The following is a 144,179-nucleotide window of genomic DNA, read 5'->3' as shown; positions in this document are numbered from 1 at the left end:
AAGAAACACAAGAATCCCCGCTTCTGTGTACTTAGCCTTAAAACTCGCTTCCGTCCTGTTCCGACACACTCGTTCTTAGCTCCTCTCCTTCTCTCTCCCTCTCTTACTCTTGACACTCCCTCTGCCCTCTCTTACTCACGCATTAACCCCATAAATGCTGGTTCAAACAGTTCTTTGTCACACTTCACATTTTTAAAAGATAACCAAACAAACAAATTACAGTATTAAATGTATTTAAACCTTTCATTACATAAATAACAGTTTTTAACTGAAACATTTAATATTAACTGGATTTGAACAATCGCTTTTAAACCAAACCAAACACATTTTCTAACCGGGTTACACCCTCCCCCATCTAAATGGTTTTGATGTCCTCATCAAACAAAATGTACTCAACTTTTAAAATAAGCTCGAGGTAAAGGGTGCATTAGCTACATTCAATTAGCTCTGGCCAATCTTAATGATAACACCTCTATGCACTATGGTGATCGGCTTGTCTTTTGACATACCAGGCTCATCATAAGTTAATCTGATGACTGGTTTCACTGTTCTTTTTGGACGAGCTACAGGTTTGCTAACCATTTCTGGGCTAGAAATTTGAGCTTCACTGTGGCAAGGGTTATCAGACTCTGGGTCTCTTTCTTCCTCAGGAACTGAATCTTGATCGCCATCTTCATCCATGCTGTGGGTTTCCTCCTCCCAGCTGTCATCCTGGATGGGGTCAGATGGTCTCGCAGTTTCTCTTTCCTTTTGCAGGATTTCTCTCAGGAGAGTACTGTAATGTTTCTCAGGACCATAATACTCCACATCTGAAGAGGAATCTTCACTCTCCTGCAACTTTTGAAGAATTTCCTGAGCATCAGGCGAGGCTTTCTTTGATCTCCTGTGTGTCTTAGGGCTTGTCGTTGTTTGGACATGGGAAACATCCTCAGTCTCTCCCATCGGCATTCTCACCCGTTGTCCAATCGGCAAGAGATGATCACGATGTAGGGTCTTGACTGGTCCTCCTCCATCTTCAGGTTTCACTTTATACACTGGTAGGTTGGGCATCTTCCCCATCACTACATATGGTATAGGACCCCATCGACTCTCCAGCTTATGTTTCCCCTTCAATCCTAAATTTCTCAGCAACACACGGTCACCGATATCCAGTGTCTGGAATCCCACTCTTTTATCACACAGCCTTTTGTTCCTTTCATGTGTCTTATAGGCAGCTTCAGAGGCAAGCTTGTAAGCACTCTGCAAGTCATCTTTCAACTTAGCCACGTAGCGTGAATGGCCACCCTCAGCTTTGCCATCGGGAGAGGTTCCAAAGCACAAGTCTACAGGAAGTCTTGCTTCTCTGCCGAACATTAAAAAATAGGGCGAGTAGCCTGTGGCATCACACTTGGTACTATTGTAAGCGTGAACCAAGTACCCAATGTGTTTGCTCCACTGCCGTTTCTTCTCAGAGCCCAGGGTTCCCAGCATGGATAGAAGAGTTCTGTTGAATCTCTCGGGCTGCGGGTCTCCCTGAGGGTGATACGGTGTGGTCCGTGATTTCCGAATTCCCATCATGTTCAAGAGCTCTTTGATTAACTGACTCTCAAAATCTCTTCCCTGATCGGAATGTATTCTTGCTGGTAGGCCATAATGTATGAAGTATTTGTCCACTAGGATCTTCGCCACTGTCTGTGCTTTTTGATTCCTGCTTGGGAAAGCTTGAGCATAGCGTGTAAAGTGGTCAGTCACTACTAATACATTGCTTATGCCTGCGGAATCTGGTTCCAAGGACAGGAAGTCAATGCATACCAGGTCCATTGGTCCACTGCTCGTGATATGATGTAATGGTGCTGCTCGATGACTTGGGGTCTTTCGAGTGATGCACTCTCCGCAGTTCTTTATGTACTGTTCAACATCATGTGCTAGTTTAGGCCAGAAAAACCTGGTCCTCAGCAGGTCTGTAGTTCTATCTATACCAAGGTGTCCAAGATCATCATGAGTGGCCTTCAGCACAACTCCTCTGAACTCCCTTGGTAAAACGAGTTGAATGAGTTCTTCTCCAGAAGATCGTTTACTTAATCGGTGGAGTAACCCATCTTTCATCATCAGTTTCCCCATCTCTTTTTTGAAAAAAGACCGTTCTGGACTGGAGTCATTCTCCTTAGACCATTTGCCACCTTTTACTGCTTGGATGACAGATCTCATGACTTCATCCTCTTCCTGAGCTTTTATCAGCTCCTGCTTTGACATTTGTCCTAGTGATTGCAACTCCAGGTGCATTGGGAAAGCGTATATGTCTGGAACACAATCAGGAGAGGCTCCCAACTGGTCCACATATCTTGTCGGATTGCTGGTAGTCCCATGGATGCAGATTCGTTTGCAGATGGACTTCACACCAGTCTGAGGTATGGTCTCCCAATCCTCAGCACTCTCATCAGGCATGTTCCTTGAGAGCAGATCGGCATCTATGTTGTGTCTGCCTGGTCGGTACTGTACCTCAAAGTCATAGGTGGATAAGGCAGAGAGCCATCTGTGCCCTACCGCACTGAGCTTTGCTGTTGAGAGTATGTACGTGAGGGGGTTGTTGTCTGTACGTACCGTGAACTTGGCCCCATACAAATAATCATGGAATTTATCCACGACAGCCCACTTAAGGGACAGAAACTCCAACTGGTGAATGGGGTAGTTCTTCTCTGATGTCGTAAGCTTCCTACTGGCGAAAGCCACAGGCCTCAGACCCTCTCTGTGCTCCTGATAGAGAACTGCTCCAAGCCCTTTTAAGCTGGCATCTACATGCAAGATGTACGGCTTGTTGGGATCTGCAAAAGCCAAGACTGGTGCATGAGTGAGGCAGAAAATAATCTTGTGGAATGCCTCTGTGCAAGACTGATCCCACCTGTCGCCAAATGGCTCAGACGTCTTAAGGTAAGTCTTGGTATGAGCTTTGTCTTGCTTCTTGCCCATCTGGGTTGGGGCATAGCCTTTGGTTAGGTCTGACAACGGCCTGACGATGGCTGCGTAGTTGGCTATGAATCGTCGGTAATAGCCACAGAACCCTAAGAAAGATTGGAGAGCTTTCAGGTGAGTAGGCTGTGGCCAGTTTGTAACTGCTTCTATTTTGGCTGGGTCAGGCGATACACCATCAGCCGATACAATGTGTCCAAGGTATTTTACCTTTGGCTGGCAGAACTGGCATTTGTCGACTGAGATCTTCAGTCCAACTTCTGCCAGACGATCCAGAACTTTCAGGAGTCTCTCCTCATGCTCTTCCAACGTTCTGCCAAATACAATCAGGTCATCAAGGTAGACGAGGACCTCAAGCAGATTCATGTCACCCACCGCCTTCTCCATCAAACGTTGGAAGGTGGCTGGGGCTCCGGTTATCCCTTGTGGCATCCGCTCAAACTGGAAGAACCCCAGTGGGCAGATGAATGCCGTCTTTTCCTTGTCTTCCTCAGCCATTGCTATTTGGTAATAGCCACTCCTTAGATCAAGTACAGAGAACCATTTGCTCCCGTTCATTGAGTCCAGCACATCATCTATGCAAGGTGTTGTGTACTGATCGGGGATGGTTCGGCTGTTCAACAACCGGTAGTCGATACACATCCGTATGGCTCCATTCTTTTTGCGAACAATCACGATCGGAGATGCATAAGGGCTACGGGACTCTTTGATGATGCCAGCACGCAGCAGTTCTCGGAGGTGCTTTCTCACATCTTCTATGTCAGCTGGAGCTAGGCGACGTGAGCGCTCCCTGAACGGCCGTGGATCTGACATCCGGATCGTGTGCTCTACTCCCTTTGCTAGTCCAACATCAAGCTCATTTAGAGAGAACACCTGGGACCTTGTCGATAACTTTTGCCGGAGTCTCTCCTTCCACTCCTCCGACACAGGTGAGTCTCCGAAGTTGATCAGATCAGCGTCAAACTCTGTGGCAGCTGACTTGGAAGGAGTGAGAGAAGTGACTTCATCTGTCAGATACATATGTCCAATGACGGTTCCCACGGGTAGGACGGTCTCAGTCAAGGACTCATTCCGAACCCAGATCCTAAAATGGTTAATGTTCACTTCCTCGCTAGGCACTACCATAGGCTGAAGTAGTACACCGCCTGGGAGTGGCGCTTCAGGAGAGGCGTCAACCATCAGGATTTCATGGTCGATGTGGTGCTTGTACTCGACTTTGCAGACTGCTCTGCAGTCTCCACCAGGGGGCAGAGTCAGTGGGCCAGGGCCTTGCCATGTCACACAGCCAACATCATCCTCCACTTCAAGGGCTGTCGCCATACCAGGAAGTATTAGCTCTGTGTCTTTACAAGATACTTGTATGCCCAATGTCTGGGTGATGTCAATGCCATTGTCCCTGCATTGCTGCACAAGACGTCTGATGTGACTGGCATTGGTCCCCACAATAACAGGAGTCTGATCTGCAGTTCGAGGCTGGGGGCAAATAAGAGCAAGAACTGTAACAGTCTGGTCGGCTCCAGAAATTTTTGCTGGATATTCGAAATCAACCACCACATACCCACGGTAAGGATAGCTGAGTGTTGATTCACTTAGCCCCCACAGGGCTAGACCAGATACTGGGTGAATTGGGACATCAGACAGGTGAGTTTGATACCAAGACTCAAAGATGATGGTGACTTGAGAGCCACTATCTAGCAAGGCATCACAGGAATTTCCATTTACTTTTACAGGCACTATACTGGGTGGGCCAATCAGACCTTCAGGAATGTCCACCTGCTGTAGTGTGGTAACAGCACTTTTCTTTGCCCCACAGTTAACTTCACTAATGGGGATGTCGCCTTTCCCTTTTGTCACCTTTAAAGCATGGATTAGCTTTTTGATGACCTTGGCCTGATTTTCAGGGTTTCGACACTTTGTAGCAAAATGTCCATTTTCTCCACAGCGATAGCAGAAATTATCCTCTGACCTTTTCGACTGTGTTTTCTGAGCATGTGTAGCAGGTCCAGAAATCTCCATGGCTGAAACTAAAGCAGGATGTTCTGACTTCTTGTTGTTAGCTTTCTGTTTCAATCGTCTCACTTGTTTTTTTAAGGCATTCAGCTCCGCATTGGGCCTGTTCTCTGGACCAAAAGATGTACTTACAGGTGTAGCCTCTGTGTACTCATCTCTGACGTGAACTGGTTTGGTTGCTACTGATGCAAACATTGACTTAAGTTCTTTGATTTCAGCCTTTAATTTCTGAATCTCAGTTTGCTTTGTGTCCACTTCAAGATTAGCCTGTACTTGGTGTACTGAGGTGCTGAGCTTCTTTCTGGATGCTTCGTACTCCTCTTCAGTGCGAATCTCAGTCAGAAGCTGCAGAAAGTTTGGTGGTGCTTTTTTCCTTTCTCTCAATCGCAGCTGGATCAGCATTAAGTCTGAGGCAATAGCACCCCTTAGCAGTTGCTCAAGTCTTGCTTTATCCATGTCGCTAGCAGGGAGGCCTCCTTTTTGAATCACCTTAGCTAGTAGCCGCTCTAAACGTTTGAGGAAATCTGATAATTTCTCTCCTTGTTGCTGTTGCATCAATCGGAAGGCAAAATAGAGATCATCCCCAGACTCCGCACTTCCAAACGCACTTTCAAGGGCATCCAAACACTCTTTTGGGGTGGCATCGGGGTTGGCATGCCGCACTGCTTTTATGATTTCTAGCGCGGGCCCTTTTAGGCTTCCCATCAGCCTGCGTCTTTTCTCCCTGTCAGAGCACTCGGACTCCTCCACCATAATCCATGCTTGCTCTAGCCAATGGTCAAACGGTTCCTCACCTGGCGGGGTTGGCAGAGCTCCTGAGAACATGCGTAGTCGGCAATAGCTCCCACCATCAGCTGGTTTTGTGGTCTTCTCCAACAAATCACCAACAACACGAAGGATAGATTCAGTGGCGCTTGTGGGCGGGGATGCACTAGGGAATAAGGATTTTAGGTCCTCCATTGTTTTTCCTTCAGCCTGCAGCAAGCCCTTTAGTTTACTATTAAACGTATCAGCAGCTGCCTCCACTTCTCTTATGATGATAATAGGCCATGCCTCTCCACCATCACTAGGGACCACTTCAGGAGGAACACTCCCTTCCTTAATAGTCTCTCTACTCTCGCACAAGACCATCCGACAATTTAGTCTAGCACAAAAGTTCCTCCCACGGACACGCACCCGTCCAAGTGACTTGATAGTTTGAAGGGTTTCTTCAATGACACTGATCTCCACTTCTTCTGGGACGAAGGTCATCAGCGCATGAGTCTCATCGACACCCTCACCACGGCACCAGCTCTTTAGCTCTGACACTAATTCAGTTTTATCCATTTTATAAATATCTGTAAGTGAGCTTTGCAATTTAGCTTAGACTTAGTTTAGCTGAGAAATCCAAGACTTATCCCAGCGGTGCCTCCATTTTATGTAGCGCTCCCCGTAAATAGAAATATTAATAGGGGTAGGGCTTTTGGGTTCTTATGCTATATTCACTATGTTTTAACCCTGATTAAGTCAGTGTCAATTTAAGCCTTGGATTTAGGTTACACAGTACCAATAAAACATTTCGAAACACACTTTTTAAAACTCACCTTTAAGGGTTTCTGTCTCTCCAAGAGTTTTAATCAAAAAACCTGTAAACACACTTTTCAGATGAAATGGTTTCTATTTATCTATAAGCTATAAACAAACACACGGCACTCAAGTTTTAAGAAACAATATGAACAGATTTACTTAAAACTATTAGTTTTGATCAAAAGATAGAAAAAACAAATACAATTACATTAAACGGTCTTCAACATTTAACTGACTCGAACCCCTTTGTATAAAGTCACAACCAATATCATATGTGGGCCCACATACACACACACACACACCTAAAGCCGGCAAACTCAAAATTACTTAAAACCAAATAAAACGTTGCAGGCCTGGTTCGTGGCTAGTGTACGTGGAGGCCCAAAACACAATGGCCGTTTCACTCGTTAATGAGCCAAAATAAATGAGTGGTACCTTAGTATTTTGGTTGCTGGTCTGTAATCCAACAGTCAGGTAATTGCTCTGAAGCAGATCCTTCTCACCTCACCGGCACAGCAGAGTCCACCGTCTCCTCGCTCACCTCGCTTCCAGAACAGGTACAGATGAGGCTCTGTCAATCCTCGAGCAGGGTATTTACTCCGTTCCCGGGCTGAAAACAGTCTTTCCCCTCTCGCACAGTTCAACTGGGTTAGTCCAACTATATGCAAACAGTCTGTACACTTGTAGTGTGCTGACTCACTGCTATCAAGCTCGTTAGCTTAGCCGTAGCACACGCGCTAACGCTCGGGCTAACATTAGCATACGGGCCACAGTCATACACAGTCTTTGACAGAAGAATTGGCCATCCCTCTCGTCCTCGCAACAGGAAGAACTTGTGCTCTAACGACAGATTGTCGAGCAGACAGTCCCACAAGAAACACAAGAATCCCCGCTTCTGTGTACTTAGCCTTAAAACTCGCTTCCGTCCTGTTCCGACACACTCCTTCTTAGCTCCTCTCCTTCTCTCTCCCTCTCTTACTCTTGACACTCCCTCTGCCCTCTCTTACTCACGCATTAACCCCATAAATGCTGGTTCAAACAGTTCTTTGTTACACTTCACATTTTTAAAAGATAACCAAACAAACAAATTACAGTATTAAATGTATTTAAACCTTTCATTACATAAATAACAGTTTTTAACTGAAACATTTAATATTAACTGGATTTGAACAATCGCTTTTAAACCAAACCAAACACATTTTCTAACCGGGTTACATCTGTCTCCTATAGGCCTTTTGAGCTTAAAATTAAAACCACAGCAGCTACAAACTGTATGACTACAGCGACAGAGCTCGCATCAAAAATCAGGTCTTCAGTCCAGCGAAGAACTTTTCCTTATTATCATACACTTATACTGTGCACTTTTTCAGCAACCCACATAGTAAATCACATCAATGTAATAACCACAATTCAGAGAAATCACTTTGTTAACCTGTAGAGCTGGTACACCACTTAACCTGGTCCACTATCTCAGCTGACTCACCCGAGCGAGGCTTCAGTCCGAACGGCGGGCTGGAGAAGGATGGAGGTCCGCTCACTGGAGATCTGTCAAGCAAAGTTATTTTGCATCCAACAGCCAGACAAAATTCTGAACTGCAGCATTTAAGTCTGCTTGACTTTGAGCTAATGAAACAGATGAGGTTAATGATGGTTACTGTGCTGTTTGACCACCAGCTAAAAACAGCTGCGGAGTGTTTAGTAAAATCAAGACGGGCCATGTTATTTAGTCATATTGTCACATTATGACACGTGTGCACGAAGTTCAGTTCGTGCTTCAGCTTTACCATCATCACCTTTTATGAGATAGTGATATTTCCTGTGTGTATCCGTTTTGCACACAGTGTACTGTTGATTTCTTATTCATATGATAGCATTTTGCAGTTGTTGCTCTTTAAAAGTGTGCTTAGTGCCAGAAACATCCATATGTGCCTTTCATAATGCAGTGCTTCACCTTCACCCTTGATGTAACAGATGTGTACATCGCTGTTATGTAACACCGTCTCACAGATGTACTCATGTACTCGTAGTTGGAGTAGGAACAGGCGGCGTTTGGGTTCACTCTGCTGTTGTGTGTATGCAGGTCAAAGATGTCCCTCACACCAGTGTCCTCCAACAAGTGCGCCGGCGGCTTCCAGAAGGTTTTTGAACATGAAAGGTGCGACGCATCTTCATCGCTGCTTTGGCCTCACCTTCTGTGCAGGCAGTGACTTTCTCACATGTGAATGTGTATAAATGTGATGGACAAGTACACTGATGTGTTTGTGTTTCCTCTGTGCAGCACCGAGCTGCAGTGCAAGATGAAGTTTGCGATCTATCTGCCTCCAAAGGCTGAGACCGACAAGTGTCCCGTCATGTACTGGCTCTCTGGTGAGTCTCTGTTTAACTCGACCCGTTAGATTAAGGTTAGTTTGGAGTGTTTTCTGTCTTTAACGTTTTGTTTAAACAACTACATGGTCAGAATAGATGCTCACTGTAGGTTAATGGCAAATCAGAGTAATGAATACATTATCATAGTAGCTTTAGGGATTAAAATAAGTTGAAATATCTTTGTAAATTGTGAAAATAACAGGGTTTCCACGGGGTAGTAAAAGGTAGTAAATGAAATGAGGTCAAATTAAGGCTAGTAAAAGGTAGTAAAGAGAATTTGACTTGGTAGTAAATTTTTCATCACCCCTTCAATATATTTTGACTTTTCCATTGATGCAAACTTTTGTTTTAAGTTCGTTTAACTATAAGATCTGTATAGAAATATAACTACTCAGCAGGACCTGAGCTGACGTTGTTGACGAGCGGTTCCACTGTCCGATCTGCTGTGCGCATGCGCGGAGTCATTTTGCGCCTCGTCATGGGCATTCGAACCCTCTGGAGTGCACGGACGCGCTGGCGCGTAAAAATGACATCGCCGATTTTAGATGACGTAGCATCGGGATGCTGCTGCCATGAATCGAAAGTGTAGACTTCAAACTATGTGCCACTTTTTAAATTACGTTGATAGACCAAGTAGAACCAGAGTTATGCCCAGTAATTTACGTCATGCTTTTTCCTGTATATTGTCCTCACCTTCGATGCGCGTTTTGTGCAGAAATAAACGGCGAAAATGTGAGTTTCGCTAACAGGAAGTGCTCGCTAAAAAAAAAAAAAAAAAATTCCCCTACAACCCCTTTCCTATTGGTGGAAAAATCAACCAATCAGAAAATTATGCGGTAACACGATGCATTTGGGTGCATTTGACTGCTGAGGAGCAGATGAAAAAGTGGTAAAAGAGACATTCCTGGCAAGTTTTGCCTGTGATGGGCCTCTCAGTCTTGTGGAGGACAGAAACTGTTTTTTGAGGCGGCATAAATAATTTGTGTAGCATCTTAATGTGAGTCCTGATTGCTCTTCAAATAGTTGTACACAAAAACACCTGAGGCCTTTCCTGCATTTTAATGTGAATAGTTGTATTTAACTTTATTATTTACTATATTTTTACACAAGTTTTGCAATTTACAACTTATATTTGCATTGTAATTGTAAAAATAATTCATTAATCATGTTTCTGATTTTTACAGTAAAAAAAAAAAGAACCTTTTTTCTACTCTGATTTTATGTTTTTATGTGATTGTAAGTCCAATGTCTTAATACAGTATGTCAAAATGAAAGAATAACTATACAGTCACACACATGAGGTCGTGCTGAAAAAAAAATTATACCAAACAAGGCAAGGTAAACAGATTCTAAGGTCAACTATGAAGCTAAACCAAAAATAGTCAAAAATGGCCAAATATACCCCGGACCCCAGAGGGTTAAGCCGATCATGGGGAATGATCGAGAGGCGTTTTGTAAAGTGTGCAGAAAAAAATAAATTTGACCTGAAACGGTGTGTCAAATCACACCGAGCATCCACCATTCACCAGCAGCGGATTTGCGCGTGGGGAGCACATCCCTATTTTGTTTTTTGGTGCTACACAAAGCGCCGCAACTGCAACCTCAAGGTCAGCGATGAGCACAAGTATTGCCGTCACACCTCAGCAGCAAACCAGTATTTCAAGATTTTATTGGGAAATAAATAATCGGCTTGTGAAACTTGAATTTCATTGCATTTTGTTTATATTCTTAAAAAAACAAATTTAGATTGATAGATTCAACTCATTGTCATTGTGCGCACAAGGCTCACAACGCATCTGTGGTCATGCAGCCAGAGACCAGCACTACCATTAGGCATTGTGGTTTACAGTAAGTGTCTTGCCCAAGGACACATCGCAACACAGGGACAGGGACTCAAACCGGCAACCCAGCGGCTGCAAGACGGGCGCCTACCCACTGTGCCACTTTTTGAAATGTGTTTGGAATATTAATGTGTATGAGGTCTTAGTCAAGACAAAGTCACAGTTACACCTTCGAGTAAGTGGAATAAAGTTTTGTCTTTGGTGAGAGATGGGCGATCATCTTACATGGCTTAGTGCTGTGAATCCACCGCTGCCCCAAAAAAGGCTGCTGCTCGATTTCGTCCTGGTAGTAAAAATATTTTAGAGGTAGTAAAAAAAGGTAGTAAAAGGTAGTAAATTTAACTCTAGGATTCCTGTATAAACCCTGAATAAGTAAAGAAAAAGTTTGCCAGGAACATACCAATGAAGCGTCAGTCACACCAGAGTAAAAATAGGAGGGAAAATCAGTAACTTCCAGGTAAACGCACTGAATCCTTCTGCTGTTGTTGGCCGATTGGTTGCTCAGAGATCGAATGTGCAGCACTTGCAACCATTTCAAAGGCAGCAAGAGCACACGGATCCAGTGCATTTACCTGGAAGTTACTGATTTTCCCTCCTATTTTTACTCTGGTGCGACTGACGCTTCATTAGTATGTTCCTGGCAAACTTTTTCTTTACTTATTTTCACAATTTACATAGATATTTCAACTTATTTTAATCCCATGGCTCAAACATCCAGGCTCGCCCTCTAAATGACACTAATATGAATATTAACTTATACAAACCTTAAATGTTGAATTGTGTGAAAAATATAACAATATTGACTTTCTTAAACCACGGTTGTCACCATTAAGTGTTAAGTCAAACGGACACATTGGCACATCGCTCGATCCAGAGGATGATGTCATCATCTTACAGTACGATATAATGCCTGTGCAGAGGAGCGGTGATGTTGTGATCAGCTTTCATGGTCTCTCCGCAGGCCTGACGTGCACGGAGCAGAACTTCATCACCAAAGCCGGCAGTCAGCTCGTCGCCGCGGAGCACGGCATCATCATCGTAGCTCCGGACACCAGCCCACGTACGAACCCCCTCTGACCCAAAGCACCTTAACATGAGTGCACTTTCTCTTTGTGCTGATGTTGATTCCCACGCTTTGTTTTGTAGCCTTGGTTCTGCTCAATGAAATTTTTGCGGAGTATAAAGGCTACAGTTTGTTCAGTGGGGTCTCTTCAGCGTTCTTCGAGCATTTGTGTTGATCTTTTTTCTGAGATGTGCATCGGCCATCTCTCGTCCTTCCTTAGGTGGATGCAACATTGAAGGGGAGGATGAGAGCTGGGATTTCGGGACTGGTGCTGGTTTCTATGTCAACGCCACCCAGGACCCGTGGAAGACCAACTACCGCATGTACGCCTATGTCACAGAGGAGGTGTGATGGATTTAAGTCTTCACTGCAAAAGCCTGCAAAATTACTTAAAGCCACTCAGTGTTTTAAATGATCTTCTTGCCTCTGTCAGCTCCCTAAACTGATCAACGCTAACTTCCCCACCGACCCAGAGAGGATGTCCATCTCCGGCCACTCCATGGGCGGCCATGGGGCGCTCATCTGTGCTCTGAAGAACCCTGGGAAATACAAGGTACTGTGTGTTTCACTTGTACAAGAGGACAGTTAGTTAATCTATATATTCTGTAACAGACATCAGTTTTCATTTTCCCAAAGATCAGTCAAGGTCTACCGTATGCATTTCTGCCTCATTATGCAAATGAGGAGGGCTGCCTTCTTGCTCCATCTCCTCTACTATTGGTCAATAAACAGGAAGGGCTGCCTTCTCCAAGAACCTCTTTAAAAATCCGACAATCATGAAACTCCATTTTTTTTTTTAAATCACATTTGTTTCACTTTGTCTCCGGGAACCTCTGTGTAAACATTTTAATGCCACAGATCATCACCTGCAGGCTCGCCTCGCCTCTCTCTTCACTTCCCATTGGTAGAAACATTTGTGAATGACTGAACGGTGCTGATGGATTCTGATGTGTCTCCTGCAGGCTGTGTCTGCATTCGCTCCCATCTGTAACCCGATGCAGTGTCCCTGGGGACAGAAAGCTTTCTCGGGATATCTGGGCTCTGATAGGTCCACATGGGAGGTAAGAACACTGCAGATTGTGGCCTATGAAAACATTACCCCCACACTGCTGGATGAAAATCTCGGAGGATGAGAATTCAGCCACCTGAGGAGAAGGAAAGGGCAGTTACGGTCATCACACTAATTCTCCAACTCTTTCTTTCAGGCGTACGATGCTACTGTGTTGGCGGCTTCGTATTCTGGCCCTCAGCTCGACGTCCTCATCGATCAAGGCCGAGACGACCAATTCCTGTCAGCCAGCCAGCTTCTCCCCGACAACCTGATTGCCGTCTGCTCCGAGAAGAAAATCCCCGTCGTCTTCAGGCTGCAGCCGGTCCGTTCCTTAATACAGCAGCTTGTCATTGTAACCTTTTTATTTGAGAGAAGTTTGATTGGTTTATCATTTCTGATCGTCTTGTATTTATGCAGCTATTTAGTGTTATTCAAAGACAGTTTAAAAGAAGTAATGCACATCAAACTTCTACAGCTTGAGTTAAAACGAGGTGTTTGTCTCGTGCAGGGCTATGACCACAGCTACTTCTTCATCTACTCCTTCATGAACGCCCACATCAAGCACCACGCCAAGTACCTGAACGCCGCAACTGCCACCACAGTTTGACCCGTCAGTCCGGTCCACTCTGACCCTGCTGCTCTGCTGCCATCACTCACCTCTTCTGTCTCATTTCTCTTCTGACCTCCTGCAGCACTGAGCGTGTTCAGTACCCGTTTCTCAGAAACCCAACTCTGTAACCAAGCATGTCAGGTCACTGACGTTTCATCCCACTTGGAAGCCTTTGTGCCTTCACTCTAAAAAGCACTTACCTGAAGTCTGAGATGAGAAGAGAAACTTCTGTTTTTAGTATTTTGGGGGGAGCTGTGGTTACAGCAACAATGTCTCTAAGATCAGGAAACGTTCCTGTGACTGCCAGCATGTGGGTTTCTTCAGGCTCTGAGTCGGGGCAGAGGTCTGTCAGTTTTTCATCAGAATTAAAACCAAAACTTGATCAGATCCATTTTGGTGTTTTGTCCTCATTGAATTCCCGTTGGATGTTTTACAGCTTATTCAGTCAGAGAGGATCTGCAGTGTAGTCACAATTACGCTGCAACTTCAGCACAAAGCAGCATTTTAGGAATTTACACATTTTTGCCTGGTGGGGTATCATCATCATCATCATCATCATCATCATCAGGCAGGCAAATCAGGAAGGAGACCATACAGGCTGCTCTTACTGAGAGCTACAGTCGCTGACACTTTGTAATATAAGATCTGTATAATCACTGTTTGGTCATGTGTACTTCATGCCAGTGCAGGTAATACAACATTGTGCTTCAGCATTCATGCATGATGTTTGCTTCTGGTGATTCGGGTGTTTCAGGGCAGGGATTTTTAACACTGATGAGCATTTGTGGCTGTGACACCTAAAAATGTGGCTTTTGAAGTGATTGTAAAGGTTACTTAGTTTTGCCACTAAAAACTTAACTGCTTGGTCATTTCAAGTCCACAAAGCAGCATGGTGTCGGTCACTGCACACAGACTGGTCATATACGTCACCTCCCATAAGAACCTTCATCGTTTCTCACCTCAAACATTTCTTCAGTGTTCTTTTGTCATGAAGACCGTGCTGCACGTTTGAGGTAAAACATCACACAGCTGATATACTAATAAGCTCTTTATTTTATGACCACCCAGCAAAAATGGCATCAAAAAGGTGTTTCACTCACAAACAGCCAGGCCTTTTGGGACGGATAAAATAAGAATTTTGCCGGATGTGTGCTTCATGTTATTTCCATGGCATATAAAGCTAACAAGTTATCGAGTTAAGTATAATATTAGCCAGAAACCCCTATGGTCATACAGGAATGTCCGACTACAGTTCTTACCATAATAATGCCAATCACAGAAAGTGACAGTGTTTTTAAAACTACAGTCAGGTGCAAACTCTCGGATGTGTAAGGAAGCACATTTTACTGCACAACTATATTTACTAGTTAAACATAAATGCTTATAATACAAGGATATATTATAATGAGTGTTATTGGACCCAGCAATATCTCTTATGAAGTATTCTGTTGGCTTTCAAGGTAAGAAAATGCTTTGGTCAAATTCTTGTTTGTTGTTCATTGTTTATTCTCTCTGCAAAAGAGAAAAACTCAAAATAAAAGTGCATACAGGGAGAGTGTGAAACCACGCCATTAGGTACAAACTACAAAGGATGAGCAATCTTTTTTTTCTTCTTCATATTTTTAGTTTTTGGAGCCGTAAATATATCAAGTGAACATGCAGTTGAGCCGCAGAAGAGAGATGGACTGATCTGCTGATTAAAAATATTGCTACAACTGCCGCATGTAATTGATTCATTCATCAAAACCTTTACTCATTGATGGCAGATTGCTTTGGGTGGGGCTGTTGTGAGGCTTTGCCTTTTGAGTATGTTTTTGAGATGTCATGTGACCAAGTTTCACATAGGCATCAGCCTTTCAGTGTGTCACCGATAAGCGGCTCCAACCAGCTTTTGAATTCAGGGTTTGATTCCCGCTCCTTTCTGAGTTTAGACTGTGACATGCTGAGCTAGCTGCACGCTTAGCTGCAGAGTGATCGGTGCTTTCACAGGCAGTATATGTACTATTCCCCACAGACTCGAGTGTTTTTAATCTAGCTTTTCCCTGACACCTAGTGGAGACTGAGAGAACACGTGTTATATGATGAATATGTTTGAAAAGGAAAAAGAATTAACTAAGGTTGGAGTGTTAAAAATTGCAATTTCAAAACTATTTTTGTGGGGGCACTCAATGGGATCATTAAAATACTGTGATAAACAGCTATAAATAAAATGTTTATTACTACATTCACGAAGCAATGAGGCTACACACAAAAACACAAGTTAGTTCTTCCTGTACCTGCTGTGCTGCTGTACATACTGACAGAAACCTCTTTTGTTTAGTTTTCATTTATTTAAGGATATGAGGAGGACAAAGATAAATTAACAATTTAATAAAGGTAACAATTTAATAAAGTTAACAAGTTCATAAAGGTAACAAATTAACAATGCTAACAAATTAATAAAGATAAGGAATAAAGATAAGAAGTTAATAAAGGTAACAAATTAATAAGATAATGAATAAAGAAAGAAGTTAATAAGGTAACAAATTAATAAAGATAAGAAGTTAATAATACTAACAAATGAATAAAGATAACGAATAAAGATAAGAAGTTAATAAAGATAAGAAGTTAATTGTGCTAACAAATGAATAAAGATTAAAAAAAAAGTTCAGTTACGCTAAATTATAAATTCATTAAAGTCTCCAGTAGCATGAACAGTGGACTGCTGAGGCTCTGTAGCAAAGCACAGGGACTGATCTATTTCAGCAGTGCCAAGAGGTCTTCTTCAGGGTCGCAGAAGAAGGCAGACATGGGTTTGATTGTTAAGACTGGTGAGGCCAGCAGGGTGGATGTAGGGGAATCCACAGGAGGAGCAGGACCCAAGCAGGGGTCTGAGTGAAGGAAGACCGGCTCCTCAGGCAGTGGAGCAAGAAGAAAGGCATCGAGGTGGTCAAACGCTGATAACAGGTCTTCAGCAGTGTCGCCGACAAACGTGGCCATGGGTTCAGTTGGTGCAACTGTGGATGGAGGGGAATCCACAGGAGTAGCAGGACCCGAGCCAGGGTCTGAGTGAAGGAAGACAGGCTCCTGAGGCAGTGGAGCAGGAAGAAGGGGATCGAGGTGTTCAAGTGCTGATAAGAGGTCTTCAGCAGTGTCGCCAGTGAAGGTGGCGATTGGTTCAGTTGGTACAACTGTGGATGGAGGGGAATCCACAGGAGTAGCAGGACCAATGCAGGGGTAAACATAAGGAGAGTATGATGTAGATGCAGGGGGGTTTGTATGAGCTGTAGGGAGGACGTGATTTACTTGCGGCAAGTGGAACGTGCCATACGCAGGCATGTTCACACTTGGCCACTTGGCCTGTTCAGGTTCCTGCGCAGGTTTAGGTGCAGATGCTGCAACACAAACAGAAAGTCAATGAGTCTTCAGAGACTTTTAAAAATACCTTCAAGACAAGCTGTTGATCCTTAAATTTGCAGTAAGCAACATACAATAGAAATATTGAATAATTGGCATTTGAGATGAGTCACAGCAAGATCAGTTTTTCAGGAAATGAGGAGGTTCTGTACATCAGTTGTATTGTTTTGGAGGACAGTTGTTTTGTCATTGTAACATTTCCAGTGTTTTGAAAATCTGTAGTAACACTGACCTTCACTTGAGGTTCTGAGTGAGCAGGTTTCTCTTGTTGTAATTTGAATGTTCAGTAGCACTCAAAACTGAGACTAGTTTAGCGTTTTGAGTGCTACTGAACATTCAAATTAAAACAAGAGAAACCTGCTCACTCAGACCTTCAGGTGAAGGTCAGGGTTATAAGTCTCAGTAAGGCGTAAAAATATTTCCCAAATAGATTTGTCATCTGTTGAAATGCACAGAATTTACAGTCTTTGATCTGATCCGGTAAGACTGCATTTTTGTCTTGTTCTCATTTCAGTCCATATGAAAAAAAATCTTCTCTTACCTCTGCTGCAGGGCGCGCCCCGAATTCTCATCCTCTTTTTGCCCTAAAAACAAACACATGAGATGAGCTTACACAAACTGAAAGTGCAGTGATGTGGGCATGTATGTTTTCACTTTGGACTTACATAATTGTCTTTAGTAGACCAGCCTGGATGTTGTTGGCTATGGAGCATTTTCTCCTCATTGGCCTGCTCATAGTATTTGTCCTGTTGGTCCTTTGACAGGGACTTCCACTGTGGACAGAAGAACACACTGTCAGCATATACACTGCTACTACGCATAACTACAGGACAGCTGGTACACATGCACAAACATGAGCATAAAACATTAACAGATGCATCAATCTATGCAGAGTTACACACTTACCCTCTCTGCCACAGCTGCATTCACAGCCGCACTCCCGTTTATTTTCAATTCTGCCTTCACGTTTTCCCTCTGCTCCCTCAAAAAGAGCATGAAGGCGTTCGGGGGCTTTTTAACATATGGCCTGTCCTCATCCTGGTGGCCATCACGCTTCCTCTTTCTATAGGAGTAAAACACAGAGTAAGAGTGCATGTTACCACTGTGTGCAGCTGTGAGGAAAGTATTTTAAAAACAGGAGTAAATCTGTATAGCTGAATCAAAGCACCATTAAAGGAGGCTGATTACAATAATTCAGGCATCAGCAGATAAATGACAGATAGCTGTAGACCATGAGCCAGTCCCACTAAAAAACGGTCTAAAAGCAGCAGAGCAAACTTACTTTGGAGCGGGTGTGCGGAGCGGAGGAGCAAAGGACGCAAAGTCAGACACCAAGACTCCGTTCCTACGCAGATATGAGAGAAAAGAGAGAGTTTATGAAGATACAGGTGTTTGGTAGCTGTGTTCTCTCATGTATGTGTTTGTGTGTTTTACTTACAGTTCTCCCATAGGACGGAGGTACTCCACCACGTAATTCGGGAGATTGAGCACATTGTTATACTGAAAACACACAAACCACAGAACAGGTGATCAGACAAGCTGCAATAGTATCATCTACTGACCAGGTGGCAGAAGTTACCCTGCCTCTTAGATGGAAACACTGAAGCTGAACATGTGAGAGAACAGTGTGAGAACGCAGTGTGAGAACAGGAACTTACTAGGTTTGAAGGAGCAGCAGGATGAATGATGGGTGCTGCTGCTGCTACTGTGGGGACACAATTTACAGGCCACTGAAACAGTGTGGGTGTTTGCCCCAAAAGGTTAAATGTTGCATCCTCTGCAGTACAGTTAACCATTGCTCTGTCCATCTTCGTGACGGAGGTTGAGGTGCTCTTTCTGTACTTTGGTGTAAAATATTCAAAAAAGTTTGTTTGTAGCTCTTCGGAGTAGGTGTTGACACAGCGGCGTCTGTTGGTGAAGTGAATTATTTAAACCTAAAGAATCTTTTTATAAGGTTCTATAGAACAGCTACATCAGTTCTGAACATTCCATTCCACTCCTGTCTGTTTGCAGCATCTCCTCAGCCACAGTCTTCAGTGCTGGATCAACCTCCTCAGGGACCCCAGGGCAGAAAATAGTTGGCAGGCCCTCACTGAGCCTGCAGTACATATCAGTTCACTTCAATTCAATTCAATTCAGTTCAGTTCAATTCAGTTTTATTTATATAGCGCCAAATCACAGCAAACAGTTGCCTTATGGTGCTTTTGTTCATTGTAAGGTAAAGACCCTACAGTAATACAAAAATATAAAAATGCTTGTTCCCTTAGAAACCAAATTATAAGCACACAAACCAGTTCTCAAAAATCTTAATATTTGTTTTCTTTTTGGAGCAATATTTTTCTCAATATTTCTAATACAATATGCAAAGTAGCTCATCAGTTATTGAAGAAAACAAATGAACCTAACTCCACTAACTGCATGTGTTTGGGCCATGGGGGGGGGGGGGCTCTCTAAAAATAGGACTGTTTGTTCAAATAAATCACCTTCTCTTTAATGACTTTAAAAAACAGGAATTGGGTGCACAAGTTTTTTTTTTTCTTTAATCCTCACAGGATCAAAAGTATACATACATGAACCTCCACTCATATTTGGTTAAATAATTCTGACTGGATATGTGACCACTTTTCAAGCTTTTCAAAGTGGTTTAAAGACAGTTGGTAAGTTATGTCAGTGTATCAAGAGGAGGCTTTTAAATACTCAGGTTAGTTTAAATTACTAGTAATAAAATAACAGGTGTATGAATGTATTTGCATACACCTCAGAAAGTATATAGCTGCGCCCCTGCATAAGAGACAATCGTACTGGAGTCTCCTCCATCACCGGGACGGGCTCATTGCATACAAACATATTAAAGAGGCAAAACAATGTAATTTATGTTCCATATAATATATAAACAGGTCACCTTGCTGTACTGTATTGACAGTAAACCTCTGTGCTGGACTGGTGCACAGTGTCTGTGTTCATGGTCAGAGTTACATGAAGTGTAGCAGAGACGAGTTTGAATCAAAGCTGCTGACGCTTAGATTCATTCACTGAAGTCAACATTTATACAGCCTGCTACTTTTACTTTCTTACTTTGAGTACATTTCAGAGCCTGTACTTTTTTTACTTTTACTCAAGTAAAAAAGTTGAACCAGTACTTCAACTTGGTCGACTGGGGTCTCGTCTCTCCGTGCTCCTTACAGGTGGCTGGGGGTAGACTTTGGGCTGTGGGCGGCTGTTGACTTTGTGCTTCTGGAGGGCTTTGGCTGTCGTCTGTGGGTCTGCCCTGGTTGGTGATGGTGGGGGGCCTGGGTGGGTCTTGCGATCTTGGGGTGAGGGACCTGGGGTGCTTGCAGTGGCGGCTCATGTTTTTCTTTGTTTTTTTCTTTGTTTCTCCCTGTTGATGTTCATGTGTGTCCTTAATATTACACACATTTAGCACATCTTGTGAACAGTTGGTTGTTGAATATATTTCTTTAAACGGTATCTTTTGTCAAGTTTTCATTACACAATAGTCACTTTTGTGCCTTTGAATCTTGCACCTGATTAGGTATGAAAATACTAAAACTAACACTGAAACTAACTGAAACTAAGCATGAAACCAAAAATAAAAAGTAATAAAAACGAGAAAAACCACTCTGAAAACTAATTAAAACTAACTGAATTAGAGAAAAAAAAGTAAAAATTATTTAAAACTAAACTATAATGTAAAATCCAAAACTATTATAACCCTGAAGCCAACACACTGAGATGCCTTCAGGTTAAAGAAAATAGTGTATATCTGAATAAAGGATGGGTCATCTACACCAAGAACTTGTCTTGGTAAGGTTTGAGTCAACACCGTCTAGATTAAAAATTCACAGTGAACTCAGGAAGAATGAGGTTGCCAAGGCTCTAATGATGTGCAGAATATTGTTTTACATGCATTTGAGGAAATCACCTGAACATAGCAACCAGATTTACCTGCATGGACTCCAGAGCGCAAACACAGCATGGTGGGTGCTTTCTTAGTTATCGCACCTTGACCAGCAGGTGTCACTGTTCACTCAGTCATTCCTCTGGTTGAAACTTGTGCAGCAGACATTAAAGTGGACTGATAAGGTAAAAGTGTTCAGACAGGGTTTGTAAAGAGTTCAGAGTACCTCGAAGATTGGATTCTTCCCCAGGATGTTTTCTGGTATACTCAGTATAAACAGTGTTTGTACTGCTGGATGCAGTTAAAGTTAATCAAATCATTGTGTACGTATTTCTTTTTCTGCTTGTCTCATGTAATATATATATTCCCACTGTAAAAAACAACCCACTGTGCTGCTAAAATGTGGAAAATGTACAGAAACAAACAAAAAACAAAGTTTATTAAACAGCCCTGAGACAGACCGGGAACACTGATGTTGTATATTTTAAGAAGGGCAGCAGGTGTCGCTGTTGCTGCTCTGTGCTGTCGCTCCCCTGGGAGAGAGCTGAGCAGGAAACAGAACCTGTGCACTGACTAAACTGTAGGAAAGCAGGCTGATCCAGAACTGACCTGCATCCCATTACATTACCATGAGAACATTCAAATATGTCAGTGTGTTTTATTTGTGGTCTGAAGAAAACACATGTGCTATGTTAAAAAAAAAAAAAAAAAACTCAATAAAATAAGTTCAGCCTAATAACCTTGTGGACTGACCCCTAAAGTTTATCCGTGGCTTGGATAAGTCAGAAAAAGGTGGTGATAATAATGTTTCTGTGCATAGAATTTGCACTGGGATGCACAACAAGTTCCAGATGAGACTCTTTGATTTGTTAGCTAAGACTGAGACAACTTGGAACATGCAAATTTTCATCTGTTGAGGATCAGACACGGAAAACTCAGTCCAAGTTATACTTCTCTTGATGGTCAAGAGAAACTCATCTTTGTCTTCTAAAGCAGTAGCAGCTGTCTCACCAGTACCTATGTAAGAATCACAAAGTAACAGTCTACCCAGCAACATGTGTCAGAAAGCCTGTTCACTAATGTAGCTTGTACCTAACAAACTAACTGGCACTATAGACAGTGTGACGATGAATGTAGCCTCTGGATCTCAGAAGTTAAGCCAATGCAGAACTGCCTTTTAATGGCCACCAGGGGGTGATATCTGCTGCAAAAAAGTCCCATAGAAGTCAATGGGGAAAGGCCCCTCAGCCCTGACCTCAATAACACTCATTGTGTCATAGTGAATATGATTGGCTAATGACTTGTGATTGTCAAGTTGTTAGCTAATGAGTGTGTTTGTCGCTTGGTTTCAAAGCACCAAGGTTTCATAATAGTGGGTGATGTCACAGTAGCTACACCCATCTTTTATACCATCTACGATTAACATTAAATCCATGTGATTAGTGAAGATTATTCTTAATTTTGCTGGTAGCCTTTTTGTTTGGCAAGAAATTACACCTTGGGCATAACCACCAGTTAAATTAATCCCAGTGGGAATGTGAATTTCACAGTAATTCATCCTGTAAATGTTGAGATATCTCATTAAAAACTGTAAAAGGTCAAACACACAGTCATGTGAATAAACGCTTTCACAGGTTCTGTGGAAAAATGCCATGATTCACTTACCTTGCAGAACCACCTTTAGCAGCAATAATGCAGTAATTGTTTTTGTATGACTTTATCTTTTATATGGTTGAGGAGGAATTTTGGCCACTCTTCTTTACAAGGTCCCACCGCAGCATTTGAGGTCTGGACTTTGGGCCATTGCAACACCTTGACTCTTTCTCTTTTCCCGACATTCTGTTGTGGATTTGCTGCTGTGCTTGTGCTTAATTAACGTGTTGCGTGACCCAATTTGGGCCAAGCTTTAGCTGACAGATATTTGTGTCTAGAATACTTTGGTATTCACAGGAGTTTATGGTTGACTCAAGCACCTGGTTGCTACTTACCCTCTTAGTTTCTATGGAAGCAGCAGTGGTGTACTCACAAACTTTCTTTTTCACAAGTGTGTGTGTGGCAGATGAAAAGTGAGAGGATCACTGAAGCTAGAGTGATTCATCTTCTGGGGCCTGCGAGTTACACAGTAAAAATACTTTACGTGTGTATAATGTATGCAATATTTATGCACGTGACAGTGAGACCTATGAGCAATTTTATGGTGGGAGTCTGTGTTGTAAACTACACTTAGTACATGTGTTTCATGCCCACTTTTTGTAATTCACCTGTTATACAAACCTCACACATACTGTTGGCCAGCATCAAATCTATCTGTACTATAAACCTGTATATGATTATATCAATTATAATGTAGCCATCAGACAACATGCAGCCCAGTAAGGCAGAAATTCTCACAGTGTGGAAAAGACCAGTGCTCGCTATTACTGTAATTATCTAAATGACCTTAGATATTTTCCACTTGAGGATTATTAGACAAGGACATTTCTGTGTAGTCCCCCCTTTACCTCTTTCTCTCTCCCTGTTTTGTGGGCAGTTGGAGGTCAGCATTGACGCAGCACTGCTCCATAAACCACTGGAATCACTTACTGCATGTGCATTCTATTGTTTCATTATGTGAAATGGAGCAGCAAGTTGGACAAACACTCGCTGCGTTATGGTGGGAACCAACCTGGGAGCCCTGTGTGTGTGTGTTTTGATGATGATGTCAGATTAAAATCACTTTCTGTGTTGGACGCTTGGAGATTTGGCCGGCCGTATTTGAGTTGGAGAGCACCGCTTCCTGTGACGCTGTGTGCTGCATGGCAGATGTAAACTTTTACATGCCTTATCGCAACTACTAACACACGAGAGAAAATCCTGCCAGAGCGGCTCTGTTTATGTTTGAACTCCTTCATTTTAACATCAAATTAAATAATAAATTTTTAAAAAAGCATGTTATTCCAAATTTCCATAATCATGTTGACATTGTTAAAGCAGGAGATATTTTATTTAATCTTTAACAGCTCCAGGAAACTGAAGCCCCTGTGAACACTGCTCCAAACATGGAAAAAAAAAGCCACTAAATATCAGAAGAAACACCAGAAAATAATACTGGATAAAGCCAGAGTGAAACCACAAGAGAAATCAAACAGGATATTTGGCAAAATTATGATCTAAACACAACCAAAATAACAGGAGACCAAAAACAAGGCATATATCAGACCAAATCAAGGATATATAAACCATAACTAAAGCACGAATACTGGATGATGTTGGGAAAACACTGGTTTATACTAGAGCCCGAACACCAGCAAAGAATGGTGGCTAAAAAAACTTCAGAGAATGAACGAGCAGATATCTGACCTCATATGCTAAAGCATCACAAGACGGGACTGAATTAGGGATAAAAAAAAATTAAATAATTTGAATCAGGACTACAACATCAAAAGGTTAGCGGGCCAAACAATGACAAATACTGGACCAAAACAGGGACAAAGCATGAGTGGATACTAGTGTTGTAGTACTCGAGACCGGTCTTGGTCTGGAGACCACTTTTTGATGGTCTCGGTCTTGTCTCAGTCTCGGACATTGAGCACTCTAGATTTTATTAAACTTATATTCTCTTAAACTTGAAAGTTTTCTAAACTCCAATTGTTGCATTATCATAGACATTAATATGACAAAGAATCTGTCCAAATATGGTTGGCAAATAGAAGTTATTTTTATAGATGTAAAAAGAAAAGATGTTGATGCTGAAGCATTTCTTGAAGTTTCTGAGCTGCTTGTGTAATCTTTCCTGAAGCTCTTTGGTAGACTTGGCCTTCATATTGGTAATTTAGCATCTCCTACAAAATAAAAGACTATTATTTAAGTAGGTTTGTTGGAAGGAACTTCAGTGGACATTGGCAGACCCATGACAAGAAACATGTATAAGAAGCTTCAAAACCCTAACTCCAACCCCGGAGAAACAAACCCTGGACCAGGAGAAGGGACTCCATCGGGTGCTGTCGGACTCAACACAAGAAATACGCAGCGAAACCCAAACCCCAGACAAAGAAACCCTGGACCCAGTAAAGGCACTTGACATCATCAGGCCAATCCCAACTTCAGATCCAATGATGGCATACCTCCCTGCAATGAGAAAGAGGAGATCGCTATCCTGAGATCCCAACTGCAGCAGTCTCTGCACAGGCAGCAAACCAGTCACCACAAAATGGTAGCTGCAAACCACAAAGCTGCCAAGTACAAAGTCCAGCTGTATTGGGTTCAGCTGCAGATGAACTGCTGCAGGCAAAATGCAGAGAACACAATACAAGTTCTCCAAGCACAGCTGGAAGGGGCTCGCAGGAACAGACCCGAGTCTTACACAGAGGAGAACTTCAAACCTCAGCTGAGTGACGCTCCTACCGAAGGCTCGGCTAACACAGCAGATGTTGCAGGTAAGAATCCCATAGCTGCCCAACCAGATGAGACCTTTGATGCACTGGAGGAACTGAGCAGCCACCATACTGCAGAGCTGTGCATGGAGGCTTCAACACAAACCATGGAGGCTCCACACACAGACAAAGCAACCAGAGAGGCTGACTTAGAGATCCAGTGCAAGAAGCAGCAGGAGCAGATCGACCAGCTCCAGGAGCAGCTCCTCAAAGCTCAAAAACAGCTTGAAGAGGAGGCTGCAAAATGCAAAGAGGAAGAAGAGAGAGCCCGCTGTGAGATTGCAGAGCTCAAAGCTAAGCTCTGCACCAGCGAGGCCCTCCGAGAACAAAATGATTTGAAGGTACAGAACTTCAAGCAAGATCTAGAAACCACCAAAGCTTTCTACATAGAAACCATAGAGAAGCAAAAACAGGAGAACATGAATGATCCTAAGGCCCAAAGTGAGACACTGCAGGAGACTCTGGATACCCAACAAGAGAAAGAGGCCAACATTGATGGTCCAGAGGAAATACCCAAAAAGAAAAAGAAGAAGTGAAGCTGGCTGCGTAGTTATTGTTTTTAAAGCATTTCAAATGTCAAATTACAGAAGCTTAGCAGAAATAATTATGTTTACAATCTGGTTAAAAATGTTTTTTGCCCTGTGGACAGTTTTCACTGCATTTGTTTTATTGATGCCTTTTGGAGTATTTCAATAGAATTACTGATCAAATAATATGCCTTGCTCAGTGGTTAGTGGTACTAGTAAGAGTCAACCTGTTTTGGTTATTGAAATTCTACCATTTTTATCCTGATCATTCATTAGCATGTATCTGTGTGTGTGCGTTACACACTGACAGCCAATTAATGGAGCTTGCTAACACAGCTAGTTAGCATTTTAACTCCATTCAAATTTGGCCACTTTAGACTCCAGAAAACAACTTGGTGGTGGCAAAAAAATACCAAACCCGAAGCTTCAAAATGTCAGTTTGCAGGCAAATGCGATTTTATCAGTGTCTCACATTGCTGTGGAGGAGTTGTGGTCCACTCTTCTTGGGGCTGAGGGGAGAGAGACGGGGCAAAACACACACTGTGCAAGAGAGCCAGAGATTAATAATAACTAATGATTAAATGCAGAGTGGGTATAAGCAGTTAAAAGAAACACTCAGTGCATCATGGGAACCTCCCAGCCTCCTAGGCCTATAACATAATAACTAAGGGATAGTTCAGGGTCACCTGATCCAGCCCTAATTATAAGCTGGATCAAAACGGTAAGGTAAGGGAATAAAGCACCAGTGGATACTGGATCAAATCATTGCTACAGCAGAAAGAGAATACTGGCCCTGAAGTAGAAGTGACAAAGCTACTGAAAAGCAGGCCTAAATCCTGACTGAACCAAGCCGAGGCTACAACACAACAGAATATTAAATGACCCCAAAAACTGTGAATATAAAAGTAAAATATAAACAACCCGGACATAAGGGGGTATGAAAAAAAACAAACAAACTCTAAATAGCTTCAAGCGTAACCAAACACTGGATACACATGATAGCTAACATGAAAAAGCACTAACATACTATATACTGTATATATGGGACCACACCAGATTCCAAACACAGAAAAACTGATGAAAAAGGGTTAAAACATTAATGAGGATATAGACCAAGCTAGTGCTAAAATATTGGAAGCCATCAGTCCAAAAAAAGGGCTAAAATACAAACAAATATTTGACTGCATCAGATTCAAAGAAAAATTGCCAGTTGTGCCTTTTAGTTTTATTTTAATGGCTGTTTAAGAACTTGATGAATAGATGTTGAAAAATGACTTGAAGCAGCTTTAACCGCTCTCAGCGAGGTCAGCCAGTGTCAGGCTCTTTGCTGTGTCAGCACTCGGGGACATGAATAGAACCACTCAGCCTCCAGAAACAGACTACACCTTATCCCAAACGCCAGGTGTGTTTTCAGTCAGGCAGTCAGCTGAAGTCAACATGGAGCAGAGGCCAGAGAGGAGAAGAGCGTGGAGGACTAGAGCGGAGGAGGATAAGGAGGTGTGATGGCAGTAAATCCATGAAAACATTTTCTCTTCCCTCTCATGGAAACTGCAGCTGAGAAAACACTGCTGGAAATTAGTACGCAGGAACTACTGGAAGCAGTACAAACACACACACACACACACACACACACAAAGGCTGGTTCATGCTGCTACTGGTCTGCTTTGTTAAACTTTACTCCCATCAGTGAGAAACACTGAAGTTCTGAGGGTTCAATTCTGCGTTGGTCCATTTCAGCCTTTTATTGAGGCTTTACTACCTGCTGTCTGCTAAAGCCAAGACAGCTGTAATACGTACAGACCTAGCATCATTTCCCTCTCTCTCTTTCTCACACACACACACGCACACACAGAAGAAAGTGCATGCTGTTGATAGTCTGAGGTGGTGAAGCCCTGTTCGGGCCTTTATAGTAAGAATCAGCGTTCAGAAACAAACACAGACACACTTCAGCTTTGACCGTGTTGTCTAAATTCACGTTTAATGGTTCAAACTGCACCAAGAAGTCCAGAGTCCAACATATCAGGGTGTTAGTACAGAGCAGAGTGGTACTGAGTGTTAGTCTGTTTACATGAACAGAGTAAATGTGCAACAATTAGAATACCGTTCATCTGAGGCTGTGTTCAGACAGCAGCAGCACATCGCGGTGAAATGAAAAAGACTGACTTTGGTCACATTTGACATGTCACAGTAGGGAAAACACAGCTGGAAGTGGTAAAATTTTGAAAAAGTGGGGCAGAATGAGATGGCCAAACAGTTTTGAGATGCAAGTGACTCGCATCCAATGAAATAAAAGGGAATGCTTAAAGCTAATGAGGCCAACGTGCCTCCGTCATGCCACCAACACTAGCGATCATTTTTACTGTCAGTCCGCCCAAAAGCCACATGTTCATATGCTTCATCATCAATACATCCACTCCCCAGATAACCTAACAACACATTCTGTACAATATAATGCATTTCATGTGTGCCATCAGTATGTAGTACTTGTGTCAGCAGCATCATCATTGCACAAAGTTACTGGCTGCGACCAAAAATCGCTGTAATACTATACTCCATAAACAGTACCCACAGCTCTTGAAAAGCCTTTTTAAGTCCCATCAAAAATAATGTGTTAAAAAGGCTTTTAAAAATGTTTTGTATTTTTTTTTTTTTTTTTCAATTTTTAATGACGCTAATTTGGTTCCATGACACATGAGACAATATTATGCTCTTTTCCACCGCCATTTTTTTTCTTGGATTCTACTCGATTAGTTTTGCACGATTCACAGCTCAAGGTAATCCTTATTTATCTTATAGTAGGCCTCAGTTCACCCTCTGTCCTGAGCCATTAAAGACCACTTTCTTCTGATTGGCTGTCCCTCATAAACAGGTGGGTGGGGCTTCTGTGATCAACAAGAGCGACGTACCAATACAGGATCCATGTAATACTGATTAATATTACTAGAATTTACAAGAAATGTGACAGTTCACACATTTAAGGACTTTTTGTCTGTCTTCATGTGTTTTCAGTCATTCTTTGAATAATTTATGAACTGCATCCCACATGGTATTAAAAAGGCACGTATAATTTGGTGAACACTGCACTATTGACCACAATTTTAGGACTTTATCACATACAGATATATTTTTTTTAGTCATAAACAATGAAAAAAAAATGACCTGGAGTTTGCTTGCTTCCAGTTGCTCTTCACATTTACTGAAACGTACAAAAACAGATATTTCATAGTGAGGAAAAGGATAGATCACCACCAAATACATTGTTCATATTTTTCCTCTGCTCTGTCCATTTATGCATCTAGATTTTTGGTGCAAAATGTCCACTTTGGAGGCATCAGCTATAGAATTATCAAGCCAATACTTCAGTTCAGCTGAAGCTGTTGGTGTTCTCACCCTGGCATGAGTGGATGTGTGGATCCTTACGCACGCTGTGGTTGATTACATTTGATTTTGGGGTGAACTATCCCTTTAAGGCACGGCCACTTTCCTCTTCCATTTAACATTTTACTCAGAAATCAATTTCATATTGGTTATGGTGCGGGTTGTACAAATATTAACAGTGAACAATGCAGGAAACATGCTGAAATTTGTTTGTTGGCCAGATCTGATGGAAGAGAATAAATATCTGTAAAACAGAAGTGCAGTGAAACTGTAATTCGACATCTGTCACAAACACAAAAACAAACGTTATGTGTCACTCAAGATTTAAAACAGTCTCGTGACTTCAGCCGATGACAAACTCGTATACTTCAGTTAAGAGTTAGTGGAGAAACTAAGCAGTAAACTTTTGGTTGCTTTTATTCTTTATGTGCTGTTAAATGTTACAAAATTTTTTTTTTTAATTTGTTGTTCATAACAAATTTACATAATGTGAATTTTAAATATGCAATTTCACTCAGATTTAAAGACGGTGCCACACAGAATTTAGATGAAGTGAAACTTGCACAGCAAATTCAGGTCACAGTCTGCTCACAGTCCTTACTTCTGCATCACTTTGTGCTCTGACAAATGATTATGTGAAGCGCTTGATCCTTGAACGCACAATATAACAACAGCTTGCTGGGCACAGACGAGTTTAAACTCTCTCCCACTGCTAGACTGAAAACCACAAATTTATTACAAAGAGACAAAAAACTAGCACAAAGATGGTGTGTCACTGTGTCTCTGTGTAGTCACTAATTACAAATGGACCCAATCTGTGGTCACCTTGCGTCTCTTTGCATTCACTTTGTATCTCTTTGAAGCCACTTAAACTTTTAGTAAATTTTTATCTCTTTGTGATCAGTTGTGTCTCTATATTGTTGTTGGTCTCCCAATTGTTTGCCATCTCTGTGCGTCTTTGTAATGGTTTTGCACCTCTTTGCAGTTATTTGTTGGAGATCACCAAAATAGGAGGCTGTGACCCAGGTGGTTATAAAAAACAGCAAGATGGCGCCTGTGTGCGGCTTGACCTCTACTCTGTCTCCTCTCTCTCATACTCTTGTAATTTGTCTAGTAATATATTTCAGCTATTGTTATTTATTTTACTTGCATATTGTAAAGCACTTTGTGATTTTATCTATAAAAGGTGCTATATAAATAAAGTTTTACTTACTTACTTACTTATGAGGCCTATTCAGTAATCCATCCATAGATGGATGTAATAATACTGAGTAACACAACTTTCTGCTGCTGCTTTTGCTGTCGTTACTCTCACTGTTGTCTGAACACAGCCTGAATATCCATGTTTCATTTTCTTAAGAGCTCAGCAGAGGTCAGGTCATGATTACAGATGAATTCAAAGTGTCCAAGTCCAAACGGCTTTCGTATCATTTAAATGTCTTCCATCCCATCGCATCCCATCACCATGGTAACATGGCCGACATCTAGGGTTAATGAAAATTGTAACCACGCAGAGGAGCTGTGTAGCCAACATAGCCACAGGAAAACAAAAAAACGAAAAAAAAAGTGTTCCAAAAAAGTGTCACGTACATAATACATGGCTGCACGCAGGTTTAGTACTTCATCTTTAAAGCTCCTCCCTCTGGCATCTTAACTGAGTGCTTTAGGTGTATACACACATGCACACACACACACACACACACACACACACACATACACGCACACACACACTCGCACATACACGCACAAGACACGCACAAGACACATACTAATTGATGTTTGTGCAAAGAAAATAAATGGCAAAACTGACTCCAAACAGTGACAGATGAAGAGATGAACTACATTCAGCTACAACAGCTTGTAATAGTGCAATATCTACACACGCATACACACGATCACACACGCACACAGTCAAAAGGTCTCAGTGGCGACTCCGTTGATTCTGCAGCGTCTGCTCCCATTTCTGGACAAAAGGAGAGAGAGAAAAGTGAACTCGATGGGGCGCAAGCAGCCCGTCACTGGATTGATCACTATCTCTTACACTTTGGTGGCGAGGCGGTTATGGTCAATGCATTAGTAACTGCTCGCAAAGTGTGACATCAACACAGCACCGTAACTATTAAGGAGCTTGATTTGCTGCAATCTTCCCCTAAATGATAGGTGTATGTGCTAAGAAAACAAATAGCTGAACTGCTGGGCTATCATGAGAAGCAGTTGAAACAGAAAAAGCAAAGTCTGAGGTTTTGTCTTTAAAAGTTTCAGCGGAGCTAATCTCCCTCCACGTCTCTGGGGAATCCCGATGCTCCTGCTCTGGTGCACGACAAACAGAAACAACACTACACTGTGCAGATTTGGTGCATGCTGCTATGTGCCACGACAGTGGTGAGCGTATGTTTCCCAACAGTCACCATGCCAAGTCTACCGAGTGTGAGGACAAGTCTTTTCCAATGAAAACAGATGACTTATTTGATATTGCTGACTCTGTTTTGCCCAACTTGTCATTTGCTCATAGTTGGCAGAAGTTAGCAAAAGAAGTTCAAAGGAGAGCAAAGGCCTGAAACCAGTCAGCACCAGAGGTTTTTGGTTGAACTAACACCAGGTATTGGTAGATACGCACCTTGACCCTCCTGCAGATTTTATCCTTCCATTTCTGAGCAAAGGAATTCTCAGTCAGGAGCAACCTGCAAAGACCAAAGGGATAGTCAGGGGTTGAAAATGCCCAGCCGTCTCACAAGTCTGACAATCTGGTTGATAATCTGAGAGCGAGAGACTTCTGGATAAAGCATGAGTCCAGTCTAAACAAGTTCTGGACTATCTAATCAGCTTCTTGATGTAAATAACTAGATTTTCAGTTAAATCTCCCACTGCCCATACTTGGAGGTCTCCTCATTTTCGTAGCCCATAATGATGTAATCCTTTCCAGGAGTCAGCTTAGGACACAGACAGGAGGATGAGTAGTAGAGTGTCAGCGTCATCTTGGGAATGTTGACCAGAGAAGACTTGATCACCTCCTTTACGTCCACCACAGCGGTCGGCTCCAGGCCACGATTCCTCACCTCCTTGACCCTTGCCTTGATCACTGAACAACAAAGTCACCCGCATACATGGAAACAGTGAATTTAATATTTTCTGAAATTCCTCCTACCTTTGCACACTTCCTATAAGACATACTTTTTAAATTCTTGGTTTAAGTGCAAAGCATTATTAAATGTTTCTTGGCCTGGCTCCAGATCTTATTGAACAGATATATGTAACATTTTACTAGTGACAATGTTAGTGGAACGCACAGGTTAGGTAAGGGAGCTAACGCTATTAAGGAATTTGTACGTTGTAAGTTAATGAGCAAGAAACTCAAACACTGGCTAATGTTAGCCTTAAGTAAGCCAGTTTTTCCTAGTGAAGCCTGTCTAGCTGAACAGAAATTTGACCTGCATGCATAGGCGTAGAAACCGGGGGGGACGTGCCCCAATATTGGACACAGGCGCATTTGTCCCACCTCAGAGTATTTACGGATCTGTCAAGTTTCCAATAGTCATTCCTACGCCCTTGCATGACATACATTCAATAGTGTAACAGTTGAGCAGAAATATTATATAGCTCATGTAAGATGTTCTGTCTGTAGATACAAGCAACAGAATGCAAACCACAATTCATTTAATGGCTAAGCTTCTGCATCATTAATGATTATCTAGAAGTTAAGCAGAGCTCCTATAAAAGATGTCCAAGTCAATGCAGACTGCATGATTGGACTCTTTAATGAACTGTTCTGCCTTTTTCAAAATGTCACAATTGAGACGGAAAAAAAAAGAGCAGGGGGTAACATGCAGTTTATGTCTTACCACCATCTAACTAGCATGTGGTATGCAACTTCTGCGGTGGTTGTGTGTTCTTGAATTGTCAGCACACATTTCTGGTGTGTATTTTGTGTTAATCTTCTTTCAAACATTACCACGGTCACATTAGAAAACCACAAGCGCCGACACATGAGGCCAATAAAGAGAGAGCCAACAAACTGAACTTCCAAAAAGCCCGGTGGCCTATTTTTCACAATTAAAACTTGCATACTGGACCTCCTGATTACAAACCTGTCACTTTTTTAGAAACAATCCTCTTACAGTGTCCTCATTGAAACTGGAAACAGATATACTGCCTTGATTCAAAGAACCAAAAATGCATTAACAGTCCAGCAGCACCGACACAGAGCACAAAATCAGCTGAACTGTTATCATAACAGAAAGTAATCCATGCCGAAGTCTCAGGGGTAACATAGCAAAAAATGTAACAAACGCAGAAAAACAGACATTACTGCTAGAAAAAAATGAATAAAATATGGCACTAACGAAACAAAGGAAATGAAAGCTGTAGAGATGGATGAGAAGTAAACACAGGTTGGATTCCAGTGTAATATCAGAATCAGTGTTAATTAGTAAAGCGATAATGCCAGCAATAAGATTTATAAAGACCACCTTGTGCAATCTGACACATTACCAGGTTTACTAAACTGCTCTCTTTCACAATTATATCAGAATATTTTGAAAGTAGGCTCTTGTTTAATGATGGCTTGGAAAAAGAAAAAAAAAATCTATATAAATGCTCTCCCAAATGGATTTTGTGGCCAAAAGCATTAGTGAGGACCACATGGAAATCTCTGCTGGATGTGCCAAATCAAGCCTGCGTGCTGTATTCATGAGGAAAAGCCTTTCTGGCCTCAAGCTTTTCTATCTCTAATTTAATCTAGGTAGGGTAACGGCCTCTGCATTTTCTTCCTTTTATATTAAAAGGGAAAATGTGCCTAAGACAAAGAATCTGTGTAAAAGTTTAGTACTAAAAAGATTTATAACAACCTAATTGAGCTTAAAAGAAAGTCAAGTACTGAGTATGCAGACTTGTGAGAAGAAACGATGGGATCCTCCTTCTCTTACTTTGGGTCATTATTAGCATCTCCAATAGCACCCGAGCATCGACTACAAGATTACCCAACTGATGAAAGCTGAACAACAAACGTGTCCTTTCTTTTCACAGTCTCTTTTACACTATGTGGACTTTTCTAGTTACCAATAATTAATACATACACAGAAAAAAACAACCTAAATAATCCCAAAATCACCTCAGAGCTTCAGACTGACTTGCATCTTAGTAAAACCACACATTTGATGTTTAAATCAGAAATATTATCCCACAAAACAAGCTATGTAGTTCAATTAAGACTAGGGATGCGCAAGACTTGTCGGCTAGACGACTAATCACCGTTATTGTCACTAGGTGGTACCAGACGTACTAGTCGGTTAGCCTAATTGTTAAGATTTTAATTGATGCCCAGTGCTATAAATGGTTGTCCTAAATGTTACGCAGCCATTTGTCACCAGATGGAGCTGCAGCCCCGACATCGTTATTGAAAAATGCCTTAACTCTGTTAAGGTCTGATATTTTTTTATTAGGTCTAATATTGTTAGTTATTTTTTAAGTTTTACAATGTAACCTGAATGCGAAACACTGTCGTTTCCTTCATTTCCGGCTACTTCCCTCAGTTGTACAAAGAAGTGAAAAAACTAGATGGACAAATATGTTTGCACATTAAAAAAAAAAACTGACCACAGCAAGGAGTAGGACCCAGGAGGGAAAAAAGTCCCAGCATTTTATGTTTCTGTCAGCCGGCACCACATGTAGAACACCGGGACACGACTACACGGTAATTAACAAACGCAACGCACCTGAACAAGTATAAGTGCCGGCAACAACATCAGCCACATATGTAGGTTACATCGTAGGTCTACATAGGCCCAGTGCTGAAGTCTGAATCAGGGGTAAGCTGGAGGAGGAGGCTGGGGGAGAAGGAGGGCTGGGCTTCACTGCTCAGGCTGCGACCCCGTGATAAGCAGAAGAAAATGGATGGATGGATGTTTGTATTGTATTGTTTTATTACCATTTTAGATTTTAACCTTTATTGAAATGCGTGTCATGAATTGTAGAACGAGTATCATTCATAATGCGCGGCACAATGCATCACACTTTTAAGTGACAATTTATTTATTTTTCGGATGTTATTTTCTCATATTTTAATATTTTAATGATGTGTAAACATCGTTTGCAGTAATGCATTTTTATTATTATTTTATTATTTTTATGTTATATTTAACATCAATTTAATTTTTTATCTTCGTTGTCTGTATGAAGTACAACATGCAGTGTTCATAACATGGCACACACTCATAACATAAGCAGCATTTAAACTGCGATTCATTATTGAAGAATGCGGGTAATGGTTTCAAAAAGGCATTTGAAACAAGTTTTTGACATTGTCTATTGAACAGGCCTAAAATTTAACTTGATATTTGAGTGTTTCTTAGTTTTAAACTAGTCGCTTAGTCTAAATTTTTTTCCGTGTTTAGTCGACTAAGATATTAGTCGCCAGGAACATTCCTAATTAAGAGTTAACCCCCCCCTCCCAATGATATTTTAAACACAAATTCCAGATGACTCACCATAGTTGTAGTTGTTCTTCATGTAGGTTTTAATATTCATTCTGACTGGCTTACATCTGCAGGTATCTATGGACACACAAAGTGGGTGACCATTTCAGGAGAACTTTTCAAATAAAGACTGACTTGTTCAAGTTCCACCACATTAAGAGTCCACATTTCCCAACTGAACTTGCTATGCTGTATTTAAGTGAACCAAGAAAGTTTGACAACTTACAAATTTAAGTCCAATCAAGATGGCTGTTTGATTGTTTCTTGTGTGAGGGTGTCCATTAAATTGGTTACCTTGAAAGACTGACTGAGATGATCCAAAATTGGTTGCCTTCTTGGCCACCCAGACCATATGGCAAGTTGTGAAACAGCCTAATTGTAAACCACAACCTCTTTGTATTTATTAAACAAGAAATAACATCGTTGAGTGAACTGTAGTGAACTAGCTGGTTTTGTTGTCTGTGGACAGTGTCCAATTAGTGTTTCCTCATGTTTCCAGTTTTTATACTTAGTCAAATGGCCTCTGACTGTAACTATTAAGCTACAGCCGTGCAGAAAAATATAAGTGTTATCAATATCACTGGTGTAAAAGGAGCTAAACTAGACCAAAGATAGAGACATTAAACGTTACCTCCATTCGGTCCTCTGCAGTGGAGGTTGTTGGAGTCCATTGGGAAGTCTGGACTGGATTCTGTCAGGGGAAACCCAGGAAAGACACGCTTTTCAGTAAAGTGGTTTAACAGGTTCATATTTACTTCATACCACTGCTGTTGGGGTGGGACACAGAACTCCAGATTCTTGGATTCTTGAACTTGGAAGACTTTGATACAATCAGTCATTAGCTAATGAGCATATCCTGGATAATCCTGGGTTGGATAATCCTTGTGACACTTAGAATGACAAAAATTTATAAAAATTGACAAGTTTTTATTCAGTAAACCCATCACAAAAGTGTTCACAGATATAAGGGTCAAGGGCTGTTTTCCATAGATGTCTATAGGATTAGAAGCTTTTTGCAACCATAGATGTTGCCCCCTACTGACCATTATGTAAGTTTAAGCCTTAGCTTTTTAAACCCTGAAAGATATTTGCATTTTTTTTTTAATACAGAGACCACGTTAAGAAACAGAAAATGTTAAAGGTTAAAGGTTAGCATTACCTGGGTTACACCTGGATGGGTCCTGGTAGTATGGATCTATAGAGACACAGACGGCAGTCATAAACAAAAGGAAACAATTTTACTCCGTTTCTTGATTAAACTGGAAAAAAGGGGAAGAACATATGTGAGCTAAAAATCTGAAATGTACGTCGAGGGTTTGCAGTATATCTGGATCTTGTTGGAATGCAACGCCAACAGGTGGACTGATGCTCAGCGTCAGTAATGCACAGAACTGTCATTGTGACTTTGACGTACACTTCGTCTCATTCCTGCATGATCTGAAATCACAGTGCTTGTGTTTTTACAAGCACTTTTATCAAGTTTGCCTTCAAGGCTTTCTCAAAGCCGTTTGAAAGACAATGTTGTCAAAAGGTCCATTTTTCCCAAAACATATTTTTCCTAAACTGAAACAAAGTGAAACTTAAAAACTCAAAATAATAATGAAAAAAAAAAAAGGACTTGAACAAGTTGGCTTATGTCTAAACTTAGTAAGTCATTATTATCCCTTTCTGTCACATGACACAAACTGCAGCTTCCTGGGTGAATATCCTGTATCTAACCCATTCATCCACCTCACTCTTTATGTGATCTCACTGACTTCCTAAAACCCTTGTGGCAGTATATTTTGGCCTTTTTTTTTTTTTTTTTGCCTAGTTGCAAAGCAATGCCATCACCACAACATGGCTGGTCAGTTGCAATAAACTTCCAAGAGCAACATTTATTATGTTATAGGAAGAACACCAACACTATTGGATAGATCCTCAAACCTTACCCTTTTAACCAAGATACTGTTGATACAATAGACTAAAATGAATACCCCACATTGATTTGCTGGGCTTACCCTTTGAGTCACACTTGTTAGATGTATAAAGTGAAACTGCCTTTCTCTGTGCAGAGGTTTTCTAGTTATATTCAGGTGGAAGATCCACTGGGATTTACATTCCACCTGACCAGGAAATTATTTTCAACAAGAAGCTTGTTTAGCCATGGAAGCTTGGTGGTGTGGACCTGGGCAAAGTGGCAAAATGGTTGGTTAGGCTGCCCCGAAGGCCCTGAGAGGAAAGAGTCCATTTACCAGACTTTGGAGAATGGTGGGACTTTGGATTTTTGAAAACACCTTATGGAAAAAAGTCTGTATCACTCCATTCAGTGTTTCTGCAAAGCAGGAATCACAGAACTTTAAGCGTAAAACACTGATTCCCTGTGGGATCAGTTTATTGACATTGCTTCTGCAGAATCACAGGGTATGTCATTCACTATTCACCTGAATTTCCATCTCTCACGTCTCTCAGTGCCACAGAGTGCTTGTTGCATGTTTACATACACATGCTAACCACTATTAGTTAAATGAAATGTCTGTATTTAAATGAGGATACCTCAAAATTAATGTTTACAGATGTCATTCATTGAACCTTCATATTGTACATAAGGGTTTTGGTTGTTAATAACCAGCAGGTCAGATTTGGACTTTTCCAAAAACTTTATTTAAAGCTGATCCTGCTGCTAATGGTAAAACCGTAAAACACCATGCCAGCTGAAAATCAGCATGTTACCACTGTCACTCTACATATGCTAGAGTGCTAACATGCACATTTAGGCTCAAAGCACCACAAAGCCTGCAAACAGCAACACAGAACTGCTAACGCAGCAATGGACTCTTAAGTCCTTTTCACTCATGCGCTGCAGCCCTGAACTTTTCTAGCTATTACCCAACTGAGGTGCATTTACAGTAAGAACGCAAATGTCTAGTGCAGCCAGATAAGACATTAAAAGGTCTTTATAATAAACCAGCTCCCTGGTACAGTGAGTACTCACAACAAACGAATGTCTGTCTTATGCTGCCTGCTGAGTGGTATAGGCAGCTGTCTTGCCTAAACCAAACAGAATATTTTCATCTATCCCATTGATCCATCCCCACAGTCTGACATGTGAGAAAAAGCAACTGTGGAAAATATCCTCTCCAATTTTCCCGACACTTTCAGTGTTCTTCTTTTTTTAACGGCTATTGCAAAACTAGCTCACTTTAAACTAGGACAGATTAGCACAGTAACCTGTGCTGTGGGGATGAACTGCTCTGGAAAAGGTGAACTTCAGGTGATTAGACCTAAGACTTGCCAAAATCCAGCTGGCGATTAATGGAAATACAGAGATAATTCCTCCAATATCCTAATAGAGGGAAAAACAGACATAAAGCTATATGTATATATTTCGACTTGATATTTGTAAGCAGAATTGTTTTGCAGTTACCAACTTTGTAGGTGCAGAGTTTGTGTGCAGAAAATGGCTAAACCTGGTGGCTGATTATGTGGCACAGACATAACAGTGGGACTGCATAATGTGCAGCTCTGCACACAAAAGCAGAGACCATAGAGGCAGTGGTGATGTCATGCAAACAGAGGACGAGCTTTTTACATTAGTAACTACATGGGAAATAGCTTTATGAGAGACATCAGCTTTATGGTACAAGTATCCCTGTATCCGTAGGTGTGCAAAGATGACTTAATTGGGGCTGTGAGCAGTTAATGTCAATAGATAAACTGCAGCTGCTTTATAGTTCTAACAGTGGAAATACTTCTGAAAAGCAACATGCAGACCAAAGTCCCACAGAACTGGAATGACACAAACGATCCACCCTGACAGAACCTCACCAAACTAACAAATCACACCAAGGGAAAATCCCAAAGCCCCGCTGAGCCAAGCCAAGCTGGGGCAGGTCAGAGATATGTGGGTGTATCGTTATGGAGGTCGAGGGGATTGAGATGAAGGTTTTTTGTGGACTTGTTGGTCCCGGGTCTGTTTAAAGAAACAGAGGACAGTGAGGGTTTTATTGAGTGTAAAATGAGTGGGCCTCCTGTATCAAGGAGCTCTTTGAGAAAGTCTGTGGGAGTGAAGTTGGAAGGGAAATGACTCACGCTATCTGAGAGGGAGCAGAAACAAACTGCTGAGAGTGGTAACATGATAGAAAATACTGATATGTACTGAAAATTGCCCATGTTGTTCAGTAAAGGCAGTGAACTATCCTCATTGGAGGAAGCCTCCATGTTGAGACTCTCAGAGGAGCCAACAGCACAGTTCATACCATCAAAGAAGCTGCTGGTTTTAGTTGAACTTGAGTATGAGCTGTTTTTATGTTTTCATATTTCGCTCTATTAAGGGTGTCATATTTAGTGTCACTTTTTTTTGTGGACCAGTCTGTGCTGTAATTAATGCTCATTTATGGCAATAATGTGACCGATAAGCTCATCCATTCTGCTACACAATAATTATTAATTAATCAATAAAAAAGTTGCATTAATTCCTGCAACTTGACGAAAACTTGAACGAACCTCATCTTCGTCTTTAAGAGGAAAAGCATATTTCCTCTTTTCGATTCAGAAACTAGGTGAAGAATCCCAACAGGAGAACATACGACGTATGTCTGTGTAGATTCTCAGTCATCCAGGTCATAGTAGTCTCTGGAGCTTGAAAAAGGCGACTGGACTTCTTTTTGTTTCTTGAAGACGTTTCACCTCTCATCCGAAAGGCTTCTTCAGTTCTCAACCAAATGGTGGAGAGACCCAGGTATTTAAACCCCTGTGGGCGTAGTCCCCTGGAGGTGGTTATGACCCTCTATTGATCATGTGCGTGAACACATGTGCCCAGGTGTGAAGGGGGCGTGGGTCATATTTAATCAGTGGTTTCAGTTGAAACCAATTTAGGACTCCGCTCCATTGTTTCCTGTGGCCTATTGAGGTCACTGGAACAAAGGTGTGAATGGGGGTTGAGACGTCTGGGAAGGGAGCTCAGGACAGCACTGTAAGCGGGGGAAAGTTACGACATGTGGGCTGACAAGCGCTAAAGTAACCTGCATGGGTAAAAACATCTCCCAGTGCAGACGGTCCATTCATAACTCCAGACAGTATAAAAGATGGACGTAGCTTCCAGGTTGAAAAGTGAAACCAATGCAAAGCGCCTTAAATCTGCCTTCTCTTTAAAATCTTTTTAAAAGCCGTCCATCTTTTATACTGTCTTTGTTCATGCTGACAAACATTGGGGGTATCGATAAGACCTAAACTTTGCATTGAAAGAGTTCAGAGCCCGATACACTTTATTTAGCTCTTCCAGTGGTCAAATAAGTGAATTAAACAGTGTGCGCTCCAAATAACCTTTTTGTGCCATTTAGTTAAGGTCATAAGTGTGAGTGGACTGACCTAAAAGGTTGAATATTTAGGCTAGTTCAGATACATTCTACTTAAAAATATATATAACACCAGTTTGTAAAAAAAAAAAAAAAAAAAGCTTAGTAAAGTTAAGATTTGATTTTAAATCAATGCCAGTCAGTCATGCTCAATCACGCTTTCATATATGCACAGGATTACTGGGGTTAACGCTGTTTTTTAAAGATGTCTTTAATGTTTTTGAGCCTCAACCAATGGGAATTGAAGTGGCAGCTTCTGGCCTGAGAGAGTGATGCTACATGTTAATCATCCTTTCACTGCCTGCACTGTTAAATAAAGGACACCTCTGAAGTATCAGCACTGGATATAAATCTTACTAGGTATGAACATAACTGTCTTAATATTTGTTTGGTCCTCTATGGCTATGTGCTTTTTTTTGTGTTTTTTAACTGTTTTTTGTGAGGATCAAAAAAAACAAATGCAGACAAGTTGACAATAAGCTTTCTAATCTTAGGTTGCCTTCAGACAAACATGGCAGCCTCACATACAACAGCAATAACACAAACTTATAATGGTACCTGGCCCCTCTGCCTGGACAATGGCCTCAGGTGAGATGCACACTCCACGGTCGTACAGCGGCAGCTCACTGCAGGCCAGGTTGTCGGGCCAGCTGTGGTTGTAACGCTTCATCACGGGTTCACAGCCGGACTTCGCCCGCTCACACACCGCCTTACAGGGCTTGATGGGCTCGTGCTGGAAGTCAATGGTGCAGATGGGAGCATACATGGCACACAGGAAAAAGAGCAAATCTGGACTGCAGCCAGTACCTGAACAGGAAGGAAAACGCAAGTTACTGGGGCGATTTTCCTAGTGATTATAAACCATTATCATATATTAGCTTTAGCTAAAAAAAAAAAAAGGGTTTTCTAAGTAAGTGGGGAGAATAGTTAGGTGCTTCAACTGGCAACTGTTGACTAAAATTTGGGCCCATTTTCAACCCAGCCCCTCGACCGCTGATAAATTTACTGTCTGGGGACCAAATCAGGCTCACCGACCAATTTCTGTTTCACTAAATGAAATTAATGGAAACAGGTTCCAGCTAGTATGTTTATTATTGTATAAATTTTTCAAGCGTAACCAAGCACGCAATGGTGATATGATGAAAAAAACCTTATCCTGTATTTGGGAAATTCTTTTGCTGTAGCAGTTGAAATCCATCCATCCATCCATCCATCCATCCATCCATCCATCCATCCCCCTCAGATTCACTGTGCTTATTTCACGTGTATTGGAGGAAACATCACACACAAATGAGGTCCATGTAGGTTTTTAAGAAGAACTGCTGCAGTAATAAATAATATAATGTAGGTTTTGTATTGATGAAAAAAAGAAATATTTTTAAATATTCATATTTCATATTTAAATAATGTAATAATGTAGCAATCAGTGGCCCAGATCCAATTTGCTCCCAACACCCTCCCTCTATACACTGGCTACATTTGCGTGTTAGTATCGAAGGTCCAAACCATCAAATTGCATTCCAAACCATCCAACCTCAAGCTATTAAGATATTTTTCAGGGGTTTGTATATGAAAGCAGAATCTGTGGAGAGATGTCTTTCAGCAATCAGTGCAAATAACTATAAATACAGATGTTTCACCAGAGGCAGAAACCCCTCTTTTTGCTTTAGTCACGATATTTACAGAAAATAGTCTGCGTGTCAAGCACAGCAAACATGCAAAAAAAAAAAAAAAGTTACACAATATCTTACGGTAAAAAAAAAGAATGAGGACAAATGGGAGCACTTAGGAAAATATGCTGTAAACACCTGGAAGCATTTAAAACAGACATTTTTCAGCACATGGTGTTCATCGTGGACATATCCTTTTCATCCATCTGGTAGCAGCAGAAATCCCTGCAGATGCTGACTGGAAGCTCCTGTGACTCCTGCGCTGGTGAAGGCAAGATCGTCCCAAAGCTCGCCAGCGTATTTCAACCAGACCTCTTAATAAGGAGACCTTCCACACTCCCTGCTCCTCTCTTCCCTCTTTTCTTTCCACCCAAAACCAGACAGATGGTTTCCCTCCCAAATCCAAGCACTGCCAGAGGTTTCTTCCTGTTAAAAGGACATTTTCTCCTGGTTGTCAACAAGCGCTCACCCACTGGGAATTCTTTACCTTTTAAATGGTATTTGAGCATTAAGTTACATGCCACGACCAAGAAGCTTTCATATCAGTTGTTCTTTTTTCCTCTCAGGGACCCCTGGCTGACCACACATTGGACTTACAGCATCTGCCATTCTGCTGCATGTTTCACACAGGACAAGACTAGAAAGAGTTCAGCAGTGGGTAGAGGACGGATCAGTGTTTTTATTGCTGAGCAGGTCTGAGGTTTGGCTGTGCAGCTTCACAGTGAAGTCACAGAAATATTTTGAACTTGTGACCTCAAACTGCTTCCTGGTTTCTGGCCCACAACTCTTTCATTAGGACATTTTTCTGGTTAAAGCTTAGTCCTTTTTACCACTTTTTAATCTCCATTCCACTGACCTTAGCCAAGCTCAAAGTTCAGCCAGCACCTAAATGTATTTATTGAAGACAGACGTGGATAAATCATGAACGAATATGAGAGTCAATGAGACTGCAGAAACCCCAAACAGTCAAGACTACAGACAAATGTGACCACATACGCAGTTATTAAACACACATCTCACACGGAAATGTGAAGCAGTCGTGTACGACAAGTTAAAGCATTAAGAAAAAAATCTGATTAGAAGGAAATTACAGCATGAACATGTATGCACTTATTGAACTTAAATGCACATTAACAGTTCAAAATATGATTGTAGAACGGGATAAAAACATTCAGGTCTAAAACTGTATAAAATGATGTCTACAGCAAAGGAGGCTCTTACACAGCCCTGTTTAAGGTGTCTTATTCACCATACACACCATTCCAAGTTAGAGAGTTAGCATGTTAACAATGGCTAATTAGCAGGGGAACAAAAGCCTACAAAGTACAGTTGGAAACTTCTTTAATCACACAGATAATTCATCTTAAAACTAAAGGTTTTGAGCCAGAGCATATTTCTTTATATTTTGCCAGACATTTTTAAAGTGGTCTTGAGCAACAGTTCTGCAGGCTTCCCGGAGGTCTTTTAAGCCTGTACATTTTCAGAGAAATGTTTTTTCTTGATGTTTCTTAAGCCACTTAACACTGACCCATGAATCATTCAAGCACTAAAAACTAGGCACCTAACTCAAGGGATGAACCAGTGTTGCATATTCACATAACAGACCACTTAGCAAAGAATGGATTTAACTGTCTATCTTTAAGCACTTTGTTACTAGCAGCCTCTCACAAAACATGCAATTTGTTCCCAATTCTTTAGTTGAATCTATAAAAATGCCAAAGATAACACAGTTTGACAGACATAAAATTTTTGTACCTATAAGGTGACTCTCAAAGAGCTGTTAGCGGAAAACTCGGCCAATCTCGGCATGGTGTGCAGTGTGGCCTAAAAAAATTTGAGGCAACTGGACAAGTGGAAAAAGAAGAAGAAGAAAAAGTGGCAGGTCTGTAATCTATTTACAGCAGATCAACAGTATCTCAAAGTCATATCCTTAAAATTTTGGGGGGTTATTTAATAGAAAAATAGAGAATGTTATATTCATAAACATACACTGATCAGTGTGTAATTACATCTTGCAACAAATTGATGCATTCTCTTGAACTTAGAATTAATCCATTAAAAATTTATAGGAGCGGGCACCGGTCTGTGGAAGCCACCATGTTGCCCCACCATGGACGTTACATTCTCATCTCATATGAGAATTCGTTCGCTCAGCGTCAGGGTCCAACAATGTCAGTGATGAGTTCAGGAACAAAAAAAAAATTAGTTATGTTTCTGTTTTAAATGGTTGACAGGTTTAAATTAATTTACAAAAATTGAAAAACACTTTTTAAGGTATTTATTGTAATTGACATCTCTTGAACCTGCAGTAGTACCCATAATGTTGTAGATGAAAGCGTTTCCAAAGTGTGTACACGTTCATTTCACTTTAATTCATCCAATAGTTGCTGCGAGCTTCACTGAAAACCACAAAGTTCAGCTACATATTGGAACTAGACAGCATTGTTCTATTTAATCATAAGCCATCCAAGAGCTGTACATATATTTCTAACCTAATCAGCAGTAAAACCTCTGTAAACACTGCTAGTTAGTTTAATGTGTCCTCCAACTACATCTGAAATCAAAGGTGTTTCTCTCATTCTGAATGTCTCCTGGTCTGCTGCTTACTTGTATGTGTGTAAGGAACTGTGCAATATTTACCTTCATTTAGAAGGAACGGATAACTGAAGTGAAAACAGAGATGGTGCACGTTGTAAACAGTGTATTAGACTATGAGAGTGGTTTATTTTTCACAGGCAGTGACGGCGTATGTACAGAACGTGCAGGACTGAAATACAGCGTTATCTGCCAAAGGATACAGACTGATAGTAATATTTGCCATCAGCGGATATACTCAGAAAACACAGTTCCTGTTACAGTTTACTTATTAAATGTAAAGTTTATGCATTCTGACTAGAGCTTTCCGACTTTCATTGACTTCTGACTGTTTGAAGGGAAGCAGAGAAGAAGTTAAACCTAATGATCTAATTTGCCTTCTTTTATCTAATGGATCAGAACTTTGTATCGTCAAACATCTGAACTGGATTACCACATACATCAAATGATAATGAAAATTAAAATCATATTGGGATAAGTTGTAAAGCTATTCTTTCTAAAAGTTAACTAGCCCTGGTTTGCAGAATAGCTATAGAAAAATTATAAGATTTCATACAGTTCAGCCGCTTTTAAATCACATAATGCATGTAAAACCACCTCCAATAAAAATCAAGTTTACTGGTTAATATGTCTGTACAACTCGACAGAAGACATACGAGTGAAATAAGCAGTGAAACGATTGCACTGCAGTGTACGAGTGACAATTTCAGAATCACAGAATCAGGGTTTGCTTTTAAATCATAACACGCATAAGGAACTAATCCCATTTACTTGCACTGCGGGGCTAACTTGTCAAACAAACCCTTTTCCTGATGGCTGCCTGTAAGATTTGCAGTTGGTTTGTGTTTATGTGAAGCTAAATCACTCCAATATTGCCACTTGCTACTTGAGTAGTTTCAGTGTTTGTACAAAGGTGGAGGCGTGCAGCACAGCAGGTACTTTGTATAGTCACAGATCTGCACATGCTAGAAAGAGGTGAAGCTGTAAAGTGTATGGTCATTGTGAGCCCCATGTGCCTGCTGAGCCTACAAGGTCTTATATAATCAGGCACCATCTTATCTCAAAGACCTCATAGTCCCATATCACCCCAATAGAGCACTTTGCTCTCAGACTGCTGGCTTACTTGTGGTTCCTAGGATACTTAAGAGTAGAATGGGAGGCAGAGCCTTCAGCTTTCAGGCCCCTCTTCTGTGGAACCAGCTTCCAGCTTGGATTCAGGAGACAGACACCCTCTCTATTTTTAAGATTAGGCTTAAAACTTTCCTTTATGATCAAGCTTATAGTTAGGGCTGGATCAGGTGACCCTGAACCATCCCTTAGTTATGCTGCTATAGGCCTAGGCTGCTGGGGGTTCACATAATGCACTGAGTGTTTCTTTTCTTTCACCTTATTTACTTTGTTTATACTCCACTCTGCATTTAGTCATTAATTGATATTAATCTCTGGCTCTCTTCCACAGCATGTCTTTTCTCTCCCCTCAGCCCAACCGGTCACAGCAGATGACCCCCCCTCCCTAAACCTGGTCGTGCTGGAGGTTTCTTCCTGTTTAAAGGGAGTTTTTCCTTCCCACTGTCGCCAAGTGCTGCTCATAGGGGTCGTTTTGACTGTTGGGTTTTCTCTGTATTATTGTAGGGTCTTTACCCACAATACAAAGCGCCTTGAGGCGACTGTTTGTTGTGATTTGGTGCTATATAAATAAAATTGAAATTGAATTGAATTGAACTGCTGTCTAAACCTTCTGTTTGAGAGAGGCAACCAATAGGAAGAAAGCTTCTTTAAAAGGGGGCAGCCTTAAAGGGAGAGGAGCTAAAACAGCTCATTTTAGATTAAATGAAGGGCTGCACCAAAGCCCGGTGCAAAATGAATAAGGATTACTTTGAATTGTGAACCATATAAAGCTACTCACGTGGAGTCCCGGAATAAGAAATACAGAGCTGGAAATGAGAACACCAGGTTCCCCTTCATGGAAAAATATATACTAATATGTCTAGCTAAACCTTTTTTGCCTTTACCAGCAGATTACTATTGTAATATTGTACGACCAAATAAGTGCAAAAGTACCCAATCTGAAAACATTTAAAGTGCTATTAAGCAAATATTTGCATCCTAAAATGATCACAATTGTCACTGTGTTACAAAGCCTCAGAGAGCACCTCGCACTTCACTGCAGTCATTTTTTTAGACTCCCATAATCCTTCAGCAGGACTCCAGCTAAAAGTTCTGCTCAGGATTTATAGCTAAACAAAGCAAACTGAGGAAAAAAGCTGAAGGTTGTTCCAAAAAAAAATTACAACCTCTGTGTTATTTTTCATGATTTCTGTCAGTTCTTAAAACATTTTCCTGCTCTTAAAACATCAGCTGTTTCAGGTCCAAAGGGAGCACTGAAAATCACGGTTACACACACACACACACACACTCCTTCCATTTCCAGAGCACAGACAGCCACACTTCTAACATTTAAGAACATAAGGTCAGAGGGTTGAAGACTGCAATTTGCCAATAGGACACATTTAAGAGAATCAGGTGTCCTATCAGCTGATGCGTGCTTGCGTTAAGATCAGCTTATCTGCCAGGACTGAAGGTGCACCGACTCCAAGCTAAAAGTAAAAGCCTCCAGGTGGAAATCTGCTAAGCAGGGTTGGAGCTCACTGTCAGCAAATCTAGATCGATTTATATTTTTGTCTACACTTTACTACCAGACAACTAAAATGACTATCAAAAGGTGACATGTTCAAAAGTCTTGGTTCTTTCTACAAAGCAAATGGAACATTTTGCTCTCCATTTTAGAAAACAACAAACGATGTCTCCTGAGTGGTTCTTGCATTATTTATTGTTGAATGTGTGCGGTTGTGTGTTTGTTTATGCACCTTGGTCCCATACAGAATGATAGCTTGTTCAGTGATATACCGCGTGTACGGGAAAACGATTAGTTCAGCTGACCGATTAATTAAAACCGTGAGTGTTTGACATTTTTGCTCGAAAAATAAATTCAGCCACAGATGATTGTTGGTTGAAGAAAAATATTTAGAGTACCACGCTATTTGAAACTGCAGATGATACGTAGTTGCAATGATTTTTCAAGCAGAAATGCCAGATTTATGTATACATGGCAGTTCCAACTTTGAATGTGAAAATCAGTGAACACAACACACTGCTTTAAAAATCAGCCCGATTGCACTAAAGGCATCTTGACCAGTTAAAATGATGTTAAACTGGCTCAATCTCAACCCAATAAACTTTATTATGCACAGTGCATAATACTTGCACGCACAGGCTTTTAAAAAAAACAACAAAAAAAACCCTGATACCACAGGTATTTTCCCCAGAAAATGGAAACAGATTTTTGCCAAGAATTTTTAGGAAATACCAGGAACGCAATTTCCAGTATTCAAACCAACTCATGCTATGATTCTTCACGGTCAACTGGCTGGTTAATTAGAAAAATGGAATGTCATCCCTTGCGGTGAAACAACTGAATTTCTTGTTTTTCCTGGACTACATCCACAACTCAAAGATCATTTCAGAATCTTAAACGCTCCTGTAAGCGATTTTATGAGAACCCGAGAGGGTGAAATATTCAGGTTCCTCCTCTAGCCAGCTATACAGCAACTGTAACGTATGCTGTGACTGTGTTGGCTAGTGCTGAGGTCAAACCAGAAAGTGGGCTTTAATTGACCAACTCTTCAAAATATGGCTGCTCCATCACAGACAGAATGATGGTCTCCACAAAAATGTTTCCATAATCTCGAAGTGAAGTGATGGTTTCAGTGTTTTACCAGATCCAGCCCAGATCATTGAATTTCTCCTGCAGATATTAAACAGAAAAAGAAGCAGCAATAGGAGGTGGCTGTGGCTTGGGAGGTGGAGCAGGTCATCTACTAATTGGAAGGTTGGTGGTTCAATTCCTTGGCTGCTCCAGTCTGCATACCAAAGTATCCTTGGGTAAGATACTGAATCCTGAGTTGCTTCCGATCAGAGTGTGACCGGGTGAGTGGATAGATGGCACTTAGATGCAGAAAGTGCTTGTATGAATGGGTGACTGAGACACGCTGTATAAAGTGCTATGAGTGCTCATGGAGTAGACAAGTGCTACATAATAACCAGTCCATCTACAAATGCTGAAATCATTGGCAGTAGTTAATAGTTTATTACAAAATAATAAACTAACCCCCAAAAAAACAAAGAGTGAATGATTGGGCAAATATGTGACAGATGGAACACAGAGGTTGGTGCTGCCATTCATTAATGTGGATTTACTCTTTGAAAATACTCAGTAGTAATATTTCCATAATTTTGCAGGGATCGCTGTTAACTGTTTTACATGGGAACGATTTCCTTGGAACCCCCCCCCCCCCCCCCCAGAACCCCAAATGGAAACTTTACTGATAAATATTTAGTCCCACAAACTAAATTCAATTTATCTTCATTCTACAGTGGCAACAACAACAACAAAAAAAAAGAATTCAAGGCTTTGGCTGTGGAGTCAACATTTTGGGGAAACAGATCTAAGTCTGGCTGTCAGGATGTCAACAGCTGATGGAAATATTGTTGGGTCCCAATTACATGCAGAGCTAGCAAGTGGAATATCCTATTCTCATTTTCCATTTGGAAAAAATTAAATATAGAGCAGTAAAGTGTTTGACGGTGATTATACTCACTGCACATAACCAGCAGCTATAATAAAGATGTCTGGTTAGTTGTTATTACTTTATGCTAATCATTATATTAGGTTGTGATTATGTGTCACAGCACAGAAGAAAACAAAACATATATTTTTGTAATTTACATTTTTTTAAATAAATATATTGGAAGGTTGGGAATTTGAACATACTCGAATATTAGGGGGCACGTGTCCCCTCACATGTATATGATGATTACGGCCCTGGTAAACTGAACCATTTGAGGTGGCTGTTCTGACTTTTCTCACTTGCTTCCACATTCATTACCATTTTGCTTCCTCCTTATTTTCTTTCCGTTTAATCAAGGCTGAAACTAATGATTAGTTTCTTCTTTTACACAGAAAATAACGAGAAATGTCCATTTGAGTATTCTAAAGCTTGAGGTGGAAAACTGCAGGACTAGAGAAAAAGTTTGCCAATTGATTTTCTGTCTGTGGACTAAAACTTTGACCTCTGTGTTCAGCTTACAGATGGTGGAGACGCTTCAGTCAGTTAAAGCCATTTCATTAGGCTTTTTTTTTTTTGATAGGTATATTAAAGTTCTCCTTACTTTACTTTGATCATATCTGAATTAACTTATTAATAATATTACAGTGATGGTTATGATTGAACAACTGTTGAGGTTACTTACTTAGATGATTACTGAATAGCGTGCAGATCATATTTGTTTGCGTGTTCATTGATCCATGAAAAAGAATGAGCATCGTTTACTAGAAAGTTATAAAACTAAAATGCGGGGAAATGGTTATTAAAAAAATCACAAGAAAAAAAATGGACTAAACGTTTGATTAAGTGTAAGAATAACTTTGATATTGGTTCTATGGTCAGCGTGTAAGCTTCTCAGCTAATTAGACACCAAATTCTTTAATTAATTAATTGATAAATTAATTAAAAATTTGATCGGAGCACTGAGGGGCAGAAACTCACCCAGGAGCCCCTCAAACTGCTCGATGGCCAGCACCGCGTTGTCCTGCGTGCTGTGGTGGAGATGGTTCGGCATCTTGGTCATGTTCCAGGGCATAGACCGGCACAGCGGGATCCGCACCGTCTCGCAGGACGCCGCCCGGACCGCAGCCGGCCACAGCGCGCAGGACACGGTCACCAGAGACACGGCGAGTCCCAGGGAGAGCATGTCGGTGTTTTCAGAGAGGGTGGGGGACACAGTGAAGTCGCGGCAGCGCAGCTCGGTGCTCCAGCGAAGACTCGCTCATTCACTTCGAGTTAAATCCCAAATTAGGACGCGATTTTCCTGCTGATTGGTGCTTTTCTGCTGCTGCCGTCCGGTCCGCAGGCAGCGGGAGGGAGGAGCTGCTTTCTTATGCAGACTCCAACCTCCTCCTCTTCCTCTAGCCCTCCTTCTCCCCAGCTCCCCTCCTGTACTTGTCTCACCTCTCCTCCTCTTCTTTCCCCCGCTTATCCTCCATACTAAAAGTCAGATTCCTTTTAGATGAAAAGTCAACACAAGTAAAGCCCCTGAAAGCTCGTAGATGTGTGTCATTATGAAATCAGTGCCTAGACCTCATACAGTTAACTTCAGGAGAAGGGAAACAAAGTGTGAGAATACTAAACTCTGTCTTTTGCAGTAGAAAAGTCTTGAAACGTTTTATCAAAATTACTTTTCTAAAATCTGCACGGGGCTAACTGTCAAAAACCACCCACAGCAGATGGGCAGTATCTGAAAGTGATGCTCTTAACAAATGGGGAAAAATCTTTGTACCGTTTCCAGAAGATTTTATTTTTGTTAAGCCACTCAACACTGACCTATGGATCATTCAAGCATAAATACATAAGGCACCTAACTCAGGGATGAAGCAGTGTTGGGTCTACACATAACAGCCAAGTCAGCAACTTAGGATCTGAGAGATGCAGCTGGCCCTTCAGTCGATCCATCGGCTGTTCACTGAAGCCTCATCAGAAATGGTTTTTGTGGAAGGGCGGCTGTCAAGAAGCCATTCTTAAGGAAGGGAAACAGGGAGAAGGCTGAGGTATGCCTCATTACACAAGAACTGGACTGAAAATCAGTGGCAACAGGTCTGAGGGAGTGATGAACCCAACTTTGGAATTTTTGGTTCAACTTGTCGACCGTGTGTATGGAAGAGGTCAGGAGACCGTGAGTGTCTGCAAACATCTGTAAAAAACGGTGGAGGCTCTGTCATGGTTTGGAGCTGCCTCTCAGCCAGCGGTGTTTGGGATCTTTTCATAATTGATGGAATCATGAGCACAAAAAAGTATCATCAGATTCAGATCCACCATTTTGATCCACCATGCAACACAATCTAGCATGTGAATGGCAACAGCTTAATTTTTCATGGTGTCAGGGGTCCCAAACACGATGCTAAAAAGTTAATATTTGTAATTCTATCAAATATTGACTTTTAAGTTTGTTAGAAATGAACATAGTCTGTTTCATGTTTGCATTTTTCGATAAATTGCTGCACCTATTTCCCAGTTTCCTAACAAAATGTAAAGAAATGAGGGGTGACTCAAGACTTTTGCACAGTACTGTATATAACAACATCAAACTGAAGTTAGAACAAACTTGATTTTCTTAAGAAAATTTCATAAACTAATCCCATCAGTATAACCTTCCGGATCCAGGGACTGAATTTCCTGGTATGGACAGAATTTGGACGTCCGTTTGAGATCGCTCTGCTTCAAAAAGCAACCTGTGGCAAAAGCTATCACATAAATGAAGTATAAATGACCACATTTACATGGCAGACTCACAGCAGTTAATATGAGATTACAAATTGTTCCCCGACTGAAAGAAGTCTTTGGAAAATCAATTCTGTAAAATTAGTTTTGTATCAACATTTGCTGAATCTGTAGGCGAGATTCTGGTCAAATTAATTCATTTTTAAATAGCTATTTCAAACAATTATCGGCTTTTGACCATTAGAAATAGAAATCTTGTTCTGGATATCTGCGGGCTACACGGGAAGCCCCTCAAAACAATACAAAATATTTCTGCTGGAAATCTCTGGGGACTGATTTGCTGTTGGAGCCAGACTCAAGTGGTCATCTGAAGAACTGCAGTTTTTGGCACTTCCACACTGTACCCATTTTCAGCCCCGGGGGAGCTGTAGTTGGAGTTAACGAAGTGTGTGGAAAAACAATAACAACAATACAGAAACGCTTCCAATAAAAATGAAGGTTCCCCGTGGAATATCTAAAGGAACTAGAGAGCAGCAGCTGAAGGACCTGCACCCGAAATTATCCAGAACTAAATTTCACTCTCCTTCACCTGGCTGCAGTCTTATCCTGCACTCCGGCAATTATTGTGAATATAAGCAGGCACTTGATACGACAGCAAGTACTGATTCAGTGGTTCACTGGCTGGTGTTGACCTTTGACCTCTGCAGGCTTGTTGCATTAACAGCTCTGTTATTGGTCCATTAAAGCTGAATATGACGCAGCAAACTACAGCAGTGTGTGTGTGTGTGTGTGTGTGTGTGTATGTGTTGACAGCAGTAATGGCTGTCAGATGTTGGAGGAGCTTCCCATGTTAGGGTTGAGTTACAGCCAGCACACACACACACACACACACACACACACACACACACACACACACACACACACACACACACACACACACACCGGTCTCTCTGGGTTTTCTGACTCATGGATCAACATGCAGATAACTGAGTCAGCACTTTCCCTTCCATCCTTCCTTCATTCCTTCGCTCCTTCTTTCTTCCCTTCCACCCTCCTCTCCCTTGTGCTTCCTTCTTTCGCTTTTTGTCCCAAGTGTGTTTTTTCTGACGTAAAACGCCTCTCGCATTTGGCAGGAAAATCTTATCAGAGGAACACACACACACACACACACACACACACACACACACACACACACACACACACACACACACACACACACACACTTAGTGAATGCACATTCCAGTGAAAGTGAAAAACCCCTTTACCCTCCTCATTTTCTCTCCTCTCCTGTCTGAGAAGCAAAACAATCCTGCAACCTGACCCCTTTGTGTGAGTGTGTATTTGCATCTCTGTTTTCGTGAGATCCAGTTTAAGTTTTGGGACGGACCTCCAACAGCACTTAGTTTTGGGGTTCAGGTTTAGGGGCCCGGGAATGCGCCGTGTCACTGCTGGTCCTCACAAAGATAGCCACACAAACATGTGTGCTGAGGGAATGAAAATTTCAGCTTTCTCTCCGTATGTGGACATATTCTTGGAAACTACCAGAATCTTTTCCAACAAAAATAAGACTGCAGCTGTCCACACACACAGACATGTGCAACACACACACACACACACACACACACACACACACACACACACACACACACACACACACACACACACACACACACACACACACACTGTATTGCAAAGGACTGAAAGTAATCTAGAATGATTACTGATTTTGCTACAGAGCTTTAAAGTGGAGCTAAAAATGTGAGTGTTGCCCTAAGGGTGGTGTTTAAGGAGAAGTCATGGGGGCATTAAAAGAGAGCTGATTTCACATTGCACTCCCACGGCACTGTCACACTCATGATGGATAGTTTTAGAAAGTAACTGCAGCAGAACCAGAAAAAAGGGACCTTTTTATTTCATCCATCCTTCTTCTTTGTTGAATCTAGTGCCTACATTACCCACAATGCAACTAAAGCAATCAGCCTCAGGCTATTTGATTGCAGTTTGAGATAAGAAGCTGAAGAATGAAGCCAACACCAAAGTGCAGAAAACAGTTCTTCTCATAAAAAAACCTTGAAAACATGTTTCCAGCTTTCCAGCTGCTAAAGCAGACGTAGATTCAGTTTGCTGTTCTTTTACTATGATGATTGCTATCTAGCTGCAACCAACAAATAACGTACCCCTGACTCATGCTTACTCATGCGTCCAGTTTTGTGATTTTAATGTGGAAGGAGGTGTTTGCAGAAATGAACTGAAACAGCTGGTTTTGGAAACATGCCAATCAGCACAAATTAGTATTTAATTTATTTAAAAATGGAAACAGTTTAAAAGTCACATCTTCACAGCCAGTTGTGGCTTGAAGTCCACGTGTCCATGTGTCAGATTGTTGTTTTTGAACTTTATTCTCACACCTGCCTGCAATTTGATAAAAAGTGGACGCACAGAGGTTCCTACAATGTTCAACCAACACAAGCATTTCGACCCCGTTATAATTTGCAAGGCCGACGTGAAGCAAGCATGAGCAATGAGATGGAGACAGGCAGGAACTACATTATTTCCATTCAAGTGTGCTCTGTACTCCATCGCATCACTATAGTAACATAAAAATATTCAGCCTTGAAAGGCTTTGTATGGACACTGTTCTGTGTATTATTGATTTGATAGGCTGAAACTCAAGTATTCAATAGACATTTAAAGCAAAGTAACATAATCCCACGGTGTGACACAAATAAACACATAAATGAACATTTGTTATTAAAAAAATAATTCTAACTGCATTTATTAGATTTAAAAAAGTTGTGGAGTTCCTTATTTTAACAGTTCATTGGCTGCTACAACAGATTTAAAGTAGTGTTTCCAGTAAGGCTGCTTACAAGCAAATGTATGGCTCCCTCTAGTGAACAACTTAGAAACAACATCCAACACAAACGAAAACGCGCTTATTTGATCCATTTCCTCGTAAATATTCTGATGTTATTACTGAAATTTCATCATATAATCGTATAGAAGAGTTTATGCTTTGTTTTGATGGCTTGTGTTCTAAATTAAAGTGAGGCAAGAAAAAACGATGGATCATTTATTCACTAAATATATAGAAAAAATTTAAACATTTGGATTAAAATCTAAGCTGCTTTTTAATAGTGGTGCACTTGGTAGATGTGTCATTGTTAGAGAGCACAGGTGAAATTCAGACAGGCAGCAGGTTTCACGTTACACAGCAGCAGCTCACCTCCAGCAGAGTTCCTGACCTAACGGGAACCAGGTTTAGTCAGTAATAGGCATCTGAACCAGACTGGATGTCTGCTGGAAACAAGGGAGAGGTCTGTTTTTCATCTGCAAAGTGAACCGGATCCTTCGTCTTCTCTGGTTTCTGGTATTTAAACTGGACTACCTTCTATCAAGGAAACCAGTACAAGCTGACCTGAATTAGAACATCAGAAAACAGGTACTGTATGTAGACCTTACTTGTTATTATAGAGCACTGATGTGCTGATTGTTATTCCCAGGTGAGAGAAATGAACATCAGATGCTTCTGTTTATATGATTAGTCAGATTATCCAATTAATTTAAACCACCTCAAACACCAGGGTGAATAGAACCTAAATAGTTGCAATGGTTTATTTATGAGTTATATTATAATTTCCATATTTAAATGAGATATTTTATGCTGTTCCTTATTTTCTGTTATGCTCAAATTCACCATGGGAGAATGGATATGCCTGATATTCTCAGGTACATAGCTCAGGCTGTGTTTAAACCTTCAGTTTGCAAGAAGCAGCCAATCAGAAGTAAGTCGATCAATTGAGTGAGTGTGACCTTAAAGGGAGAAGAACTAAAATGTCTTGTTTCAGAGAGAGGATTAACTGAGAGGCTTATTTAGGATTATTTTCAGTTGTGAATTGTGCAAATTTATTCTAGTAGTGTAAGTATAAAATATAAAGCTGAAAATTCAATTCAGTTCAATTTTATTTATATAGCGCCAAATGGGTAAAGACCCTACAATAATACAGAGAAAACCCAACAGTCAAAATGACCCCCTATGAGCAGCACTTGGTGACAGTGGGAAGGAAAAACTCCCTTTAAACAGGAAGAAACCTCCAGCAGAACCAGGCTCAGGGAGGGGGGGTCATCTGCTGTGAGGGGAGAGAGACAGAGATTAATAATAATTAATGATTAAATACAGAGTGGAGTATAAACAAAGTAAATAAGTTGAATAAAAAGAAACAGTGCATTATGTGAACCCCCCAGCAGCCTAGGCCTATAGCAGCATAACTAAGGGATGGTTCAGGGTCACCTGATCCAGCCCTAACTATAAGCTTGATCATAAAGGAAAGTTTTAAGCGTAATCTTAAAAATAGAGAGGGTGTCTGTCTCCTGAATCCAAGCTGGAAGCTGGTTCCACAGAAGAGGCGCCTGAAAGCTGAAGGCTCTGCCTCCCATTCTACTCTTAAGTATCCTAGGAACCACAAGTAAGCCAGCAGTCTGAGAGTGAAGTGCTCTGTTGGGGTGATATGAGACTATGAGGTCTTTGAGATAAGATGGGGCCTGATTATTCAAGACCTTGTATGTGAGGAGAAGAATTTTAAATTATATTCTAGATTTAACAGGGAGCCAATTAAGAGAAGCCAATATGGGAGAAATCTGCTCTCTCTTTCTAGTCCCTGTCAGGACTCTAGCTGCAGCATTTTGGATAAGCTGAAGGCTTTTCAGGGAGCTTTTAGGACAGGCTGATAATAATGAATTATAATAGTCCAGCCTAGAAGTAATAAATGCACGAATTAGCTTTTCAGCATCACTCTGAGAAAGGATGTTTAAAATTTTAGAAATATTGCACAAATGCAAAAAAGCGGTCCTACATATTTGTTTAATATGTGCATTGAAGGACATATCCTGGTCAAAAATGACTCCAAGATTTCTCACAGTGTTACTGGAGGCCAAAGTAATGCCATCCAGAGTAAGTATCTGGTTAGACACCATGTTTCTAAGATTTGTGGGGCCAAGTACAAGAATTTCAGTTTTATCTGAATTTAGAAGCAGGAAATTAGAGGTCATCCAGGCCTTAATGTCTTTAAGACATTACTGCAGTTTAACTAATTGATGTGTGTCATCTGGCTTCATTGATAGATAAAGCTGAGTATCATCTGCATAACAATGAAAATTGATGCAGTGCTTTCTAATAATACTGCCTAAGGGAAGCATGTATAATTTAAATAAAATTGGTCCTAGCACAGAACCCTGTGGAACTCCATAATTAACCTAAGTGTCTGAAGAAGACTCCCCATTTACATGAACAAATTGGAGTCTATGAGATAAATATGATTCAAACCACTGCAGTGCAGTACCTTTAATACCTATAGCAAGCTCTAATCTCTGTAATAAAATGTTATGGTCAACAGTATCAAAAGCTGCACTGAGGTCCAACAGGACAAGTACAGAGATGAGTCCACTGTCAGAGGCTCTAAGAAGATCCTTTGTAACCTTCACTAATGCTGTTTCTGTACTGTGATGAATTCTGAAACCTGACTGAAACTCTTCAAATAAACCGTTCCTCTGCAGATGATCAGTTAGCTGTTTTACAACTACTCTTTCAAGAATCTTTGAGAGAAAAGGAAGGTTGGAGATTGGCCTATAATTAGCTAAGACAGCTGGGTCAAGTGATGGCTTTTTAAGCAGAGGTTTAATTACAGCCACCTTGAAGGTCTGTGGTACATAGCCAACTAATAAAGACTGATTGATCATTTTTAAAGATTGAAGCATCAATAATTGGAAAGACTTCTTTGAACAGTCTAGTAGGAATGGGATCTAATAAACATGTTGCTGGTTTGGAGGAAGTAACTATTGAAGTTAACTCTGAAAGATCAACTGGAGCGAAAGAGTCTAAACAAATACCAGCAGTGCTGAAAGCAGCTGAACATGAAGAATAATCTTTGAGATGGTTATGAATAATTTTTTCTCAAATGTCTAAAATTTTATTTGTAAAGAAATCCATGAAGTCACTACTAGTTAAAGTTAAAGGAATACTCGGCTCTACAGAGCTCTGACTCTTTGTCAGCCTGGCTACAGTGCTGAAAACAAACCTGGGGTTGTTCTTATTTTCTTCAATTAATGCTGAATAGTAAGATGTCCTAGCTTTACGGAGGGCTTTTTTATAGAGCAACAAACTCTTTTTCCAGGCTAAATGAGCATCTTCTAATTTAGTGAGACACCATTCCCTCTCCAGCTTACGGGTTATCTGCTTACAATACAGCACAGACTGAACAAAACCTCATACACAGCATGCATCCACTAAACATACAAACTTATTTGAAGCCTATATCCCAAACATTAAATATGATTCCTTTTGGTTGTGCAATTTAGCCATCAGTAACTCAAAAGATGCCATCTCTGCCATACACTTCATCCAGTCTGGATACACTGGCCCATCTTGGCTTCTCCATTTACAGAGAATAACTCTGGCAGCTGTGATAAAGCCTGTAACAGCCAGTGCAAATTATAGATTAGAGATGTTGGGCATATGTGACCTATCACCTAAAGCAGAGGTCCTCAACCCCTGGGCTGCGGACTGGTAGCGGTCCGTGGATCATTTGGTTCTGAGCCACACTAAAAGAATAAATAACTTAGATTATTTCTGTTTTATTAATTATCTGAGGCTGATCTCGGAAGCTAAGGAGGGTCGGGCCTGGTCAGTATTTGGATGGGAGAAGGCCTGGGAATACCAGGTGCTGTAGGTTTTTCTTGCCTCCGACGGGGCGTTGGTGCTGCTTCTTTTAGAGGACATGGCTCTGTAAAAAAAACATCTGGCAAGTTATGAAAGATGACGTTTAAATAAATAAATGGTCTAAAATATTGTTACATTTGCAGTAAAACAAATATCTAAATAATTCGAGTAAAATTCACTCAGAAAATGCCATTTTTTTTTTAAATGTCTCACCCTGTAGTTTAGATGTTAATATCTTTTTAAAGGTTTGGATTGAGGACTTGTTGTACATTGTACATCCATAAAAGTGCACACGAATATTTTTAACAATTTAATTTTATCTCATAAACGGCATCCATAGGAAAAGATGATACACGCAGGCTTTCTCTCAGTGCAGCCAGTCAGACGGAAATTGGGGAAAAAAAAGTGAAAACCATTTTTCCAGCTAATACACATCAGTAAGGATCTATCAGCATGTTCATTTGGAGAGAGAGCGTCAAATAGAAGCTGCTACAAAAGGAACATCAGGATTGATAGAAATTAAGACTGAATAAATTAGATCAACATACTGACTTGCCTACATGAGTTTGAGCAGTTTGTGATGGGTCAGTTGTTTATATGCAGCAGGACGCTGTGTGCACTTTGCTCTGAGTTCACAATATCAGTGACAGCAGTCTGTCTGTCCCTCTGTGCGTTTGCACCTCTGATCACGTCAAGAGCGTGAGTGGTGGGAGAGTTTCTTTTCTTTATCTTTATGTGGATGGACATGATATGCTGTCCACAGCTAGAACCTGCCTCGGTGTAAATTAACATGTTCAGAGGTGATGAATTGGTATCTTTAAAGGCATCCGGTCACACTGCGTAAAGAAATGCAGCCATCAAATTACAATCCGTCTTCAACTTCCAGGTGTGAATGAATGGAGGAGCACCACCAGACCTTAAATCATAGGTTTCATCAGAAGAAGAAAAGGTGAGTTGCGTTACTCATCCTAACTGTGGTGTGGAAATGAAAGAGAACTGAGTTAAAGTGGGTGCAGTCCTTAAACAAAGGGTGACAGGTGATTTCAAAGTGCAAGCCTAATAACGGGCATGGAGATTGAGAGTATGGTGAAGAGGACTGAGCAGAACTGTTTGTGGTTGGTTTGTGAAATTATATTTTGTGCTCAGCTACTTGACCTTGGATCTGTGACCAAAATGCCACAAAAGCATTGAAGAATTCCTTTGACCATCATATATCTGTACGTCTCTTGCAGTTTAATCTCTGATTGCAATTCATTCTACAGCTAGGTGTTTCAAGGTCACAAAATTGAAATTCACCCATAGATGAGAGGGACAAATGACCCAAGGCTTTTGACCTGTACAGGGTGTACCCTGCCTCTTGCCCTATCTCAGCTGGGATAGGCTCCGGCCTCCAGGAGAAATGTCCTTCCATGCAAAAGCGGATAAACGAACTCACCACACGCTAGGAAAGCTGGTTGTGAGCGGCGATTGTGAACGCTGAAAATACTCAGTATCCCATTTGTTTTGCAATTTTCGTGCTTTAAAAGTAACTGCACAAACTTTATTAATTTTCAAAGAGGCATGAGCGATACGTCTCAAAATCTGACCTGCAGCTTTCAGGCCCCTCTTCTGTGGAACCAGCTCCCAGTTTGGATTGAGGAGACAGACACCCTCTCTATTTTTAAGATTAGGCTTAAAACATTCCTTTATGATCAAGCTTATAGTTAAGGCTGGATCAGGTGTGAATGTGAGTGTGGATGTTGTCTGTCTCTCTCTGTGTTAGCTCTGCGACAGGCTGGCGACCTGTACAGGGTGTACCCTGCCTCTTGCTCTATCTCAGCTGGGATAGGCTCCAGCCTCCCTGCGACCCTGAACAGGATAAGCGGAAGTGAATGGATGAACTGAATGGAATTGAATTGAATTGAAGTTTGTCTTTACCAAACTGCATGAATTTGTGTAACTCATAGTTCAAGTGTATCAGCAGAATTCAGCTGAGGGGGCACAGCAACCTGATTGGATGGGCCTGGACCCCCGGAGCCCATCTGTAACGCTGATGCTGCAACCTGTGACCCGTACACTCCACAGCCAGGAGGATTCTTACTGCAAATAAATACATTTAAAAAATAAATTAAGAAAGAAACGCCACATCCCGGTGATCTATTTCTTAAAACTTCTCCTGACAAATTTGCCGCCCCTGGCTTTTTTTAAATTCTCACTTAAGCTTCTGATGTAAATAAACACCTCATAAAGGCTGCAGGTTGAAGCTTATTTTAGTTCATAAATTGGTTTCTTGTGTGTTCCACTGAACTACTGAGCAACTGAAACAGTCACACCAATGTTAACATAAAGAAAATAGTGTTTACTGGTCACTACAGTCAGAGCCGGCTCTAGCCATTTTGGTGCCTTAGGCGAGCTGAAAGTCCAGCATGTGATCAGTCATTTAATGCAAACAATGAATCATATTTTAATTATAGAACAGCCAATTTTGATATCTAAACCTGATGAGAATGTGTCCCCACAGACCTGAGTGTTTTTATCTAGCTTTTCCCTGACACGTAGTGGAGACTGAGAGAAGATATGTGGTATATGAGGAATATGTTTGGAAAGAAAACAAAAAGGATTAAATAAGGTGTGCAGTGTTAGGAAAATGCACAAAACAATTTGTGTGGAGACACTTCATGGGATCAGTGAAATACTGTAATAAACAACTATAAAGTTTTGAGTATCTTTCCTGACTTATTCTGAATGAAAACTGTTGACTTAGACTTTTGTTGACTATTGTTTGATTGTTTTATATGTGTTATACATATTTTTTTATGCCTACATTTAATCGACCCTATCAAGAGTGCATTATATTATGCTCTACTGTACTCTATTATGGACATTGTGTGCTGTGAGTGAGTGATTCAGACTAGTGGAGAGTCAGAGTAAATGCAGGACACAAATCAAGGGTTCGGACATTTTTTTTTCCACGGTATTGCCAAATTGTTACCCAAGTAAAGGAATTTTCACACCGGGTATAACCCTCTCTGCCTGGGTTTTGGCAGCTGGGGGCCGTAGAACTGTCAAAGAGATTATGTGTAGTCACCGAGAAGCCTGCACGTGACGGGAAGGCAGAGAGCTGGAAAAGGTCCCAATAGGTCAGGCAAAAGGCCAAGAGATTATGTAAACTCTAGCATCAAATTTCATAAAGAGAAATAAAGCTTATATAATCATAAATGAAGTGTGAATGAGCATATTCAAAGTATGTAATTGGCTTTAAAAAAAAACAATTGATGTTATTTCTGAGTGTATCTCTCAGGGGGTCAAAGTTATTATTCCCAGATACTTGAATTTTTCTCTGGTTATCCTGAAGGGGAGTTGTTGCAACATTCAACATTCAATTCTGGAGGACACTCCCAATTTCTTTGTTAGGAAGAATAAATACAGCGAAGATGATATTCCTCCCGCAGCTCTTATTCCTCCTCCAGAGGATACCTATTTGCATTGCCAAAGCATTTTTCAAACTTTTATTCAGTTTTCAAAATTTTATTCAAAAGAATAAAACCTGGATGTGTTACCTGAATGACTGTGTATGTGTGTGTGTGTGTGTGTGTGTTCTGTAACATTATTCATATGATGTAACATAATGATTGATGCACTGCAGAGGTTTGTGCAGATCTGACCTCAGTTCACTTTTATCATCATGAAGGTGAATTTCACCTAAAACTGACTCCAGACTGTACGAGTCCGTGCTATGATTTTATTTTTTGCATTTATTGTTTAATGTGATGACTGAACTTGCACTAAGTTTGAGGTGGGTCAGATTTCAGGATTGTGTTTAAAATCAATCCCACATCAGTGTTGGTGAAATTCTGTTCATTCACTGGAAACAAACATGTTTCTTTGTTTCCAGTGAATTTATGCAGCGATGTGGCTGTTGAGAAAACAGCTGATCCCTTCAGTGAGACACTTGGCATTACTAAGCTGATCTTTGTTTTATTTTATCTTTTAGAAAAAGGGCTGCTTTTTAAGGTAAATCCAGACTTTTGTCTTCTCAAATAAACTCTGTATCCCTGAAGGCATCTGTGTTTGTCCTGCTTAATACAATGATTAAATATATTAAACCACAGAACAGCTATACTTGAATATTTCATGCTAAACTTATAAATGTTTGTAACTGAAACTGCTATATGGGACATTCCATGTAAAATCAGCCAGTGTCTCCTACCTGACTGCTGCAGAAACTGCTGATATTTTGGGTACAAAAACTTTACCTTCATATTATGATATTTTCCCCTGAGTCACAGGCCCTGGAAGTACTTGGGGGTGGGTGTTCTGCAGCATTTTTGTGTCCTTCTTAAGTACATGGAAATATGGAGAAAACAAACACCACTGTTTGGTGTTGTACTTCATTTTCTTAAGGAAATGCAGTGTGAATGCTGAAAGCTGAATGATTTGAGCAGAATTGTTTAAACTGTTGAAATATTTAGTCACAGGATGATTGTTTAGTTTGTCAAATGTACTATCAGGCAAGGGCTAATATATCAGATAACAGAAAATCAATGTTTTATTCTATAGTTTGGGGAATTTTATTAATTAAACTGTAATCAAGTGGAATATAATGATGGATGGATGACACTGTAGTCACTGCGTTTATTGTGATTTTCTTTATTATTATTATTATAACACCAATTATACCAATTATTACTGTGTACATTTTACATAATGGATATCGGCAGCTGTTGTAAGTCTACCCTTCAAATCAAGCAAAGGGCATCCAGTAGAACAGGAATATAATTCGTTTTGGAAGCTGATGGATGGAAAATCTGCTTTTTGGCAGCTATTTTTTGGCACAACGGCGAGGGACGGTGGTGACCTGTGTAGCAATCCGGCGAGGGGTACGAGGTGGTACAGGAACACAAAGGGAAGGCAGCTTAGGGATGGGATGATGGGGTTCCTTTTTTGCAGCATTTGCAACCACTTTGTGCGAGTCCACGTAGCTTTTAAAAACAGGGATATTTTTACGAGCAGCTTTGAGCTGCTCGATCTCCATTTCATGCCGACTGAGCTGGTTATCAGTAATCTGCAGCCGAGACGGCAAAAGCCTTTTCCTTCCAGCTTTCTTCTTGAGTTCTCCCTGGTCACATTTTGACACATTTTCAGTGTCCTGCTGTTGTTCCACTCCATCCATAGTGTCATGTGTAGCAACACGGCGAGGGGTACAAGGTGGAACAGGTATGCAATTAGGTTTGGAAATGTATGGAAACCCTGTGTTTTTTGGCAGCTGTTTTCTGGCACAAAGGGAAGGCAGCTTAGGGATGGGATGATGGGGTTCCTTTTTTGCAGCATTTGCAACCACTTTGTGCGAGTCCACGTAGCTTTTAAAAACAGGGATACTTTTACGAGCAGCTTTGAGCTGCTCGATCTCCATTTCATGCCGACTGAGCTGGTTATCATTAATCTGCAGCCGAGACAGCAAAAGCCTTTTCCTTCCAGCTTTCTTCTTGAGCTCTGCCTGGCCACATTTTGACACATTTTCAGTGTCCTGCTGTTGTTCCACTCCATCCATAGTGTCCTCCATCGATGGATTCATCTGTCTTTGTTTTTTAGGAATGAATTCAATGCTTGTATCGTTCATATTGCAGATGATAAAACAAACTCGTTTGGTTCTTCGTTTTTTTCTGGAAGTTCACTTGAGGTTTGTTTTGTTGTGTTGACAATCTGTTACTTTGTTACAATTTCTCTGATCTCAGAACGTTCTAAACGCCTTTGATGAATTCCTAGTTCCCGCCGCCTGTTCGCGTAGCAACAGTTGCCTAGTAACAGTAAATACAAAATTCAGGCGTTGCCAACTTAGCAACTTTTCAGACCCCCTAAACTCAAATGCGGCAATGGTGGAGGAGAGCGGCCATAAAGTTTGAAATATTACTGTTTCTGTGTACGGACATATAAACGTAGACGCCGCATTGCACGTCAGCGCACCCGCCATATTGGATGCTGCAAACTGTGCTGTAAACTAATGCAAATAAATGGACTGAACTTCATAAAGTGCCTTTCTACAAAGTTCTTTAAGTTAATAAGTCTTCTTCACACATTCACTAATGCACACTGGGAAACTGATAGGCACCAAAAATAATAACTTTCTCTGATAATTATAAATATTACTTAACATATGTTTAGGGTACAGGCATCAAATCAGCATATGCATTTTCAGTTTTTGAGTGTTTACAGTCACCAATGTTTGTAACACTTTTTATTTTTTTTGCATTTTTGGCCACAGCGGCCAAATAAGCTTGCAAGCTTATTGCTTGCTACATTGCTACAGATTGTTTCTCTTGGTAAAATATTAAGACTGTCTACAGGAAGGATTTTTTTCCTAACAGTATACCATCAGTAACCAAACTGCCATGACACACACAGCTTTTTCAAAACCTGTCAATCAACAAACCAGGAGATGCAAACAAAGGTAGCTACAGTCGCACACAGCTGCAGGAATGTGACACCTCAGGGAAACGGTCTCATCCTCTGCTGCCGCATTACGTGATCTGCTTGAAACACACACAGACTCACACACTCACAAAAACATCCCACACATGCCAAACAGGGACCAGAAATGTTTGAGCTTAGTGCTCAAGGGGGGTCACTTCAGCTATTCTTTTGTCACTTCAGTGTTTATTTGTTAAAAGTTATTATAACGAAAAATAACATTCCACGATATTCAATTAAATTTTATTTATATAGCACCAAATCACAACAAACAGTCGCCTCAAGGCACTTTGTATTGCGAGTAAAGACCCTACAATAATCCAGAGAAAACCCAACAGTCAAAACGACCCCCTATGAGCAGCACTTGGCGACAGTGGGAAGGAAAAACTCCCTTTAACAGGAAGAAACCTCCAGCAGAACCAGGCTCAGGGAGGGGGGGTCATCTGCTGTGACCGGCTGGGCTGAGGGGAGAGAAAAGACATGCTGTGGAAGAGAGCCAGCGATTAATAACAATGATTAAATGCAGAGTGGAGTATAAACAAAGTAAATACAGTAAAGTGAATGAAAAGAAACAGTGCATTATGGGAACCCCCCCAGCAGCCTAGGCCTATAGCAGCATAACTAAGGGATGGTTCAGGGTCACCTGATCCAGCCCTAACTATAAGCTTGACCAAAAAAGAAGTTTTAAGCCTAATCTTAAAAATAGAGAGGGTGTCTGTCTCCTGAATCCAAGCTGGGAGCTGGTTCCACAGAAGAGGGGCCTGAAAGCTGAAGGCTCTGCCTCCCATTCTACTCTTAAGTATCCGAGGAACCACAAGTAAGCCAGCAGTCTGAGAGCAAAGTGCTCTGTTGGGGTGATACGGGGCTTGTTCTTATTTTCTTCAAAATGAAGAAACCAAAATATTTACACTTTAGCCTGATGGGAAATTTATTTCAGAACCAAATTTTATGACAAGCTCCCAATAAATGTTGATCTATACAGGGCACATAAGTTATTTATATAGCATTTTTTTTCCAGATTAGAAGACAGACCAGAAGTCCACAAATACCACTCAAATGTGATTCTAACATCACAATTGGATTTACAAAGTTCGGAGGTCATGACTTCAAAGCCACAGTCTCAATTTTGAGTCTAGACTAAAAAAACAACCAGCAGACTCTGATATGATGGCCCCAAAGTCCTAGCTAACATAATGTTAGCAGTAGTGCTCTAATAGATGTCCAGAACAAAGCCCTGGGGCACACCGCACGATCAAAATGAAGAGTTGGAGAAAGCATGGTTACCTGAAGTTTACAGACAGAGAAAGATAACCACAATCTGAGCCAATGATGTCAATCTGAAACAAAATGATCCCAAGTTTCAAGTAAATAACCATTTAAACTGCACCTTTCTGGGGAATAATTATCAAATGGTCCCAATAAATGGCAAACATGAAAAAAAAATCAAATAGCAGCATCCGTTGTTCAGTAAGCGTCACAAACCTGCTGTGGTGGTGATGTAGCAGTACCGGGGGTCGTTGCATGATCATGCGGAGCTCTATCAGCAGGATCATAGATGGGCTTCTGAAACCTGATGGGGGACACAGAAAAATCAAGATCAGTGTCACATGAAACCTTTTAGAGGAACTGATTAAAAGCTTCACAGCAGCTTTTAAGACCACTTGTAAGTGATCCCGGGTTTTCTTGTTAAGCCACAGTGTTACATCAAAAATTTAAATTTAAAGAGCCTACATTTATGCTCCTCAGCTCGAAAGACATGAGGAAACCTATGGGGTAGTGCTTTCTTGTTCAGCTGGTCTGCCTTTGTACTTTCTGACCGTCCTACCCTCTCTGTGGTCCCATTTCTTGTCACCAAATATGTAAACATTTAAATGTCTCACAGTGTCTTTCCATTCTTGGTCTAAAAGGACTTGGGAATTTTACAAAACAGCTTGCCTCAAACAGGAGAAAACTGTGTAAGACTGTTTTCTGCAGCTTAGTAATACACTTTTAGATCTCTAAACAGATGACATACAGATTTTTGAAAATATTCATTTGCAGCTATCTGATTAGTTTCCATTTTTATTTCAGGTGCAGTCCAGTTCAGTCAGGTTCTGTTCAGTCTGACCATGCAGTCCTTGACCGAGGAGATCCAGAGTTTCTCTCGGACGCGACTGAGGAAGCAGTGCACCCGTGTGACCTCACTGAGTGGCCGCCGCATCATCGAGACTTGGAAGGGTTCAACAATCACTGTGGTTGAAGATCCCGTCACCCCAGAGAAGATGCTGGGATATATCCCTGACACTTCCTGGGACCTGCAGGTCGGCATTGTGAAGCCCTTCCTGTTGCTGGGTGAGTAACCCAGACAAATAACATGAACAAGGTGAATACCTGGAAATAGGAAACCACTGTCAACCATTAGGCTGCAATATCATAGAACTGTTATGGTTAAATGGGTTTTTAAATTGTGCTTCTTCATTTCAAGCTTATTTTACTGGCATTATCTTTTATTGGACAGTCAGGGGAAGGACCTGTCAGGAATCATGGCATGATGTAATGTAAGACCTCCACTGGAATCAGACTGAGGATTTTGTGGTTCTGTGGCTGCATGTGAGAGTCTTCTTAAGCCTTTTAAAATGTTAAAATTCTCTGAGTGTTTCTTATCCATGGAGCTTAATGTTGTTCATTTTTGGACCTACCTGGGCCAAAGACCAAAACTCCTCAAAACCTTCAAAACCAAACAGTATCAACAAACTTCTTATCTTAAAAGAGTCCTGTTTATGAGGAAACATGTGAGGTGAGGAAATTAAAACAAAAAAATACAAGAGATGAATGATCCATCAATGACTCTGCAGAGAGAGATTTGGAGGACAGAAACAGCAGACAGTTGAAACTGTTCCTTTAAGACCAGAAAAATGGGCTCAATTTTATTTCTTATAACATTTCTTTTAATTAGATTTGTTGACTGCATTTTGAATATAGAACAGGTTCCCAAAGATTTGGCTGGTAAATGCTATTAGTGGGCTACGTGATTCCATATTCATATTGCAGCATACAATAGAGTCCAAACCTCTAGCTCAGGTCATAAAAAGCTATCTTCAACCACAGAAGAAGAAGAGTTTTGCTGCCAAGCCCTGATTCAACTTTACAGAGCCAACCTTGGATTATATTAAGAGACTGTTCTTGTTTTAGAGTCTTTGCTTTGAGTGAAATGAATTGATGAAGTTAAAATGTATTGATAAAATCCTCACTATTTATGTTTTGCTGGTAACACTCTTGCACAGTACCTGTACAGTGTTCTCCACACTGAAAGCTTTTCTACCTAGATATGAATTTAGGAAGTAGAAAAAAATAAGCAGATGGGTCCATCTCCTCTTCATGCCCTGTCCTGGATATCAGCCCAGCAGTGCTGATAAGCACTGAGCTCGTAACACGAGCCCCGACATGTGAGGGGACAAGAGAGACGTGACCCCAGGGCTCACCGGTTCACAGGGAGATCATGGATGACCCTGTGACCTGCAGTAGATGCAGGGCATTCACACAGCAGGTTCTTGGTTCAGCACCCTGGAGAGAGTCAAGTCAGGTCAAAGGCAAATCCTGAACCCCAGACTAACTTGTTGTATGTACATGTGTGTGTATGTGTGCAGGTTCTCAAGATGCTGCCCATGACTTCGGCACGCTGAGAAAACACAAGGTGAGCTTCCTTTTCCTACAAGCAACCTCACAGCCAGGAGCAGCTCAGTTTTTGTGGAACAAGAACTAAACGAGAGCAAAAGTAGGACAAGAGTTCCCTCTGCTGCAGAGGAGAAGCTCATCAGAGTTACCATCCTCAGAAACCATCACGCATTCATTTAACCAAACCTCACACCAGAGCCACATAAACACTTCCCAGAACTGAAGTGAATGAGCCTTCAAAGTGGATCTGATTTACAGTCCCAGTCAGAAGTCTGGACACACTCATCCATTCACAAATAAATGGAAATAAATGCTGTTAATGTGCTGGAATACAGCCTTAACCTTAACCTCTGTTATTCTGATTATGTGATCTTAATTTTATGAATATTAGCGTAGTGATAATGAAGTTGTCTTCCTCCTCAGGTGTCTCACATCCTGAATGTGGCTTTCGGGGTGGAGAATGCGTTCCCGGACCTGTTCATCTATAAGACCGTCAGTATTCTGGATCATCCTGACACTGATCTCCTCCCTCACCTCCAGGAATGCTGCGACTTTATCCAGCAGGCTCACACTGAGGTTACACATTCCTTTCATTATTTTATCTATTTACTATGATTAATACATCAATTTTAACAATTTGGCATTTAGTCTACAAAATGTATCAAAATAAAGCCAAATTTCTTTAAAAAGAGAGAAAAGTGAGATATTTTTAAAGCCAAGAGTCTGGAAACAGAGAATGTTCAGAGTTCTTCCCGAGAATAATAGAATCCATTAATCAAAACTGACTTTTACCAAACAACAAATCGATTGGTTGAGAAATCATTTCAGCTTTACTGCCTGGAAATGCTACAAAAAAATCTCAGTCTGCAGACAGTGATTTTAATTCAGACACACTGAAAATGCATCTGAAAATTATTTTCTGCTACGATTCTTGTCAAAATCAAACCATCTACTGCAGTCATGCCTCACTCAGCAGGCGGTTGGGTGATGAGGCTGAGTCAAAGTGAGGCAGTGCGGCTCCTTCACAACAGTAATAAAAAAATAAAGAAAAGAAAGCTCGGTAGAAAAGCCATCATCTACTGACCTATGATAAAAATGATTTTTGAGCTGCATGATTTTTTTTTCCTCATTGCAATACCACAAGTGGCCACTAGGAAAATGTAGCCGCCATTACCTTGGGACATGCACCAACATTTTGGCCCCCACCATGTTTGTTCTTTCTTGTTAGAAGTGACCGTATTTGGATGAGAGGGTGGAGCATACAGGTGCAATGCACTGACACACATAGCTGATAATTACTGTTAAGCGACAGACTAATAAAGTGCTAAAATTTTCATTTTTTTTCACCAGAAGTAAAGCACAAACTTGTTGGTCAGATTGAACCAGCAGCCACACCTCTAACCTAAAACCTTAACAAAAACCAAACAGATGACTCACAGTACGGTTGTTATAAAGAGGAAAAAACATCCATGGAGACCGAACCCATTTTACAGTTTCATCAGGCAGCACAGGTCCTCTAATGGCCACTAGGGGCAGCCTCAAGTGGCCATCAGACGACCTGCAGTTTTCAGCACTTCCAGACTGGATTCATTATCAGCCCTGCAGGATGGTGCTCATTTCTTCCAGGGGATTTCTTGCACTGACTTTCCTCCCTCAGCGTGCGCTTTTGCTACAGAAATTAACAAGCTATTAACAATCAATAAACAAAGAATAAAGAAAAACTGATTAATAGGGATAGTCTTACAACTCTTAGTATTGCTGCTGAAATAAATAATTGAAAAACTAAATGATGACAACAAGTAGCTAGATATAAGGCTGTTAAATTGAGGGAAGCATTATAACATGTTCCAAACATTGAGACTTCCTCACCTTGTAACCTTTTCTCGTTACCTCTTCGTGTTTCCTCTCCTTGTTGCCTCATCCTCGGATTTAAATAATAGATCAGTTCAGTTTTGGTCATGTTTTATTAAACTGCTCTCAGATCAGATCTCAGTGTCATACAAGCTTTTAGCATCGAAGCTCGCGGCTCACCTTAACATGACACCACACACACACACACACACACACACACACACACACACACACACACACACACACACACACACACACACACACACACACACACACACACACACAGAATCATTAGGCAGTCATTAGAGGTGTATAATTACAGGAAGTGTGCGTGTGAGCATGTGTGTGTCTTCATAATGATATGTTTCTGTGTGTGGTAATTCCAGCCCTGATTATCAAACTGATGCTTTTACTTTGAAATGCAGGCTCAGATTACTCAGCAGCCCATCTGGCAGGTAATGAAGTGCAGATATGGACGCTGTCATGACGACAGCAACAACCCCAAAGGCATCATGTGATGGAGTTCATGACTGCAGGATCTATAAATTGGTGTAACACATGTCAGGTTTTTGTGGGTTTGCATTATGAGGTTTATTTTGTGAGAAATTTCTCCTCAATTTGCCTTCAGAATTACCCCAAAGTCATCGCATGTGATGACCCCAAACTCTAACCCTAACTCTGTGCTTTGGACAAAAGGGAGAAGTACTTTTATGATTTTTTTAGACATTCTTGAATCTGTAAAACGTTTGGCTCAGTCATTTTCTCCATTGCTCTTGGCTTTTGTGTGCAGGGTGATCAAATCAGCTTGGTTGTGTCTGCAGTGAGCGCCCAGCCTGGTAACTGAGACACAGCTTATGGTGTACAGCTTTCATGGGAAGGAAAATACAGGCTGTAATGGAGAGGCTAATGTGCATCCAAAGACACAAACAAACAAGCCGTCTATTAATCAAATTGCTCGTTGTGGTGTGAAGATCAGCTGGACAGGCTGACGTCAGAGCAGCCGCTCTGATCTGCTGGTGTGTGGAGCCGTCTGGTGTTCAGAGACTGTCACTGCTTCACTGCGTGTTTGAATCCCAACAGCTTCGTGCTTTCTATCTCTGATAAATATACATTCGGATGTGGTGAATATTCTTACAAAAAAAATTATGCAACTCTTTTTTTCTCGTCTCCAGTGGAATTTCCTTTTTAAAGTGTATACGAATTTAGTGCCGTGACAAGAATGAAGTTCTTTTCTTTCAATAAAACAATGACAGAAAATTTGAATCCTGTTTGTTGAGGTTAATGTTGCAAAGCAGTGGTAGAAAATAACTAAACACGTTTACCCAGGTACAGTTGGTACAGTTTGGTACAGTTTTGAGCCACTCTGGGATTATGTGAGTCCTTCTATTTCAATATTTAGCAGAACAATATCTCCCTTTATTCATTTCACAGCATGTTTCTTTAAATATTAAGATTGTACATTGATGAAATAGTCTCTTCATATCTGTAACAGAGCAGATTGACCTCCCATTCCTGAAGCTGAGTGTTTTTATGATCAGCTTCTTTGAAAACAATTCTGACAGAGAAGCTGGATGCAGCATGCTCACATGGCAGCAACTTGTCAAGCAAAAGGTCTGCCCTGCACTAAAGCGCACTCTGCTTTTCCTCCTCCTAATGGGGATCATACTCAGCTCATCAGGAAAGCGTTTAGTGAGGTCAGAGTGCAGGAGAGCTGAGGGCAGTTTTCCCACAGACCTCTGTACTTATACCATTAGAAAGAAGATGGGTTTAATGCTGCATCCCATTTGAAGTGGGAAGTTGGAAATTCAAAGTTGAGTTGTGCCATCTTCACCCTACACACCTGCGGATGAGGACCGATTTGCCAAATAAGAAACGCCATTTGACTTATTAACATATTCAGAAATTCTGCCCCAAGTGGCCAAAATCAATGACTGCAGCTTTAATGTTGACATTTTTGTGTGTTTCTCCCTTAGAAAGGTGTGGTGCTGGTCCACTGCAACGCTGGGGTGTCACGTGCACCATCTGTCGTCATTGGCTACCTGATGTCATGCGATGGCCAGTCCTTCGACGCCGCCCTCTCATTGGTCAAATCAGCTAGGCCCGCCTCCTCACCCAACCCTGGCTTCCTGGAACAACTGAGGAACTACAAAACGCCAGCAATGAATGGGTCCTGAAGTACAAAGACAAAATGTTATTTTAATTGAAATACTTTAGTATGAAGACATATTTGGGATTATTACAGTACAGCGTCTGTCTTTCATTTAAAGAGAATGTGACTGGTTCATCCAGAGGAGATATGTGAAGGTTAACAGAAAAACTACAATTGAGCTTACAAAGATGGCTTTATTCATCCACATATCCAGCATGTTTTCTCTCTTTCGTCTTGTTTGAGGCATTATTTTCTTGTTTGTGTTTTATTCTTGATGCCCTCATCTTTGTGTTTGGATGCTATTGTTCTCATCTTCATGTCCATATTTAGATTTCTATGGGGAAATTCATTTTGACCCATCCTCTCTTGAGTGCTGGGCAGCCACAGACTTCACACTGTTATTTCTAACCATAACTGAGAATAAATAAAGATCTCAGTGACTGAAATAGAAATGCTTGCTGTAACCTTTTGCTGTTATGGCTTTGAGTATGAAAGAAAAAGCAATAGTACAGTAATATGGATTTATTGATTTGTTGTACCTCAAAATAAATTGTCAATTAGACCCTTAATTTCCTGCATTCTGGTGATTTTTTTATGCACTAGTTTGCACAAGATTTAACAGCAATTTTGGTGTAAATATCTTTATTTATTTGAAGATGATAGTTAAAAATATATTTTTATTTAGCTCTTAGGCTGTAACACTTTTTAAATCTTTATTCTCAGCTTCTCAACTGATTCCTCGGCACACAAAGGCATGTTTTCCTCTTTAAAGCTCTCTAAATGATTTTTAAAGCCTTCATAGCTCAGATGTGTTGTATCAAGATTTATGAGACTTTCTGCTTATTGAAACAATTTAGCAACAACTGCTAAACTCAAAAGGAATCATAGAAACATATCAAATGAGATATTTTACTATTTCATGAAAAATATTAGTTCAATTTGAATTTAATGGTAGCAATACATCTCAAGAAAGTTGGGATGGGACAACAAAAGGCAGGAAAAGTATGTGGTATTAAGAAGAAACAGCTGGAGGAACATTTTGCAGCTCATTAGGTTAACTGGCAACAGGTCAGTAACAAGACTGGGTACAAAAAGAGCATCTCAGAGAGGCAGTTGCTCACAAGTAAAGATGGGCAGAGGTTCATCAATCTGCAAAATACCTGTTTATAAATTGTCAAAAAAAAAAAAATCAGAATATGGTTCCTCAAGGTAAAACTGAGAAAACTTTGAATATCTGATCTACAGTACATAATACAATCAAAAGACTCAGAGATTCTGGGGAAATCTGTGTGCACAAGGGATAAGGATGGAGATCAGTATTGGATGCCCATGATCTTCAGGCCCTCGGGCAGCACTGCATTAAAAACAGGCATGACTCTGACATTGATATCACTGCATGGGCTCAGGAACACTTCTGTTAACACCGTTCACTGTGCCATCCACGTGTGTTAGCATTTACATCACAGCACGATGACTGAATATACGAGCATCAAACATTGTTTGTTGATGCACTTGTGAGAGCTGTTGGAAATCTGCAAAGTTGTCCTTTGAGGTGTAGGAGCTGCTGTGAAGGGCTAATCTCCAGGTAGATGGATGGATATCAAAATCCTTCAAGTCTCGCTTTGCCACATGCTTGTAGCAGAGCACTGGGCGGCCAGTTGAATGCTTGGAATCAGAGAGCTCTCCATAAAGCAGCACATTTGTAGAATGGTAAACAGGTGGGATGAGCCACATGTCTAGAACTTGGACATCTGGAATCTTGTCTTGTTGCAGTACCAGTCAAAAGTTTGGACACACCCACCCAGTGGGTGAGTGTATATACAAATAACCAAAACAATAAACAAAACTACTGCAGTATCTGTGTGTGGCACAAGGTAAAAACAGACAGCGATTACGAGCAAGATGACAAGTACGCACTTTTTGTCCGTTCATCTGTGATATAAACTGATACAAAACAGCAAGTTCAACCGTAGGGCCCAACCTAATTCACAGCCATGAAAATTGCATGGCTTTTCTCCTGTAATACACACCTTGCAGTGAAATAGTGGTAGAAAACTTTACGTCGAGATGACAGAGTCACGTCCTTCTGCCGCTTGCATCATGCATTCTTGGTTCCAGACCAGCTAGCTTCCGGTGCAGGAGTTGAACCATTTTTTGGCCAAGCACAGAGTGAGTTTGAGGTGGAAAAAACGCTGAACGGTTCGAGCACTTGGCACCGGCACCCGGTCAGTGGGAAAGGGGCAGCAGACTCCAACACAAACCCCACATAAGGACAACAACTGATGAGACTAAATATTTTCCTAGTGGTAACATCAAAGAGGGAACAAGCAAGGTTAGCACACTGGCAACTACACTGGTAGCAAGTAAGCTAATATTAGCTAACGTTAGCTAGAAGACAGTTTTAGAGCGTTAATGTCATGTAGGCAAGCAGAGGACCCCAAAGCAGGACCCCAGAGGCAGGGACTAAACTTGGTCTTTAGCTTTATTAGCTTGAACACAATACATTAACAAAACACCAAACACACCAGGACCTAACTTAAGCATGAGCGTGAACATGAATATACACAGCGGGATGAGACCAACAACAACGTGACAAGGGACAAAGGCAAAATGCAGACATGGGTAACGAGACAAGTGGGAACAGCAGAATGATACTAATGAGACAAGAATGCAGACTTGACACAGGAGGGAGGGAGGTACACTGAGGGAAACAAAACATAACTAACCGGGAACAAAACTCAGACAGCAAAACTAAGGAGGTCTGAGGATACAAATACACTAAACATAGGAACGTAACCACAACACAGCAAAAACTAGAAAATACAACAATCAAAGAATCTCTTAAAGAAAAACGAAACCCAAATTTGAAGCACCACAATAAACAACTTAACATAAATAGGAGCCAACGCTGGGCCAACAGACCCAGCATCATGACAGCTAATCCCTGCTGGCAAAACATGAATGTGACTAAAGTCAGGGAAAAACTAATGATAGCATCAGTGCCATATTCCTGTTCATGTCATATTTCAGGTAGCTTACAGCTCCTGGTTATACCACAGAGGAAACTAACCAAAAAATACTTTGCTTACCTTGTGAAGAACTTAAAAAGCAGAAAAGTGGATGAAATCCCTGTGCTTTTATAGCCCTACCAGTGTGACAAACTGGTTGGCTCTAACCAGGGGTTAAAGTGGGCCAGAATGATCCAGAATGCACTGGGGCACCTTTGGTTAATGAGTAATTAAATCGTGATAGGCAGGTTAATGCATATTACAACTGAATTTGTTAATTTTTTCATGTGCTCAGGCCTGGTATACATAGGGCTATAGGGCTGTACCATATCCTATTGGCCATGATAATACTGGTATAAATTTACAATATCATTCCTATAACAACATAATATAGCTTTTACGTTCCCTAGCATACACAACAATTCACGCCTGGACATGTCTGATAGCGCAAGACGGATTTCAGCCTCTGATGGAGATTTAGTAAGAGAGCTGCTTCAACAGCCTCCAACAAAGTACCCATGCACATCAACACACAAGCAAATTTTCTTAAAATATGGTGATATAATTTTGAGGCTACATCAGTTATATCTCCCCAACATAAGTTGCCTTTATAAGTTTAAAGTACTGGCATCTGTACTTGTTACTAGTGATACTGGCTCTGTATTTACTCGGTATGGGATCAGTACCAAATTTTGTGGTAAGCCACACAAATATGCAAAAGAAGGACAGACCCTCCTTTTAAAAACACTCCCATGACCACATTTTTAACACTAGGAACATAAAAATATACTGCTGTGCAGAGCGAGTTCTTGGGAGTCTCATGGTTCAAACACTATTTGGATAGCAGTTATGGTCTTTAGAAGCTGTTTATTTGACAGGTGCATCAAGGCAAATTTTACAGCGATTTCCCCCAGAGTTACAGTTTGGTAATAGTTACTAAAGCTCATTCTAATGTGTTCAGTTATTTTAAAAAATGGAATTTATACATACATAATTTATTGGACTTATACATCAGACTGATTGACAGATTACTCTTCAGGTTTGTTTCTCTTTGGTGGATTTCACCACAGATGTCGGCAGTTCAGCTTCAGATGATTTGAATTAGATTTTCTCTGACTGACTGACAGAAACCATTTGATTTAATCTAACAAAATTGGATTCACCCACATTTGAACTTATCTAAACCAATTTAATCTGTCTGTGTTATTATTGTCAACAATAGGAAAAAGAAAGACATTTTAAAGTCCCAAAGACAATTATAGGAGCTAAAAACAATTTCATCAACTCATCTGTACAATGCTGAGTCAAACTCAGGAATGATAACTTTCGCTCTCCCTTACACACTTTATCTGTCTATCTTTGTGTGTGTGTGTGTGTGTGTGTGTGTGTGTTTTATTTCAGGAAATTACTTGAAGGAAGCTTTCAAGGAACACGTTTTCATATATACACTGCTAAGACATCAGGTCAGTTAAGTAGCAGAGGGGGTTCTTCATCAGTTTCAGCTGCTTTGGTGTTAATGAAATTAACAACAGGTGCACTAGAGGGGCAACAATGAGACAACCCCCAAAACAGGAATGGTTTTACAGGTGGAGGCCTCTGACTGTTTTTCCCTCCTCATCTTCATAAGTTCTGCATTTGGCTAGGCTCAGTGTCACTGCTGGTATCTTGAGGTGATACCTGGACCCTACAGAGGCTGCACAGGTAGTCCAACTTGTCCAGAATGGCACATCAATACGTGCCATTGCCAGAAGGTTTGCTGTGTCTCCCTCCATGCTCTCAAGAACATGGAGGAGATTCCAGGAGACAGACAGTTACACTAGGAGAGCTGGACAGGGATGTAGAAGGTCCTTAACCCACCGGTAGGACTGGTATCTGTGTGTGTGTGTGAGAGAGAGAGAGAGAGAGAGCGAGAGAGAGAGATAAGTTGACTGGCCAAATATCCATGCCCACCATAGGCCTCCATGCACTCCGTGAGCCTAGTGGTTTACTGTAGCACCCCCTGCTCACCTCTGCTTGAGAAATACAGACATACACTAAGTTGCCGAAACATTCATCTGCCTTCACACGCATATGAACATGAGTAATCCCATTCTTAATCCATCCATCCTTTTCAGGGTCACGGGGGGGCCACGCAGGGCAAGAGGCAGAGTACACTCTGTCAGGTCACCAGCAGGGCCAACACAGAGAGACAGACAACCATTCACACTCACGTTCACACCTGTGGGCAATTTAGAATCACCAGTTAACCCCAGTAACTGCTGTGGGAGGAAACCGTAGTACCCGGGGAAAACCCACAGAAACATGGGGAGGACATGCAAACTCCACACAGAAAGACCCCGGCCAAGGTGGAATCAAACCTAAGACCTTATTGCTGTGAGGCAGCAGTGCTAACCACCACACCACCGTGCTGCCCATTCTTAAGCCATAGGGTTTGATATGATGTCGGCCCACCCTTTGCAGGTTCAACTCTTCCTAGAAGTCTTTCCACAAGGTTTAGGAGTGTTTATGGGAATTTCTGACCATTCTTCCAGAAGCACATCTGTGAGGTCAGACACTGATGGTGGAGAGAAGGCCTGGCTCACAGTCTCCACTCTATTTCATCCCAAAGGTGTTCTATCAGGTTGAGGTCAGGACTCTGTGCAGGCCAGTCAAGTTCTTCCACACCAAACTCCCTCATCCATGTCTTTATGGAGCTGCTTTGTGCACTGGTGTGCAGTCACGTTGGAACAGGAAGGGCCCATCCCCAAACTGTTCCCACAAAGTTGGGAGCATGAAATTGTCCAAAATGTCTTGGTATGCAGAAGCATTAAGAGTTCCTCTCACTGGAACTAAGGGGCCGAGCCCAACTCCTGAAAAACACCCCCACACCATAACCCCCCCTCCACCAAACTTTACACTTGGCACAATGCAGTCAGACAAGTACCGTTCTCCTGGAAACTACCAAACCCAGACTATCCATCAATTTTCCAGATGGAGAGGTGTGATTGGTCACTGTAGTGATTGACTCTGCAGAAGGTTGGTGACCTCTGCGCATTATGCGCCTCAGCATCTGTTGACCCCAGTGGCCTACCACTTTGTGGCTGAGTTGTTGTCATTCCCAGTCACTTCCACTTTGTTATAATCCACTAACTGTTGACTGTGGAATATTTAGTAGTGAGGAAATTTCATTTGTTTGTTGCACAGGTGGCATCCTATCATAGTACCATGGTGGAATTCATTGAGCTCCGGAGAGCAACCCGTTCTTTTACAAGTGTGTACGCACATTTCAGGGATGCAAAAACTTAATGCTAATACAAACAGAGAGCGTCGTTTGTGTAGCAACCTAGTGTATAAGAGTTGTCAGCACACTAACTGCAATACCAGGAGTAAAATTTTACAATCACAGTAACATTCTGATTACATAGAAACATTCATAACAAAAGGATTTATGATCTGACTGCTGCAGCGACAGAATCAGAGACAAGAATCTATATTTGACCATGAAAGCTGTTAAAATACTGGTAATTCCATTTCATCATTATTGTATTTGGATTCTGCCTCTTATTTGAGGATTTAGGATTTCTGAAGATTCAGTCCATGTTTCAAAATGTATCAACCTTCAGTACCTTCATTTTATTGTTACTGGGCTTCTTTCTCCACAATTTGTGTGATATATTAATAATTATCATACTGATTAAAAAGGGCCCATCCTATTGCACAACAGTGATACAAGTACTACAAATTGTGACTTTAGATTTAAGTAGAAAAAATGAAGAAAAAACTTGGATAGAAACATATTTATGTTCACAGATGAGACATAGGAGTAAAACAAACAAACAAACAAACAAACAAACAAACAAACAAACAAACAAACAAACAAACAAACAAACAAACAAACAAACAAACAAACAAACAAATCAAAAGCTCTGATGGAGGTCAAATCGGAGGAAAGCAGAGCCAGAGGCAGTTTGCCTCTCGTGCTTGTCTCCCATCAGTTTTCCATCAAAGGCTAACAGTGTATCCACAGTGCGCATCTGCAAACATCCAGAAAAAGCTGCCGGCCACTCAGCTTGACAAACTCCAGCCATTGTTAATGGGACACAGAGAGCGCCGGCCCCATACAGTTTCCAGTGACACAGAGTTAAGCCTGCTGCCAGAGACAATAGCCAACTGAGGCCACAAGATGGCAGTAATGTAAAGGATGTAACCAGGCAAGAAGTGTTATGACAGAATACTGTTTGAGATGAAAGGAGATGGGTCGCATTTATTTCATGCTTTAACTGATGTTTATTCTTAGATTTGACTCAGCAAGTACTACGAAGTACTACTTTCCTTGTTTGCCACATTGTCACTGTGTATACAGATTTATGCCCTCACAGCATGACTAATACAAATACATGCACTTGTGCGCGTGCGCACACACACACACAACACACACACACACACACACACACACACACACACACACACACACACACACACACACACACACACACACACACACACACACACACACACACACACAACATCAAGGACCCACTTGCTTGAAAGGGTAAGAGATCTCCACTCTCCTGAGAGTCAGTGAGCTCAACAACATCCAGGGAGACACAGAGCCGCTCTGAGCAGCATGTGGATGAAAGCAGAGGGAAGATGTCTCTACAACAGGTAAACATATTTACAGAGCATCCATCGGTTTGGAGTCTCCTCCCTCCTCCTGCTGCTCCTTCTGTGGTTTCTGCTGACTATGGGCTCCTTCTGCTCGGTTCTGGACAGAAAGATGGCAGTGACAGTGATGCCTCATGAGGGCTCGCCTGTTCAGAAAATGACAGGTCAGACGGTCATGCTCTACCTCCCTATACCTGTCTCAGTTTTCTTTTATAAAAACACAGAAATGATAAATTAATGGATTGTATTATAGAATGTGTAACTGTGCCAAGTGATGAGTATGAAAATCTTCATCTAGACTGCTTTGGACAAATAAAAAGCTTTGTGTCATAAAACAAGCTGTTGAAAGAAATGAGATAATTATTTAAAATAAAAATTATGACTTTATTAGACAAGCATTGAATTCTTCACTCACTTCTTTTCACTCTCCATGTATCGATACACCACTATTGCATTTAATCATTAGTAATAATTAAAGTCTCAGCCAGATGTTCTGCTGGAGGTTTCTTCCTTCCCGCTGTCACCATTGGCTTGTCCATAGGAGGCTGTCTGATTGTTGGGGTTTTCTCTTTAATATTGTAGGGTCTTTACAGTACAATTTAAAATGCACTGAGGTGACTGTTGTGAATTGGCATTACATTAGTTTAACTGAGTAGAACTGAACTAAACTGGAAAGTATTCAAAAGTATTCAGCCAAACAAGTCAACACAGAGTGCAGCTGGATCCAAAGGTTTTTGGAGAGCGACACAGTTTTTGTACAGTTTTGGCACCACAGTGGAGTTTAAATCAAAAAATCAGCGTGTGATTGAAGTGCAGACTTTCAGCTTTAATTCGAGGGGTTTAACAAAAGTATTGCATTAACTGTGTATTAATTATAGCCATTTTTATACACAGCCCCCCATTTTCAGAGGCTCAAAACTAACTGGACAAACTAAACATAAGGATTGTTTTTAATACCCACTGACATCACCGAATGCTGTGTTCCCTCAGAGCATCTCTGAGGGAACAACCTTCAGTTGCTGCATGTTTGTGGGTCTCTCTGTCTGCAGCTTTGCCTTCAAGAAAAACTGACTTGAATTTATTTTCCAGCAGAAATTCTTGGATTGCTTTTGCAGTTTGCTTTGGGTCATTATCCATTTCCACTGTGAAGTGCTATCGGATCAGTTTTGCAGCATCTGGCTGACTCTGAGCTGAGTATGGCCCCGTAGACTTCAGAATTCAGCCTGCTGTTTCTATCAGCAGTCACGTCATCAATAAACACTTGTGACTCATTTCCACTGGCAGTCGTACACACCCATACCATCACATTGCCTCCACCAGGTTTAACAGATGATGTGGTATGATTCTGATCATGAGCGGTTTCTCTGGTACAAGTTTATCTGTCCAAAGATTTGTTTTTTTCACAACTGTTCAGGCTCTTTCAGATGTTTTCTGGTGAACCCTCTTATTCTGGAGTGTAAACAGTGGTTTGCACCTTCTTGTAAACCCTCTGTGTTTACGTTCCTGAAGCAGTCTCTTTGACTTGCATAGACTTCTCTTTGGACCTCACAATGAGAGTTCCAATGAACAGATATCGAATACAAGGTCAATACTTGGAATTAAGACCTTTCATCTTCTTTGTTTGTCATGAAAGGAAGAGGCCTCATCTGGCACTGAAACTTTAGCCTGTAAAAATGTGGATTTTATATAAAAATGTCTGATTCCTGAACAGTTATTGCAATACTTTTATTAAAGTCCTTGAATTAAATATGAATGTCTTCATTTCCTTCTTATTTTTTTTTAAATTTTAAATCCATTGTGGTAGTGTAGAAAATATCATTGTCTAAATACTGACTGGATGGATGGATGGTAACCTTTTGTGACGCCACAGCTTCACTCCAACTTTATTTTTTTTTCAAAAAAAATAATTTTTTAAACTGAATTTATTTCTGAATTTATTTTTGAAAGTAATCTTTAATGCCTACTTAATAAAATTCAGATGCTCAAAAATGGGATGTTTGTCAAAGTGTCCTTTAGCCTGTCTGCTCTGTTCATGAACCTCTTGTTGTGCAAAAAGCCTTTTGACTAACAAAAAGCTGAATACATTACTGAAGCGCACACGCACGCACGCACACACACACACACACACTCCTCCAGTCGCCCACATGGTCATCTTTAATTGTCTCTTTAGCGCCGGTGCTTATAGTGAAGAAACCATTAACAGTCAATTAGCCAGCTGGCCAATCAGAGGGAAAAGCATTACTGTGAGGGCTTGTTTACGACCGTAAGAGCTGATGATTTGAACAACATGGACACAGTTATAATCCTACTCTTCTCCTCACAAGCGTGGACAGACTCTAAAACAACAGGCAGCTCAGAAAGAGATTTAAAACATTTAGAGACTCTTTGCTTAACATCTCAGTTTTGAAATATGAAAGAATCCGTCAAACTAGGTGTTCATAATGAACACAGTACGAGATGATTTTTTTGAACCTACCTATCCCAGTGTATCTCTTTTTGTTTTCCTGCTAAAGGTAGCGCCGGTAAAACGGCTGCATGAGCTCAGACACCTGTCCCCCCTGTTTGTGTTTGTCTCTATGTTTGTATTTCTTGGATGGGTGTTCTGTTAACTGTAATTTCCCCATTGTGGGACTAATAAAGGTATTCGTATTTGTATTCGTAAACTCTTCAGTAATTTCAAAGAGCAGCAGTGGCTTTTAAAACAAACCTTTCCTTCCTCTCCCTCGTCAGGTAACTCTTTACAGCCAGTGAAAGCTGTGACTCGACTGCAGAACCCAATCAGGAACAGGTGCAGTTTTGGGAAGCCTGTCTATGGACCCACCAACCACTGCATTTTGAAAGCCCACAAAGCCTGGTAAGAATGCTGTTGCTGCTGCGTGAGATGCAAGCAGTGACCTCTAGGGATGAAAAATGAAACCTTTGCAGAAGTGCCAAAAATTCTGGGGAGAAGAAATCCCGCCTGAATCGTTCAGTCAATCACACGGGTACTAACAACGACTACTTGTCGGCTCCCGTTTTACAGTTTCGATGACCCCACCTCATTGCTCTCAGCTCCCCTGCTAGGAGACGCCGTGAACAATTTATCAGGTGCCAGTTTGGCTCTAGCTGTTCTTGCTCTGGGTCAGGCAGTCAGTGCATGAGAGCCTGAGTAAATTATCAGGGGAGGAGGGGCTATTCAACTGAAAACAAAGTGCAAATTAATCGAGGAGATGAAAAAAGTTTGAACCCTTTGAACCTAGAAGACTGAAGTTCTTTGGTTCCTTTAAAGAACTGTTTCTTTATGTGTGTTCAGTTGTGACTGTAACATCACTACTGGAGGCAAGAATGTGTGTGCAGTCTTCTGGATGAAAGAGAAGCCCATCTGTACTTGAAGAAGGTGTGCTGAGTCACTGTAGTGTCCAGCCTGAGATGACAACTTTGTTATTCTGACTCTTTTTATGCGACCTGTGTAGAACTACTAAAAGAGTGGAAAAGAACAGCTCTTCAAAATGAGGGTATTAGCTGCAAGATATTCAAGAGATTTGGTGATCCAATCTTAGAGGAAATATTAGGTCTCATAAAAAATGTATGGAAGGAGAGAACTGTTCTTAGATCCTGGAAGCAGGAGGCAGTGGTTCTAATCTGAAAACCAGACAATGATGATTTGCAGTCATATGGGCTTTTTTTCTCTGACGGCAGCATGGTAGAAAATAATGGTGTGCTAAAAGAATCCAAGTTAGCCAGCTTCTCTTTATCTGAGATAAAGAAAGCCATGAGAAATATAAAGGGACTAGTGGCCAGTTTTCTGGATATTAAGAAGGCATAACAAGTACTATGGATGGAAAGGCTATGTATCAGGTTGTGTTAGAGTGGAGTATGAGGTACATGCTTAATTGGATTAAGGATTTCTCCAGGAACAGGATGATTTAAGTTGAAGTTAAGTGGAATGAAATGCTTATTCTGATGGCAGTTATCCCAGAGCTCTTTAACATTTATGATCAACTACAGGGGGCACATAACTGACTGTTGTAATACAGGCTACAGCGTTCAGAAAAAGTTGTGTGGCTATCCGTACTCCTCCAACAGGTATAAAAGGGAGAAGCTCCACTGGCTTTAGAATAGAAAGCTTTTATTGTCATCAAGCATGGAGTATGATGAAAATGTAGCAGCTGCTACAGTTCAGTGACTTTCTCTATAAAACTTATACAAGAAAATAAGAACAATACTGTAAAACCAGTATGTATATGCATATCAAACAACACAAGGACTTACAGGGGAATTAATATGTAACAAATATACAAAAATACCAGTATTACTGAAATGCCAGTTATTGCACAGAGGAGGGTTACGAACGTACTAATATAGCACAGTGAGGTTGAAGACGTGAACAGTGAATCAGTGAAGCCACTGTTGTGTATTACTGTGTAGTGTTCAAGAGTCTGGTGGCCCAGGGGTAAAAACTGTTCCTCATCCCGTTCGTCCTGCCTTTGTGGGACCTGAGTCTCTTCCCTGATGGCAGCAGGTTGAACAGGTGTTGATCAGGGTGAGTGCGGTCTGCCAAGATTTTCTTTGCTCTGCTGGTGCAGTGAGAGCTGGCAGTGTGCTCCAGGCGGGGCACGGGGCAGCTGATGATCATTTCAGCAGTCCTGGTGACCCTCTGAGAGCCCTCCTGTCTGCAGCAGAGCAGGCAACAAACCAGACAGACACAATACATCAGCACTGGCTCTATGGTGGCCCGGTAGAAGGACACCTGCAGCTTCTCCTCCAGGTGGTTCCTCTGCAGGACTCGGGGGAAGTGGAGTCTCTGCTGGGCCTTTTTTCTTTTCTTTTTTTTTTTTTTTACCAGCGCTGCAGTGTTGGCAGTCCAGGTGAAATGTGGGTCCCCAGGAATTTGAAGGAGGCTACTCTCTCTACACATACTACATTGATGTAAAGTGGAGCATGGTCCTCTCTCTGCCTCCTGAAGTCAGTGACCATCGCTTTGGTCTATTTGGAGCAGAGCTGACCCACCTTAACAACCTGTGGTCTGTCGGTCAGGAAGTTTTTGATCCTGGAGAAGATGATGGGGTTGTAAGTCCAAGTTAGCCAACTTCTCCACCAGGATGTCAGGGCTGATTATGAGGACACTGATCCAGCAAAAGAAGTGAGGAAGAGAGAAGCTTTCAATATGACTAAAGATGTAGAGAGGCTGGAACTGGGATATACCAGTCACATAAACCACCACAGATACCATTAACACTAGAAATAGACTTACATTATATTACATAGCATAAGAACACATGATACAATACTGCACATCTATAAATGAAAGGAAAGGGAAATAACTCCTCATCACTAGAAGGGACTGGAAGCCAGACAGTGTCTGATGGTGGTGGATACATTGTTGCTCTGGTGTCCATGACACAGCCATCTTGATTTTCAAGCTTTTTTCTTCTTTCAATTGTGAGACAAAGGCACCTTTGACAGCCCTTTTGTGGCATTTAGACCTAGAATGACACCTGCAGCAGAGTAACGCCCCTCTAGTAGCATATATCTTGTGTCCATCACCTGAGTGCACACTATCACACCATCCACCAAAGAGTCTTGCTGCCTCTGGCTCAGAAGCAATGTTTGCTTTCTAAGTAGCTCTTTAGCTTGCTTTGCACATTAACTTCTCCCAACAGATTACATATTTCAGGGTCGTCTGGACTGGTGATTAGGTGTAGTTTGCTCCATAAGAGAAAGCAGCCTGCTGTTTACTCTAATCAGCCCGCTCACTGTCAGTGAGGGATGTTACCCAAATCTCAAGTTTTGCTTAAGAGAAATGTGCTTAAGAGGAAGCCAGAAGAACTGGTCAAATTTATAAGATGCTGCAGTGCGTCCTTTATTAACTCCTTTAGCAGAGGATGCACTGCAGCATCCTTTATGAAAGGAAAGGAGATAATGTCCTCCCGCAGTTCAAAGCCACACACCATCTGACTGTTCACTAAAGCAACAGAACCGCAGGATTGAAGCTCATCATGTAAATTAAAGCTGTTTTTCATGCCAAAAACATTCTGATGTGTTTTGAACTTTGAACATTTTATTAAACCCACATTTGAACTATGAACACTACCCTCTATGCTTCTTTACTAAAATCATGTTCTGAAGTCATGTCTTTGTGTGGAGCACTTTCTAACATGAGTTTAGTGCTTTTTTTAATAGCTTAATTAAAACAATCAAAGATAAATGAAGGCTGAAGTGTAGCTGGTTATGTTCTCATTTTGACAGCCTTTTGGATTTCAGACTTTTGTACTCAAGTGATATTTTTCACTGATTTGTCACATGGAAAAAAGTATCTAACATGATTTCTGTAGTTTATCTTTATTTATCTATGTTGTAGTTCTCCCATCAGCAACATCTGGTGTCACATAGGAGGGAATTGTTCCGACTGTTTGACCACAACCAGGCACTTTGATGTATCACCACACTGCTACTGGAAGCTTTTTGTTTTTGATGGGGGAAATTGAAGATTTGAAGGTCATTCATAACATTTTATGCAATTACAGTAACAATGTATGTTATCTTAAAATCCCATGGCACATCTGGATTTGCCTCAAAGTGGATCAGTGGCTTCAACCTTTAGGGAGCCACTGTTCTAGATATTATCTATATCTATATCTATATCTATATCTATATCTATATCTATATCTCTATATATATATATCTTTTAAGCATAGCTTATGTGGCTAAATCTACTGTTCACCTGCAGCAGATGGAGGACAAATGATTGCTATTTTTAAAATTTACAGAGCTTTAAAATCCTTCCAGCTTGAGGAGATTATGGCTGCAATGACCACTGCAGCCTCTAGAGGGAGCCAGCAACACTTTACACCGGCTGTGATCATGCCACTTGACTGGAGAAGATTTGTGACTCTCATTTTCAGGAACATTACATCATCATTGTTTAAAAACAACACACACATACAGGAAACACACACACACACACACACACACACACACACACACACACACACACACACACACACACACACACACACACACACACCTCCTCACTGTATACTCTTTCTGGCAGGTGCAGCGAGCGAGTGAGGAGAGGAAAGATTAATATTTGCCGTTTGCATCTGAATGGAGCGTAAAGTTATGTGAATTTGGATTTGGGAGGGGGTGAGGTGGAGGAGGAGGAGGAGAAGGAGGAGGAGGAGGAGGAGGAGGGCAGTCTGTCGGCTGCAGGATTCCATCACTCTTGGCAACCGTTGTTGGGTTACCACGGAAACGCACTGCAATGTTCTCTGCTTCTCTTTTGTCCTCCTCCATCACTCCTCTCTCTCTCTCTCTCTCTCTCTCTCTCTCTCTCTCTCTCTCTCTCTCTCTCTCTATCCCATCTTTATTGCCGGTCGGCTTCCTCCTTGCGTTGCTACGGCGATGCTCTGGGACATTCAGTGGGATCATTTTGTCACTGCAGTGTCGGTGCACGGAGCTGACACTGCGCTCCGTGAGCTCTGTGAGCTGTATTTTGTTGTTTTTACTCTCCCTGTTTGGTCTCCCCTCAAATTCCTGTGACCTTTAACCCCTCCACTTCCCTTACCAATCAGTCAGAGATCAGCGATTTGGGCTCGTCAGGTGACATCACAGGAAGTTGGATGAAGTTTCGTCGAACTCAGGCACTCTAGGCTCCGATCGGTGTTGATGTTTTCACGACTCTGTCAGACTGAGAGGCATCTGGACGCTTCACAGAGACCAAACTCTGCTCTGTGAACAAACCGAGATGAACGAGGACGCGGAGGAGGCGCAGCAACCTGAGAAGTTGCTGGAGGCTGAGGAGCAGGAGTTGCAGCAACAGGAGGGAGAACCTGAGATGGAAGAGGAAGTGAAGGAACACGAGGGAGAGGTAGAGAAGGTGGTCCATCCGCTGGAGGAAGAACTGCAGGAAGAGAAAGTGCAGCAACAGGATGGAGATACTGAGGAGGAGGTGTATCGGCAGGAAGGAGAGTTAGAAGTAGAGGTTGTGGCGCATGAGTGGGAGATGGAAGAGAAGGTGGAGGAGGTTTTGCAGCAGGAGGACAGACTGTTTGAAGAGATCCTAAAGACAGAAGGGGAACAGGAGCAGCAAGAGGAGTTGCAGCTACAGGAAGAAGAGCAGGAAAAGGAGGAGGAGGTGCAGACTGAGGAGGTGCAGCAAAGTGAACTACACCCTGAAAAGGAGGAGGAGGAGACTGAGGAGATGCAACAAGAAGAGGAGGTGCAGCAAAGTGAGGTGGTACAACAGGAGGAGGAGGTGGAGGAGGAGGTGAAGCAGAGTGAGGAGCTGCAGCTGCAGCCTCAAGAACACGAGGAGGAGGAGCAGCAGGAGGAGGAGGAGGTGCAGCGTGAGGAGATGTCACGGACTGAGGAAGAGCAGAAGGAGCAACAGCAGTCTGAGGAGGCGCAGGACTTTGGGGACGCTCTGGAGCACAATCACAACAACCAGGTCCTGATCCGGCTGAGAGGAATGTGAGTAAACACAGATCACACAGTCAGCTGGGTGATGATGTAATGTCAGCGTATTGATGCAATAGCACTGTTGATAATTGGTGATCATGCTGTGAGGATCCGTGAGCTGCTGTTGGACTGACAGCCTCGGGGATGGCATCAGTGCGGTCGCCCGGTTGCCGTGGTGATGCTGGCACGGACCAAGGATGGAGGGAAGACAAATGACAGAAAATGAGTGGGGAACGGTGGGCGTGCAACATCACTTAACATAAGAGAGAGAGCGTGCGTGTGTGTGCGTGTGTGTGTGTTTGATGAAGTCACAGTTTCTCGTCTGTCTGTCAGATATTTTCTTAGCGGCTGACTCCTACGCTGTAGCAGAACAGCCACATCTGTCTGAATCTGAGGCGGCCGCATGAGAAAAAAAACAACCCCCCCCCCCCCCCCCCCCCCCCAAAACAAAGCGAAAAACAACATCAACAAAAAAAAAAAGAACCTTTTTTTGTTCTCCATTGTTGCCATGGTAACAACCGAGCGTTGCGATGCAGCAAACTCTCGGCAAAGAAAGACACATCAGCAGGGAGACAGACGAAAACAGAGCCAGAGATGAAGGCAGGGCGCACAAACACAAAATGCTTGAATGCCCGTTTGATTCAGTCTGTTTACATGTGAACTGCAGCCTCATTACATCGTCACTCAGATCCTTTCTTTAACAAATTTGATCATACAAGGCAACAAAATGTCCTTTGAAACTGAGCATTTCAAAGTAATGAATGCTCCATAATACACTAGTCCACATGGATTTACAGCGCTTGCTTTATCCTTGTGCTGTCCAAGTAAGGATTTCAAGTAACTGTACTTTAAAGTCACCCAAATTAAATATGTACTGTTTTCTTTTAGATCTGTAAATTGTTCATATAATACACAGGATGAATTATTGTAATATATTTAAAAAAGTTGTGTAATTTTGCATCTGATTGCATGTTTAATCTATATACACTATATTCCCAGAAATATTTGCTCATCTGCCTTCACACATATATGAACTTGAGTAACATCCCATTCTTAATTCATGGGGTTTAATATGAGGTCCACCCTTTGCAGCTATACCAGCTTCAGCTCTTCTGGGAAGGATTTCCACAGATTTAGGAGTATTTATGGGAATTTTTGAGCATTCTTCCAGAAGCACATTTGCATCCAACACTTTGCATTGTGCCCGGTGATGTAAGGCTTAGATGCAGCTGCTTGGCCATTGAAACCCATTCCATGAAGCTCTCTATGCGCTGTTCTTGAGCTAATCTGAAGGCCACATGAAGTTTGGAGGTCTGTAGTGACTGACAGAAAGTTGGTGACCTCTGCGCACTATGCACCTCAGCATCCATTAGCCCTGCTCTGTCATTTTACATGGCCTACCACTTCATGGCTGAGTTATTAGATGCCATTCCCAGTCACTCTCACTTTGTTATAATACCACTAACACTCAGGAAATTTCACTGCTGGACTTGTTGCACAGGTATCATCCTATCACGGTACCACACTGGAATTCTCTGAGCTCCTGAGAGCGACCCATTCTTTCACAAATGTTTGTAGAAGCAGTCTGCATGCCTAGGTGCTTGGTTTATACACCTGTGGCCATGGAAGTGACTGTAACACCTGAATTCATTGATTTTGATGACTGAGTGAATACTTTTGGCAGTATAGTGTATGTCTTTATACACATCATGCTCAGGTACTGCAAACACCGTCACCTCACAACAAGAATGTTACTGGTGCGAGGCCTTTCTGTGTGGAGTTTGCATGTTCTCCCTGTTCCTGCGTGGGTTTTCTTCCCACAGTCCAAAGATTCCAAAGGTGTGAATCAGTCCACCCATCCATCCATCCATCCATCCATCCATCCATCCATCCATCCATCCATCCATCCATCCATCCATCCATCCATCCATCCACCCTCTTCTGCCTATCCAAGGTCAGGTTGCAGAGGCAGCAGCCAAAGCAGAGAAGCCCAGAGCTCCCTATCCCCAGCTGTATCCTCCAGCTCATCCAGGCCAGCTAAATGGGTGTGTGTGTGTGTGTGCATGCGTGTGTGTGTGCGTGTGTGTGTGTGTGTCACTACTTATTTAACAAAAACTAAGCCAAAATGCAGAAGTGCTGCTGTGAAAATCTAAGTACGTCTAATGATTCAAAAACATATAGATCCACCTTTAGCAGTAATAACTTGAAGTAAATGTTATCTGTCATCAGTCTCTCACATCAGTTTGGCTCTTCTGTGCAATATTGTTTTAGTTCATTAATGTTTCCGGGCATTCGTTTACGCACAGCTGTGTTAAGCCTTGATTATACTCTGTTGTGGACATGAACACAGAAATCTGGGGTCATGATGGCTGAGTAGTCATCCCTGTTATACTTCTTTGATGCTTGAAGTCTGCCTCCTGGGGCACATGTGCAGTTGTTGCACTATAAGATAAAGTCCCCGTGGATGGGTGCACACAGTCACAAAAAAACCCTCACACTCAGACCTGAATGGAGCCAAGCAGACTAGTATAAAGTATAATTGAGGCCAGGCACAGCATTTCTATCAGGCTGAGGTCTGGACTTTGACTGGGCCATTGCAACACCTTGATTCTTTTCTTTTACAGCCATTCTGTTCTAGATTTGCTTTGCATGACCCGGTTTAGCCCAAGTTTTAGCTGTCAGAGAGCCGGCCTCACATTTGGCTCTGGAATACTTTGGTATACAGAGGTGTTTGTGATTGACTCAGTGACTGCAAGGTGTCCAGATCATGTGGCTGCAAAACGAGCCCAAATCATCACCCCTCCACCACCAGTGGACAGTTAGTATGTGGTGTTTGTGCTGATATGCTGGTACTCCAATGCTCCAGGCCAGCAAACTGCCAAGACCTCTGCTTTTACAGAGGCGGTCCCACTTACTGATAATGAATTCATCAAGTGCATTTCATTAGCAGCACTACAGGTGTACTTAATTTTTAACAGTGCTTCTGCATTTTGGCTCTGTGTTTGTTAAATAAATAATGACAAGATGAAATATATCATGTGGTAGTTCATCTTTGGTTGTTCTTAGCAAATTTTAAGACCTGCTGAAGGCTAGATTATTTTCATTATTTCATGATCTGTAAAACCTTAGAATTGAAAACGTGTGTACTTTCTTTTTACTGTGAATGTGTCTTAATCAGCATTCATGGTGCCTTCATAGATTTGCAAATTAGTGATTTCCAAAAACAATCCCAATTTTGACCAAACAGACTGCAGGACAATTTTTCACTTAATCAAGTCTAAATATTCTTTCTTTGACTGATAAAGTTTTACTTTCCATCCAAGTGGATGCATCAATGAACGCTGTCATTTTAATGGTATGTGAGGGCCTATAAATCACATTCACATTCATTCAGTATTAACTTACAAAAACTCCTCAAGCTTCAGAAACGTAATAATTTATCTACTGCAGGAGACTAAGAAAACCCCCAAATTCTTTACAATTTGATGCTGACAAACATTGTTCAATAATTGCACTATTTATTCATGCACCTTCTCACCGAGTGGTTACCCCCCCCTCCATACTTCTGAAAGACTCGGCATCCTGGGAATCTTTTATTAAAGCACCAAATTATGTAACTAATCAACCTCATTAGTTGTGACATGTTCCACCAAAGATTTGTTTTTTTAGCATTACACGACTTTTCCAGTCTTCTGTATTTGTTTGCGCGACACTCATCTTCAAAGCTAGAAAGTAAGCGCACAAATGTGTCAGCGTCTCTAAGAAGAGTAAGCTTTGTGCTTTTTCCTTTCTTTAGTTTGATCCCTCAGTGGCTCACAGCTCACACATTCAGGCTTCAACTGCAGGTTCAGCAGCAACATTTTTTTTTCTGAAGGCTCGTACACAAAATGTCTGGACAGCGCTCTCTGCATGCTGCCTTCAGTTCACTAACTGCTCTTTGCTTGGTTTGGTCCTCTTAGTTCCACTTAAGTCTAACGCCTGTCTTTCTTACATGTTTACAGCTGTTGGAGAGCATTAATGCATATGTTGAAACACTGTTGTATCTCCAGAGGGCATCATCTGGAGCTGAAGGCTTTCTTTACAAGTGAAAAAAGACCTAGGTGTGCGGTGTTTGTAAGAATTAAGTTCCCTTAATCTCTGTGAGGTTGCATTGCAATAACGTAGACCCCAAGGAGGAATAAAGAGGAAATAAGGAGGACTGAGGAATAATGATGTCTCTGGTTCTGCTGCTCTGATTATCCTTGTTTTTTTTTTCTTCTTGTTTTTAAACTGTCCACATATATATCAGTGCAGTACTCTAAAGCATATTTTGATATTGTAGACAGCAAATCTGTTTAACAGCAGACATCCTGACTTTTCAGTGTAGGGAAAGCATTGATGGATCAGTGCTATTAACTGTCCCTTAAAGCAGATTTATGGCTCTCTCCCACAGTGTGTCTTCTGTCCTGTCTCCCTCCCCTCACGTCCAGCCAGTTGCAGCAGATGACCCCCCCTCCCTGAGCCTGGTTCTGCTGGAGGTTTCTTCCTGTTAAAAGGGAGTTTTTCCTTCCTGCTGTTGCCAAATGCTTGCTCATTTTGATTGTTGGGTTTTCTCTGTAATTATTGTAGGGTCTTTACCTTACAATAAAAAGCCCCTTGAGGTGACTGTTGTGTTTTGGCACTAAATAAATAAAATTGAAATTGAACGATGAACTGTCATGCACAAAAGCAGGATCTCCCCAAGTGGAATGCAGCCATCACTAACACACCTTTGCATTTCCCTGCTGTGACTGGTCTGTGTGTCTGCTGTGAAAATGTCCATAATGTACACCCCACACTCCTTTGTTTTGTTAACATGATGTCCCCCCGAACAAAGCTGACAGTGAGCCAGATCTGTTTCAACCATGATCAGCATCTGGTGGAAAGTCAGAATTTGTCCACCATGAGCTGCTTAAAGTTTTACATCTTTTTCTCTCAGTTTCAGTCTACAATTTTCCCCCCAAAAGACTAAAACTGAAAATGCCGGCTTGGTGTTTCCTACACTTTACAAATATATGACTCTGATTTGTCAAAGAGATCTTAAGGATTTGTGACATAGCATGGGAAAACCCAGCCAACCTGCAATCCAAGAGCACACAAAACGAAAATCAGTGATATGTAGTCAAGAACAACCAGACGTCCACTGTTCTCAGTGTTCGTTATCTTAACTTCTTTTAACTATCTTTTAAAATGATGTTCAGAAAAATACAGTTTATTGAATAATTTCTGATGCTCAGCACAGCCACACAAGCCCGAGGGTCTGACCCGTCCAGTCCACCAGGGAATTTCTCCCCCTTAGTGATGATGTTTCTGTCTTTAGCCTGTGGCAATAGCACTGTGTGGATTTACATTTTTATCAAAATCTTAATAATTTATGAACATGTTACAAGTGAGCATACGATAAGACTTTATTAATCCTGCACCAACAGAATAGGGATAGCAATAGAACTGGGTAAAAGCAAAAAGAAACAAGATAAATAGAGTAAAATAGAATAAAAACAATACTGCCGCCTTCTGGCAGTAGAATCTTCAGGTGGCTCAAATCCACTGGAAGCACAACGCATAATTACAGAGCTCAGCAGATCTGAATGGGGGGGCATATGAGCCTGACTTGTCATGTCATGTTCTGTGATTGGCATTATTGTGGTAAGAACTAAGTCATCTGAGATTTTTAGTAGATGCATCTGTGGTGTGAATTTGAGCATCGTAGGTCACATCGTTCTCACGTTCTTGTATTCCCAAAAAAACAAAAAAAACAATCACACACACACACACACACACACACACACATTTTGCACAGTACAGTGATGAAATATTGCACAGAAGTAAAACACATGCAAGTGTTTTGAAAATAGAGTAGATTATGGTACAGTGTATTATCTGCTTGCATCATTATTAAAGCACAATAACTCAAAGAATGGACACAGCGCGACATCTTCAAGTTAAAAAGTCACAGAAAATAAACAAAGATAAATGAAATCTGCTTTTTTGATTGAAATTAAAGGGAATGTGAAGAGGTTAACAATAATTTCTGGACTTTGGTTTTTGTCTGCCTCACATTCTCTCAGCAGCGCAGCAGCAGGAATGCCTGCTGTTAAACATCTACTGTAGATTTTATTAATTCAATTTTCTTATTACCTGATTAGACAAAAAATATCTAATAACAACAAAGGAAAATATGTAACAAGGAAATACAGAGGAACATGGCATCATTCAAACACAGCATAATAACCATCATAGATACCACATTTAAAATGTTATTATAGCTAATGAGCTAATACAGTTATACAGTAATACAGGGATGCAGTCAGCTGGCCTGTTTTTCCAGCTTCGTGCAAGTAGTGGTTGTTGGAATGCATTTTTGGCCAATGGACTGGAGCTTTTCCAGTCATACTGACCAGTCAAAGCATTTTGGATTACAGGCCGCAGTTAACTATGAATTCACACAGATGCTTTCAGCAATTAATCTGCCCCACGTCCACAGACAATTAGCCTAACAAACACGTCTTTGGACTGTGGGAGGAAGCCAGAGTGTCTGCAGAAATGTGATTTAAACAAGGTCAAGAACAACAACTGATATTTTGTATGCTGCCAAACTGAAAAATGGAACCTTGATTGAGATTAAAGTGGACAATAAAATGTGAGGTGCCTTTAGTAGCACGTATTCTACTGCATTACTTTAAGTTAAGCTGAAGCATTTTTACTGTGGGGATGGGGAAAATGCATGTCCAGAAATATGAATTAATAGATTAAATGCTATTTCATGAACTGCCTTGAGACATTGCTGGTCTGACACATTGAGCCTGTCTCAGAGAGTACAGTACTTTTACCACTGCATTTATCTGACAGCTCAAGTTAAACTGTCCTGTAGTAAATCAGTGTCCATAATCTTTTCACAAATATATCTAATAACAAGCTGCACAATGAATTATATGCCTGTGGTGCTTGCTTCTCATTTATTAAATTATGGGAGAAAAGGTCAGTGCCAGTATTTGGTTTACTGACAGCATCTCTCATCAGCAGTTAAATGAAATGTGCACGGCATCATTACCATTAAACACACATACAGTAATCTCTGCCCCTTGGCTACTCCTGCTCTGTTTAACAGACTTGCTATACAGCATCTTGTGTTTGGAACTGGCTGGCAACAGAGGAAAAGATCAGAGAAAAAAAGAAAAAGAAACAGAAATTTACCAGCAGAAGTTGGTGCGGTGGTTGAAGAAGCTGATGCCAAGACAAGTCTTTCATTTTTGCCAAATCCTGTAATAAACATTGGCAAGTGAACGTGTTCTCTGTCAACAGTGAGAACGAAACACTAGAGGTGTAAAAATAAAGATGCAGGATTCGGCACAGAAGCATGTCTACTAACCTGACAGGACTGAACTCTGAGGTTAGGGGAACTCCGTCATGCGGAGTGAACACACTCCAAGGTTTGCTTTTGGAGGATTCTTCTGCTCAGTGAGAAAAAAGGTCACAGATAAAACAACAACGCTGGCTTTATTTTGGGTAGCGAGTAATGCTAACAGCCATTTGTAGGTTGAGAGTAATGTTGCTTGTGTGTGAGCAGAAACTCTGAGTGCCCGTGTGTTCCCCTCTGTGCCTGTGGATAAATCCGCTGCTGCACCTGAATTCTTATTAAACTCAAGAATGGTTAGCAGCTCTGACCTAACAGCCTGTGAGGTTAGACTCAGGGTTGCAAAGCAGAAGTTCAGTAAAGAGAGATCAACTGAAGGAGCTGAACATGATTTATTGAAATACAGAGTTTGATTAATAAACTGTTTTGCAACTAGACTCCAATGAAGCTACATAGCAGAACAGAGTCCAGCAACGGTAGGAAGTACGACTGGGAGTCTAGACGCTGGTGGTGGCAGAGGTGAAGCAGGTGGAGGATCTCTATCTGGCCAGGATGAGCTGGAGATGGGGGGGGGGGAAGTGAGATTTAAAGCACACAGGACAGAGGCTGATTAGGTTGCAGACTGGGCCCGAATTAAGTTTGGCACCATGGGGAGGTGGACGTAGTATAAAGAACAGACTAGCAGCCCAGATCCCCAGGAATGCAGACAGATGAGTGAATATAGAAGCATAAGCTTCTTTACATGTTTCAGTCTGTTGAGTGGCGCACCACAAATGGAAATATCTCCACAGCTAATATGCTGAAAGGCTATGAACACCCGTATAGACATTCATGTTCTCCAAGGCTGAATCCTGTGGATTTTATTGGTCCTCTGAGTAAAAGTTTGTCTGAAGCTAACTGTTTTCATCACAGTTATAAATCTACTTGATATAAATCAACTTAAACATGTAGAGTGCAAGTTCAAGTTTGTTCAGACAAACCACAAAGTCAGGCTTGCCTCCATAGTATGTATTTGGAAGGGTGGGGAGGTTCTCAGAGCAGAGCCAAATATAAATGACCGCAGATGGAAAAAACAATCTTCATTTAGATATAGTTGTTCTGACCGACCCAGGGCTCACCTAGACTTTGGTCTCTTCATACACCATATTGCAAAAACTATTCACTCACCCATTCAAATCATTAAATTCAGGTGTTCCAATCACTTCCATATCCACAGGTGTATAAAACCAAGCACCCAAAGGTGTGAATGGTTGAATGTAATAACCTTGTGATAGACTGGTACCCTGTCTAGGCTGTACCCTGCATCTCGCCATATGGTAGCTGGGATAAGCTCCAGTCTCACCACGACCCTGAATTTGATAAGCAGAAAAAGATGGATGGATGAATTCAATTGAAAGGGTATTCACTCAGCCATCCAAATCATTGAATTCAGGTGTTCCAGTCACTTCTGTGGCCACAGGTGTATAAACCAAGCACCTAGGCATGCAGACTGCTTCTACAAACATTTGTGAAAGAATGGGTCGCTCTCAGGAGCTCAGAGAATTCCAGTGTGGTACCGTGATAGGATGATACCTGTGCAACAAGTCCAGTCATAAAATTTCCTCATTACTAAATATTCACCTGTTAGTGGTTTTATAACAAAGTGGAAGCAATTGGGAACTCAGCCACCAGTGGAGACGTGTTCTCCATCTGGCAATCTGATGGATGAGTCTGGGTTTGGTGGTTACCAGGAGAACGGTACCTGTCTGACTGCATTGTGCCAAGTGTAAAGTTAGGTGGAGGGGGGGGTTATGGGTGTTTTTCATGTGTTGGGCTCAGCCCCTTAGTTCCAGTGAGAGGAACTCTTAATGCTTCAGCATACCAAGACATTTTGGACAATTTCAAGCTCCCAACTTTGTGGCAACAGTTTGGGGATGTCCCCTTCCTGTTCCAACTTGACTGCACAGCAGTGCACAAAGCAGCTCCATAAAGACATGGATGAGTGAGTTTGGTGTGGAAGAACTTGACTGGCCTGCACAGAGTCCTGACCTCAACCTGATGAACACCTTTGGGATGAATTAGAGCAGAGACTGTGAGCCAGGCCTTCTCTCCAACATCAGTGTCTGACCTCACAAATGTGCTTCTGGAAGAATGGTCAGAAATTCCCATAAACACTCCTAAACCTGTGGAAAGCCTTCCCAGAAGAGTTGAAGCTGTTATAGCTGCAAAGGGTGGGCCGACATCATATTAAACCCTATGGATTAAGAATGGGATGTTACTCAGGTTTCATATGTGTGTGAAGGCAGACGAGTGAATACTTTTGTCAATATAATGCATGTGCAGTCATTAACTCATTAAAAAAACAAAAGGCACTGAAAGTGCTCCATAAAATGAGATAATGAAGAGAGGCTTTGTGGTCTATATCACTTTTCCCCCAAAAGACCGCACTCTTTCTCTTTAATAAAAAAATAACTGTATTAAGGTTACTTCATCACGTTACTGCCAGGTACATTTGTATCATCATCATCATCATTATCATCATCATCATCATCATCATTATCAGAGCAGAGCTGCTGTTCCATTTGCAGACATTCTTCCTGTCACTGTTGACCTTTCCAAGCACAACCCTTTCTAAGTTTGGGAACTCTGTATTTAGAAAGGCCTCGTGATGCTGACTTCTCTATTAAAACCTGTTACACCTGTAGGCAGGTTTCTGAATCTTAGAAATTATCCCAAATTTTCTCGAAATTAAAGAAAGCATGTGAGTGACGCACAAAACCCACAAAGCTTACAAATGAATACAACATGAAGACCCATTCAAGTGGTCACAAAACCAGCTGTTTCATATTTTTTGTGTGCCCCATTGTGTCTTCATATTTTTCATTATATTATTTCTAACCAGACAGATAAAGAATAAATGTAGATTAATGTTGCCCGATGTTGTTTGACTAGAAAACCAAAAAGTGTGGAGATATTTTTTTTAATGCTTTTTTTTTTTTTTTTTTTTACATTTTTTACCCTCGTTTCCGTGGTAACAGCAGAGCATTTTGATGCAGTAAACTCTGTAAGGAGACAAAAAGGGAGCAGAACAGGTTTTCATTTACTTTTGTATTTTGTACACATTGTGATGCACGTTTTTGTTGCTGTTTGTTGTTTTTATAATAAGCATGCCTTTTCTAAATCAGCAGGCTTTTGGTGAAAAGGTGAGGAAAAAAACCTTTTTTTTTGAACATTATAGAGCAGAAATCAGCGGGAAAAAGTTCAATTATGAGAACAGAATATGGATATTTTTAATGTTCAGTCACCTGAAGATGTACATAACAAAATAAGACACCAAGCTTGTGTGTACCAGCTCAGATACTAAGCACAAACAGATCTTGATAACTGTTTTTGAATATCTGGCTGCTTTAATGCTTCCAAAATCAAATTTAGGACCAATCTGATGGATATCATTGTTGGCAAGATTGTTGGAAATAAACTAAACAACAAAATGCTGGTACTGTGTAGCTCTTGTGCGCACTCCGGGGTTGGTTTATTATCAATTTATTATCTAACTGCTTCAGTTTTAATGGAGGTTCAGCTTTTTCTCCAGGACACTTGGTCCAGACGTGGGTGGTTTAGATGGAGTTAACAATTAAAAAACAAAAACCAAACCAAAAAAAACACCCAAAATGTGCCCTGCAGTTATGCATCACAATCAGAATCGTGAACAATAGAATCAAATACATTCCACATGCTCGGAGTTAATGATGCAGGGAAGAAAATGTGTAGGTGAAATCACAAAATACCAGTATGAGGACAAAGAAAAAAAGGTAAAGAAGCAGAATGCAAATTCTCCCACCGGAGGCGTCAGCCTGGAAAAGTCATGATAGAGGGGTGAGTCATTCTCCAGAAACTCTCTGTCCTCACCTGTCACTATCGCTGCTGCCGCAGAGTTTTATCTGACTAAGAAAACAATGCAGCGACCTGGCACTGATCAGCGTGCCTTATACAGCCTTGTAATTCAGCCCCGATCCGCCCACGCAGGCCGAAGTACAATTACCATTCGACCATGAAATAACAGGTCTCTGCAGTCGCATTTCAAAGCTGAGACGTGTCAGAGCTGTGATTAGCTGCTGAGGTCAGATTCCAGAGCTGTGACTGGCTAATTTCAGACCAAATGGAGCGTTCAGATCGTCATCATCTACTTGTGGGGTAATCTGCTGTTCAAATTTACATCCTGAGAGGGCTTTTGTTTCACTGATGCGTGGTTTAACGCTTGCATTTTGCTGACATTGACTTTGCTTTGCATGGTATCAATGGTGGTAAAATCAGCCTTATTTCTTTCCCCTTTTCTTCTGACCTCATTAAAACGTAATGAAGTGGTAACACTTTACTTTATTGCAAATTGGATTTTGCACATTTATGGAAGGTGACAAAACATGGAAATAACCATTAAAACCTTGTTATTTCACCAAAATCACCCGTAAAACCTTTGGAAGGAGTGATGCTGTGTAAAAAACACCAAATGGTTTTAATATTAATCATTTTTTTAAAAAGATTATATTTAGCCATGTTTTATTGCCATGCACATTGATATGGCTGATCTCTGATATCTCTGTAAAATAACGTCAGACTTTTCTGCATACACAGTGTAAATTTGTAGGCACCTGTGGGGAAACGAGGGAATCTCCACAGCAAAATTTTGGTCACCACAAAGTGTAAATGATAAGTTTTATTTTAAATTTTTTTTTTGTGAGTAGAGGCAGATTAATGAATGGGTCTGCCAGGCACAGCCCAGAAACCCAAGTGGTCAGGGCCCCATGGGCCAGAGCCTCGCTATGAAGTGGCTTTTAACATCTGTTGTTAAAAAAAATAACATCAAAGACTCTCAAACCAACTACAAAGAGAGAAAAATATAGAGCAACTACAAAGAGAATATAAATGACTACACAGAGACACAAAACAACTACAAAGTGACACAAAACAACTTCAAAGTGAACCAAAGTAACTATAAAATAAGGCAAAACTATTTCAAAGTGACACAAAATGACTATCAACAAGCACTAAATTACTGCAAAGAGACACAAAATAACTTCAAGGACATAAAAAGACTACAAAGATACATAAACGACTACAGAAAGACAAAATTGCTACACAGCGACACAACACAATGACTACCAGGAGACACAAAGCTGCAATATGATTCAAAATGTCGGCAAAAAAAATTTTGTGCCGACACAAGTGACATCAAGCACAAACTTTACAGGGAGACAAATGACCAGAGACAGACATATAAAAACAGAGACTAAATGACTGCAAAAGGACATAAAATGACCATAAAATGAGCAGGAAGATGCCAAACAACTACAAAGAGTAAAATAACCACTGCAAAGAGAGGTGAAAGAGACAAGTCAATATTTCAAAGTGTTTCCATCCCAGCATGACAAATACTGCTTTGTTAGATGCTGCTTCTCCTGCACCATCAAAAGTTCCCCACCTGTAGACCAACAGTATGACTACAAAGACTGATATTATTTCCTTTTCTTTGCTGTCAGTACAAAAGAGTGCAAAAGAGATGACAGTCATCTTTTAAGGAGTGATAAAGTTCACATAAATAGGTTGGAATAAATCAAAAGTCAGCCAGGAGATTACAGTTTGTGTTTAGTTTTCACTCACTGCGTGGTGTGGGTTAGACACACTCTTCCACGCATGTGTTTTGTCCCGTTTCCCTCCCCTCACCCCCAATCAGTTGCGGCAGATGACCCCCCCCCCCCCCCCCTCCCTGAGCCTGGTTCTGTTGGAGGTTTCTTCCTATTAAAAGGGAGTTTTTCCTTCCCACTGTTGCCAAGTGCTGCTCATAGGGGTCATCTGATTGTTGCTGGTCTTTTCTTTACAACATAAAGCACCACGAGACCACTGTTGTCATGAATTGGAGCTCCATAGGCAGTATAACAACTTGATTAAGTTTCCATACATGACAAATTAGTTGTGAGTGAGGTGTCTCATTATTGCCATAAACCTGTCGATGTGAGACTTATTTATTTGAAACCCTATAAATAAGAGGACAGGTTTGTGACACAGCTTTAAGCTGCAGGTCCATGATGGTGAAATCAGCTTCTTTAACCTTCAAATGCTGCTAAATCTGCAGACTGATTTCACCCAGCAAATCATTTGTCATTACAAAGTTATATTTAGGCATACCCTTCATTAATGTGGCCTCTATCTTTACCAGAGAACAGTTTGCATGGGGTGGCTTTGCTCTGCTTCCCTCAGCAGCAAAACGCAATCATGTGCAACAGCTTTGCAGTATCACAAAATTAAGAATGTCGTTTGATAAGTGCTGTTACCTCAGATTGGAGTTTTCTTTCAGGCATCTGTGTTTTGGGGAGTGCATTTACACGCTGCCAAACATTTTATTGATGCAACTTTGCTGGGAAAACATTCCCATCCCCTTTCGTAAAAGACAGGAATAATCAACCTCAGTGAATTCAAATGTTGAGCTGCAGGCACTGACTTCAGTGTCAGCCATCACACTGCGAGAAATTGATGAGAAAAATGGAGTGTGACACTATAAATGTATTCAAAGATAAAAAAAAAAAAAAGGTGGATGGGGCGCATACTATCTGTGGTTGATGCAGGGAAAAAAAAGCTTTACTTGCACGGAGTCAGTCATTAACATAAACTGTTATAGTTTCATTACATTATTAGCAATGTATCCAAAATTATGCTGAATTGCCTATTAGCAGTTCCACTGGACTGCTTTGATCCTAAAAGAAAAATGTAGAAATGTGTTGATTATCAGGCTGATTAATTATTTACGTTGAATGCAGGACATCCTCTATACACTGAATCTAAAAGGAGGTGTATTATATCTGCTGGTTCATATTTGGCTGTGTTATGACTCATAGCAAGCACCATGTTTGATGCAAATTGCTGCAATCTGATACTAACGGGTTTAAAGTAGCTAAATTGCCTCCATGAGCCACTGCTGTTTTCCTGGAAGCCCTGACAGTGTTGAAAAGCAACCAAATCAGCTGAAAATCTCCAGAAAATAACCAGCATTCATGTGCTCCTTTCACCTCCACTCTCCACGTTCAACTCTTTGACACCCTGCTGGGAAGGCTCTGTTCCCAGAACAAAAACCTCTGCTGCACAGCTTTCGAGTGTTTGTCTGAGCCGTCCTTGTACACAAATGGCTGGAAAACATGATTTAATAACCTGTCTGAGACGTTCCAAACTTTATAGGAATGAAGGAAGTGTTTTGTCCTGGTTTAGCTTTAAAACATTTATTAGTTTAAATTCGAGTCCTTTTGTTTGATGTTTTGTTCCATTTTCCATTTTGTGTATCTTCTAAGCCTTTTGAGGCAACAGCAGTTGCCACTTTTGTCGTGTGAAGCTCCCATGGTTGCGTGTCATTCTCATCCATCTCGAAGTTAATGGAAAAGACAGTTTGCTTTTTTTTACACACAGTGTTTGTGCGCCTCTGCTCTCTGTAATGCAACCCACTGACTCTCTTCAGTAAATCCAGGCAGCATTTTCCAACTAACCCATCAACATTAGCACAGAGAGCTTTGGTGTGCAGTCAAACTGTATAGAAACTGTGGACGCAGCACCAACGTTTAACATGTGAAGCCAGATTTTTTGGGGTGAAAAACTTGCAACACAAACATGTTCACTGACAGTCTGACACTCATGGTGTGATTGGCTGATTTGAGTAACTCTTGTTTTTTTTTTTGGTTTACAGGCAGAAATATAAAAGTACATCGCAAAGGTAAGACACACACTGACACACACGCACACAGTTGCTGTCATGTGGAGCTGATACAGCAGTTGATTTCTTGAGTAGCTGTTCAGCAGAAAACCATTTGGATAACAGTGGTATTATGAATGCAAAATACAAAATAGAGAAAAAAAATTCAGCTTCTCTAAATATCAGATTTTGTTGCTTTTCTCTGCTTTATAACAATGAACAAGAAATATTTAGGTTTTGGACTATTTGTTGGATATCTACAGACATTAAACAGTATTGCCTTGGTCTCTGAAACATTTTTTTTTAATGATCATTAAACCCTTTCTGCAGCAGTTTTGGATACAGTAACTCTTTGATAATTAAGTAATCAAGAATCAACAAGTTTATTGTCATATCCACCACATAATACAGTGGTTATGCTGAGCAATAAAATTCTTATTTTGCGAGTACCCTACACACAATTAAAACAAATAACTAAGTTAAAATAAAACAAAAGAATAATAGGGATATAAAAAAATAAATAAACTAAGTACAATAAATACAGATGAAAGGTAGAGTACGGTCAGAATTTAAGGTGCAATTATGTGTACTATTAGATACATTCAGAATGTACGTCTTATTTTATAGGATTGTATTATATTGAGTGTAAGATAAAGTTTGTGTTCCATTGTGTGCAAAATTGCAGGTCTACAGGTCCGTTTTGAGAGTTAAGGCAGGTAATCACAGATCATTAGTCAGTGGTTCAATAGTCTGATGGCCTGTGGAAACTCTTTGTTATTCTGGTTGTTCTTGCTTTTACACTCCTGTAACGTCTGCCAGACGGCAGGAGTGTGAACAGTGTGCACTGTGGGTGGGTGCGGTCCTTGACGATGTGTGCCCTCTTTGTTATCCCGGTTTTATAAGTGTCCTGTAATGATGGGAAGGCAACTCTAAAGATGAACTGCGTTGCTTTGATGACATGCTGGAGAGCCTTTCTGTCCTGAATAGTGCAGTTCCCGTACCACAATGTGTGTTTGTCAGGATGCTCTACACTGTGCATTTGTAAAAGTTGCTGAGGAGCTTGGAGGGTAATCCAAATTTCCTCACCTTCCTTGGGAAGAAGACTCTCTGTTGAGCCTTCTTTACAATCTGCAGTGTGTTGTAGGTCCAGGTGAGATCTTCACTAATGTAAGTGCAGAGGAGTTTGAAGGTCTTCACCCTCTCCACCTGACTCCCGTTGATGGATAATGGAGCGTGCTGGTCTCTCCTCTTCCTTGGGTCAATAATCATCTCCTTATTCTTGTCTGTATTTAAGGAGAGATTATTTTTCTAGCACCCTTACCTGTAAGCTGCTTCCTCTACCCCAGTAATCAGCCTGATGACGGTGGTGTTGTCAGTGAACTTAGGCCCTTTTACACAAGAACATTTTCAGTGGAAACAATGATGTTTTGTCATTTCATTTTTTGAAAAGTAGAGCGTTCAGAAACGATCTCCGTTTACAAGGAAACGCAAGACGTTGAAAACGGTGTAGTTCCTATTGCCAGGCCACAAGCTTGTGGTGTGGATACAGGAGCCGCAACCATAGTGTGCATGTGCTAGTGCCCCTGTTTTCAAAAAGTAGGGTTTTTGCCCGTTTACATGGAAAAGGAGACCAGAGCCTTTCGAAAATGCTCCACTTTGGAGCTCGTTTTCAAAAAGTATCATTTTTTCGCCGTTCTCGTATAAACTTTTCCGTTTTCATGTGAAAACATTCTCATGTAAACGGGGTCTCAAAGATTGAAGTGTGGCTCTGGGAGGGGACGCAGTCGTAGATGAAGAGGGAGTAGAGGAGTGGACAGAGCACACAGCCTTGCGGGGTCCCAGTGTTCACTGTCTTTGTGCCTGATGTCCTGGTACCAACTCTGGCTGCCTGAGGTCCGTCTGTAAGGATGTCCAATACCCAGCAGCAGAGGGAGGGTGTTAGTCCAAGGGTGAAGAGCTTTTCAACCAGTCTGCTTGGGATGACAGTGTTGAATGCTGAACTGTAGTCTATAAACAGCATTCGAACATAAGTGTCCTTATTTTCGAGGTGTAAGAGGACTGTATAGATGGCTGCATTAGCAGCATCGTTCTGATGATATGGAAATTGCAGGGGATCTATTGTGTCCAGAATGGCTCCTTTAATATGGGACATGATCATCGTCTCAAAGCACTTCATTACAAATGAAATGAGTGTGATGGGATGATAGTCAGGAACAGGCTGTGTTATTTTTCTTAGGGAGGGACACTATGGTGGTGGACTTGAAGCATGTAGGCATAGATGATTGGGAGCGGGACAAATTAAAAATATCTGTAAAAAGAGCTGTAAAAAGCAATCTCTGAAGAGCAGACCCTCAGCGCACAGCTGGGGATGTTGTCAGGGCCAGCTGCTTTTCAGGGGTTGGTTCTCCTCAGGGCCTTGCACACCTCAGTCGCTATCACAGTGAGTGAAGAGCTCCATTTTGCCTCCGGTAGTAGAATCTCTCTACGCTGGCTGGAGTTGAGGGTATCAAAGTGAGTGTAGAACTCATTCAACTCATCTGGTAGTGCATTGTGGCTGGCTGTGACTCTGCTGAAAGTCAGTGATGTGTTGCAAGACCTGCCACATGCATCGGGAATCAGAGTAGTTGTAATATCCCTTCAGCTTCAATCTGTACTGCCTCTTGGCTTCCCTGATGGATCTATATAGTCATATCTGGCCTTTTTGTAGCCCTCTGCATCACCAGAGGCAAATGCAGTGGAGCGTGCATGCAGTATGGAATGAACCTCACAGTTTATCCATGGTTTCTGGTTTGGATATATTTTGCAGCACTTGGTGGGGACAGTATTATCGATGTATGTGCTGATGCAAGTGGTAACCACTGATGCTCTAAATCCGCTGAACCGTCCTGTTGTCAGGGCAGCATTCTTAAACACATCCCAGTTTGAGGTATTAAAGCAGTGTCTTCACTCTTCACAAAGTCTTCACTCCAAACTTTAATACTTTTACTTACTTGGGGAGTTGTTTTAGGAGCTGCCTTTACACTGGATAGAGGAACACAGAAATATGGTTGGACTGTCCAAAATGTGGGCAGGGCACATGCCCACATCCCTCCCACATGTATGCATCCCTCACGTTGCTGCACACGTGATCCAGAATGTTGTTATTCCTCATTGGAAAGCTCACCTGTGCAGAACTCCTTCCTGACCTGTGAGGTGACTTGAAGGCCCCAATCTGAAACAATGTCCAGCAGGATTCCATGCAGACAGAAGATATGGTCCATTAGCAGATGGGCAGTTTCTAAAGTGGAAGGAAGCTTAGGCAGGGCAATGAAATGAGCAGTTTCTGAATTGATCAATAATAGTGGGGATTACTGTATTACCTGAAGATGGAGGCAAACTAGTCACAAAATCCAGGGTGACGTGAGACCAAGGGCATGCAGCTGTGAGACGTGAATCTGCATCGGAAAGGTTAGAAAACGGAGAAATTGCCCATACCTTCAAATTCAGCGAGCTTCTGAATGACTATGTCCTGTTGTCCAGAGATATGGCACAGCATGAATTTATTTCTTCCCAACTGGGTTTCTTGAAAAGTGAGGGACCGATGCACAGGGTCTGAGTCCGCTGAGTCTATCTTCCTGGCCTGGGTTAGATTCAAGACATGGGACTCTGAAGAAAAGCTAAAAGGTTTATTTATAGCAAAGTCAATCACAAGGCTTGAGGCAAAGGGATGTCCAGTTAGTGATGTCCAAGGTCCAAGCACAGGCAAATCCGCAGTCTCCTTTCTTGACAATAATCTCTTTCCCAGAAACTCAGTCAGGTCCACGACCAGATTTCTGTGCAGAGGCAAAAACGGGTAAGTAAAGTTCTTGGAGCAGTTCTTAGTGCAATGACCAGGCATCAACTGAAGATTTTCCTTCATCTTAAGTCGCAGCAAGGAAATTAGATGATTATCACTTCCAGGTGAGCAGGACCAAAGGGCAGGAACTCAGGAGAAACACAAAGGTGTGGCACAGGAGGACTGGAGGACCATGACAAAGTCCTACTTGCTTTATCCTGGGATTAAAAAGGTGAGGAGACAAAGGCCTCAGCATCAGGTTTTTGAGATGGGACTTCAATTTTGTGGTTAGGGTTCTGTCCTTTACTGAAATAGTTTCAAACATACTGCATCAGACACTTTGACCCTGCAGCAACTAACCTCCATGCAATGACATTTGTCAGAGTCAACAACCGCTGCTAATAATAACTAATAACAACTTGGTATAATGTAGCCCCTTAACTGGCAAGGGCCCGGTGACGGGCCGTTTGTAGTCCCTTTTATATGGCAGGCTAGACCCTCCCATTTTTATTGACACGTCATTCGGCCAATCATGTAACTGGCTGCACCAAATCACCTGACAAAGCTACGTGACGCCCTCTGAGTATTATTGGCTCTGGGAAACCCATTTCTTAACATTATTGGCCGAATGAGGTGTCAGTCAAAATGGGCGGGTCTAGCCTGCCATATAAATGCACTTCATTCGGCCCGCGGACCAGACGCAGCCGATTAATAGGCTATGAAATGGGTTTTTCAGAGCCAATAATAACCAGAAGGCGTTATGTAGTTTTTGTCAGGTGATTTTTTTGCTGCCAGTTAAGGGGTTAATGTTTTTGAAAAAGAGATGCTGTGTTATTGACACCTGAAAATGACACACCTGAATCGCTTGAATATCTGCTGTCTCGAAGTTATCTTTTTCACTGTCTCCCACTCTGACTTCAGCTATAACCATAGCAACTAAAACAGATTTCATCCAGTTTACAGGGCGGTGTTAGGTCACCATGGCAACGGTAAAATGCTTGGCCACAGTGGAGTCTTTATATCACTTTATCATCTGCTACATTGTAAACATAAAACATCTCTTTGTACTGCAGTTAAAGATGTCCATCCATCCATCCATCCATCCATCCATCCAGAGCAACCATTCCTGTTGACCTGAATACCTCTTTCATCACTATCTGCCACTGATAGTGATGAAGTGTTGGAAGGCATATTTAGTATTTCTTTTATGAATACCACCCTGCAAAAAATTCTAAAGTTAGGAGTATGAGATTTTCTAAACATAAACCAACATACTGTACTTTGTAAAAGTCTTGAGTGACCCCTCATTTCTTGATATTTTTCTTCCAAGGAGCCGTTTTTTTTTGTAATTTTGTGGTCTATAGCAATAGTTCTTCTTAAGGTCTTTCAAAGTTTTTATTTGGGTATTGGCTACTTTTTCATCAACCTGACACAGAACCTGAGAGATGGTTCTGGCACTTCCATTGATCCATGGAAGCCTCATCAGAAATGATCTCTAAGGTTAAGGTTAATGTCAATGTTAATGTTGTTGTTGTCATTGTACTTTACTTTTTATGTTTGTTTGTGTTAGTACATGGAAATAATCAATAAACATATGTATAAAAATAAAAATATTAAAAAATAAATGGTCTCTGTCTGGCTGTCAAAAAGTCATTCTTAAGGAAGGGAAACCGGGATAAATATCACACTTCGTGCTCTGCAGTACACCAAGAGTTAAAAACACAGAATTCCCCCATTAATACGTGTTCTGGGGTGGGTGTGTGTGTGTGTGTGTGTGTGTGTGTGGTGTGGGGGGGGGGGGGGTCACTGTCATGTCAGCAAGTACAGCTGCAATCAGTGTTGCCAACTTAGTAATTTGGCACCAAGGGGATCCCCACCGGACCCCAATTCGGAACCAAGGGGGACCCTTTGCATTGGGTTCAAGTCCTTACCAATGTTAATACCAAATCTATGGCCTTGGTTATGCCAAATAACACAAGAACTGGACTGAAAATCAGTGTCAGCAGGTCTTATCCCTTTATCACCCAAACATTATACAGGCTGCCTGGAATTATTTTGCAATTTTGGCTGTAAAATTACAAAATGATTCTCATCTTTCATGAACCATTTGAATGTTCTCTGTAGTCCTAAATGTTTGAGGAGTTATGGTAATGTGAAGCACATATGGTAAACTCTTAAGCTGATTTTTCTGTTTGTGTTCAGACAGTACTACCTTGTGAATACTTTGTTCTACCATGATAGACCAAATATACCCATAAAGTTCATCTTCTCTTCTTTTGGATACAATTAGAATTTTCTTTCTAGCACAAACAATAATGGAGTTACAGTCATTTACAGAGTGCTTGCCAGTAGTCCCATGATAAATAAAGGGTTAAGAGTAACTCCTGATAAGATCAGCACATGTTTGAGAAATCGCCATCTCAGAATCATGCAGATCAGCAGCAGTGCCACCTGCTGCATATCTGCATTGATTTTGGTCCTGTAAGGAAGTCAGTATTGCTAATCTTCTTACAGAGCTCCCAGATTTCTTTATTGCCATTTAATCAATAGGATGAATGTGTATTGCAAAACCTATCACCTATCACCATTATCATGTAATATAATCAGATTTGGAGATGGTGATTTTCCAAGTTGTGCTGATTTCGTCTGGAGCTACTTTTAAGGAGTGGTGAAGCCAAATTGTTGTCAGTATGTACAGAGGAGGTCAGGAGAGAGGAACAACAGTAAGTGTACAACCATCTGTAAAACACAGTGGAGACTCTGTCATGTTGTCAAAATTGATGGAATTATGAATGCAGAAAAGTACATTCAGATTTTGATCCACCATGTAATACCATCTGAAAAAAGTCTGATTGGTAGTTTCTTCATTTTTCAGCATGACAAAGATGCCAAACACACTGCCAATGCACTAAGTTGGTTAGAAAAACACACAACTGAACACTATCAGTCATGGATTGGTCTCCCCAGAGCCCAGATCTCAACTTTACTTAAGCATTTTGGGGTCATCTTGACATAGAACAGAGCAGCCGACATCCAAAGAAGAACTTTGAATGTTGGCGAACTATTCCTGAAGACTACTTAAAGAAATGACAAGAAAGCTGCCTCAGAGAGTTCAGACTGTGTCGAAGAATAAAGGTGATCGTATCGTAACTATTGACTTTCAAGCTTGTTAGAATTATACAGACTCTATTTTTGTTGTTTAAATTGTTTCCATGGATGTTTGCACGTTTCAATAAATTGCAGAACCTGTTTCCCATTTTCCCTATGAAATATAAAGAAATGAAGAGTGGTTAAAGACTTTTGCACAGTACTGTACCTTCAATTGACATTGAAATATAGAATTAAAATCTAAAACCAAACAAAGTCATCATTGTAATTAATTTTTTAATGATATACAGTTGTAGTTTCTAGGCCAGCAGAGAAAACTAATTGCAAAACACTTTGAGTAACATCAGTAGTTTGTGATGGCGTCGTTTGGCTCCTCCCTTATTCACAAGAAGCCACCACAGCAGCTTGATATGGCAGATTTTTACAGTATTTGTCCTTCCTGACATAAACCCAAAGAGATTTGTGTCTCCTCCTGGAAGTGAAGTGGGGAGCTTTCACTTGTTAGGTAAATGTGTAAACCACTATACTATCAAGCTACTAGGTTGCGATACTCTGAGATGTAACTTGAGAGAACTTAAGAACTTTTTAAACTGGCATAAGGGCACTGTTGGCTGGCAAAGACGCAAGGGAGACAAAGTCTACAAGACAGCATGTTTATTTCCTGGAGGAGACTACAGTCGTTTGTGGGTGTCAGCTGATTGACAGGAGGCAGACTGTCATGCATCCATCTGGAGGAAGCAGATTTTCATGTTCTGGTTCTGTGGTGTGAACAGGACAGCATCTGTGTGGGTGCTAAGAATGAAAATCCACAAGTTAGCAGGTGTGTGAAATCTGCAGAGAGGATTTCTAAAGGCATACCACTGAGGCATGTCATTGATGCTGTGAGGTGTACAATCGATACATATGTGTGTGTGTGTGTGTGTTTGTACACAGTATATGTACATTTAAATCCAGTAGAGTACAGTAAATGAGTACAGTCACTTTGATTTCTGACACACAGAGAAACACATTAATGGGATTGTTCAAATGAGCTGGACACCTGCATTCTCACCAAAGAGACGTACTGCACCTCCCTTTGAGACACGCTCAGGAACTGAATTATTGGGCATTTTTTTTAAAAAAAGAGTCAAGACAATACTTTTTTTTTTTAATTTCAGCCTAGAACAGTCATACCAAATATATCCTCCCAGTCGACAAATTTAGCTCCACAGTGATAAAAATAACCCAAGTCAATAATGAGGAAAACAAAAAAGTAAAAATACATGAAAAGAGGCAGGAGTACTTTGATAGTTCAGCAGCACAGGTGACATTAATATAAGCTGTAAATATGAAGAATGATATGCACAGCATCCAAGACAAGAAGACGCCTGATTATATAAAAGTATAAAACCAGTGTCATATAACTAAATTAGAAGTGCCTGTTTTATGTGACTAAAGTACATCTAACAGAAAATTGAGCATAATGTTCAGATCAGCTGATCACACATCAGACAACAGACCAACATTTAAGCTTCTTCAGCCTGCATGCAGTTACTGCTGCCTCTGCAAGCTGGTTTGCAACCCAGATTCATTCCATGCAGTTAATTAATGTCATATCTAATGCTAATATCTGCTCCGCTGTGTCAGGGGGAAAGACAGGGAGGCCCCAGAACAAAGCTGTGCTGACAAATATTAATTACTGCAGATTTAAGCAACAATCTTCTTTTTTAAAAAAGTGGTCCTGACAGAATTATAAATATATCCTAACCCTATTACACTGAGCCTCTAACCACTGAATAACTGAACAAAGACAGATCCTATGTCTCTGGTTATTTCCTTCTTGTTTGCCTGTGTTTACTCAATGCAAGTGTAATGTACTGTATATTTGTTTGTGCTGTCAGGCTGAAGGCGGTCCTGGAGCAGATGGACCGTGGTGTGGTGGACCTGCAGGAGCTCCGGAGGCACCTGGAGCTTGCAGCTGCCATGCTGGATGCCGTCTACACCGATGAGACCAGGTGAGACTGAACAGGCTGAACAGTCTGTTGGATGGATGGCTGTGTAGAAAATAAAGCTTTGGTTGTCCAAAATGTGACTGTTTCTCTCTGCAGGCGACTGTTGGACACTGAAGATGAGCTTAGTGACTTGCAGGCGGAGTCAGTGCCAAGCGAAGTGCGTGATTGGCTGGCGTGCACCTTCAGCAGGAAGATGGGTGTGGCCAAGCGTCGCCCTGAAGAGAAGCCAAGATTCAGGAGCATTGTCCATGCAGTGCAAGCTGGGATATTTGTAGAGAGGTAAATGTTGCTGCGGTCAGTTAAATACAAAGCTTCTCTTTCCAAATGCGCATGCTAGAAATATTATAGGGATGTGGCAGTGGGGAAAAAAAAATTAAGAAAATCAAGAATTGTTTCAGTCAGATAATTTCTCTAAAAGGCTGCGGTTAGGTTCTGTGCATTGAAAACAAATGCTCATGAATAGAGAAAGCGCTGTTGCAGCTGCACCAGCAATCAGATTCCCACTCTAACTGCTGCTAATGGCCATTAAACATTCCAGGCATTAGGTAAGCTTTGTAAATCACATTTGAAATCATTGTTCAATGTGTATAAAACTGCAGAGAACTCTAAGTGCCGCTGCTTCACACCCCATTAGCTGTTAACTGACTTGTGAAAATAAACCTATTCAAGGATTAAAATGGCCGCAGAGCTTGGCGAGAATTTATATACAGACTCGCTTTGATCCTTTATGTGCTCACAGGTGCTCTGACCCAGAAAATAATGAAATACCTTTGACCTCGCCCATTATACTCTTATATAATAACACTCTTGGAGTGCTTTACATTTTCAGCAAAAAAAAAAAAAAACATATTTCGAACAAAGAAGTCCTGCGGGACAAATCACTGCATGATGTGTGCTGCACACATGTCACTACTGATATACAGTACATGCCTGCAGGCGTCTTTTTCAGCATGTAAACTCTACAAACAAGTCAGAGAAAAACAAACCAAGAACACACAAAAACACAAGAAAAAGAAAATAATACAGAGATATTCAGTTTTAATAATGACAGATTTTTTTTTTCTTTTTAAAATACAAAAATCAATGTTAAATTACTACAAAGTTTTGTAGTGACCATTAAATTAACCATTAGCGTTGTGAAGTGGGAGGGACCCATCAGGCCACCTTCACCTCCTTTGTAATTATATTGTCTTGTTCTTTTCTTTCAACATAATTACTATGACCACTATCCCACATTCCTCAAATGTACTTTTGAATAACTGCAGTTTCCACTTTTTTCTTTTTTTAAAAATTTGCTTACTTTACTCTTAAAGCTACAACATACAATCACACTGCAGACAACAGTGATCCTCCAGTTGTATATGGCCTTCATTAGAACCTGATGATCCATTTGCACACAAAACCAGCTCGACGTGAGCTCAAATACAGCTTTGATACTGAAGGTTTTCACCAAAAACACAAGATACGGAGTTGGACTGGAAGCAGGAAAATGTACTAGGAAACATGAGCAGAACACAGCGCTGGAGGATGAGGGACAACACAGTGAGGAAGTGGGGAAAACTGAGGACTTAAATACACAGGGGAAAAGTGGGAAAACACGATGCAACCGGGGAACAAACAGGTGGACAGAATCAACTAATGACTAACAGAATAAAACAGGAAGTAACAGAACACGGGACACAGAACACAGGAGGGCAGGAAAAAATACCCTGAAGGAATAATACATAATTACATAATTACCATATAGAACGGAAGCAGGACCATGACCAAGACTAAAATCATGAAGAGAAATAATCTAGAATACAAAACTCAAAACGACCAGAACCAAGAACAAGAATCAAAACCACGCAGCTGAAACACATTTAACAACACAAACACTGGCTGAGGACCATGACAGTAATAATAACACATTAATGCTTTTGGAATGTCACATATGACTCTGTAAAACCTTCCTCAGATTAAAAAAAATGAACAAAAGCTAATTTAGCATTCTAGGCAGTTTTTAAGTGTATTTCTCAAATATTGCACTGTGCAAGGGGCGGGTGTGACTGAGGGATTCTGCATTCTCATACTGTAGTGACTCGTCAATCACACAGTAAAGCAGACCCTATTTTATCCTGCTGTTTGACTCTAATGGGGGCCATAATGTTGTGGAGGTGGGAAACTCTCCATAGAGCTAAATGAACTACAAACCAAGACAGCTAAATATTAATAAAAACACTGCAGAAGCTCAGGACTGTGCAGACTTTGCCTTTTTCTTGCTACTGACATTTTTCTTTTATAGTCAAGCACCTGCCAAAGAATTTTCTTGAATATGCGGCTCCTGAAGGAAAAAGTGACTGCTGCGCTCCCACTGGCAGGAGATGACATTTTATCATATTAAACCTGCGTTTGCTCAGAAGTGCAAACAAATAAAAACCTTTTGAGTCAGAGCTCTTTCCCCCGAAGAACCTTTAAAGGAAATGAGGAGGAAAATTAAAAAATATAATAAAGAATGAAAAAAGACTGTTAAAGTATCTGAGGATGTAAGGAAAGGAAGGGAAAGAGCAATCTGAGAAGAAAAAGAGGAAGGTGGGAATGGCAAAGATGGGAAAGCATTCCCTGTTTTATCCTTCTGTTTGACTCTGGAAACAATCTACAGAGGCTCAAGTTTTTGTTTTTTTTTGCTCATGCCTGATGTTTTGCAATTCAACATGTGAGTCTATGGGGACTGAGTCACTTTTGGCCATTAGAAGACCTGCACTTTTCGGCACTTTGCATTTATTTCATCTTTGAGCCCAGAGGCTGCTGCCTGGGAGACACATGATGAGAAGCATTAGTAGTAAACACAAAGAAACACATTAAAGGCCATTAAATGGACAACACACTGGAACCGAAGCTGATCATGCCAAAGAATTTTTTTTGGACATGTAGATCATTGTTTTGTTCTGTTTTACAATCTTAGCTGTGTAAATGATGTCAGTTCCTTAAAGCATAAACACAGTTAAATCTTTACAGTAACATTTTCCCATCATTAGAGTATTTCCTGCCACTTCAGTGTCATGTAAAGGTTTGTTTCCACCCCTGAGGCAGACCCTCTCTATGATTATTAAACTTACGACCTGTTGGCCGTGCAGAAAAGCACTGAAACTCCCCCAAAAATCCTGTCAAATGTTTGCTTCAAACGAACAGTTTCAGCTCTTTAGTCACTGCAGTTATTTTTATCTGCAGCAGAAATCTGGCACACCTGCACACAGAAAAGAAAACAGTCGCAGGTTTTCTTCAAAACCAACTGCACAAAACATCCGGCTGACTCCGACACAGATGTGATTAAGAGGTCAAACATGAAGTGTAACAATGTTAGCGTGCGAGCGGGCTGGAGACGGGGACCGTATAAGGAAACTATGAAGTCCACTATCATTATATTGCAAATGACTCGCAGTGATAGAACGGTATCAGTTCATCTGCTGCAGCTTAATGACGCATGAAATCAAAAAATATCTACTGCACCGAGGCAGCGCTCGTTCTCAGTGTGTGTCTGTGTGTGTGTGTCTGTGTGTGTGTTTAGAACATGGTTACCATGACAACAAACAATCCATCCTGGTCACAAACTGTGGAGGAGGGTGGCTGGAGGGGGGTCTGTGCGGGGAGTGTTTATATGCATGCCACTGCCTGTATCTATGTGTGAGATTTGTGCGTGATATTTTTATCTGTTTGTGTGACAACAGGATGTACAGACGGACGTCCAACATGGCTGGTCTGACCTATCCTCCCACAGCTTTGACAGCTCTGAAGGTAAAAATTACTGCTGCGGTCCCACAAGCAGGAGGTGACATTTTATTGTATTAAACCTGCGTTTAACTGGAAGTTTAAAAAAAACAAACAAAAAAAACTTTTCAGTCAGTGCTCTATTCCCCCCAGAACCTTAAAAAGAAATGAGGAGGAAAATTATAATAATAACAAAAAAAACAAATAAAGAATAAAAAAAAGACTGTATGTATGTAAGAAGGTAGGAGAGGAAGGGAAAGAGCAATCTGAGAAGAAAAAGAGGAAGTAGGATTAAAAAGTAAGGCAGAGGGAGTAAAGTAGTAGCAAAGGAAAAAAATTGGGAATAAAGGGATATGGGAGTGTGGAGGTACACAAAGAAAATACTGGAAGAAAGTTGAAATAAAAAGGAGGCAATATGAAAAGAAAAGAGGAAGTCTGGAAGGAAACAGAAGAGGTGGAGAAGAAAATGACAATGTGAAACTGGAAAGAGAGAATAAGAAGAGTGAATGAGGCAGGGAAGGCTTAGAAATGGGAAATAATCAAGTGAAGAAAGGGAGAAAGACAAAAGTGTAGGTGAGGAGACAAAGAGGAAGACGGGGTAGGAACAAAAAGAATGAAGAAAAAGCTAAAGGTAGGATAGGAAAGAAGGCAAGAAAGAATTAAGAAAGGACAGAAGGAAAGGAGAAGCTACAGAAGGACTGAGATAGGTAGTAATAAAGGAGGCAGAGGAGGAAGTGAGGATCTAGGCTGGGAGGACAAGAATGAGGTAAAGATATGGGGTGAGGAATGGGTTAGGAAATAAAAGGGAATAAGAGAGGACATTTGAAAGAGAAGAAAAAGAGGAATTAGGGAAGGGTGTGAGGTGAAGCACAAGGAAAGGTGCAGATCGAAAGAGGAAAGGTGGGATTGGATCCTTGCTCCCAGCTGTCTTAGGACAAAATGCAGGTTAGACTGTGGACAGGTTGCCTGTCTGTTGAAGTGGAAAAATAACATAAGATAAAGAAGAGTGAAAGAAAGAAAAGAGTGACTGAAAGGAGGAAGAAGAGGAGAAGAGCTTGGAAGTGAAGGCGATAATGGAAAGAAGAATAAAGGATAAAGGAAAGCATGGAAATGAAATACTGACGTAAAAATGAATCAGAGAAGGAAAGGAGCAGATAAATAATGAATGAGAGCAGCAGAGAAAGGCAGGAGGTTTTCTTATTGGACAATATAAATTTAGGAGTGTGTGCTTTGTATGTTCCCTCCTCTGCACTTCCTGTTGTCTACAAACTTAGAAAAAAAATGTAATTATTCTTCTCTACGCTTCTCTCATGATATAAAACACATGACCCAATGAGAGCCTTCCAATGTAGTTGTGTTATTAAATATAATCATTAATTTCAGTTTCACCTCCTTCCTGTTTGATCAAACATTATCAGGACACCGCCCTCTACTGGCAGAAGTCTTCACTTCACTATCGGACTCATCAGCTTTATGTCACACTGTAATTACACTCGACTGTCCCGTATGAGATGGTATTTGTTGATATGTTCTGCAGGAGGTGGATCAGTGGTCCTTCGATGTTTTTGCCTTCCACGAGGCCACCGGAGACCATGCCCTCAAGTTCCTAGTCTACGACCTGCTGACCCGCTATGACCTCATCAACAGGTTCAGGGTACATGCAGTTTAATGTTGCTTGAATCTGGTGGTGAGTGGGGCCTAATATTGGGGTAAAGTGAGCTAAAACTACTAGGTGAGCAGACCAAACCGCTCAGAGTATGCAGTTTCTGGAGACATTTTAATGCATCCTGTTACACTTTTATGAGATTTTGGACTGTTGTCGGTTCAGGAACGTAGTCGGAGGACTTTTCTTTGAAAGGACAAACAGATTCTCTCACTTTACAACAATCTCACCAATGATCTATGGTAAAATGTTAGTGACAGCTAAGCTACTCGATCTCTGAGCATCTTTACAGTACTACTCACAGTACCTTTAGTACCTGTACTACCTTACAGTTGTGTGTTCAGATCCCAGTGCAGGCTCTGGTGCAGTTTGTTGAAGCACTCGAGAACGGCTACAGCAAACACAAGAACCCCTACCACAACCTTATCCACGCAGCTGACGTCACTCAGACAGCCCACTTCCTGATGCTACACACTGGACTGATGGTAACACACACACACACACGTGTTCATGTTTTTTAGTCTTTGTGGGCAATCTCTGGCATCCCTTTACACTACTGTAAACCTAACCCCGATCCTTAAGCTGAATCCTCAAACAGCCTTTATAAGGTCTGGCCCAAAGCGAGGACTGTGCAACATGTCCTCATTTTCCAAAAGATTTCTCACCCTGGATGTCTAAAACTTAAATTAGCCCTCACAAAGACAGAAGTATATTTGCAAAAACACATATAGGGACATGATTTTCTCACAGTCTAGTAGTGTAACTGTGTCTTGCTGTCTGTACATGTGTGCAGCACTGGCTGAGCGAGCTGGAGATTCTTGCAATGGTTTTTGCTGCAGCAATTCACGACTTTGAACACACAGGAACCACCAACAACTTCCACATCCACACCAGGTAATGTAGCTGGATTTGATTTTTAATGCTAAACACAAAGTCAAAAGAATGACGTAGAGATTCAAAGTCCTATTTAGAGTATTGGTACTGGTGTCAAAATGATTGTATCTTTGCATTTATAGCACTGTTTGCTTTGTGCAGGTCGTCTGTTTGTTGGGTTCTGACATTGTAGGGCCTTTACCATACAATATACAATATAAAGTGTCTGAGCCCACAGTTATTGTGATTTGGAGCTATATAAATGAATTGAATTGAATTTATCACCTACTAGATCATATATTAATTGGACTTATCTTTAAAAACTCATGAAACAGTTCTCTTTCTTACATGATTAACAATATCAGATCAGAATCTTCTTTTTGTCAATTCAGCCAATAGGTTTCCAGACACTGGATTAAAAAGCGCAGTGTCAGCTTGAAGGAGGCGCTAGGAAATAACTCAGTAGGATTCATCGCAAACTGCTGAAGATATCTGACTGGATGTCTCGTCTGTTTGTCTGACAGGTCGGAAGTGGCCATTCTGTACAATGACAGGTCAGTGCTGGAGAACTATCATGTCAGCGCTGCCTACAGGCTGATGGCCGAAGAAGACATGAACATCCTGGTCAACCTGAACAGGGATGACTGGAGGTTTGCCCTTACTGCCCTTCCTTACTGTTTGTGCTTCCATGAATTACCTTACCCTAAGCTTTGACATCACAACTAAATACAAAGCTCCACTTTGTGTCCCTCATGTGGATTTACAGAACTCTAAAAGAAAATTAAAGGGCTGTTTTAAAAAAAACCCCTGATATTTACAGAATCCCCCAAAGGCACTTCAAACCATCTGGATGAAAATTATTTAAACTTGCTTCCTTGGTTTGAGTGTTTTCTGTAAAGCTGTCTTGCAGGCTGCCTACTTTGTTTTCAGAAACAGATGTAAAACTGAAGAAACACTCAGTTTTGCCCCTGTTTTCATTGACATATTGATCCATGTGTCCATGGATTAGTGTGCAGTCTGGTTAGTGTCCCCACCTGGCATGATACACACGACCACACACAATTTTGTTTCCATCACTTTATAAGACTTTATGATATGTCACTTACATTTCTTAGAGTTTTAAGCCTGACTTTAAACCAAGTCTTTATCCTAAAAATGATTTACCTGACTTTCCTTTTTTGCCCCCAAGAGAAATTGAATGCCCACAACATCCCCCCAATGTGACCATTGTCAAGTTGACAAACGTGCACTTCCAGAGGTGTGGGCTCTTTGATGGGGACTGATCGGTGATGATTGGATGTGGTTTGTTTTTTTTGTTCCCACAGGGAGCTGAGGTCTCTGGTGATAGAGATGGTGATGTCAACAGACATGTCCTGTCACTTCCAGCAAATCAAGACCATGCGGAACACCCTAACACAGACACACAGGTCAGTACTGAAACCATGACCAGTGACCTCTGACTGTAACAGTTTCTTTTAGATGCTACACAAGTAGAACATAATTCTACTAGTGATTTCATTTATTTGTTGGCTTAGGTTTGGTGGAGGAAAGCTCACAATACCATTCACCTTTCAGCTGTGAAAGCTAAAACTCTAACAGATGTAGCAGCTAATTATGTTTAAGGTGGTGCTGTCAATGATATAAGTGATAGACTAAAATTAGTTCCTGGTTTAGCACACGGCCATAGACTGCTTAGATGTGCCAACCATCATGACACCCATTTGTTAGTGAAGTCCTATCTCGAGGCCTCAATCTAAGAATAGTAACCAAGGAATACTGCGTGCTCATGCTCTAGCATCTTGTCCCAGTCAGTCACTGGGAAGTCACACCCCAAATGAATGCTTTATCCCCCTTTTCAACTCTCCTGAGGTTCATATTTTACAAAGTGAGCATCATGTTGTATTAAATATGGTGATAAACTATCAAACAGAGACCACGGAATGATCAAGTCTATGGGAAAACTCATCTTTTCCTTATAGACTTCTTTTTGTGACCAGAGTTGCTGCCCCGTGCTGGCCATTAGAAAGAATACAAGTAAAGCTGTGTACACACTAGAAGCAATTTGCTCGTTGTGCATCGCTTTGAAGCTGAGAGTTGCTTGCAACACATTCCAGGTTCCGGTTGCTGAGGTAGCCTTCTAATGTATTTACTACCAGGTGATATGTTAACGATATTCTTCACTCTGGTGGTCACTACAGTGGCTCGCCTGTAGAGGTGTAGAGAAAGGTTTATGTACGGTTCAGCCCACTTCCCATTGCCGGCGCTTATTTTGTCCGCAGTCCATTGAGGTTGTCATCCGATTTCTATGGTCTCTGGTCGTGGCATTGTTTCCAGTGTACATGCAGCTTTAGGTAGGTCCTCGTTGATTTCATTTTTTAGACCCAGAAACTGTCTGTGTTTTCTATATAGCTTATGGCTGCAACAGCCCTGAACCTTCTAAAACTTCAAAGTCAATAAAAGGGTTTGAGTGAAAACATGTTTTTCTGTCTTTCTTTTGTAAATGCTTCCATTTCATGTCAAAAGTCTAATATTTACTTACCGACAGCCTGAACTAAGATTACGTTTCATGCTTCACACAAAAATGACTTTTCCCACTCAAACATTTAAAATTAGATTTCTCTGCAGTTTCATGAAAGATTTTCCGGCAGACTGTGCGAGGCTGGTCTATCTGACAGAGACGACCAGATCATCAGTGGGAGTGTGGTGAAAAGGCCCAACATAAGCTCCTGCAGGCTGCTGGACCAGATTGCCCTGTGCGTCCCTGTAGGAGCTATCACAGGAATAGTACCAGAGTCCAGTAGCCTCTCTATGTTTGTCAGTCCTGCTGGACCTGCGGAGGTGTGTGCATGTGTATCTGTGTAAGTGTGTCTGAGTGTGTATGGGGGGGGTGTTGGCAGCTGTCGTGCTTCTCAGCTCACGCTTGGATGGATTTTGGGGGAAGACGCTGTCATCAGCCTGTCAACATGCTGGTTCTGCTTTTGTAGCTGAAGCAGCAGGAGAACTGTACAGTCTGCACAATATGATCAAAATACAAAAGGAACACCGCTATTCACATAACATATGGGATACTGCAGCAGGGCAGTTTCTCTCCTACACAATTCAGTCTTTAGGTGATATTTTATAGGCTAAAAAAGAAGCTACTCAGTGTTTTTGTTCAAGGCAATGCAGTTTAATTTTGAACGACTGACCTTAATGAAATTATTTTGTTGTCTCTTTCCAGTATAGACAAAGTGAAGGTTTTGTCTCTGATGCTTCATGCTGCAGACATCAGTCATCCAGCCAAAGCCTGGCCACTGCACTACCGCTGGACCCACAGTCTGATGGAGGAGTTTTTTAGACAGGTACAAACATCTGTCAGTGGGGGTTTTTACCACAATGACTTCCCTAAAATCAACTCTCAAGTCAAGGCACAGAATAATCCTTCATAAAACAACAAATACTAAAAAGCAGTGTAACAGAGGCATTGTCAGTGACTGTTTACTGTATAAAAAGTGCTAAACCCTTAACTACTATTATTTCTCTACATACTCTCCACGGAGTTGTGATACTCTTTGTAATGCCCATTGCAAAATTCCTGTTTCCAGAATTTCCAGTAAATCAATTTCACCTGACTCCTAAAATATTAAGAAAAAAAACAGGGTAGTTGTGGGCTACCCTATGTGACAGCAACACGCTATGTTATCAGCTTGGGTAAAAAAATGATGCAAAAGGGTCTGAAAGACAAATTCTATGAATTCATGGTTGGATGTTGAGATGTATCCATACAGGGAGCGCTTCACTGCTTTGAAGCTAATGGTGAGTTGATAGTAAAGATTCTCTGCTCTGGTTGGCTATGTAACCCTCTAACTAAGCTGCCAATTCTGCACCCTCATTGGTAGTTGCTGGAGTTGCTTTCCTTGAAGTTGGACCCGCCCACTTTGCATTACTAGCTGCATTTTTTTGCCTGTAGTCCTCTGAAGTTGCCAAATGTCTTCCTTTGGTCTCTGGTCACCTCGTTGGTACAAATCACTTCCTTTGTGGACGTAGCTTTAGTCTTTCCAAAGTCAAGATAATAAATCTGTATTAGATTTAGCATGTTTGCTAAATCTAAGCTAGCTGCATTACTGTTCTGAGGTTTTAATCTTTCTGAGCCCACCCAAGGAATTCCAATCAACCTGTATCAGCAAGAGAAAGCCTACATTTTTGTGTTATCTTCGACATGGGACTCATGTTCTAATAATGAAGTTATTTTAGCTGGTTTCCAACCAAATTCAATGATCAGGATGTTTTTTTTTGTGCATTTTGTTGCGTCAGACTAAAGTAAAAACTGAATGCAAATCCTAGATATTTAATTTGAGTACTCGAAGGCACAGTGTTATATACTGTATATATACTGTCTCAGTGTCTGTATTGTTTCCAGGGAGATAAAGAGGTGGAACTTGGGCTCCCGTTTTCTCCTCTCTGTGACCGTAAAGCTACCATGATTGCCCAGTCACAGATAGGTAAGAGTCACAATGAGGAAGGACTTACATTTTAAGAAGAAAATGAACTAATTTCAAGTTGTTATTAGTAATATTATCTTTATGCCTGTGCTTGCCATATCTTTCCTTCTCTATTCTTCTATTGTCTTACCGTTTCTCTTGGGATTCAGGTTTTATAGACTTCATTGTGGAGCCAACCTTCAGCGTACTGATTGACACGACAGAGAAGGTGATTGGTCCTCTAATAGAAGAGGACAGGAAGGCCAGAGAGACTGGAAACAGGAGGTCCAGGTACTGCTAGTATTACTGCTGTAGGTGAAGTAGTTCCAAACACTGACAGAGTCAATATGCATATTAGACATAAGGTTTTCAACCTCAACACTATTTAATGAATAACCACAACAAAAGATGAGAAACACAGTGAGAAAAATAAGACTGGATAAGAGTTGAAACTCTTAATTTATAACAATAGCTAAAAAAGAAAAATATAAGGTGTTGCAATGGGCCAGTCAAAGTCCAGACCTTAACCTGATGGCAATGCTGTGGTGGGACCTTAAGAGTTGCATCAATGGATGCTCACAAACCTCAATGAACTGAAGCAATGTTGCAAAGTAGAGTAGGCCCAAATTCCTCCACAACAATGTGAGAGTCCGATAAAGTCATAGAGGAAATGATTACTTCAAGGTATTGCTGCAGAAGCTGGTTCTACATACTGTACTCTTGAATCACTGGGTGTTCTTAGTTTTTCACAGCACTACATAGAATTATTTTAAATATAAGGCCTGTAAATAATACTATGTCTGGTCATAGGCCAGAAACTCTTGTGTTAATTTTGCAGTATGCTTTGGGTCATTCTCCATTTGCACTGTGAACCCCTGTCCAATCACTTTTGCAGCATTTATCTGAATATAAGCACAGGGTATAGCTCTGACTTATTGTTGGCATTTTAGCCTTTATTAGACAGGATAGTACAGAGAGTTGGCAGGAAAGTGGGGGAAGAGTAGGCTGAATGACATGCACTCTCAAACCGAGCATGATGTACAGCAGCATGGCAGAAATAATAATGGGTGTTCTCTACAGCCAGTAAGTCATGCAGGTGCCCACAGGAAATGCCTTGAGTACAGCATTACCTCGATCTGTGTGAAGTTGAAAGGACTTGGTCATCACTGCTCACAGCTTTAATATTGTCTTGTTTCTGTATAACCTTAAACCAAATAACTTTTACCTTTTCGCATATATAGTAGGTTTCTCATATAGCCATGGTTTCACCAGGTTCCACTCAGTCAGTTCAATATCGAGTTTTCCTTAATATATCCAACAGGTAAAAACACCTCTGGAATAAGCAGCTCCTCCCATTTCTTTACACCTCTCTTTCAGTCTAACAGGAAGTGGTTCAGTTACTGTGGAGTCGGTCCAGAGGCACAGTAGTGTTCGCCATGGGAACAGTGATGATGGACAGATGGACTTTTCTCTGACAGCTATTGATCTGCCGGCACTGAGATTGCACCTTTCTGGTGTCATTGCCAGCAACAAGGACAGATGGAAAGAGCTGTCTGTGCATGGTATACACACACACACACACACACACACACACACACACACACACACACACACACACACACACACACACACACACACACACACACACACACACACACACACACACACAGACAAATGTTCAGGAAACTCAAAATCAGTTCCTCCACCCAAATGTCTGCTTCCTTTGGTATATTATTGTTCAATTTGTCTTGCACTTCTGAACTTGTGATGGACTATTATAGCACAAAACATTTAACAGATTTCTCAAAAACTTAAAGAGATGTTTTTGAATGTAACAGAGCAGTACCTTATTTTCTCTTGGGAGAAAATAATGTTTGTCTGCCATTTGACAAAATGTGCTTTTGAAATTGTGCTGTCAAAGAAAATTGTACTCTTATTTATTATAAGCTACCATCTTTATGCTTTTAGCCTTGCTGTGCTTGTTTTACACACTCAGCTGTAGACTGCTATAATTTGCAGGACAAAAACAAATGTAATGGCTGTATAGCTGATAAACATCCCAACAAAAACTATGTATAGTTTTTTTTCCCGATAACTTACGTTTGCCTTGTTGACTTGAGCAGAATAAATTAAGTCTATGGGGCCCGGCCACCAGGCCCCCTCTCTCGAGTACCCTCTCCAAGTTTGAGCATTGGTAACCCTATCCCAGGCAGGGTAAACTGTTCCCCTGATCTCTCACTCATGACGGTTACTGGTCAGAAACGAGCTTCCTCCAAAGGGTGGCTGACCTCTCCAGCTAATATCGAATCGGTCTAATATCGAATTTCGCTGCAACAGCTTCTGCTTCATCTCTAGATTTGCTTCCGTAAATTTTATAATCTCATATTTTTGCTCGTAAGTTCGGGTTTGTAGCTTGCGCTTGTCTCCTGCGCTTGCCAGGATTGTCTCCAGTGAAATGAACTGATAAAGACACTAAAGCGATCTCCAGGTGTTGTTAGTGTGTGTAGTTGTGCATGAACAAGCTGATACATGGAAATGGGCGGATGGGAGCTGAGGAGGGCCTTAGCACTAAACTCATCCGACTTATGCGATCACATTTAATTGGAAATGTATTACAAGGAGACCAGAGTTTTCATCTGAGGTAGGCAAAAATCCAACTGATTTAGATGATGATTTTATTGGAATTAACATCAGGAAAAAATCAGGACCTGCAGAAGCCATCCGATTTTAGCGAAAATCCGATTTGTGTGACTTTGACTTAGGTGATTTTTACCATATAAAGCACATGAAAAATACAACTCACCATAACGCTGAATCAGTGTGAGCCCTGAGCTTGTTACTCTGCAACTCATTTTTGCTAGCTTGCGGGTTGGCTGGGTTCGGCCTCACTATCAGCCAGCACACAAGCTTTGATTTCACATGGAGAGTGGCTGCAGAGCCGTGGTGTCGAGTGCTGGAGAGTGTCGACTTGACTTGACTGGGTCAGTCTCACTACTATCCCCCGGTGTTGCTAAATATAAATGGTAAATGGACTAGTTCTTATATGGCACTTTTCTACTCTTATTGAGCACTCAAATATTTAAACAGGCATTATGTAGGTCAACCACCCTATTTTGTTAGACAGGCACGGGAACCAGTGAAGGTTGTGGGTTTAATTTTAGTGGTGACGTATCACGTGATCGAGATGAGCATCTTGACATGTCAAGAGGGAGTCATGGACTTATGTAATGGAGAGAATCCACCATTTTTCAAAATAAAACAGCGTTCAGACTCAGATAATAAGTAAAATGGAAATAATGTAAGTTATTTATTCTTTAATTGTGGGCCGCGGACCGGTACCAAATGACCCACGGATTGGTACCGGTCTGCGGCCCGGGGGTTGGGGACCACTGTTCTAGAAGACCCAGGCTTGAAAAAGATCCCTCAATGTGATGAAACCATTTATTTTCAGTTGAAAATTGATTTAAATGTTAAGGAGTGGTTATCCAAACAGCTGCCGGTAACAGACTGATCATTGCAGCTCTTACTTACATATTCCTGTGTGTCCCTATCGTGAACAGAGCTGGCCAATAAGGAGCAAGAAGAAAAAGAAAGTGGGGGGCTCCAGTCACATGCCTCAACTAGCCGCAGCATCCCTGATGGACCCACTGCTGATCAGCCACAGAACTCTGATGGCTCCCCTCCAGGTGAATCACATGAAGAGTCACCTGACCACATGCCTGCAGATCACCTGACCTGCAATGGTATGAACTTCAGATCATGTGCAAACATCTACTGAATTTTATCCCTCAGTCTCACCTTTAGCTGTGGTCACCTTTACAGGAGAGGGCCCAGAGGAGGAGAAAGGGGACAACGATGATGAAGTGCCTGAAAACGTCTGACAGCACTCTGCCAAACTTCCCACTGTATCTTACTGTGGCAGATGACCCTGGCAACAGGGTGTCGCCGTGCAGTGACAATGAGAGTTCACACTCTCTGTTTAAACACAGCAGCTGACTAAGTGGTCCTTCAGTGACTTGAAAATGGCCACCAGACCTTTTCTTTTTTTAACAACTGATCATGAAAATATCACATTCAGAGTGAAAACGTTCATTAGATAACAGCTTCTTAGCAGCCTCATGGCCCATTCACAGTGGTGACAGTGTTTTGTGATTTTTATTAGAGATTCAGAGGAATGCTGTCTGTGAAATAGATGTCATCATTTAAATAAAAACAAAGGCAGGCAGGTAGGTGAAAACCAAAGAGTGCGGAGTGGCTGAAAAATCCCCATTCAGGGAGAAGGCAGGCAGTCTGTTATTAGGACTAATGACGAATGGAGCTGTTAAGAAGCAGTTGTCAAGGTTTTGTTAATGCAGCTGAGCACAGCAACAGGTGTGATGTTATAAACCTCTTATAATATGAGTGTGAAGAGTGATTGCTGCTCTGTTCTCTGTTCATACGCCAATTTATCACTTCAATTTATGTCAAACAAAATGTTGGATGATGCTGCAGCAGTTGTTAATCACAGCGCCTAAGTAGCAAGCTGAATTGAGCCGACTGACTGCTGGTATAACTGACTATGTTGAGATTATTCATACCATACAAGTTTTTTCTTCTGGCCTGCTGGACTTGGGCCATTTTGGGGGGCAAAACAATTTGGATACCTGGTTTTGGGCAAAATGTAATAGTTATTCAGTGGATTGGGATCTTTAGGCTTTGGTCTAGCACCAGGTGAAAATTTAACCTAAAAGGATGCCACTACAGGCCAGAATATTTGCAATCCTGGTTGCACCATAACACTTGTCCTAACTACTAACTTACAATAGGGACAGGAAGATGTTAGTGTCAGTGATAATGCTTTTTAAATACACAGTGAAAACTAATCTATAAAAACACATGTTCTCAAATTTCTGTTATAACCTCTGTCTTAGGTTCTAACAAATATAAGGTTTCAAAATCAGTTTTACTATAAAAACCATAAAATTATCCTAGCTAGCTTAGTGGCTGACATAGCGAAGCAAAACAACCATAGCCATTTGGCTAAAGTTTGTTTACACTGTTAGTGGTGTGTGATCAGATTCAGGAGCATCTGAATCAAGGTTTGAATTTACTTATCAAATCTGAATTATAGCTCTGTGATATTTGTTGACCCCACCCTGACTTTTTCTGTTGTTGGCTACTATGGTTCCAGAAAGTAGTGAAAATGATATTTAATGCATTTTATCATTCAGTGAATTTTTATTAAATCCGTTGCTGTTTGCATGCACTGAACATTACCTGGAGGTGACCTAGTTGCTGCTCTGCTGCAGTTCTCAGATCTCACAGATCACAGAATATGGTTTGACAGCTGTCTCGAGCTGCTGCTGAGCACTCAAATAATCTAAAATATCACATGTTCCTGCTTTAACATATTCGACGGTATATATTTATACACATTCTAATTTAACATTAAAAATACACTATGTGGAAACAGGGATTAATTGTGCATTATCATGCATCTCTAATTCAATCAGCATGTATTATATTAATTCTTTCCCACTTTTGATCTGAGAGTCAAGAATTTTGCGTTTTAACTGACATGAATCTTGTTGAATTTGTTTATTTAATTACTTTAAATGTTTACTGGTCAGGTAGAAGATGGAGAGTTAGGGGAAAGCTTTATCTGAGAAAGCTAGCTCCAAGGTGAGAAGCTACGTTTGATAACTAAACATAACTGAATAAAGGATTTGCTGGCTGCTGAGCTTAACCCTTTACAATCCTGGATTTTTTTTTTGGGACATTATTTTGGGCCCAGATACAGGCCCTAGTATTGTTAAAGGTTTAACCAAGTATTTTACTAACTCCAAACTAGAACTCAGAACTCATCTGTAGGTCAAATGTAATAATTAATCCTCCCCCAACTGATTGGAGTCCAGCAGACATCCACAGTTCTGCATTATGACTACTGTAATAAATGGTGGATTCAAATCTGGGTCTAAACCCTGACTAAAGACTCTGTTTCACTTGAAAATTTGAAAATTCAGCTGGCTTTTTCCTTTCCATGACTGGAAATGGGTGGAAAAAGACACTGGCAGTTTGAATGTGCAGAGAGCAGAGCAGCAGCAGTGAATTGGTGTGGATTTCTTTACATGTTTACATGTGACCATTTTTTTATGACATGGGCCATCTTACTGTACGTTGGGCCAGTATACCCATAGGATAGCATAACACTGTACTCTCTATCATTGTAGAGACTGTGGAGACGAGCACTCTGATGGAACCAGACAAATGACAGTGAGTCTAAGGAAGTGCGATCATGAGTAAATAAGTAAAATTTACCTTTAAATCAACAGGAGCCCAGAGTTCAGGCAGCTTTTGTTGTTTCTGTACTCGGCTACTGTCACTCCTGGCTGTGAATAAAGAACAGTGCCATAGAATCACCATGATGACAAAGGAAACACCAGTTTCTATAGCAATGGCCAATGACCCGAAGGGTGGAGCCAAAATGGCCGAAGGTCAAAGCTCTTTAGATCCTGTGAGCTCTGTGTTTGTTAATGCAATGTGTGCTATAGTTATTGTGTGCTCTTTGGCTCTGTGTGTATGGGTGAGATTTTGAGTGTGTGTTTGTGTGAGAGAAAGTGTGTGAATGTGCACTGTATACTGTACAGCTGTTTTCTGTATTATTGTATTAAACATTCACAACTCCAATCCTGTGCTGCGATTTTATTCTGTCTTGTTTATATTTGGTGGTTAATAAGAACAGCTGAACTTTACTGTCCTACAAAGGCAAAACCTGCATCTGTCCTGCTGGCATCGACTTTTACTGTGTAGAACTTCCAAAGGAATGTAATTTTGGTCCAAACCGTCTTTATAAAATTGCAGTAACTACCTGCCCCCCCAAAACAAACAAACAAACAAACAGAAAACACCACCCCCAAAACTAAAGCTCATTCCATAGTGTCTGTACTTCAAATTGTATGTGTACAAGTAATCCCTGTGAGACAAAAGCTCAGGCTTCTAATAGAAGTCTATAGGAAAATACAATTCTGGCTCAACCTGTGCAAACACTGTCCTGTAGAGTTTATGGGCTCTGACTCATTTGTTCTGGGCCATGCTGAATAAAAAATTAAGTCTGTTTGTCATACCATGTTTCAAAGATGATCTAATCTTCATTCAAAAATTCTTGAAAGAGTAGTTGTTGGGCGTCAGGGTGGCTCAGTGGCTGAGCAGGCACCCACGTACGCCACGTGGCGGTGCAGACGGCACAGGTTCACGTCACGACCTGTGGCCATTTACTGCGTGTCTTCCCCATCTCTCTCCTCCTGCTATCCTGACTCTACACTGCAAACTGTAAAATAAAGCTGCAAAAAGCCAACAAAAAATAATAAGAAAGAGTAGTTGTAAAACAGCTAACTGATCATCTGAATGGTTTATTTGAAGAGTTTCAGAATTCATCACAGTACAGAAACAGCATTAGTGAAGATTACAGATGCACACTAAGGTTAATTATGGAGTTCCACAAGGTTCTGTGCTAGGACCTATTATATTTACACTGTACATGCGTCTCTTAGGCAGTATCTTTAAAAGGCATAGCATTGCATTCATTGCTATGCAGATGATACCCAGCATTATCTATCCATGAAGCCAGATGACACACATAAATTAGAGCTGTTAACTATAATTTCCCCATTGTGGGACCAATAAAGTATCATTCATTCATTCATTCATTCAAACCACAGGAAAGGCATAAATACCTAATTTCCTCAGGGAGGGGCAGTCATCTGCCGTGACTGGTTAGAGATGAGGGGAGGGAGACAGGACAAAAGAGATGCTGTGAAAGAGTGCGAGAGAATAATAACAACTAATGATTAAATGCAGAGTGGTGTTAGGTTAACTGGTGATTTTAAATCACCCATAGGTGTAAATGTGAGTGTGAATGGTTGCCCGCCTTTCTGTGTTAGCCCTGCGACAGGCTGGTGACCTGTACAGGGTGTACCCTGCCTCTTGCCCTATGACAGCTGGGATAGGCCCCAGCCTCCCCGTGACCCTGAAAAGGATAAGCGGAAGAAGATGGATGGATGGATGGATGCAGAGTGGTGTATAAACACATAGAGAGAGACAAAAGAGGTGAGTGAACAATAAACACCCAGTGCATCTTGCAAAGCTCCCAGCAGTCTAGGCCTATTGCAGTGTACATTCAGACTGAGACCTAAGTGCTCTTTTGGGGTGATATGGTAGTTTGAGGTCTTTAAGACCCCTACAGCACCTCCAGTAGGTGATGGACCCCACAGAAGGGTTCCTAGGACATTTAAAAATTGAATGGGAAGTACAGCCATCTTTCAGGCCCCTCTTCCAGCTCCCAGTTTGGACTCTACTTTTAAAATTAGGCTTAAAACATTACTTTTTGATAAAGTTTATTGTTAGGGCTGGATCAGGTGAACCTGAACCCTCCCTTAGTTATGCTGCAATAGGCCTAGGCTGCTGGGGGCTTGCCATGATGCAGTGAGTGTTTCTTCTTCCCTGACCCATTTTCACTTTCTCTGTATTTAATCATTAGTTATTATTAATCTCTGGTTCTCTCATCCTGTCTCCCTTCCCTCAACCCCAACTGGTCGCAATGCATGGCTGCCCCTCCCTGAGCCTGGTTCTGCTGGAGGTTTCTTCCTGTTAAAATGGTAAATGAACTAGTTCTTATATAATGCTTGTCTACTCTGTCTGAGCACTCAAAGCGCTCAAACAACATGTTTACATTTACCCCATTCATACAAGCACTTCCATGATTGACTAAGCTAAGTGCTTTTATTATCTTACATTCACACTCCAATGCTTGTATCGGAGAGCAACTTGGGGTTAATTATCTTGCCCAAGTACTGTATATATTGGCATGCAGCCTGGAGTGGCCAGGAATCAAGCCGCCGACCTTCCAATCAGTGGGTGACCTGCTCTACCTCCCGAGCTACAGCCACCACCCACCCAAAAGGGTTTTTTCCTTCCCACCATCACAAAGCGCTCATAGGGGGTCTTTCCCATACAATATAAAGCACGTTGAAGCGGCTGTTGTGATTTGGCACTATGTAAATAAAATTTAATTGTGGATCAACTTGCCCCCTGGCTCATTTTACCCCACTCTTCCCTGTATTAGTATCAGCAAAATAATAATCATATAATGTTTGGGTAAAATTGTGTATTGTAATTGTAAAATGTGGAAGATTTAGGAACAGAAATTTTATTTAAACCTAAACTAGGGCTATTATTTTATCATATTCTCAATAAATGATTATTGTAGCTAAAAGACTTCAGGTTCAAACCGGTACACGTTGTCTATAGAAAATCTGAATAATCCATCCATCCATCCATCCATCTTCTGCCACTACCCAGAGCACATGGCTATAGGTAAAGATAGGAAAATAGACTGACCAGTAAAACTGACAGCTTTGCTTTTATACTAATTTCTGTCTTCATCACAAGAGCTGTGTGTTGAGGTGAGCCTGACTATATCTAGCTGGCATCTCTGCATCTCACACACTAGCTTGGACTCCTTCCCAAGAATGGTAACATTTCATGTTCTAAGAGCTAATTTCAGTAACTGCGGATTGGACCATCAGAGCCTCTGCCTCTGTCTGCTGCCTAAACTACATTGCCCCCAACCCCTATAGCACCTCCTGCGGGTGGTGGGCCCACAGGAGGACTGAGGCCTGGCCACCAAGAGTTCTCCCTGGTTCCAGGGTGGGGCCCCAGTAACCCTGTTATGGGCAGGGTAATTATGCCCCATGGTGTTTTCTTTATAGGTTTACTGAGATTTTTCTTTTCTTATTTGGCCCCTCACCAGGATCAGTTTGCCTTGGGTGACCCTACCAGGGACCAATGTCCCAGCAACACAGCTTCCAGGATCACTGGGGCACATAAACGTGATATTTAAACTTGAAATCTGAATAACAATAGCAATTATACTGAGTTAAAGCAATGTTTAACTTTGAGTGTTTCATCTCTTTTGTTTTGGCAAATGAATTCAGTGTGCAGGAAGAGAGTTTGTTAAAATCAAGTTTTCAGTTTACTGTCTTATACGTGCATGAACGTGCTGTATTTATGAATTTTGGTCTATATTGTTAAGGTTAACAACATTGATACCAGAGATTTTAAAATTCCCCCTGACAAAAAGACTGTGTTATCACTGCATTACTTTAGTACCCCTATGCTTTTAAGACTCCGTCCAAAAATGAAATGCATCTTTTGTAAAAAAAAAGTGTGCCCCTTCACCTTGAACACAAAGTGCTTGGACCAATCCAGAGACCTTTTGACAGCTTGAATTTGATAGCATTTATAGACCAAAACCTCCACTCATTACATTGCTCAGGAAGACTGTAAATATTGCTGAAAGTGTCTCAATGCAAATCTGATGCACTGAATTTGAGCTGCCAGTAGAGGGCGGTGTGACTAAACCAACTTTTGTGTTGTGGCGATCTCATTCTGTTGTTGCACTACAAATACCCACCACTAGAGAGTAGCAGCTAATCACACTCATTAAACAGTCACACAAACACTTACTGCTCTTTATCCACTAATTAGTGTAGTTTAGAAACACTTGAGGGGCCCTCAGTTACAATCCAATCAGCCCAATCATTACAGCAGCAGCAACACAAGAAAAAGCAACACAACAGGTTATTCTAAAGTTCAGGTTCAGAGTTGTCACAGTGATCTTTCAAGCAATTCTGACAGCAGAGGTTTCTACTGTAGAAAATTAACACAGCCTCTGTTGTTTCACTGTGCATTGCCAGTCAAGGCACCAAAGTGTGACATTTTCCAATGCTACACAATTTTATGTTCTTTTTTTTTTAAAGGAAGATTCACATTGTGTCGTACAGCAGATAGATGCAATATCCGTCGGATGATGATATAACGTTCACCTTGAGACTCTGGCTTGATCAAAGCTCATAATTGGACCATTTATCATAATAATTGCTCTGCTGGAGTCTGTTAGTTATTTGTTGGTGTAACAAATGTTCACCTGAATCAGCAGAATGTCCCCACACAGCATCTGGGAATTAGTGAGTTTCACTTTCTGAGTTCAAAGGGTCACATCAATGTTTTACAACGGCCTTTGAAGTCTGGCCAAGTTCATTATAATTAAGACTATAATTCTGATTGGCAGTGGTTGCCAGCAGAGGGGCCTGTCTCAGACTTTACCTTTGCCAACTTAATTTAAGCAAGTGGCACAGCTCCTATCAAAGGCTGAGTCTCAGACCACTTTTTGAAATTCTTCAAATCACTGTTTGTTTTTGGCAGACTCGCTCCGACACGTCGACTGGTTTTACTGATCCCAGAGTGGAAATTCAGTTACTGCTGCAGCAAACAGCGATGCAGTTTGGGACACAGTCAAACATGAGCATCTAACACATAAGAGTGAGGAAAAAATGAAGTATAATGAAATGCACTTATTACCTACCATGTTTCTGAGGAATATACATTTGTAACGGTTTCATATGTGTTGGAGCAATAGTGATTAGGTGTGTTATTTGAATACCAGTATTGCACAATGGGACAAAACAGTGTAGCGAGTAACTGAGTACGTGTGCTATTTGATGAGACGTAGGTTTAATTTACACTATCACTGTTACAGTTCCTATTTGCTTTGATCCACATCATTAAGTCCAGTTCACTGCACAGAGTTGGTTTAGGCACCTTGCCTAATAACATAAAACAGCAGTTCCTCTGCTGAAAAAGCAATCACTCCCATAACTGCCACGGAGGGAGGAAAAGAGGAAAAAGCAGAATGAAGAGAAAACTGTAAATGATGCACCACTGGTGCCGTGCGCTAGCGTGTATTCTCAAACATTTTGTCTTTACCTCACTTCACTCCACTCTCCTCAGCAAACCCTTGGCTGTGAAAAGTCATTTCTAGGTTTTTTTTTTTTTTGTTTTAAATGGGATGGCACAGATGGGATCAAGAACCACCAGTTGAAAAATGACTGGAAATTCAATGATTTTAATTATGGCCCAGTTTCTGTTCAGGGTGCAGCAGGACCTAAGGGTGAAGCTGAGACTGCTACAGGAGGAAGTTGGAGGCTAAACACGAGCAGAACGCCTCAAGAGATGTGTGGAGTGGACTGAAGAAAATCATTGGGTTTAATGAAACCTGTGGAGACAATCAATGGAGGCTGGAAAGACCAAATGAGCCAAACAGTGTAGTTCACAGCCCTGTGCTGCCTCCCCTCCCACACAGCCTGGTCTTCACACACCCTCACTCATTTTTCTCTTCTCCCCTTAAAGTGGACTCTGTGGATTAGACTACCCCACAGCTGGTAAACACCCACTGCTTGACTGCAACTTCTGGACAGATTAGGAGCCAGCTGGAGAATCTGTGGAGTGTGAGATGTAGCTCTTGGGGGGTTTTGCAGTTTCTCTGACTGTTGCAGGGCCGTCCACACCTGTGAAGTGTCACTGTGTCACTAGAGCACACCTGAATGCTGCAGACCAACAGCACCTGGCTGTTACTGACCCTCCTAATTCCTGCAAAAGCAGTAGGCTGACTGCATATATAATGTTTTCTTTTTTCTTCTTCTTATTTCATCATCATTTCAACTGCTATAATGACAATTTCTCAAATATGGGATAAATGAAGTATTTCTTATTTTAAAGCTGGGATGGCAGTTTGCTTTTGCTTGTTCACCCTCCTTCAAATCACCCACACTCACCGACATTCCAACTGCATCACAGATTATGTGGAAATTACAAATAAGCTCACATTCAAGACACAGGAGCAAAGATGTTTATAAATTCTTTGTTTGTAGGATTGCCTTTATGAACTGACACTGAGGGAGCGTATGCCTGCACATGGCTGTCTGTTCAGGAGCTAAAGTCCTTTAGTGGGACGTGGATAATGTCCACTTATGTATTTCAGACGGGCTGTTATTCATGGTTAGCTTTCGTCAGCTAACCTTGGAGGTCATTCGTCCAACTGAAACCAGTTGATGTTGTTGAAACATGACAGTTTGAGGAGGCACAGAAGACGTCTGAGTGGCAGAAGCTTCCCTCTGAAATGAAAGGCCAACACACCAGAAAACTCGATTAAACTCTAAGTGACTTTGCCATCAAAAGGAAAAACAAGAAAAAGTCTAAAGTCAGTCCAGTTTACAATGTACAATTAAAGACTAATGCCCTTAAAGTCTCATTCACTGAGCTGGAGTATCGACTTAGGTACCTCTGAGCAGTCTGAGAAAAAGCTAAGAAAAAAACAAGTTCAGCTCCAGTGAACAAACATCTTTCCTCTAAAAGGGACGATTGCTCTCTGCTCTCAAGTCAGTAGTTTCAGAAGTTTGGTAAGCCAAAAGGCATTTCACACTCTCCTCTAAAATCTAAGCATGATGCAATAAAACTAATAGATATTCCAGTGATGCTGGATTAATAGTTACTAAATGAATGTTTCAGTTAAAGATCAGAGCTTTATTTTGTTCACTATGAGATTTGATATGGGTAATCCATTATTGGTTTTCCTCGCTGCATACAAATACAATAAAAATACAGTTTTCAGCATACGGGTAACATGAGGTCATATCCTGTCAAGAACACCTACCAGAGCCACCTCTGAAGAGACCCACAAGCACATGGTAACATCCTACCGAGCTTCATAAGCATATAGTAAAATTAGGGATTATTCCAAAACTCTGGTAACTGAAGCTCACCCCCTTACAGTTATGATAGTTAGAGGGTCCATCACATTAATCTACAGCTAAATATCCCAGTCATAGAAAATTTGTGGATGTATTCGTGTACTCACTTTAGAATCTGTGGCAGCTGTGATCGATGTGGTGTCAGGCCGTCTGCGGTCGCTTTTGCTCTGAAAAACCAACCTGGTGGTGTCACAATCCAGCACAGGTTTGCTTTTATTCTGGCATCTTTAACACTCTCTTCGTCCAGGACCTGCTGAGCAGACGTTCCTCCTGCTCCTTCACGCCTCAGCCTGATCACCTGCACCTCATCAGCCTCATCATCGGCCTGTATTCAAGGACCAGATCCAGCAGCCCGTCTCTGCCAGATTGTCTTCCTCCTCACTGTGGTGATCAGACTCCTCTATAGTTCTCCTCCAAAGTTTTTGACTCACTGTGGTAACTCCCGTGTCTCCCTGTTTCCACTGAGAATTCCTCTGGCTGAAGTCTGGAATACTTACCAAAGTACCAAAGCCTCCATCAAGCTGGTCTGCCTCACGTAGAGGCCTTCTCTGGAACGCTCACCTCGTCTGCTCACCTACCTCCTCACCCTCCCATCTCCTCTCCTGTGGTAAAGCAAACCAGTGGCCTCTCCCTTGGAAAGTTAACCTCAGCACTCCAAGTAAGCAATAGCATTCACACTCACTCCCACCAGCTGGAGTGTCTCTGTGGAATCTTTCTGTTCTGACCTTTTGGACTGATCCCTCTCCCCTGTCTCTCAGAACAAACCCTCCTGTGGGCAGACCTGATTCCCAGAGCCTCCTCAGTCATCCCTCACATTCCCTGCATGAAATAAAGACTTTAAAAACTGATGAATCAGTCAGCCATCCTTTATTGGTCTACGCAGCCCTTGGCAGGTGATGGACAAGCTGAACCAGGGATCTTTTGCATGTAATGTGTTTCAACGTACAAGTGATAAATAGATTCTGCAGGAAATCCAGACATTCAGAAATCCGCTGATGTTTACACATAGACTCAGAAAGAAAAAAAATCTAATGAGGGAATCAAATAAAATCAATGGATATGCTGTCAAATCAGTTCTGTTTGTAGAGCAGATTTCACATAAATTGAATGTGCACATACAAAAATATGTGGAAAAAAAAAAAACAGATGAAAGTTGAATTTGTTTCCATAAATTACCGTGACCGTCTGAGAGGTCCCACACTGAGGAAGAGCAGTGAGACAACAGCAGCCCACAGAACATCTGTGATCCACAAACAGATGTTCATACAGAGGTGATTAGTAAGAAACATGTCAGTGATAAAAAGTACAGGATAGTAACTGTTGCTTTAAATATCCAGTTTCCTCCACTAATTTAAACATGAGCTATAACGAAACCCAGTGTAAAAAAAACGTCTCCACTCCTGCCATAAAGGAGTTGTTACAGCCTTTAATGAAGACATGCATTAACCTGCATTATGACTGTGCTGATGATGGGTGGCAGTTTGGAAATGAGAAAACTGATGGTCCAACCATAGTGGAAACAACGATGCCATAAAAACAGAGTTTAAAAAGATAATAAGCTATCAGAGAACTGGCTGCCTGCAGGTCGTGTGAATGAAGTCTCTGTCTCACTGTTGACACTGTTTCTGTTCTTTCTATGGGCTAATAGCGTAACTAATGCCATCAAACTGAGAGGGAGGAAAAGGGCCTGCCACACTGAGGTTCATAATAATTGGATTTTGAATACAGTCTTTTAGTTTGTTGCTGAAAGGGAATGTTATTCACTGTTTGGTTCATCACCCGTACTTAATCCTTATTGCTCATGAATAAGAGATGCAGCTGCACAGCAATTACACTCACGAGGGTAAAATGAGAATGTGAAAGCATTGAACTGGAATCCAAGGAAAATTAATATACTTTTGCACAAAAACAAAAGGTGTATTTTTGTCACCACTCAGTGGAAAACCGACCTAATGGAGATTTAGGGACCTCAGCCAGAACGGCCTGCACTACAAGAAAGTCTGAACTATACATACTCTTAGCAAACCAATACGACTAAAGGTATAACTACTTGTATTAATGAATTTATTTGAACATGATGTGATTTTATAAGATCTACATACCTACACAATAAACAGATAAAATAAAAGTGTTACATAGAATGGACCCTGGGCTGATTGATGGTCTGTGTCCTCCAGCCTCTTTTGTTTTCTTCTGGTATGATACGATTTTTTTGGTATCCAATTTGATGTAAAAAAAAAAAAAAGAAAAAGAAAAGTTGTCTCAGTGAAGATAGTATTCACTTCTGTTATTCCAGTCTGAGCATTTTTTTTTTCCCAAACCATTGTCATTCCCAAGGAAACACTTTGTGCCTCGCTCTCTTGAGTTTTGCTTTAGCAGTCAAGCTTTTTCCTTTTTTTTTTGGACTGCTTTCTCCATGGTGCACATCAAGCCGTTTCTCTCTACACACAGAAACAGGAGCAGGTGTGGCTACGAGTGCAGGAAGCAATCATCGATCATTCGATTTAGAATGAATCTAATTCACTGACATATGCAAGTTGGTAGGAACAGAGGTTCACCAAATCTGATGATTACTTTGGGCATGAACTTAGTTTGTGTGCAGGGTAAGGGCACCTTTAAACAGTTAATGAGGACCATTGCATGGTTTAAGGATGACAACAGTTTCTTCCAGGCAAGGCTAACTACCAGCTCCATGCAAAAAATAACTGCTGGATCCAGTAGCCAATAAAATAGGGAATCTACCACTTGCATCAAAAATGGCCTGCTTATTAAGTAATGTAATCGCTGAACTGTGGGCTGACAGAAGTATCCTGGGTCTGTAGTTTTGCCACATCCAAGGAAACCCATACTCAGGTAGAGTATGTACCCGGGTATTTCACTTGCAGTATAATATATGTGACATACAGTATTGTAACAACAGTGCAGGACAGACTTGTGTATGACTCATCACTGATCTGGCATCAACCAAATGCTGAGTGCTGTTCACTTAATGGCTGCTGGAAAAACAGCCTTTGTATCAGAGTTCCATCTTTATGTGACACGCGGTGCAGTCAAATAGTTTGAGAAATCCACCCACAAAAGTCAAAAACCATCCTTGATTTTAAATCTCCTCTTCAAGGTCAACTTGTCGTGAACCTTCAGACCAGTTTTCAGTGCTGTTACTATTTTTAGAATGACAAAAAAATTTTTGGGAAGTGGTGTTTTTATTTATTTGTTTATGGTTCGGCGCAGAAATGATCAAAAATAAATAAAGTTACATGTAAACCTCAGCAACAGCCAAAAATTAAAGTAAAAAATGTGCTTAATAAAGTAAATATTTAGACAAAAGAAGTTAGATGAGAGAAAAGATTGATGTTTATTTTTCTTATATCTGAATACCCGAGTGGCCAGCAGGGGGCGACTCCTCGGTTTGTGGAAAGACTTCAAGTTGTACATAAGTCTGTAGGAAAATGGCCCTCAGCTCCCTTACTCTGACTTCAGTAAACACCTTCCATATAGAACAAAACATTAGATCCATTTTATAAATCATAGTCATTCTAAGAGTCAGAAAGGAGGAATATCCAGGATACACTCATTGACTAATAACTTGTTAATTACAAGTTGTTAGCCAGTGAACTTGTGGTCTCCTCACAGTCAGTCACTGATGGTTTCACAGTCAGCACAAGACAGGATGTAGCGACCTCGTTAGCAACCAGGGGGTGACGGTGGCAGCATGCCTCTTTGAACACAGCAGTGATGGTGGAGAGTTTTGCTAGTCTAACATACCTGCTAACATACCTGCTAACAGTTCCTTGTTCATCAGAGAATTAATCTGATGTTCAGCATTTGTTCCACATGACTTTTCTCTCAGGTCGGTCGTGCCTCACCTGTGACAACCCTGCACCCTACAGACACACTGGCCTTGAGCATTTACACTGTCCTCATCCTGGTATTTTGAAACTGGATGTGACAAACAAGGGATGGAGCTGACTGTGAAAGCACCAATCACAAATCGTTACCCAATGAGCCTGGATGATCTTTTCTGACACTTAGAATATTTACAATTTTCAAAATGGACTTAAATTTTTATTCAATGTGAACCAAAATGAGTGTCCTAGCCCAAAAAATAATCAGTAAAGTGTTTACTGAGTTCAGGACCGATGGTCGTGTTTCCATAGACTTCTACTGGAACTCATTTCGCAGCCACAGGCATAAAGAGAATGTGGGTTTAGGGCAGTTCTGCCTTGGCTTCATATTTCAGGCCCAGAAGTTACGTCCATTTTTCAGATTGTCCTGCTGGAGGTTGAGCGCCGTCCCTGGGAAAATGATTTTTAAAGCCCCAGCCCCAAAGGCCCACAGATCAGTCAGTGACTGCCTGGCCACCTGCCACCACCTGCCCCTTCCCCAGTCAGCTGGCAAAAACCTCCTTGTGATTGTTTTTGTTGCTAGCATATTGCTGTGGTCATAATTTGAATGGACGCTACTTTCTGAGCTGCAGTGAAACTTCGTAGAGTGTGACACAAACTGGAAATGGAGACCGTTTGCCTTCATAGTAAAAGTTGTGCCCTGTGAAACATGCTGGCACATGCTCACACTTTATCAAGTTGTACTACCGCTTGGCTAGTAGGTAGCCTGCAGGAAACCATGGCAATCTGCTAGCAACCAAAACAATCACTAAAGGTTTTTGGTGCAGCAGCTTCTTTGCAACTGATTTAAACCTCCACGAACCACTGCCCACCAGTTGGGAAATACACAAATTTTCTCCAACAACTGGTAGTTGTATCATTTCCAATATGGCAGATAACTCAAGACTAGGCTGCATTAGAACATTTGTAGTGTTTTTTTAATCTTTTTTTCCGAAAGACTAAGAATTTGTAAAGCCACACTCAGTCGTACTAACCTTAAGCTGTATTTCTCATGTTGTCCTCTATTTTGAGGTGCTTAGAGCTGTGCCTTTGGCTACCTCAGCTGTTGTTGTCATTTGACAGAAACAGAAAGATCAGCATGTCTATGAGGATATGCTGGCATGTTTGTGATTGAATGTGCATAGCCTGCATCAGAAATGAATTTGTGCACATGCGTCTGCCCATACCTGCTGTGTTCAGAGGAGGGGAAAAGCGAATCTATCTCCATCTCCACTGAGAGCACTTGAACTCTGAGGATTTCTGTTGCTCTTCAGATTCACCTGTGAGCTGAATTTTAATGCTTTGCAGACTGCTGAGCTCCCAGGCATGTGTCATATCACCATTCAGCATACTTATAAGTCAAGAATGAAGAGCTTCTTGTGGGAGCAGTGGCTGTAATGGGTATATGATGGATACAGAGGATGTGTTGAAGTGCTTTGTTCACAGACAGATTGAGATTTTACATGTTGAAATGTGTTTCTGGTGGGGATCGATGACATCTTCATGACAGAACAGTCCGACATCAACATGCATTAACATACTCCAAGAATACAGTGGATTTTCCCATTAATCTCATCCATCAAATATTTAATATCTTTCTCTTATGTGCTCAAGTCCCTCATGAGATGGAGCGAAGGAGTCATAAGCAGCTGATTGAATTTGTAATTTAGTTTCTATCTTGTAAATTCGATAAGCCTTTGCAGTATGCTGGGCTGTGCTAATGCAGTGAAAATGTGAAGCATCTCTCCAAAGTGTTTGCCCGTTCTCCAAACAGATGATCTGTTTGTTTCTGCCATACAGCTGTGGACAAAATCACTGAAGAGATTGTTTTTATGACAAGGCATGATGTGGAGTCTTTCGGCCCCAGTTTTTAAATCTGCCATTTAGTTATTTATTTATTTAGATTTTCTGATATCCTGTTCTTACACTCGTCATGCATTAAAACTTCTTCCCAAACAAAGTCTGTGTCCTCAGTTTAGTTAGATTGGAGCACAGTGGCTCAGCGGTTGGACCTGTTGCCACACAGCAAGAGAGTTCTGGGTTCAAATCCAGATGGGGCCCCTCTGAGCTCTGGTTTCATCTGTTATCAGAAAACATGGATACCCAAGTCAGGCCAGGACTCCCTCACAAGAAATCAAAGACTAAGAAAATCAAATAACTTTATGGTAAAAACTTTCAATGTGTGTCAGAAATATTATATCCTTCGTTCCTTGATTGCCAAAGAGTTAGGAAAATAATAATAGTAACAATTATCTTTATATAATCTGATTTTCTAGGGTTAGAGTCAGGCATAAAGTTATGGTTAGTGCTGATATTTTTAATGTGGATGATATGACTTAAGTTTGAATAAAGTATAAATATCAGTTTTTCTATGAGCTTACATGGATCACGTACTAACATTTGTTGCAGTATTTTTGCATGATTACATACAGCTGAATAGGACGAGTGTGTAGCCATGAAGATGAATATTTATTGTTTGTTTTTTTTTTTTAATAAAAGGCTCAATGGCAGGACGCAGCTGGGAACATGTTTTACTCAGTTAAGTACAACAGTT

At 41.2% G+C, this 144,179-nt stretch overlaps 5 protein-coding genes across 5 annotated transcripts; 3 read left to right on the top strand and 2 right to left on the bottom strand.

Annotated features, from left to right (window-relative positions):
• Nucleotides 1-8,602: 8,602 nt before the first annotated feature.
• Nucleotides 8,603-13,765, top strand: LOC115800775 (S-formylglutathione hydrolase-like). The gene is made up of 8 exons (XM_030758284.1): nucleotides 8,603-8,677; nucleotides 8,801-8,889; nucleotides 11,692-11,790; nucleotides 12,014-12,138; nucleotides 12,227-12,346; nucleotides 12,756-12,854; nucleotides 12,999-13,166; nucleotides 13,353-13,765. The coding sequence occupies exons 1-8, from the start codon at nucleotides 8,610-8,612 to the stop codon at nucleotides 13,449-13,451; spliced, it is 867 nt and encodes a 288-aa protein (XP_030614144.1). The 5' UTR covers nucleotides 8,603-8,609; the 3' UTR covers nucleotides 13,452-13,765.
• Nucleotides 13,766-16,190: 2,425 nt separating this feature from the next.
• Nucleotides 16,191-19,150, bottom strand: LOC115800227 (transcription factor 7-like 1-B). Its single transcript, XM_030757471.1, has 7 exons — nucleotides 18,509-19,150; nucleotides 18,289-18,350; nucleotides 18,133-18,195; nucleotides 17,757-17,913; nucleotides 17,516-17,623; nucleotides 17,392-17,434; nucleotides 16,191-16,828 (listed from the first exon to the last, which is right to left on the bottom strand). Exons 1-7 carry the CDS (start codon nucleotides 18,656-18,658, stop codon nucleotides 16,191-16,193), a joined length of 1,221 nt encoding a protein of 406 aa, XP_030613331.1. The 5' UTR covers nucleotides 18,659-19,150.
• An 8,488-nt stretch (nucleotides 19,151-27,638) lies between these two features.
• frzb (frizzled related protein) lies at nucleotides 27,639-51,131 on the bottom strand. The gene is made up of 8 exons (XM_030758274.1): nucleotides 50,743-51,131; nucleotides 41,430-41,678; nucleotides 36,695-36,730; nucleotides 36,167-36,226; nucleotides 35,548-35,613; nucleotides 31,940-32,144; nucleotides 31,683-31,746; nucleotides 27,639-31,028 (listed from the first exon to the last, which is right to left on the bottom strand). Exons 1-8 carry the CDS (start codon nucleotides 50,945-50,947, stop codon nucleotides 30,987-30,989), a joined length of 927 nt encoding a protein of 308 aa, XP_030614134.1. The 5' UTR covers nucleotides 50,948-51,131; the 3' UTR covers nucleotides 27,639-30,986.
• Nucleotides 51,132-67,725: 16,594 nt separating this feature from the next.
• On the top strand, nucleotides 67,726-73,311 carry LOC115801180 (dual specificity protein phosphatase 19). The gene is made up of 4 exons (XM_030758922.1): nucleotides 67,726-67,963; nucleotides 69,259-69,305; nucleotides 69,710-69,862; nucleotides 73,111-73,311. Exons 1-4 carry the CDS (start codon nucleotides 67,741-67,743, stop codon nucleotides 73,309-73,311), a joined length of 624 nt encoding a protein of 207 aa, XP_030614782.1. The 5' UTR covers nucleotides 67,726-67,740.
• A 15,204-nt stretch (nucleotides 73,312-88,515) lies between these two features.
• On the top strand, nucleotides 88,516-129,133 carry LOC115800843 (phosphodiesterase 1A, calmodulin-dependent). Its single transcript, XM_030758407.1, has 16 exons — nucleotides 88,516-89,389; nucleotides 104,455-104,481; nucleotides 113,263-113,376; nucleotides 113,470-113,652; nucleotides 117,081-117,147; nucleotides 118,658-118,774; nucleotides 119,128-119,268; nucleotides 119,577-119,677; nucleotides 120,181-120,306; nucleotides 120,982-121,083; nucleotides 122,877-122,997; nucleotides 124,056-124,137; nucleotides 124,287-124,407; nucleotides 125,494-125,678; nucleotides 127,677-127,859; nucleotides 127,939-129,133. Exons 1-16 carry the CDS (start codon nucleotides 88,665-88,667, stop codon nucleotides 127,995-127,997), a joined length of 2,454 nt encoding a protein of 817 aa, XP_030614267.1. The 5' UTR covers nucleotides 88,516-88,664; the 3' UTR covers nucleotides 127,998-129,133.
• Nucleotides 129,134-144,179: the final 15,046 nt, after the last annotated feature.

Source organism: Archocentrus centrarchus, chromosome 21 (assembly GCF_007364275.1).
Source record: "Archocentrus centrarchus isolate MPI-CPG fArcCen1 chromosome 21, fArcCen1, whole genome shotgun sequence".
Lineage (NCBI taxonomy): Eukaryota > Metazoa > Chordata > Actinopteri > Cichliformes > Cichlidae > Archocentrus > Archocentrus centrarchus.
Note: the sequence above shows the minus strand (reverse complement) of the source record. Positions and strands in the feature narration are given on the sequence as shown.

Excerpts from the sequence above, each read along its gene's own strand:
- frzb (XM_030758274.1), bottom strand. The coding sequence starts at position 50,947 with ATGCTCTCCCTGGGACTCGCCGTGTCTCTGGTGACCGTGTCCTGCGCG. Across the intron at positions 31,747-31,939 it reads GAAAATGAGGAGACCTCCAA|GTTGCTCCTGACTGAGAATT; the intron begins GTATGGGCAGTG and ends TGGTCTTTGCAG. Across the intron at positions 31,029-31,682 it reads AAATCTGCAGGAGGGTCAAG|AAATGGGAGCAGACGCTGCA; the intron begins GTGCGTATCTAC and ends CCTTTTGTCCAG.
- LOC115800843 (XM_030758407.1), top strand. The coding sequence starts at position 88,665 with ATGAACGAGGACGCGGAGGAGGCGCAGCAACCTGAGAAGTTGCTGGAG. Across the intron at positions 89,390-104,454 it reads CTGATCCGGCTGAGAGGAAT|GCAGAAATATAAAAGTACAT; the intron begins GTGAGTAAACAC and ends TTTGGTTTACAG. Across the intron at positions 127,860-127,938 it reads AGATCACCTGACCTGCAATG|GAGAGGGCCCAGAGGAGGAG; the intron begins GTATGAACTTCA and ends TCACCTTTACAG.
- LOC115800227 (XM_030757471.1), bottom strand. The coding sequence starts at position 18,658 with ATGGACAGAGCAATGGTTAACTGTACTGCAGAGGATGCAACATTTAAC. Across the intron at positions 18,351-18,508 it reads CTGCTGCTCCTTCAAACCTA|TATAACAATGTGCTCAATCT; the intron begins GTAAGTTCCTGT and ends GTGTGTTTTCAG. Across the intron at positions 18,196-18,288 it reads CTCCGTCCTATGGGAGAACT|GAACGGAGTCTTGGTGTCTG; the intron begins GTAAGTAAAACA and ends ATATCTGCGTAG.
- LOC115801180 (XM_030758922.1), top strand. The coding sequence starts at position 67,741 with ATGCAGTCCTTGACCGAGGAGATCCAGAGTTTCTCTCGGACGCGACTG. Across the intron at positions 69,306-69,709 it reads GCACGCTGAGAAAACACAAG|GTGTCTCACATCCTGAATGT; the intron begins GTGAGCTTCCTT and ends CTTCCTCCTCAG. Across the intron at positions 69,863-73,110 it reads TCCAGCAGGCTCACACTGAG|AAAGGTGTGGTGCTGGTCCA; the intron begins GTTACACATTCC and ends TTTCTCCCTTAG.
- LOC115800775 (XM_030758284.1), top strand. The coding sequence starts at position 8,610 with ATGTCCCTCACACCAGTGTCCTCCAACAAGTGCGCCGGCGGCTTCCAG. Across the intron at positions 8,678-8,800 it reads AAGGTTTTTGAACATGAAAG|CACCGAGCTGCAGTGCAAGA; the intron begins GTGCGACGCATC and ends TCCTCTGTGCAG. Across the intron at positions 12,347-12,755 it reads AGAACCCTGGGAAATACAAG|GCTGTGTCTGCATTCGCTCC; the intron begins GTACTGTGTGTT and ends TGTCTCCTGCAG.